This window comes from Somniosus microcephalus, chromosome 4 (genome assembly GCF_052327205.1).
Source record: "Somniosus microcephalus isolate GS21.2 chromosome 4, FLI_Smic_1.0, whole genome shotgun sequence".
NCBI classification, from domain to species: domain Eukaryota; kingdom Metazoa; phylum Chordata; class Chondrichthyes; order Squaliformes; family Somniosidae; genus Somniosus; species Somniosus microcephalus.
Window position 1 is genome coordinate 65,150,943 of NC_140990.1, and position 144,179 is coordinate 65,295,121.

At 47.1% G+C, this 144,179-nt stretch overlaps 1 protein-coding gene across 7 annotated transcripts; it reads left to right on the forward strand.

Annotated features, from left to right (window-relative positions):
* The first annotated feature begins 2,519 nt into the window (after positions 1-2,519).
* On the forward strand, positions 2,520-106,418 carry LOC147119082 (uncharacterized). Of its 7 annotated transcripts, none has more exons than XM_085984783.1 (4): positions 2,590-2,688; positions 3,782-3,958; positions 4,049-4,186; positions 4,860-8,036. In XM_085984783.1, exon 4 carries the CDS (start codon positions 5,501-5,503, stop codon positions 6,125-6,127), a length of 627 nt encoding a protein of 208 aa, XP_085840909.1. In that variant the 5' UTR covers positions 2,590-2,688; positions 3,782-3,958; positions 4,049-4,186; positions 4,860-5,500; the 3' UTR covers positions 6,128-8,036. The 7 variants fall into 7 exon arrangements, 4 of the variants coding, with proteins under 4 accessions (XP_085840909.1, XP_085840910.1, XP_085840908.1 ...); XM_085984784.1 differs by having other exon boundaries at positions 4,067-4,186; XR_015077986.1 differs by lacking the exons at positions 4,049-4,186; positions 4,860-8,036 and adding an exon at positions 106,258-106,418 and having other exon boundaries at positions 2,520-2,688.
* The last annotated feature ends 37,761 nt before the right edge of the window (positions 106,419-144,179 follow it).

Sequence of the window (144,179 nt, forward strand, 5' to 3'; positions counted from 1 at the left end):
CTTACACTTGTCCACCCCAGTCCAACACCGGCATCTCCACACCATCCCAGGTATCAGCCTGGTGAATCTTCGCTAAACTCCTTCCATGGCAAGAACATCCTTCCTCAGATAAGGCGACCAAAACTGCACACAATACTCAAGATGTGGTCGCACCAAGGCCCTGTATAACTGCAGCAAGACATCCTTGTTCCTGCACTCAAACCCTCTCACTACGAAGGTCAACATGCCATTTGCCTTCTTAACTGCCTGCTGCACCTGCATGCTTACCTTCAGCGACTGGTGCACAAGGACACCCAGGTCTCGTTGCACGTCCCCTTCTCCCAATCTATTGCCATTCAGATAATAATCTGCCTGCCTGTTTTTGCCACCAAAGTGGATAACCTCGCATTTATCCACGTTATATAGAATTTTGGAAGATGACAACAAATGCGTTCACTATCCCAATGGCCACCTCTTTCAAAACCCTAGGATGTAGATCATCTGGTCCTTGGGATTTATCGACTTATAGTCCCATTAATTTTGCTGGTACTGTTTTTTTACTAATAATAATCTCTTTAAGTTCCTCATTCTCACCACACCCTTGGTTTTCTCGTATTTCCGTGAGGTTTTCTGTGTCTTCCTCCGTGAAGACAGAAACAAAGTATTTACTTAAATTTCTCTTCCATTTCCTCATTCCCCATTATAAATTCCCCCGTCTCTGACTGTAAAGGACCTACAATTACCTTCACCAGTCTTTTCCTTTTTACATACCTATAGAAGCTTTTACAATCTGTTTTTATATTTTTTGCTAGTTTGTGCTCATATTCCATTTTCCCTTTCTTTATCAATTTCTTGGTCCCCCTTTGCTGATTTCTAAAATGATCCCAATCCTCAGGCTGACTGCTTTTTCTGGCAACTTTATAAGCTTCCTCCTTTGACTTAATGCTAGCTTTAATTTCTTTTGTTAGCCATGGTTGGATCACTTTTCCTTTTGAGTTTTTATGCCCGAGAGGAATATATGTTTGTTGCAAATTATGCATTATTATTTTGAATGTTAGCCATTGTATGTCCCCCTTCATACCTTTTAGTGTAGTCTCCCAATCTACCATGGCCAACTTGTCCCTCATACCCTTGTAGTTTCCTCCATTTAGATTGAAGGCCTTAGTTTCAGATTGGACTACATCACTCTCAAACTTAATGTAAACTTCAATCATATTATGGTCACTTGTCCCTAAAGGCCCCTTTACCACAAGATTATTGATTAGCCCTTTCCCATTACACAGTACCAGATCCAGAATAGCCTGTTCTCTGGTAGTTTCCTCCACATTCTGATCCAGGAAACCATCTCGCATGCATTCCAAGAATTCGTCCTCCATTAGTGGTAATTTGATTTGCCCAGTCAATATGTAGATTAAAGTCCCCCATGATTACCGTATTGCCCTTGTTACATGCACTTCTAATCTCTTGATTGATACTGTGCCCTACATTACCACTACTGTTTGGTGGCCTATACACAACTCCCACCAATGTTTTCCACCCTTTGCTGTTTCTTAGCTCCACCCAAACTGATTCCGGTTCTACATCACGACCTGCCAAGCCAAGATCTTTTATCTCTACCGTACCGATCTCATCCCTTATTAACAGCGCTATGCCACCTCCTTTTCTTTTTTGTCTGTCCTTCCTAAATGTTGAGTACCCTGAAACATTCAGTTCCCAGCCTTGGTTACCCTGCAACCATGTCTCTGTAATGGCAATTACATCACACCCATTTACTGTACTTCTATTAGTGCCATTAATTCATCCACCTTGTTGCAAATGCTACGTGCATTTCGACAAAGTGCCTTCACCTTTGCCTGTTTAATATTTTTCTGCACTTTGACCCTCTTTACTGTTGGCCTTTGTTTCTGCTCCCTATTAGTTTTACATCCAGTCTTTACAGAGGCTGGGACACAGAAAAGCATCTCATTAAAATCACGGATATATTTGTTCACACAAACCAACAGCCACAAAATACTGAGTAATTTCTCCTTCATTTACAGACTCTCCCTGACCAGTCCCCATTTCTCCTTCATTTACAGACTCTCCCTGACCAGTCTTCATTTCTCCTTCATTTACAGACTCTCCCTGACCAGTCTCCATTTCTCCTCCATTTACAGGCGCTCCCTGACCAGTCCCCATTTCTCCTTCATTTACAGACGCTCCCTGACCAGTCACCATTTCTCCTCCATTTACAGACGCTCCCTAACTCACTTCCTGTCTGTCCCGGAGTTTGGCGCTTTGTTGAGATTCGGGCCGGAGTGAAACGGGAACCCGCGGGTGGGGGCGGATAACGTTCACTGCTCTTATAATCGGGCCTGGGGCCGCACTCGGGGTGTGTGAAGCCCGCGTCCCCCCGGGGTTCATTAACCTGCCTCCCTCTGACCTGCTGCATCCTCTCCCGCGCATGCTCAGCTCACACTGCCCAACAAGCACCCTCTCCCGCGCATGCTCAACTCACCTTCTGTTGTTCAGGATTAAAGGTCAAGCCCCGCCCCTCAGGCTTCCCGATTGGTTGGAGGACCCGCCGCCGGCTCGCACCTCCAGCCCCGCCCTGCTCGCTCCCTATTGGTCGGAAGCTCCGGCAATCAGGCCGCGGGCCCGGGTCACGTGTCCCTCGCCGGGCGCAGCTGCAGGTCGGTGGGAGCGGGGTCGGGATATTAATGAACTGCGGTAGGCCGCGCCGCAGGCTTTATAAAGTTGGTGGAGGGAGCGCGTTCATGAACCCCGGGGGGACGCGGGCTGCTCACACCCCGAGCTCAGGGAGCGGGTTCATGAACCCCGGGGGGGGGGACGCAGGCTGCTAACACCCCGAGCTCAGGGAGCGGGTTCATGAACCTCGGGGGGGACGCAGGCTGCTCACACCCCGAGTGCGGCCCCAGGCCCGATTGTTAAAACACTCAACATTTTCCGCTTTACAAACACCCGGGGTGGGCCTCAGGCCCCGAACAAGAGCCTCCGGGCCGGGCGTTTGCCCCGAGCGGGGCGGCAGCTGCGGGGCTTTCTCCCGGTGACAGGCCCGGGGTAACGGCCGCCATCTTGAGAGGCTCAGGGGGCAGCAGGGCACATGCGCGGCCCCCTTGGCCAGGAACCAGGAGGAGAGAATCTTGTCAATTTCTATCCTGGACTCTCAGTGATGGCTTTTGTAAACTTCTTTTACAGGCTATGAGAAGGGCAGCATTTACACACCGCAAACTCAGACCAAACATCACATCAACATCTGACAGAGGCACTCCATTCATCAGGACCTGAATATCATCGGCCTGTGAATGTGGAAGGAGAAATGTTTGTTCTGTCTGTGGGAAAAGATTTCAAACATCAGTGTGACTGGAAAAGCACCGAGACACACACACCCAAGTGAGAGTGTTCCAGTGCACTGACTGTGGAAAGAGCTTTAACCAGTTACACAGCCTGAAAAATCATCGCACCATTCACAGTGGGGAGAAACCGTACACGTGTTGTGTGTGTGGACAAGGCTTTAACCGATCGTCCAACCTGGAGAGACACAAGGACACCTGCAACACGGAGAATCCGTGGAAATGTGGGGACTGTGGGAAGGGATTCAATTACCTGTCTGAGCTGGAAACTCATTGATGTAGTCACACTGGGGAGAGGCCGTTCACCTGCTCCGTGTGTGGGAAAACATCACTTGTTTCCCACTTGGGGCAAAAATAATATATTAATTGCAACAATTCATTTGAGTTGATTTGAAATAGTTTAGTTCATCAATTGAATCATGTTTCTCTCCTTGTATTTCCCAACTCAGATTCATGGCCTCATTTTCTTCCTCTGATTCCCTGAACCTCATCTGGCAGCGTAATGTGGGCGAGTGGTGATTGATGGCCCTGGGAACCAATAGGAAGAGAGCTCAGAGGCCGGAGGGCCAAGGGAGCAGCGAGTTCGGCAACCAATCGCGGTGTTTGAGGGACAGAACCTGAGTCGGGTGAGTCAGTGTGAACCCGTTAAACAATTTATGCTTTTAAAAGTTAAATTGAGATTTCATTTGTCAACAGAACAGTTTAACATTTGTCAGTATTTTGTTTCCCTGGAGTTCCTATTATGAGTTTCAGGCACTTCAGTGCCAAGTGGACCAGGTGTTTACAACCCTCTTAATAAGGAGAAACTGACTCCAGTGTCAGAAGGGTCGGTAACCAGAGGACTCAGATTTAAGGTAATTGTCAAAAGAACCAGCAGCGACATGAGGAAAGAATTTAAGCAGCGAGTTGCTTTGACCTGGAAGGCACTGCCTGAAGTGGTGGTGGAAGCAGATTCAATGGCAACTTTCAAAGGGGAATTGGAGAACTACTTGAATTGGGAAACAAATTGCGGGTCTGTGGGGATAAAGCAGAGGAGTGGGCCTAAATTCAAAGAGCTGGCTCTGGGACAATGGGCCGAAGGGCTGTACCATTCTCTGATTCTATGAACTCTGCATTCCTCCAATTCTGGCCTGTTGTTCATCCTCCACTTCCTTCGCTCCACCATTGGTGGCCGTGCCTTCAGTTGCCTCAGCACTAAGGTCAGATTTTGCCTGATTACGCTCTTGTGAAGCACCTTGGAACGTTTTACTACGTTAAAGGCGCTATGTAAATGCAAGTTGTTGTTGCTGTGCTACCATTGGTCTCAGCTTTTCCTGACAGAATCAGCCAGGGACGGCGGCTGTGCTGCTCCCCATGGTCGAAATGCTGGCAGCTCGCTGTATCGGCTCACAGCTCAGAATTGCCATTGGCGAGGTACTGGAAGGCAAAGAGTGACTGGGCCAAACCCCACCATCACGCAGCACCTTCAGGAGAGAAAGGGAGAAAAATCCAAATTTCTATCCTGACTTTTGTAAACTGCTTTTACAGGGCATTAGAAGGGGAGGATGTGCAGATGAGAAACTCAAACCAAACATCACGTCAAGATCTGAGAGAGTGACACGAATCAGCAGGACCTGAATATCATCAGCCTTTGAATGTGGAAGGAGAAAATTTTCCCTGTTCTGTCTGTGGGGAAAGATTTCAAACATCAGAGTGACTGGAAAAGCACCGAGACACACACACCCGAGTGAGAGTGTTCCAGTGCACTGACTGTGGAAAGAGCTTTAACCAGTTACACAGCCTGAAAAAATATTCGCACCATTCACAGCGGGGAGAAACCGTACACGTGTTCTTTGTGTGGACGAGGCTTCAACTGATCATCCAACCTGGAGAGTCACAATGACACCCGCACCACAGCGAAACCGTGGAAATGTGGGGACTGTGGGAAGAGATTCAGTTCCCCATCGAAGTTGGAAACTCATCGACGCAGTCACACCGGGGAGAGACCGTTCACCTGCTCTGTGTGTGAGAAGGGATTCACTCATTCATCCAACCTTCTGAGACACCAGCGAGTTCACACTGGGGAGAGGCTATTCACCTGCTCCCTGTGTGAGAAGGGATTCACTCAGAGATCCAGCTTGCTGATACACCAGCGAGTTCACACTGGGGAGAGGCCGTTCAGCTGCTCCATGTGTGGGAAGAGATTCACTCGTTCATCTGAGCTTGTGAAACACCAGCACATTCACACTAGAGAGAGGCTGTTCACCTGCTCTGTGTGTGAGAACAGATTCACTCGTTCATCCGAGCTTCTGAGGCACCAGCGAGTTCACACTGGAGAGAGGCCGTTCACCTGCTCCACATGTGGGAAGGGATTTGATCGACCATCCAAACTTCTGACACACCAACGCATTCACACTGGGGAGAGGCCGTTCACCTGTTCCGTGTGTGAGAAGGGATTCACCAATTCATCCGATGTTCTGACACACCAGCGAGTTCACACTGGGGAGAGACCGTTCACCTGCTTTGTGTGTGGGAAGGGATTCACTCGGTCATCGCACCTCACTGAACACCAACTTGTTCACACAGATAAAAGACCTTTTAAATGTCCTGACTGTGAGAAGAGCTTTAAAAGCACAAAAGATCTGCTGATACACCAGCGTGTTCACACTGAGAGAGGCCGTTCACCTGCTTTGAGTGTGGGAAGGGATTCACTCAGTCATCCCACCTGCTGTCACACCAGCGAGTTCACACTGGGGAGAGGCCGTACACCTGCTTTGAGTGTGGGAAGGGATTCATTCAGTCATCCACCCTGCTGAGACACCAGCGAGTTCACAAGTGACTGCAGGGTTTGGATTCTGCTGTTATTGCTGCTGTTAATCACATCCAGACTGAACCATGTTCATTCTGACAGTTGGGGTTTGTTTCTGATGACAATAACTCCTGTAACTCGACTGGAGATTAATATCCTGGATATCTGTCAAATAAATCAGCTTTGTTTTAAACACATTGTGGTAGAATTTCGTCTTTCCCACCTGAGTGTTTAGCATCACCTGGCTGGAGCTCAGAAAGGACAATCTGGGGGAGGATCATACGGCGGGAACAGAACTTTAGCCTGGACACAGTCCTTCAGGACCACACTGAGAGGGGCAAACGGCACTTTGGTCTTTCTCGTCTCTCTTCACTGACAGCAAAGTTGTCGTGCGGGTTAATCTTGAGGCCTGTAAGAAATGTGTCCCAGCCCTCCCTTCCATGGTTCAGAGCTCCTATACACGGAACAGAAGGATCCTTTACAGCTGTGTTTAGAGTCGGGAAGAACAACGGTGAATGCTGGGAACGTGCTGTCAAATCAGAGATTGGTGTCAAACTGCGATTTGTTCCTGACTGAAAGTGAAATGGCAGGTTTAAGTTTCCAGTCCAAAAATGACTGGTAATCATTTGACATGTTTGTGTGACAGTCCTGAGTCTACCATTTTAAGGCAGGCGTTAACCCATTTAAAATACAACTGTTTAAAATAAATTGGTTAAATTCTGCATTAAAATAGCAGACGGAGGAGTTCACAGGAGCCTGTTAACTGCTGGTACAATTATACAACATACATTTGATCTCCAGATAAAGAAGGACCTGCAGCGTGTTTCCAGGAATTCCCTGTTTTATTGATGTGCGTGTGTTAGACACCAGGATAACTAAAAATACACGACCCGGAACATCAAGTGGGTGCGATCCCGACAGTTACTCTGGGATCACTCCTGCTGTGGAACTCCACCACTGACCCTGCTGAAGGTTGTAGGCTCAGGGAGTGGGGCCTCCAGGAGTGGACGGTAAGAAAGCTGTGTTTTGTTAGAAGATCAGATTTAACATGAAATAGAGTCATAAAAGTAAAGACTTGCTTAGTTTTATGTACATGTATGTTTAATATTAGTGGACTTTGTATTAAAGACCGGTGTCTAGTGAACTATTAGCTTATAATCACCTCAGACAGAACAGGCTCTAATTATCCCTTTTAAGCTGGAACAGACCTCATGTGAACAGAACCAGCAGAGCTGAGAACTCTGCCTGTGTGGACTGAGCCGAACCGTGAAGGCCATTTGTTTCTTGAAATGCCCCAGTAAAAGCAAACTCTGACATTGTTCTGACTCGCAGATTCCTCGTAGCTCCAATGAACAGGAAGCGGTTACTCGATGAACCCTAAACAGCCATCCAATGGAATGCTTTGTTTGATAAATGTCTTTCAGCTCAATGGTTTGATTGGCCGAGGTAACCAGGGTCACATGGGCTGTATCTGATTGGGCTTTAAATACAGGAACAGTTTGCAGCTTAGGTCAGAGAGCACCCCGGGAAGAAGAAAGCTGATGGCTACAGCCAAGGTGGAACATCCTTCGGGCTGTCCCTGGAGAGGGAGCACGCGGTGTCCGCCGGGACGCTGGAGGCCTTCCGTGACCAGTGGGCACTGGAGGGACTGGAGTAAATTGTCAACATCAGCAACAGTATTCGGATCTGATTTAATTATAATTTGGAGTTGATTGTTTGTGCCCCCTTAAAAAGTCTGAGTTCATGGATACAGCTTGTTAGATTATGAGTCTTGCTATATAAATGTAATATTGTAAGAATGTTACAAGAAGTATTCCTTTGTAGAATCTCCCATGTAAATATTTTGCACACATTTAGTATATGAGTTGTATTATTGTAGAATCTACATATTAAAAATAAATCCTGTGCTCAGTGGATTAAGGTGTGTGGAGTGTTTCATTGGAGATCTCGAACTCAACTAGGAATAGCGTAAAAGCTCATCAGGATTGTAAATAACTTCAGTCTGACATACACCGGAGATTGGTGTCAGTGACTGTGGGGCTGGTTTATATCAGACAGGAGGAGATTGGTGTTCATGACGGGCTGGTTTATATCAGACAAGAGGAGATTGGTGTCAGTGACTGTGGGGCTGGTTTATATCAGACAGGAGGAGATTGGTGTCAGTGACTGGGGTTGGTTTATATCAGACAGGAGGAGATTGGTGTCAGTGACGGTGGGTTTGGTTTATATCAGACAGGAGGAGATAGGTGTCAGTGACTGGGGTTGGTTTATATCAGACAGGAGGAGATAGGTGTCAGTGACTGGGGTTGGTTTATATCAGACAGGAGGAGATTGGTGTCAGTGACGGGTTGGTTTATATCAGACAGGAGGAGATAGGTGTCAGTGACGGGTTGGTTTATATCAGACAGGAGGAGATAGGTGTCAGTGACTGGGGTTGGTTTATATCAGACAAGAGGAGATTGGTGTCAGTGACTGTGGGGCTGGTTTATATCAGACAGGAGGTGATTGGTGTCAATGACTGTGGGGTTGGTTTATATCAGACAGGAGGAGATTGGTGTCATTGACTGGGTGTGGTAAACCACTGTTATTGTTGTTCACCGTTGTTGTTCAGGGCTGAGGACCGCCAGCACACAGCTTTTGAAGGTGATGGTCGTCTCTACCACTTCCTCAGAGTTCCCTTCGGCGTCACCAACGGGGTTTCAGTCTTCCAACGGGAGATGGACCGGATGGTTGACCAGAACGCGCTCCAGGCCACTTTCCCCTATCTAGACAACATCACCATCTGCGGCCACGACCAGCAGGACCATGATGTTAATCTAGAGAAATTTCTCCGTACGGCCCAGCGGCTGAACCTAACATACAACAAGGACTCAAGAATGACAAGATCTTGAGGTGGAGAATCGAACTCTCCACCTACAATTACGATATCTTGTACCGGCCCGGGAAACTCAATGAGCCCCCAGATGCCCTATCACGGGGGTACATGCGCTAACGCGCAGGTTGATAGACTGAAGACCCTCCACAATGACCTCTGCCACCCGGGGGTCACCAGGTTTTTTCACTTCATCAAATCCCGTAACCTGCCCTACTCCATCGAGGAGGTCAGGACCATGACCAGGAACTGCCAAATCTGTGCCGAGTGCAAACTGCATTTTTATAGGCCAGAAAGAGCAAGCCTGATCAAAGCCACGCGTCCCTTTGAACGGCTGAGCGTCGATTTTAAAGGGCCCCTCCCCTCCTCTGACCGCAATGTGTACTTCCTCAACATAATTGACGAGTACTCCCGTTTCCTGTTTGCCATCCCTTGCTCAGACATGACCAGTACCACGGTCATTAAATGTCTGAATGACCTCTTCGCCTTGTTCGGTTTCCCTAGCTATATTCATAGTGACAGGGGCTCATCCTTTATGAGCGACGAACTTCGTCAGTACCTGCTCGCGAGAGGTATTGCTACAAGCAGGACCACCAGCTACAACCCCCGGGGGAATGGCCAGGTGGAAAGGGAGAATGCGACGGTCTGGAAGGCAGTCCTTTTAAACTTTAAATCTAAGGGCCTTCCGACCTCTCGCTGGCAGGAGGTCACCCCTGCAGTGCTCCATTCCATTCGGTCACTGCTCTGTACTGCCACCAATGTCACCCCTCATGAGAGAATGTTCTCCTTCCCCAGGAAGTCCACATCGGGGATCTCGTTACCGACATGGCTGACTTCTCCAGGACCCGTCCTACTGCGGAAGCACGTGAGGTCCCATAAGACGGACCCCCTGGTCGAGAGGGTGAGCCTCCTCCATGCCAACCCTCAGTATGCTTAGATGGTGTACTCGGACGGGCGTTAGGACACAGTCTCCATACGAGACCTCGCACCTTCGGGTGCCCCCGAAACACCACCTTCGCCACCCACCACTACCCACGCCTACCCCCAGTACGCTTACGTAGCGTACCCGGACGGGCGGGAGGACACAGCCTCCACACGAGATCTCGCACCTTCGGGTGCCCCTGAAACACTACCATTGCCATCCACCACGACCCACAACCCAACCCCGCTAGACGGCATGCCGCAGCCCCAGGACCCGTCATTGACCACCCAACCACTCAATGAGACGCCTGATTCAACGTTGGATGCTGCACCATCACCGCCGCCACCACGACGATCAGGACGGCATACAAGGCCACCTGAAAGACTTACTTACACGAACCTTTAGAACACTTCACCCCGCCGGACTCAATTTTAAACAAGGGGTGAATGTGGTAAACCACTGTTATTGTTGTTCACCGTTGTTGTTGTTGCACACTGTTGTACCTATGCATGCCTCAGCATGTCTCTGCTGGCTCCGACCCTGGCTCCACCCACAGGCCCAGGTACAAAGGTGGCCGCTCTGCAGCCCCCTGCCTTCTTGGAACCCAGTCAACCACGAGAGGTATGCTCTGTTCTTTGCTAATAAAAGCCTTTTAGTTACTCTCCTAACTCTCCGTCTTTTATGAGTAATTGATAGCGCATCACTGGGGTTGGTTTATATCAGACAGGAGGAGATTGGCGTCAGTGACTGTGGTGTTGGTTTATATCAGACAGGAGGAGATTGGTGTCAGTGACTATGGGGTTGGTTTATATCAGACAGGAGGAGATTGATGTCAGTGACTGTGGGGCTGGTTTATATCAGACAGGAGGAGATTGGTGTCAGTGACTGGGATTGGTTTATATCAGACAGGAGGAGATTGGTTTCAGTGACTGTGGGGTTAGTTTATATCAGACAGGAGGAGATTGGTGTCAGTGACTGTGGGGTTAGTTTATATCAGACAGGAGGAGATTGGTGCCAGTGACTGTGAGGTTGGTTTATATCAGACAGGAGGAGATTGGTGTCAGTGACTGTGGGGTTGGTTTATATCAGACAGGAGGAGATTGGTGCCAGTGACTGTGAGGTTGGTTTATATCAGACAGGAGGAGATTGGTGTCGGTGACTGTGGGGTTAGTTTATATCAGACAGGAGGAGATTGGTGCCAGTGACTGTGAGGTTGGTTTATATCAGACAGGAGGAGATTGGTGGCAGTGACTGTGGGGTTGGTTTATATCAGACAGGAGGAGATTGGTGTCAGTGACTGGGGTTGGTTTGTATCAGACAGGAGGAGGTTGGTGTCAGTGTCTGTGGGGTTAGTTTATATCAGACAGGAGGAGATTGGTGGCAGTGACTGGGGTTGGTTTATATCAGACAGGAGGAGATTGGTGTCAGTGACTGTGGGGTTGGTTTATATCAGACAGGAGGAGATTGGTGTCAGTGACTGTGGGGTTGGTTTGTATCAGACAGGAGGAGATTGGTGTCAGTGTCTGTGGGGTTAGTTTATATCAGACAGGAGGAGATTGGTGGCAGTGACTGGGGCTGGATTATATCAGACAGGAGGAGATTGGTGTCAGTGACTGTGGGGCTGGTTTATCTCAGACAGGAGGAGATTGGTGTCAGTGACTGTGGGGTTGGTTTATATCAGACAGGAGGAGATTCGTGTCAGTGACTGTGGGGTTGGTTTATATCAGACACGAGATTGGTGTCGGTGACTGTGGGGTTGGTTTATATCAGACAGGAGGAGTTTGGTGTCAGTGACTGTGGGGTTGGTTTATATCAGACAGGAGGAGGTTGGTGTCAGTGACTGGGGTTGGTTTATATCAGACAGGAGGAGATTGGTGTCAATGACGGGTTGGTTTATATCAGACAGGAGGAGATTGGTGTCAGTGACTGGGTTTGGTTTATATCAGACAGGAGGAGATTGCTGTCGGTGACGGGTTGGTTTTTATCAGACAGGAGGAGATTGGTGTCAGCGACTGTGGGGTTGGTTTATATCAGACAGGAGGAGATTGGTGTGAGTGACTGGGGCTGGTTCATATCAGACAGGAGGAGATTGGTGTCAGTGACTTTGGGATTGGTTTATATCACACAGGAGGAGATTGTGTCAGTGACTGTGGGTTAGTTTATATCAGACAGGAGGAGATTGGTGTCAGTGACTGGGGTTGCTTTATATCAGACAGCAGGAGATTGGTGTCCGTGACTGGGGCTGGTTCATATCAGACAGGAGGAGATTCATGTCAGTGACTGTGGGATTGGTTTATATCAGACAGGAGGAGATTGTGTCAGTGACTGTGGGTTAGTTTATATCAGACAGGAGGAGATTGGTGTCAGTGACTGTGGTTGGTTTATATCAGACAGGAAGAGATTGGTGTCCGTGACTGTGGGGTTGGTTTATATCAGACAGGAGGAGATTGGTGTCAGTGGCTGGGATTGATTTATATCAGACAGGAGGAGATTTGTGTCAGTGACGATGGGGTTAGTTTTTATCAGACTGGAGGAGATTGGTGTCAATGCCTGTGGGATTGGTTTTTATCAGACAGGAGGAGATTGGTGTCAGTGACTGTGGGGTTGGTTTATATCAGACAGGAGGAGATTGGTGTCAGTGACTGTGGGGTTGGTTTTTATCAGACAGGAGGAGATTGGTGTCAGTGCCTGGGGATTGGTTTATATCAGACGGGAGGAGATTGGTGTCAGTGACTGTGGGGTTAGTTTATATCAGACAGGAGGAGATTGGTGTCAGTGACTGTGGGGTTGGTTTACATTAGACAGGAGGAGATTGGTGTCAGTGGCTGGGATTGGTTTATATCAGACAGGAGGAGATTTGTGTCAGTGACTGTGGGGTTAGTTTTTATCAGACTGGAGGAGATTGGTGTCAATGCCTGTGGGATTGGTTTTTATCAGACAGGACGAGATTGGTGTCAGTGACTGTGGGGTTGGTTTATATCAGACAGGAGGAGATTGGTGTCAGTGACTGTGGGGTTGGTTTATATCAGACTGGAGGAGATTGGTGTCAGTGACTGTGGGGTTGGTTATATCAGACAGGAGGAGATTGGTGTCAGTGACTGTGGGGTTGGTTTATATCAGACAGGAGGAGATTGGTGTCAGTGACTGTGGGGCTGGTTCATATCAGACAGGAGGAGATTGGTGTCAGTGACTTTGGGATTGGTTTATATAACACAGGAGGAGATTGTGTCAGTGACTGTGGGTTAGTTTATATCAGACAGGAGGAGATTGGTGTCAGTGACTGGGGTTGCTTTATATCAGACAGCAGGAGATTGGTGTCCGTGACTGGGGCTGGTTCATATCAGACAGGAGGAGATTCATGTCAGTGACTGTGGGATTGGTTTATATCAGACAGGAGGAGATTGTGTCAGTGACTGTGGGTTTGTTTATATCAGACAGGAGGAGATTGGTGTCAGTGACTGTGGTTGGTTTATATCAGACAGGAAGAGAATGGTGTCCGTGACTGTGGGGTTGGTTTATATCAGACAGGAGGAGATTGGTGTCAGTGGCTGGGATTGATTTATATCAGACGGGAGGAGATTGGTGTCAGTGACTGTGGGGCTGGTTTATATCAGACAGGAGGAGATTGGTGTCAGTGACTGTGGGGTTAGTTTATATCAGACAGGAGGAGATTGGTGTCAGTGACTGGGGTTGGTTTACATTAGACAGGAGGAGATTGGTGTCTGGCTGGGATTGGTTTATATCAGACAGGAGGAGATTTGTGTCAGTGACTGTGGGGTTAGTTTTTATCAGACTGGAGGAGATTGGTGTCAATGCCTGTGGGATTGGTTTTTATCAGACAGGACGAGATTGGTGTCAGTGACTGTGGGGTTGGTTTATATCAGACAGGCGGAGATTGGTGTCAGTGACTGTGGGGTTGGTTTTTATCAGAGTGGAGGAGATTGGTGTCAGTGACTATGGGGTTGGTTATATCAGACAGGAGGAGATTGGTGTCAGTGACTGTGGGGTTGGTTTATATCAGACAGGAGGAGATTGGTGTCAGTGACTATGGGGTTGGTTATATCAGACAGGAGGAGATTGGTGTCAGTGCCTGGGGATTGGTTTATATCAGACGGGAGGAGATTGGTGTCAGTGACTGTGGGGCTGGTTTATATCAGACAGGAGGAGATTGGTGTCAGTGACTGTGGGGTTAGTTTATATCAGACAGGAGGAGATTGGTGTCAGTGACTGTGGGGTTGGTTTACATTAGACAGGAGGAGATTGGTGTCAGTGACTGGGGCTGGTTTATATCAGACAGGAGGAGATTGGTGTCAGTAACTGTGGCGTTGGTTTATATCAGACAGGAGGAGATTGGTGTCAGTGACTGGGATTGGTTTATATCAGACAGGAGGAGATGGGTGTCAGTGACTGTGGGGTTGGTTTATATCAAGCAGAAGGGGATTGGTGTCAGTGACTGAGGGGTAGGTTTATATCAGACAGGAGGAGATAGGTGTCAGTGACTGTGGGGTTGATTTATATCAGACAGGAGGAGTTTGGTATCAGTGACTGGGATTGGTTTATATCAGACAGGAGGAGATTGGTGTCAGTGACTGTGGGGTTGGTTTATATCAGACTGGAGGAGATTGGTGTCAGTGACTGTGGGGTTGGTTTATATCAGACAGGAGGAGATTGGTGTCAGTGACCGGGGTTGGTTTATATCAGACAGGAGGAGATTGGTGTCAGTGACTGTGGGGCTGGTTTATATCAGACAGGAGGAAATTGGTGTCAGTGACTGGGGTTGGTTTATATCAGACAGGAGGAGATTGGTGTCAGTGACTGTGGGTTTGGTTATTAATCAGACAAGAGGAGATTGGTGTCAGTGACTGTGGGGCTGGTTTATACCTGACTGGAGGAGATTGGTGTCAGTGACTGTGGGGTTGGTTTATATCAGACAGGAGGAGATTGGTGTAAGCGACTGTGGGGTTAGTTTATATCAGACAGGAGGAGTTTGGTGTCAGTGACTGGGGTTGGTTTATATCAGACAGGAGGAGATTGGTGTCAGTGACTGTCGTTTGGCTTTTATCAGACAGGAGGAGATTGGTGTCAGTGACTGGGGTTGGTTTATAACAGACAGGAGGAAATTGGTGTCAGTGACTGTGGTTTGGTTTATATCAGACAGGAGGAGATTGGTGTCAGTGACTGGGGCTGGTTCATATCAGACAGGAGGAGATTGGTGTCAGTGACTGTGGGATTGGTTTATATCAGACAGGAGGAGATTGGTGTCAGTGACTGTGGGTTAGTTTATATCAGACAGGAGGAGATTGGTGTCAGTGACTGGGGTTGGTTTATCTCAGACAGGAGGAGATTGGTGTCCGTGACTGGGGTTGTTTTTTTATCAGACAGGAGGAGATTGGTGTCAGTGACTGTGGGGTTGGTTTATATCAGACAGGAGAAGATTGGTGTCAGTGACTGGGGTTGGTTTATATCAGACAGGAGGAGATTGTTGTCAGTGACTGTGTGTTTGGTTTTTATCAGACAGGAGGAGATTGGTGTCAGTGACTGTGGGGTTGGTTTATATCAGACAGGAGGAGATTGGCGTCAGTGCCTGGGGATTGGTTTATATCAGACGGGAGGAGATTGGTGTCAGTGACTGTGGGGCTGGTTTATATCAGACATGAGGAGATTGGTGTCAGTGACTGGGGTTGGTTTATATCAGACCGGAGGAGATTGGTGTCAGTGACTGGGGTTGGTTTATATCAGACAGGAGGAGATTGGTCTCACTGACGGGTTACTTTATATCAGACAGGAGGAGATTGGTGGCAGTAACTGGGGTTGGTTTATATCAGAAAGGAGGAGATTGGTGTCAGTGACTGGGGTTGGTTTATATCACAGGAGGAGATCGGTGTCAGTGACTGTGGGGTTGGTTTATATCAAGCAGAAGGGGATTGGTGTCAGTGACTGAGGGGTAGTTTTATATCAGACAGGAGGAGATAGGTGTCAGTGATTGTGGGGTTGATTTATATCAGACAGGAGGAGTTTGGTATCAGTGACTGGGATTGGTTTATATCAGGCAGGAGGAGATTGGTGTCAGTGACTGTGGGGTTGGTTTATATCAGACAGGAGGAGATTGGTGTCAGTGACTGTGGGTTAGTTTATATCAGACAGGAGGAGATTGGTGTCAGTGACCGGGGTTGGTTTATATCAGACAGGAGGAGATTGGTGTCCGTGACTGGGGTTGTTTTTTATCAGACAGGAGGAGATTGGTGTCAGTGACTGTGGGGTTGGTTTATATCAGACAGGAGAAGATTGGTGTCAGTGACTGGGGTTGGTTTATATCAGACAGGAGGAGATTGGTGTCAGTGACTGTGGGGTTGGTTTATATCAGACAGGAGGAGATTGGTGTCAGTGACTGTGGGGCTGGTTTATATCAGACAGGAGGAGATTGGTGTCAGTGACTGGGGTTGGTTTATATCAGACAGGAGGAGATTGGTGTCAGTGACTGGGGTTGGTTTATATCAGACAGGAGGAGATTGGTGTCAGTGACTGGGGTTGGTTTATATCAGACAGGAGGAGATTGGTGTGAGTGACTGGGGCTGGTTCACATCAGACAGGAGGAGATTGGTGTCAGTGACTTTGGGATTGGTTTATATCACACAGGAGGAGATTGGTGTCAGTGACTGTGGGGTTAGTTTATATCAGACAGGAGGAGATTGGTGCCAGTGACTGTGAGGTTGGTTTATATCAGACAGGAGGAGATTGGTGTCAGTGACTGTGGGGTTGGTTTATATCAGACAGGAGGAGATTGGTGCCAGTGACTGTGAGGTTGGTTTATATCAGACAGGAGGAGATTGGTGTCGGTGACTGTGGGGTTAGTTTATATCAGACAGGAGGAGATTGGTGCCAGTGACTGTGAGGTTGGTTTATATCAGACAGGAGGAGATTGGTGGCAGTGACTGTGGGGTTGGTTTATATCAGACAGGAGGAGATTGGTGTCAGTGACTGGGGTTGGTTTGTATCAGACAGGAGGAGGTTGGTGTCAGTGTCTGTGGGGTTAGTTTATATCAGACAGGAGGAGATTGGTGGCAGTGACTGGGGTTGGTTTATATCAGACAGGAGGAGATTGGTGTCAGTGACTGTGGGGTTGGTTTATATCAGACAGGAGGAGATTGGTGTCAGTGACTGTGGGGTTGGTTTGTATCAGACAGGAGGAGATTGGTGTCAGTGTCTGTGGGGTTAGTTTATATCAGACAGGAGGAGATTGGTGGCAGTGACTGGGGCTGGATTATATCAGACAGGAGGAGATTGGTGTCAGTGACTGTGGGGCTGGTTTATCTCAGACAGGAGGAGATTGGTGTCAGTGACTGTGGGGTTGGTTTATATCAGACAGGAGGAGATTCGTGTCAGTGACTGTGGGGTTGGTTTATATCAGACACGAGATTGGTGTCGGTGACTGTGGGGTTGGTTTATATCAGACAGGAGGAGTTTGGTGTCAGTGACTGTGGGGTTGGTTTATATCAGACAGGAGGAGGTTGGTGTCAGTGACTGGGGTTGGTTTATATCAGACAGGAGGAGATTGGTGTCAATGACGGGTTGGTTTATATCAGACAGGAGGAGATTGGTGTCAGTGACTGGGTTTGGTTTATATCAGACAGGAGGAGATTGCTGTCGGTGACGGGTTGGTTTTTATCAGACAGGAGGAGATTGGTGTCAGCGACTGTGGGGTTGGTTTATATCAGACAGGAGGAGATTGGTGTGAGTGACTGGGGCTGGTTCATATCAGACAGGAGGAGATTGGTGTCAGTGACTTTGGGATTGGTTTATATCACACAGGAGGAGATTGTGTCAGTGACTGTGGGTTAGTTTATATCAGACAGGAGGAGATTGGTGTCAGTGACTGGGGTTGCTTTATATCAGACAGCAGGAGATTGGTGTCCGTGACTGGGGCTGGTTCATATCAGACAGGAGGAGATTCATGTCAGTGACTGTGGGATTGGTTTATATCAGACAGGAGGAGATTGTGTCAGTGACTGTGGGTTAGTTTATATCAGACAGGAGGAGATTGGTGTCAGTGACTGTGGTTGGTTTATATCAGACAGGAAGAGATTGGTGTCCGTGACTGTGGGGTTGGTTTATATCAGACAGGAGGAGATTGGTGTCAGTGGCTGGGATTGATTTATATCAGACAGGAGGAGATTTGTGTCAGTGACGATGGGGTTAGTTTTTATCAGACTGGAGGAGATTGGTGTCAATGCCTGTGGGATTGGTTTTTATCAGACAGGAGGAGATTGGTGTCAGTGACTGTGGGGTTGGTTTATATCAGACAGGAGGAGATTGGTGTCAGTGACTGTGGGGTTGGTTTTTATCAGACAGGAGGAGATTGGTGTCAGTGCCTGGGGATTGGTTTATATCAGACGGGAGGAGATTGGTGTCAGTGACTGTGGGGTTAGTTTATATCAGACAGGAGGAGATTGGTGTCAGTGACTGTGGGGTTGGTTTACATTAGACAGGAGGAGATTGGTGTCAGTGGCTGGGATTGGTTTATATCAGACAGGAGGAGATTTGTGTCAGTGACTGTGGGGTTAGTTTTTATCAGACTGGAGGAGATTGGTGTCAATGCCTGTGGGATTGGTTTTTATCAGACAGGACGAGATTGGTGTCAGTGACTGTGGGGTTGGTTTATATCAGACAGGAGGAGATTGGTGTCAGTGACTGTGGGGTTGGTTTATATCAGACTGGAGGAGATTGGTGTCAGTGACTGTGGGGTTGGTTATATCAGACAGGAGGAGATTGGTGTCAGTGACTGTGGGGTTGGTTTATATCAGACAGGAGGAGATTGGTGTCAGTGACTGTGGGGCTGGTTCATATCAGACAGGAGGAGATTGGTGTCAGTGACTTTGGGATTGGTTTATATAACACAGGAGGAGATTGTGTCAGTGACTGTGGGTTAGTTTATATCAGACAGGAGGAGATTGGTGTCAGTGACTGGGGTTGCTTTATATCAGACAGCAGGAGATTGGTGTCCGTGACTGGGGCTGGTTCATATCAGACAGGAGGAGATTCATGTCAGTGACTGTGGGATTGGTTTATATCAGACAGGAGGAGATTGTGTCAGTGACTGTGGGTTTGTTTATATCAGACAGGAGGAGATTGGTGTCAGTGACTGTGGTTGGTTTATATCAGACAGGAAGAGAATGGTGTCCGTGACTGTGGGGTTGGTTTATATCAGACAGGAGGAGATTGGTGTCAGTGGCTGGGATTGATTTATATCAGACGGGAGGAGATTGGTGTCAGTGACTGTGGGGCTGGTTTATATCAGACAGGAGGAGATTGGTGTCAGTGACTGTGGGGTTAGTTTATATCAGACAGGAGGAGATTGGTGTCAGTGACTGGGGTTGGTTTACATTAGACAGGAGGAGATTGGTGTCTGGCTGGGATTGGTTTATATCAGACAGGAGGAGATTTGTGTCAGTGACTGTGGGGTTAGTTTTTATCAGACTGGAGGAGATTGGTGTCAATGCCTGTGGGATTGGTTTTTATCAGACAGGACGAGATTGGTGTCAGTGACTGTGGGGTTGGTTTATATCAGACAGGCGGAGATTGGTGTCAGTGACTGTGGGGTTGGTTTTTATCAGAGTGGAGGAGATTGGTGTCAGTGACTATGGGGTTGGTTATATCAGACAGGAGGAGATTGGTGTCAGTGACTGTGGGGTTGGTTTATATCAGACAGGAGGAGATTGGTGTCAGTGACTATGGGGTTGGTTATATCAGACAGGAGGAGATTGGTGTCAGTGCCTGGGGATTGGTTTATATCAGACGGGAGGAGATTGGTGTCAGTGACTGTGGGGCTGGTTTATATCAGACAGGAGGAGATTGGTGTCAGTGACTGTGGGGTTAGTTTATATCAGACAGGAGGAGATTGGTGTCAGTGACTGTGGGGTTGGTTTACATTAGACAGGAGGAGATTGGTGTCAGTGACTGGGGCTGGTTTATATCAGACAGGAGGAGATTGGTGTCAGTAACTGTGGCGTTGGTTTATATCAGACAGGAGGAGATTGGTGTCAGTGACTGGGATTGGTTTATATCAGACAGGAGGAGATGGGTGTCAGTGACTGTGGGGTTGGTTTATATCAAGCAGAAGGGGATTGGTGTCAGTGACTGAGGGGTAGGTTTATATCAGACAGGAGGAGATAGGTGTCAGTGACTGTGGGGTTGATTTATATCAGACAGGAGGAGTTTGGTATCAGTGACTGGGATTGGTTTATATCAGACAGGAGGAGATTGGTGTCAGTGACTGTGGGGTTGGTTTATATCAGACTGGAGGAGATTGGTGTCAGTGACTGTGGGGTTGGTTTATATCAGACAGGAGGAGATTGGTGTCAGTGACCGGGGTTGGTTTATATCAGACAGGAGGAGATTGGTGTCAGTGACTGTGGGGCTGGTTTATATCAGACAGGAGGAAATTGGTGTCAGTGACTGGGGTTGGTTTATATCAGACAGGAGGAGATTGGTGTCAGTGACTGTGGGTTTGGTTATTAATCAGACAAGAGGAGATTGGTGTCAGTGACTGTGGGGCTGGTTTATACCTGACTGGAGGAGATTGGTGTCAGTGACTGTGGGGTTGGTTTATATCAGACAGGAGGAGATTGGTGTAAGCGACTGTGGGGTTAGTTTATATCAGACAGGAGGAGTTTGGTGTCAGTGACTGGGGTTGGTTTATATCAGACAGGAGGAGATTGGTGTCAGTGACTGTCGTTTGGCTTTTATCAGACAGGAGGAGATTGGTGTCAGTGACTGGGGTTGGTTTATAACAGACAGGAGGAAATTGGTGTCAGTGACTGTGGTTTGGTTTATATCAGACAGGAGGAGATTGGTGTCAGTGACTGGGGCTGGTTCATATCAGACAGGAGGAGATTGGTGTCAGTGACTGTGGGATTGGTTTATATCAGACAGGAGGAGATTGGTGTCAGTGACTGTGGGTTAGTTTATATCAGACAGGAGGAGATTGGTGTCAGTGACTGGGGTTGGTTTATCTCAGACAGGAGGAGATTGGTGTCCGTGACTGGGGTTGTTTTTTTATCAGACAGGAGGAGATTGGTGTCAGTGACTGTGGGGTTGGTTTATATCAGACAGGAGAAGATTGGTGTCAGTGACTGGGGTTGGTTTATATCAGACAGGAGGAGATTGTTGTCAGTGACTGTGTGTTTGGTTTTTATCAGACAGGAGGAGATTGGTGTCAGTGACTGTGGGGTTGGTTTATATCAGACAGGAGGAGATTGGCGTCAGTGCCTGGGGATTGGTTTATATCAGACGGGAGGAGATTGGTGTCAGTGACTGTGGGGCTGGTTTATATCAGACATGAGGAGATTGGTGTCAGTGACTGGGGTTGGTTTATATCAGACCGGAGGAGATTGGTGTCAGTGACTGGGGTTGGTTTATATCAGACAGGAGGAGATTGGTCTCACTGACGGGTTACTTTATATCAGACAGGAGGAGATTGGTGGCAGTAACTGGGGTTGGTTTATATCAGAAAGGAGGAGATTGGTGTCAGTGACTGGGGTTGGTTTATATCACAGGAGGAGATCGGTGTCAGTGACTGTGGGGTTGGTTTATATCAAGCAGAAGGGGATTGGTGTCAGTGACTGAGGGGTAGTTTTATATCAGACAGGAGGAGATAGGTGTCAGTGATTGTGGGGTTGATTTATATCAGACAGGAGGAGTTTGGTATCAGTGACTGGGATTGGTTTATATCAGGCAGGAGGAGATTGGTGTCAGTGACTGTGGGGTTGGTTTATATCAGACAGGAGGAGATTGGTGTCAGTGACTGTGGGTTAGTTTATATCAGACAGGAGGAGATTGGTGTCAGTGACCGGGGTTGGTTTATATCAGACAGGAGGAGATTGGTGTCCGTGACTGGGGTTGTTTTTTATCAGACAGGAGGAGATTGGTGTCAGTGACTGTGGGGTTGGTTTATATCAGACAGGAGAAGATTGGTGTCAGTGACTGGGGTTGGTTTATATCAGACAGGAGGAGATTGGTGTCAGTGACTGTGGGGTTGGTTTATATCAGACAGGAGGAGATTGGTGTCAGTGACTGTGGGGCTGGTTTATATCAGACAGGAGGAGATTGGTGTCAGTGACTGGGGTTGGTTTATATCAGACAGGAGGAGATTGGTGTCAGTGACTGGGGTTGGTTTATATCAGACAGGAGGAGATTGGTGTCAGTGACTGGGGTTGGTTTATATCAGACAGGAGGAGATTGGTGTGAGTGACTGGGGCTGGTTCACATCAGACAGGAGGAGATTGGTGTCAGTGACTTTGGGATTGGTTTATATCACACAGGAGGAGACTGGTGTCAGTGACTGTGGGTTAGTTTATATCAGACAGGAGGAGATTGGTGTCAGTGACTGGGGTTGCTTTATATCAGACAGGAGGAGATTGGTGTCCGTGACTGGGGCTGGTTCATATCAGACAGGAGGAGATTCATGTCAGTGACTGTGGGATTGGTTTATATCAGACAGGAGGAGATTGTGTCAGTCACTGTGGGTTAGTTTATATCAGACAGGAGGAGATTGGTGTCAGTGACTGTGGTTGGTTTATATCAGACAGGAGGAGATTGGTGTCCGTGACTGTGGGGTTGGTTTATATCAGACAGGAGGAGATTGGTGTCAGTGGCTGGGATTGATTTATATCAGACAGGAGGAGATTTGTGTGAGTGACTGTGGGGTTAGTTTTTATCAGACTGGAGGAGATGGGTGTCAATGCCTGTGGGATTGGTTTTTATCAGACAGGAGGAGATTGGTGTCAGTGACTGTGGGGTTGGTTTTCATCAGACTGGAGGAGATTGGTGTCAGTGACTGTGGGGTTGGTTTGCATTAGACAGGAGGAGATTGGTGTCAGTGCCTGGGGATTGGTTTATATCAGACGGGAGGAGATTGGTGTCAGTGACTGTGGGGCTGGTTTATATCAGACAGGAGGAGATTGGTGTCAGTGACTGTGGGGTTGGTTTATATCAGACAGGAGGAGATTGGCGTCAGTGCCTGGGGATTGGTTTATATCAGGCAGGAGGAGTTTGGTATCAGTGACTGGGATTGGTTTATATCAGGCAGGAGGAGATTGGTGTCAGTGACTGTGGGGTTGGTTTATATCAGACAGGAGGAAATTGGTGACAGTGACTGTGGGTTAGTTTATATCAGACAGGAGGAGATTGGTGTCAGTGACCGGGGTTGGTTTATATCAGACAGGAGGAGATTGGTGTCCGTGACTGGGGTTGTTTTTTATCAGACAGGAGGAGATTGGTGTCAGTGAATGTGGGGTTGGTTTATATCAGACAGGAGAAGATTGGTGTCAGTGACTGGGGTTGGTTTATATCAGACAGGAGGAGATTGGTGTCTGTGACTGTGGGTTAGTTTATATCAGACAGGAGGAGATTGGTGTCAGTGACTGGGGTTGCTTTATATCAGACAGGACGAGATTGGTGTCAGTGACTGTGGGGTTGGTTTATATCAGACAGGAGGAGATTGGTGTCAGTGACTGTGGGGTTAGTTTTTATCAGACTGGAGGAGATTGGTGTCAATGCCTGTGGGATTGGTTTTTATCAGACAGGACGAGATTGGTGTCAGTGACTGTGGGGTTGGTTTATATCAGACAGGAGGAGATTGGTGTCAGTGACTGTGGGGTTGGTTTATATCAGACAGGAGGAGATTGGTGTCAGTGACTGTGGGGTTGGTTTTTATCAGACTGGAGGAGATTGGTGTCAGTGACTGTGGGGTTGGTTTTTTCAGACAGGAGGAGATTGGTGTCAGTGACTGTGGGGTTGGTTTATATCAGACAGGAGGAGATTGGCGTCAGTGCCTGGGGATTGGTTTATATCAGACGGGAGGAGATTGGTGTCAGTGACTGTGGGGCTGGTTTATATCAGACAGGAGGAGATTGGTGTCAGTGACTGTGGGGTTAGTTTATATCCGACAGGAGGAGATTGGTGTCAGTGACTGTGGGGTTGGTTTATATCAGACAGGAGGAGATTGGTGTCAGTGACCGGGGTTGGTTTATATCAGACAGGAGGAGATTGGTGTCAGTGACTGTGGGGCTGGTTTATATCAGACAGGAGGAAATTGGTGTCAGTGACTGGGGTTGGCTTATATCAGACAGGAGGAGATTGGTGTCAGTGACTGTGGGGTTGGTTTTTAATCAGACAAGAGGAGATTGGTGTCAGTGACTGTGGGGCTGGTTTATACCTGACTGGAGGAGTTTGGTGTCAGTGACTGTGGGGTTGGTTTATATCAGACAGGAGGAGATTGGTGTTTAGCGACTGTGGGGTTAGTTTATATCAGACAGGAGGAGTTTGGTGTCAGTGACTGGGGTTGGTTTATATCAGACAGAAGGAGATTGGTGTCAGTGACTGTGGTTTGGCTTTTATCAGACAGGAGGAGATTGGTGTCAGTGACTGGGGTTGGTTTATAACAGACAGGAGGAAATTGGTGTCAGTGACTGTGGTTTGGTTTATATCAGACAGGAGGAGATTGGTGTCAGTGACTGGGGCTGGTTCATATCAGACAGGAGGAGATTGGTGTCAGTGACTGTGGGATTGGTTTATATCAGACAGGAGGAGATTGGTGTCAGTGACTGTGGGTTAGTTTATATCAGACAGGAGGAGATTGGTGTCAGTGACTGGGGTTGGTTTATCTCAGACAGGAGGAGATTGGTGTCCGTGACTGGGGTTGTTTTTTTATCAGACAGGAGGAGATTGGTGTCAGTGACTGTGGGGTTGGTTTATATCAGACAGGAGAAGATTGGTGTCAGTGACTGTGGTTGGTTTATATCAGACAGGAGGAGATTGTTGTCAGTGACTGTGTGTTTGGTTTTTATCAGACAGGAGGAGATTGGTGTCAGTGACTGTGGGGTTGGTTTATATCAGACAGGAGGAGATTGGCGTCAGTGCCTGGGGATTGGTTTATATCAGACGGGAGGAGATTGGTGTCAGTGACTGTGGGGCTTGTTTATATCAGACAGGAGGAGATTGGTGTCAGTGACTGGGGTTGGTTTATATCAGACCGGAGGAGATTGGTGTCAGTGACTGGGGTTGGTTTATATCAGACAGGAGGAGATTGGTGTCAGTGACTGTGGGTTAGTTTATATCAGACAGGAGGAGATTGGTGTCAGTGACCGGGGTTGGTTTATATCAGACAGGAGGAGATTGGTGTCCGTGACTGGGGTTGTTTTTTATCAGACAGGAGGAGATTGGTGTCAGTGACTGTGGGGTTGGTTTATATCAGACAGGAGAAGATTGGTGTCAGTGACTGGGGTTGGTTTATATCAGACAGGAGGAGATTGGTGTCAGTGACTGATGGGTTGGTTTATATCAGACAGGAGGAGATTGGTGTCAGTGACTGTGGGGCTGGTTTATATCAGACAGGAGGAGATTGGTGTCAGTGACTGGGGTTGGTTTATATCAGACAGGAGGAGATTGGTGTCAGTGACTGGGGTTGGTTTATATCAGACAGGAGGATATTGGTGTCAGTGACTGGGGCTGGTTCACATCAGACAGGAGGAGATTGGTGTCAGTGACTTTGGGATTGGTTTATATCACACAGGAGGAGACTGGTGTCAGTGACTGTGGGTTAGTTTATATCAGACAGGAGGAGATTGGTGTCAGTGACTGGGGTTGCTTTATATCAGACAGCAGGAGATTGGTGTCCGTGACTGGGGCTGGTTCATATCAGACAGGAGGAGATTCATGTCAGTGACTGTGGGATTGGTTTATATCAGACAGGAGGAGATTGGTGTCAGTGACTGTGGGGATGGTTTTTAATCAGACAAGAGGAGATTGGTGTCAGTGACTGTGGGGCTGGTTTATACCTGACTGGAGGAGTTTGGTGTCAGTGACTGTGGGGTTGGTTTATATCAGACAGGAGGAGATTGGTGTTTAGCGACTGTGGGGTTAGTTTATATCAGACAGGAGGAGTTTGGTGTCAGTGACTGGGGTTGGTTTATATCAGACAGAAGGAGATTGGTGTCAGTGACTGTGGTTTGGCTTTTATCAGACAGGAGGAGATTGGTGTCAGTGACTGGGGTTGGTTTATAACAGACAGGAGGAAATTGGTGTCAGTGACTGTGGTTTGGTTTATATCAGACAGGAGGAGATTGGTGTCAGTGACTGGGGCTGGTTCATATCAGACAGGAGGAGATTGGTGTCAGTGACTGTGGGTTAGTTTATATCAGACAGGAGGAGATTGGTGTCAGTGACTGGGGTTGGTTTATCTCAGACAGGAGGAGATTGGTGTCCGTGACTGGGGTTGTTTTTTTATCAGACAGGAGGAGATTGGTGTCAGTGACTGTGGGGATGGTTTATATCAGACAGGAGAAGATTGGTGTCAGTGACTGGGGTTGGTTTATATCAGACAGGAGGAGATTGTTGTCAGTGACTGTGTGTTTGGTTTTTATCAGACAGGAGGAGATTGGTGTCAGTGACTGTGGGGTTGGTTTATATCAGACAGGAGGAGATTGGTGTCAGTGACTGTGGGTTAGTTTATATCAGACAGGAGGAGATTGGTGTCAGTGACTGGGGTTGGTTTATCTCAGACAGGAGGAGATTGGTGTCCGTGACTGGGGTTGTTTTTTTATCAGACAGGAGGAGATTGGTGTCAGTGACTGTGGGGTTGGTTTATATCAGACAGGAGAAGATTGGTGTCAGTGACTGTGGTTGGTTTATATCAGACAGGAGGAGATTGTTGTCAGTGACTGTGTGTTTGGTTTTTATCAGACAGGAGGAGATTGGTGTCAGTGACTGTGGGGTTGGTTTATATCAGACAGGAGGAGATTGGCGTCAGTGCCTGGGGATTGGTTTATATCAGACGGGAGGAGATTGGTGTCAGTGACTGTGGGGCTTGTTTATATCAGACAGGAGGAGATTGGTGTCAGTGACTGGGGTTGGTTTATATCAGACCGGAGGAGATTGGTGTCAGTGACTGGGGTTGGTTTATATCAGACAGGAGGAGATTGGTGTCAGTGACTGTGGGTTAGTTTATATCAGACAGGAGGAGATTGGTGTCAGTGACCGGGGTTGGTTTATATCAGACAGGAGGAGATTGGTGTCCGTGACTGGGGTTGTTTTTTATCAGACAGGAGGAGATTGGTGTCAGTGACTGTGGGGTTGGTTTATATCAGACAGGAGAAGATTGGTGTCAGTGACTGGGGTTGGTTTATATCAGACAGGAGGAGATTGGTGTCAGTGACTGATGGGTTGGTTTATATCAGACAGGAGGAGATTGGTGTCAGTGACTGTGGTTTGGCTTTTATCAGACAGGAGGAGATTGGTGTCAGTGACTGGGGTTGGTTTATAACAGACAGGAGGAAATTGGTGTCAGTGACTGTGGTTTGGTTTATATCAGACAGGAGGAGATTGGTGTCAGTGACTGGGGCTGGTTCATATCAGACAGGAGGAGATTGGTGTCAGTGACTGTGGGTTAGTTTATATCAGACAGGAGGAGATTGGTGTCAGTGACTGGGGTTGGTTTATCTCAGACAGGAGGAGATTGGTGTCCGTGACTGGGGTTGTTTTTTTATCAGACAGGAGGAGATTGGTGTCAGTGACTGTGGGGATGGTTTATATCAGACAGGAGAAGATTGGTGTCAGTGACTGGGGTTGGTTTATATCAGACAGGAGGAGATTGTTGTCAGTGACTGTGTGTTTGGTTTTTATCAGACAGGAGGAGATTGGTGTCAGTGACTGTGGGGTTGGTTTATATCAGACAGGAGGAGATTGGCGTCAGTGCCTGGGGATTGGTTTATATCAGACGGGAGGAGATTGGTGTCAGTGACTGTGGGGCTTGTTTATATCAGACAGGAGGAGATTGGTGTCAGTGACTGGGGTTGGTTTATATCAGACCGGAGGAGATTGGTGTCAGTGACTGGGGTTGGTTTATATCAGACAGGAGGAGATTGGTGTCCGTGACTGGGGTTGTTTTTTATCAGACAGGAGGAGATTGGTGTCAGTGACTGTGGGGTTGGTTTATATCAGACAGGAGAAGATTGGTGTCAGTGACTGGGGTTGGTTTATATCAGACAGGAGGAGATTGGTGTCAGTGACTGATGGGTTGGTTTATATCAGACAGGAGGAGATTGGTGTCAGTGACTGTGGGGCTGGTTTATATCAGACAGGAGGAGATTGGTGTCAGTGACTGGGGTTGGTTTATATCAGACAGGAGGAGATTGGTGTCAGTGACTGGGGTTGGTTTATATCAGACAGGAGGATATTGGTGTCAGTGACTGGGGTTGGTTTATATCAGACAGGAGGAGATTGGTGTGAGTGACTGGGGCTGGTTCACATCAGACAGGAGGAGATTGGTGTCAGTGACTTTGGGATTGGTTTATATCACACAGGAGGAGATTGTGTCAGTCACTGTGGGTTAGTTTATATCAGACAGGAGGAGACTGGTGTCAGTGACTGTGGGTTAGTTTATATCAGACAGGAGGAGATTGGTGTCAGTGACTGGGGTTGCTTTATATCAGACAGCAGGAGATTGGTGTCCGTGACTGGGGCTGGTTCATATCAGACAGGAGGAGATTCATGTCAGTGACTGTGGGATTGGTTTATATCAGACAGGAGGAGATTGTGTCAGTCACTGTGGGTTAGTTTATATCAGACAGGAGGAGATTGGTGTCAGTGACTGTGGTTGGTTTATATCAGACAGGAGGAGATTGGTGTCCGTGACTGTGGGGTTGGTTTATATCAGACAGGAGGAGATTGGTGTCAGTGGCTGGGATTGATTTATATCAGACAGGAGGAGATTTGTGTGAGTGACTGTGGGGTTAGTTTTTATCAGACTGGAGGAGATGGGTGTCAATGCCTGTGGGATTGGTTTTTATCAGACAGGAGGAGATTGGTGTCAGTGACTGTGGGGTTGGTTTATATCAGACAGGAGGAGATTGGTGTCAGTGACTGTGGGGTTGGTTTTCATCAGACTGGAGGAGATTGGTGTCAGTGACTGTGGGGTTGGTTTATATCAGACAGGAGGAGATTGGTGTCAGTGACTGTGGGGTTGGTTTACATTAGACAGGAGGAGATTGGTGTCAGTGCCTGGGGATTGGTTTATATCAGACGGGAGGAGATTGGTGTCAGTGACTGTGGGGCTGGTTTATATCAGACAGGAGGAGATTGGTGTCAGTGACTGTGGGGTTGGTTTATATCAGACAGGAGGAGATTGGCGTCAGTGCCTGGGGATTGGTTTATATCAGACGGGAGGAGATTGGTGTCAGTGACTGTGGGGCTGGTTTATATCAGACAGGAGGAGATTGGTGTCAGTGACTGTGGGGTTGGTTTATATCAGACAGGAGATTGGTGTCAGTGACTGGGGTTGGTTTATATCAGACCGGAGGAGATTGGTGTCAGTGACTGGGGTTGGTTTATATCAGACAGGAGGAGATTGGTCTCACTGACGGGTTACTTTATATCAGACAGGAGGAGTTTGGTATCAGTGACTGGGATTGGTTTATATCAGGCAGGAGGAGATTGGTGTCAGTGACTGTGGGGTTGGTTTATATCAGACAGGAGGAAATTGGTGTCAGTGACTGTGGGTTAGTTTATATCAGACAGGAGGAGATTGGTGTCAGTGACCGGGGTTGGTTTATATCAGACAGGAGGAGATTGGTGTCCGTGACTGGGGTTGTTTTTTATCAGACAGGAGGAGATTGGTGTCAGTGACTGTGGGGTTGGTTTATATCAGACAGGAGAAGATTGGTGTCAGTGACTGGGGTTGGTTTATATCAGACAGGAGGAGATTGGTGTCAGTGACTGTGGGGTTGGTTTATATCAGACAGGAGGAGATTGGTGTCAGTGACTGTGGGGCTGGTTTATATCAGACAGGAGGAGATTGGTGTCAGTGACTGGGGTTGGTTTATATCAGACAGGAGGAGATTGGTGTCGGTGACTGGGGTTGGTTTATATCAGACAGGAGGAGTTTGGTGTCAGTGACTGGGGTTGGTTTATATCAGACAGGAGGAGATTGGTGTCAGTGACTGTGGGTTAGTTTATATCAGACAGGAGGAGATTGGTGTCAGTGACTGGGGTTGCTTTATATCAGACAGCAGGAGATTGGTGTCCGTGACTGGGGCTGGTTCATATCAGACAGGAGGAGATTCATGTCAGTGACTGTGGGATTGCTTTATATCAGACAGGAGGAGATTGTGTCAGTCACTGTGGGTTAGTTTATATCAGACAGGAGGAGATTGGTGTCAGTGACTGTGGTTGGTTTATATCAGACAGGAGGAGATTGGTGTCCGTGACTGTGGGGTTGGTTTATATCAGACAGGAGGAGATTGGTGTCAGTGGCTGGGATTGATTTATATCAGACAGGAGGAGATTTGTGTCAGTGACTGTGGGGTTAGTTTTTATCAGACTGGAGGAGATGGGTGTCAATGCCTGTGGGATTGGTTTTTATCAGACAGGAGGAGATTGGTGTCAGTGACTGTGGGGTTGGTTTATATCAGACAGGAGGAGATTGGTGTCAATGCCTGTGGGATTGGTTTTTATCAGACAGGAGGAGATTGGTGTCAGTGACTGTGGGGTTGGTTTATATCAGACAGGAGGAGATTGGTGTCAGTGACTGTGGGGTTGGTTTTTATCAGACTGGAGGAGATTGGTGTCAGTGACTGTGGGGTTGGTTTACATTAGACAGGAGGAGATTGGTGTCAGTGGCTGGGATTGGTTTATATCAGACAGGAGGAGATTTGTGTCAGTGACTGTGGGGTTAGTTTTTATCAGACTGGAGGAGATTGGTGTCAATGCCTGTGGGATTGGTTTTTATCAGACAGGACGAGATTGGTGTCAGTGACTGTGGGGTTGGTTTATATCAGACAGGAGGAGATTGTTGTCAGTGACTGTGGGGTTGGTTTATATCAGACAGGAGGAGATTGGTGTCAGTGACTGTGGGGTTGGTTTTTATCAGACTGGAGGAGATTGGTGTCAGTGACTGTGGGGTTGGTTTTTTCAGACAGGAGGAGATTGGTGTCAGTGACTGTGGGGTTGGTTTATATCAGACAGGATGAGATTGGTGTCAGTGCCTGGGGATTGGTTTATATCAGACGGGAGGAGATTGGTGTCAGTGACTGTGGGGCTGGTTTATATCAGACAGGAGGAGATTGGTGTCAGTGACTGTGGGGTTAGTTTATATCAGACAGGAGGAGATTGGTGTCAGTGACTGTGGGGTTGGTTTATATCAGACAGGAGGAGATTGGTGTCAGTGACTGTGGGGCTGGTTCATATCAGACAGGAGGAGATTGGTGTCAGTGACTTTGGGATTGGTTTATATAACACAGGAGGAGATTGTGTCAGTGACTGTGGGTTAGTTTATATCAGACAGGAGGAGATTGGTGTCAGTGACTGGGGTTGCTTTATATCAGACAGCAGGAGATTGGTGTCCGTGACTGGGGCTGGTTCATATCAGACAGGAGGAGATTCATGTCAGTGACTGTGGGATTGGTTTATATCAGACAGGAGGAGATTGTGTCAGTGACTGTGGGTTAGTTTATATCAGACAGGAGGAGATTGGTGTCAGTGACTGTGGGGTTGGTTTATATCAGACAGGAGGAGATTGGTGTCCGTGACTGTGGGGTTGGTTTATATCAGACAGGAGGAGATTGGTGTCAGTGGCTGGGATTGATTTATATCAGACAGGAGGAGATTTGTGTCAGTGACTGTGGGGTTAGTTTTTATCAGACTGGAGGAGATTGGTGTCAATGCCTGTGGGATTGGTTTTTATCAGACAGGAGGAGATTGGTGTCAGTGACTGTGGGGGTGATTGAAATCAGACAGGAGGAGATTGGTGTCAGTGACTGTGGGGTTGGTTTTTATCAGACAGGAGGAGATTGGTGTCAGTGCCTGGGGATTGGTTTACATCAGACGGGAGGAGATTGGTGTCAGTGACTGTGGGGCTGGTTTATATCAGACAGGAGGAGATTGGTGTCAGTGACTGTGGGGTTAGTTTATATCAGACAGGAGGAGATTGGTGTCAGTGACTGTGGGGTTGGTTTACATTAGACAGGAGGAGATTGGTGTCTGGCTGGGATTGGTTTATATCAGACAGGAGGAGATTTGTGTCAGTGACTGTGGGGTTAGTTTTTATCAGACTGGAGGAGATTGGTGTCAATGCCTGTAGGATTGGTTTTTATCAGACAGGACGAGATTGGTGTCAGTGACTGTGGGGTTGGTTTATATCAGACAGGAGGAGATTGGTGTCAGTGACTGTGGGGTTGGTTTATATCAGACAGGAGGAGATTGGTGTCAGTGACTGTGGGGTTGGTTTTTATCAGAGTGGAGGAGATTGGTGTCAGTGACTATGGGGTTGGTTATATCAGACAGGAGGAGATTGGTGTCAGTGACTGTGGGGTTGGTTTATATCAGACAGGAGGAGATTGGTGTCAGTGCCTGGGGATTGGTTTATATCAGACGGGAGGAGATTGGTGTCAGTGACTGTGGGGCTGGTTTATATCAGACAGGAGGAGATTGGTGTCAGTGACTGTGGGGTTAGTTTATATCAGACAGGAGGAGATTGGTGTCAGTGACTGGGGTTGGTTTATATCAGACAGGAGGAGATTGGTGTCAGTGACTGGGATTGGTTTATATCAGACAGGAGGAGATGGGTGTCAGTGACTGTGGGGTTGGTTTATATCAAGCAGAAGGGGATTGGTGTCAGTGACTGAGGGGTAGGTTTATATCAGACAGGAGGAGATAGGTGTCAGTGACTGTGGGGTTGGTTTATATCAGACAGGAGGAGTTTGGTATCAGTGACTGGGATTGGTTTATATCAGACAGGAGGAGATTGGTGTCAGTGACTGTGGGGTTGGTTTATATCAGACTGGAGGAGATTGGTGTCAGTGACTGGGGTTGGTTTATATCAGACCGGAGGAGATTGGTGTCAGTGACTGGGGTTGGTTTATATCAGACAGGAGGAGATTGGTCTCACTGACGGGTTACTTTATATCAGACAGGAGGAGATTGGTGGCAGTAACTGGGGTTGGTTTATATCAGAAAGGAGGAGATTGGTGTCAGTGACTGGGGTTGGTTTATATCACAGGAGGAGATCGGTGTCAGTGACTGTGGGGTTGGTTTATATCAAGCAGAAGGGGATTGGTGTCAGTGACTGAGGGGTAGTTTTATATCATACAGGAGGAGATAGGTGTCAGTGATTGTGGGGTTGATTCATATCAGACAGGAGGAGTTTGGTATCAGTGACTGGGATTGGTTTATATCAGGCAGGAGGAGATTGGTGTCAGTGACTGTGGGGTTGGTTTATATCAGACAGGAGGAGATTGGTGTCAGTGACTGTGGGTTAGTTTATATCAGACAGGAGGAGATTGGTGTCAGTGACCGGGGTTGGTTTATATCAGACAGGAGGAGATTGGTGTCCGTGACTGGGGTTGTTTTTTATCAGACAGGAGGAGATTGGTGTCAGTGACTGTGGGGTTGGTTTATATCAGACAGGAGAAGATTGGTGTCAGTGACTGGGGTTGGTTTATATCAGACAGGAGGAGATTGGTGTCAGTGACTGTGGGGTTGGTTTATATCAGACAGGAGGAGATTGGTGTCAGTGACTGTGGGGCTGGTTTATATCAGACAGGAGGAGATTGGTGTCAGTGACTGGGGTTGGTTTATATCAGACAGGAGGAGATTGGTGTCAGTGACTGGGGTTGGTTTATATCAGACAGGAGGAGATTGGTGTCAGTGACTGGGGTTGGTTTATATCAGACAGGAGGAGATTGGTGTGAGTGACTGGGGCTGGTTCACATCAGACAGGAGGAGATTGGTGTCAGTGACTTTGGGATTGGTTTATATCACACAGGAGGAGATTGGTGTCCGTGACTGGGGCTGGTTCATATCAGACAGGAGGAGATTGGTGTCAGTGACTGTGCGATTGGTTTATATCAGACAGGAGGAGATTGTGTCAGTCACTGTGGGTTAGTTTATATCAGACAGGAGGAGATTGGTGTCAGTGACTGTGGTTGGTTTATATCAGACAGGAGGAGATTGGTGTCCGTGACTGTGTGGTTGGTTTATATCAGACAGGAGGAGATTGGTGTCAGTGGCTGGGATTGATTTATATCAGACAGGAGGAGATTTGTGTGAGTGACTGTGGGGTTAGTTTTTATCAGACTGGAGGAGATGGGTGTCAATGCCTGTGGGATTGGTTTTTATCAGACAGGAGGAGATTGGTGTCAGTGACTGTGGGGTTGGTTTATATCAGACAGGAGGAGATTGGTGTCAGTGACTGTGGGGTTGGTTTTCATCAGACTGGAGGAGATTGGTGTCAGTGACTGTGGGGTTGGTTTACATTAGACAGGAGGAGATTGGTGTCAGTGCCTGGGGATTGGTTTATATCAGACGGGAGGAGATTGGTGTCAGTGACTGTGGGGCTGGTTTATATCAGACAGGAGGAGATTGGTGTCAGTGACTGTGGGGTTGGTTTATATCAGACAGGAGGAGATTGGCGTCAGTGCCTGGGGATTGGTTTATATCAGACGGGAGGAGATTGGTGTCAGTGACTGTGGGGCTGGTTTATATCAGACAGGAGGAGATTGGTGTCAGTGACTGGGGTTGGTTTATATCAGACCGGAGGAGATTGGTGTCAGTGACTGGGGTTGGTTTATATCAGACAGGAGGAGATTGGTCTCACTGACGGGTTACTTTATATCAGACAGGAGGAGATTGGTGGCAGTAACTGGGGTTGGTTTATATCAGAAAGGAGGAGATTGGTGTCAGTGACTGGGGTTGGTTTATATCACAGGAGGAGATCGGTGTCAGTGACTGTGGGGTTGGTTTATATCAAGCAGAAGGGGATTGGTGTCAGTGACTGAGGGGTAGTTTTATATCAGACAGGAGGAGATTGGTGTCAGTGACCGGGGTTGGTTTATATCAGGCAGGAGGAGTTTGGTATCAGTGACTGGGATTGGTTTATATCAGGCAGGAGGAGATTGGTGTCAGTGACTATGGGGTTGGTTTATATCAGACAGGAGGAAATTGGTGTCAGTGACTGTGGGTTAGTTTATATCAGACAGGAGGAGATTGGTGTCCGTGACTGGGGTTGTTTTTTATCAGACAGGAGGAGATTGGTGTCAGTGACTGTGGGGTTGGTTTATATCAGACAGGAGAAGATTGGTGTCAGTGACTGGGGTTGGTTTATATCAGACAGGAGGAGATTGGTGTCAGTGACTGTGGGGTTGGTTTATATCAGACAGGAGGAGATTGGTGTCAGTGACTGTGGGGCTGGTTTATATCAGACAGGAGGAGATTGGTGTCAGTGACTGGGGTTGGTTTATATCAGACAGGAGGAGATTGGTGTCAGTGACTGGGGTTGGTTTATATCAGACAGGAGGAGTTTGGTGTCAGTGACTGGGGTTGGTTTATATCACACAGGAGGAGACTGGTGTCAGTGACTGTGGGTTAGTTTATATCAGACAGGAGGAGATTGGTGTCAGTGACTGGGGTTGCTTTATATCAGACAGCAGGAGATTGGTGTCCGTGACTGGGGCTGGTTCATATCAGACAGGAGGAGATTCATGTCAGTGACTGTGGGATTGCTTTATATCAGACAGGAGGAGATTGTGTCAGTCACTGTGGGTTAGTTTATATCAGACAGGAGGAGATTGGTGTCAGTGACTGTGGTTGGTTTATATCAGACAGGAGGAGATTGGTGTCCGTGACTGTGGGGTTGGTTTATATCAGACAGGAGGAGATTGGTGTCAGTGGCTGGGATTGATTTATATCAGACAGGAGGAGATTTGTGTGAGTGACTGTGGGGTGAGTTTTTATCAGACTGGAGGAGATGGGTGTCAATGCCTGTGGGATTGGTTTTTATCAGACAGGAGGAGATTGGTGTCAGTGACTGTGGGGTTGGTTTATATCAGACAGGAGGAGATTGGTGTCAGTGACTGTGGGGTTGGTTTTTATCAGACTGGAGGAGATTGGTGTCAGTGACTGTGGGGTTGGTTTACATTAGACAGGAGGAGATTGGTGTCAGTGGCTGGGATTGGTTTATATCAGACAGGAGGAGATTTGTGTCAGTGACTGTGGGGTTAGTTTTTATCAGACTGGAGGAGATTGGTGTCAATGCCTGTGGGATTGGTTTTTATCAGACAGGACGAGATTGGTGTCAGTGACTGTGGGGTTGGTTTATATCAGACAGGAGGAGATTGGTGTCAGTGACTGTGGGGTTGGTTTATATCAGACAGGAGGAGATTGGTGTCAGTGACTGTGGGGTTGGTTTTTATCAGAGTGGAGGAGATTGGTGTCAGTGACTGTGGGGTTGGTTTTTTCAGACAGGAGGAGATTGGTGTCAGTGACTGTGGGGTTGGTTTATATCAGACAGGAGGAGATTGGTGTCAGTGCCTGGGGATTGGTTTATATCAGACGGGAGGAGATTGGTGTCAGTGACTGTGGGGCTGGTTTATATCAGACAGGAGGAGATTGGTGTCAGTGACTGTGGGGTTAGTTTATATCAGACAGGAGGAGATTGGTGTCAGTGACTGTGGGGTTGGTTTATATCAGACAGGAGGAGATTGGTGTCAGTGACTGTGGGGCTGGTTCATATCAGACAGGAGGAGATTGGTGTCAGTGACTTTGGGATTGGTTTATATAACACAGGAGGAGATTGTGTCAGTGACTGTGGGTTAGTTTATATCAGACAGGAGGAGATTGGTGTCAGTGGCTGGGATTGATTTATATCAGACAGGAGGAGATTTGTGTGAGTGACTGTGGGGTGAGTTTTTATCAGACTGGAGGAGATGGGTGTCAATGCCTGTGGGATTGGTTTTTATCAGACAGGAGGAGATTGGTGTCAGTGACTGTGGGGTTGGTTTTTATCAGACTGGAGGAGATTGGTGTCAGTGACTGTGGGGTTGGTTTACATTAGACAGGAGGAGATTGATGTCAGTGACTGTGAGGTTGGTTTACATTAGACAGGAGGAGATTGGTGTCAGTGGCTGGGATTGGTTTATATCAGACAGGAGGAGATTTGTGTCAGTGACTGTGGGGTTAGTTTTTATCAGACTGGAGGAGATTGGTGTCAATGCCTGTGGGATTGGTTTTTATCAGACAGGACGGGATTGGTGTCAGTGACTGTGGGGTTGGTTTATATCAGACAGGAGGAGATTGGTGGCAGTAACTGGGGTTGGTTTATATCAGAAAGGAGGAGATTGGTGTCAGTGACTGGGGTTGGTTTATATCACAGGAGGAGATCGGTGTCAGTGACTGTGGGGTTGGTTTATATCAAGCAGAAGGGGATTGGTGTCAGTGACTGAGGGGTAGTTTTATATCATACAGGAGGAGATAGGTGTCAGTGATTGTGGGGTTGATTCATATCAGACAGGAGGAGTTTGGTATCAGTGACTGGGATTGGTTTATATCAGGCAGGAGGAGATTGGTGTCAGTGACTGTGGGGTTGGTTTATATCAGACAGGAGGAGATTGGTGTCAGTGACTGTGGGTTAGTTTATATCAGACAGGAGGAGATTGGTGTCAGTGACCGGGGTTGGTTTATATCAGACAGGAGGAGATTGGTGTCCGTGACTGGGGTTGTTTTTTATCAGACAGGAGGAGATTGGTGTCAGTGACTGTGGGGTTGGTTTATATCAGACAGGAGAAGATTGGTGTCAGTGACTGGGGTTGGTTTATATCAGACAGGAGGAGATTGGTGTCAGTGACTGTGGGGTTGGTTTATATCAGACAGGAGGAGATTGGTGTCAGTGACTGTGGGGCTGGTTTATATCAGACAGGAGGAGATTGGTGTCAGTGACTGGGGTTGGTTTATATCAGACAGGAGGAGATTGGTGTCAGTGACTGGGGTTGGTTTATATCAGACAGGAGGAGATTGGTGTCAGTGACTGGGGTTGGTTTATATCAGACAGGAGGAGATTGGTGTGAGTGACTGGGGCTGGTTCACATCAGACAGGAGGAGATTGGTGTCAGTGACTTTGGGATTGGTTTATATCACACAGGAGGAGATTGGTGTCCGTGACTGGGGCTGGTTCATATCAGACAGGAGGAGATTGGTGTCAGTGACTGTGCGATTGGTTTATATCAGACAGGAGGAGATTGTGTCAGTCACTGTGGGTTAGTTTATATCAGACAGGAGGAGATTGGTGTCAGTGACTGTGGTTGGTTTATATCAGACAGGAGGAGATTGGTGTCCGTGACTGTGTTGTTGGTTTATATCAGACAGGAGGAGATTGGTGTCAGTGGCTGGGATTGATTTATATCAGACAGGAGGAGATTTGTGTGAGTGACTGTGGGGTTAGTTTTTATCAGACTGGAGGAGATGGGTGTCAATGCCTGTGGGATTGGTTTTTATCAGACAGGAGGAGATTGGTGTCAGTGACTGTGGGGTTGGTTTATATCAGACAGGAGGAGATTGGTGTCAGTGACTGTGGGGTTGGTTTTCATCAGACTGGAGGAGATTGGTGTCAGTGACTGTGGGGTTGGTTTACATTAGACAGGAGGAGATTAGTGTCAGTGCCTGGGGATTGGTTTATATCAGACGGGAGGAGATTGGTGTCAGTGACTGTGGGGCTGGTTTATATCAGACAGGAGGAGATTGGTGTCAGTGACTGTGGGGTTGGTTTATATCAGACAGGAGGAGATTGGCGTCAGTGCCTGGGGATTGGTTTATATCAGACGGGAGGAGATTGGTGTCAGTGACTGTGGGGCTGGTTTATATCAGACAGGAGGAGATTGGTGTCAGTGACTGGGGTTGGTTTATATCAGACCGGAGGAGATTGGTGTCAGTGACTGGGGTTGGTTTATATCAGACAGGAGGAGATTGGTCTCACTGACGGGTTACTTTATATCAGACAGGAGGAGATTGGTGGCAGTAACTGGGGTTGGTTTATATCAGAAAGGAGGAGATTGGTGTCAGTGACTGGGGTTGGTTTATATCACAGGAGGAGATCGGTGTCAGTGACTGTGGGGTTGGTTTATATCAAGCAGAAGGGGATTGGTGTCAGTGACTGAGGGGTAGTTTTATATCAGACAGGAGGAGATTGGTGTCAGTGACCGGGGTTGGTTTATATCAGGCAGGAGGAGTTTGGTATCAGTGACTGGGATTGGTTTATATCAGGCAGGAGGAGATTGGTGTCAGTGACTATGGGGTTGGTTTATATCAGACAGGAGGAAATTGGTGTCAGTGACTGTGGGTTAGTTTATATCAGACAGGAGGAGATTGGTGTCAGTGACCGGGGTTGGTTTATATCAGACAGGAGGAGATTGGTGTCCGTGACTGGGGTTGTTTTTTATCAGACAGGAGGAGATTGGTGTCAGTGACTGTGGGGTTGGTTTATATCAGACAGGAGAAGATTGGTGTCAGTGACTGGGGTTGGTTTATATCAGACAGGAGGAGATTGGTGTCAGTGACTGTGGGGTTGGTTTATATCAGACAGGAGGAGATTGGTGTCAGTGACTGTGGGGCTGGTTTATATCAGACAGGAGGAGATTGGTGTCAGTGACTGGGGTTGGTTTATATCAGACAGGAGGAGATTGGTGTCAGTGACTGGGGTTGGTTTATATCAGACAGGAGGAGTTTGGTGTCAGTGACTGGGGTTGGTTTATATCACACAGGAGGAGACTGGTGTCAGTGACTGTGGGTTAGTTTATATCAGACAGGAGGAGATTGGTGTCAGTGACTGGGGTTGCTTTATATCAGACAGCAGGAGATTGGTGTCCGTGACTGGGACTGGTTCATATCAGACAGGAGGAGATTCATGTCAGTGACTGTGGGATTGCTTTATATCAGACAGGAGGAGATTGTGTCAGTCACTGTGGGTTAGTTTATATCAGACAGGAGGAGATTGGTGTCAGTGGCTGTGGTTGGTTTATATCAGACAGGAGGAGATTGGTGTCCGTGACTGTGGGGTTGGTTTATATCAGACAGGAGGAGATTGGTGTCAGTGGCTGGGATTGATTTATATCAGACAGGAGGAGATTTGTGTGAGTGACTGTGGGGTGAGTTTTTATCAGACTGGAGGAGATGGGTGTCAATGCCTGTGGGATTGGTTTTTATCAGACAGGAGGAGATTGGTGTCAGTGACTGTGGGGTTGGTTTATATCAGACAGGAGGAGATTGGTGTCAGTGACTGTGGGGTTGGTTTTTATCAGACTGGAGGAGATTGGTGTCAGTGACTGTGGGGTTGGTTTACATTAGACAGGAGGAGATTGGTGTCAGTGGCTGGGATTGGTTTATATCAGACAGGAGGAGATTTGTGTCAGTGACTGTGGGGTTAGTTTTTATCAGACTGGAGGAGATTGGTGTCAATGCCTGTGGGATTGGTTTTTATCAGACAGGACGAGATTGGTGTCAGTGACTGTGGGGTTGGTTTATATCAGACAGGAGGAGATTGGTGTCAGTGACTGTGGGGTTGGTTTATATCAGACAGGAGGAGATTGGTGTCAGTGACTGTGGGGTTGGTTTTTATCAGAGTGGAGGAGATTGGTGTCAGTGACTGTGGGGTTGGTTTTTTCAGACAGGAGGAGATTGGTGTCAGTGACTGTGGGGTTGGTTTATATCAGACAGGAGGAGATTGGTGTCAGTGCCTGGGGATTGGTTTATATCAGACGGGAGGAGATTGGTGTCAGTGACTGTGGGGCTGGTTTATATCAGACAGGAGGAGATTGGTGTCAGTGACTGTGGGGTTAGTTTATATCAGACAGGAGGAGATTGGTGTCAGTGACTGTGGGGTTGGTTTATATCAGACAGGAGGAGATTGGTGTCAGTGACTGTGGGGCTGGTTCATATCAGACAGGAGGAGATTGGTGTCAGTGACTTTGGGATTGGTTTATATAACACAGGAGGAGATTGTGTCAGTGACTGTGGGTTAGTTTATATCAGACAGGAGGAGATTGGTGTCAGTGGCTGGGATTGATTTATATCAGACAGGAGGAGATTTGTGTGAGTGACTGTGGGGTGAGTTTTTATCAGACTGGAGGAGATGGGTGTCAATGGCTGTGGGATTGGTTTTTATCAGACAGGAGGAGATTGGTGTCAGTGACTGTGGGGTTGGTTTTTATCAGACTGGAGGAGATTGGTGTCAGTGACTGTGGGGTTGGTTTACATTAGACAGGAGGAGATTGGTGTCAGTGACTGTGAGGTTGGTTTACATTAGACAGGAGGAGATTGGTGTCAGTGGCTGGGATTGGTTTATATCAGACAGGAGGAGATTTGTGTCAGTGACTGTGGGGTTAGTTTTTATCAGACTGGAGGAGATTGGTGTCAATGCCTGTGGGATTGGTTTTTATCAGACAGGACGAGATTGGTGTCAGTGACTGTGGGGTTGGTTTATATCAGACAGGAGGAGATTGGTGTCAGTGACTGTGGGGTTGGTTTATATCAGACAGGAGGAGATTGGTGTCAGTGACTGTGGGGTTGGTTTATATCAGACAGGAGGAGATTGGTGTCAGTGACTGTGGGGTTGGTTTTTATCAGAGTGGAGGAGATTGGTGTCAGTGACTGTGGGGTTGGTTTTTTCAGACAGGAGGAGATTGGTGTCAGTGACTGTGGGGTTGGTTTATATCAGACAGGAGGAGATTGGTGTCAGTGCCTGGGGATTGGTTTATATCAGACGGGAGGAGATTGGTGTCAGTGACTGTGGGGCTGGTTTATATCAGACAGGAGGAGATTGGTGTCAGTGACTGTGGGGTTAGTTTATATCAGACAGGAGGAGATTGGTGTCAGTGACTGTGGGGTTGGTTTATATCAGACAGGAGGAGATTGGTGTCAGTGACTGTGGGGCTGGTTCATATCAGACAGGAGGAGATTGGTGTCAGTGACTTTGGGATTGGTTTATATAACACAGGAGGAGATTGTATCAGTGACTGTGGGTTAGTTTATATCAGACAGGAGGAGATTGGTGTCAGTGACTGGGGTTGCTTTATATCAGACAGCAGGAGATTGGTGTCCCTGACTGGGGCTGGTTCATATCAGACAGGAGGAGATTCATGTCAGTGACTGTGGGATTGGTTTATATCAGACAGGAGGAGATTGTGTCAGTGACTGTGGGTTAGTTTATATCAGACAGGAGGTGATTGGTGTCAGTGACTGTGGGGTTGGTTTATATCAGACAGGAGGAGATTGGTGTCCGTGACTGTGGGGTTGGTTTATATCAGACAGGAGGAGATTGGTGTCAGTGGCTGGGATTGATTTATATCAGACAGGAGGAGATTTGTGTCAGTGACTGTGGGGTTAGTTTTTATCAGACTGGAGGAGATTGGTGTCAATGCCTGTGGGATTGGTTTTTATCAGACAGGAGGAGATTGGTGTCAGTGACTGTGGGGTTGGTTTATATCAGACAGGAGGAGATTGGTGTCAGTGACTGTGGGGTTGGTTTTTATCAGACAGGAGGAGATTGGTGTCAGTGCCTGGGGATTGGTTTATATCAGACGGGAGGAGATTGATGTCAGTGACTGTGGGGCTGGTTTATATCAGACAGGAGGAGATTGGTGTCAGTGACTGTGGGGTTAGTTTATATCAGACAGGAGGAGATTGGTGTCAGTGACTGTGGGGTTGGTTTACATTAGACAGGAGGAGATTGGTGTCTGGCTGGGATTGGTTTATATCAGACAGGAGGAGATTTGTGTCAGTGACTGTGGGGTTAGTTTTTATCAGACTGGAGGAGATTGGTGTCAATGCCTGTGGGATTGGTTTTTATCAGACAGGACGAGATTGGTGTCAGTGACTGTGGGGTTGGTTTATATCAGACAGGAGGAGATTGGTGTCAGTGACTGTGGGGTTGGTTTATATCAGACAGGAGGAGATTGGTGTCAGTGACTGTGGGGTTGGTTTTTATCAGAGTGGAGGAGATTGGTGTCAGTGACTATGGGGTTGGTTATATCAGACAGGAGGAGATTGGTGTCAGTGACTGTGGGGTTGGTTTATATCAGACAGGAGGAGATTGGTGTCAGTGCCTGGGGATTGGTTTATATCAGACGGGAGGAGATTGGTGTCAGTGACTGTGGGGCTGGTTTATATCAGACAGGAGGAGATTGGTGTCAGTGACTGTGGGGTTAGTTTATATCAGACAGGAGGAGATTGGTGTCAGTGACTGTGGGGTTGGTTTACATTAGACAGGAGGAGATTGGTGTCAGTGACTGGGGCTGGTTTATATCAGACAGGAGGAGATTGGTGTCAGTGACTGGGGTTGGTTTATATCAGAGAGGAGGAGATTGGTGTCAGTGACTGGGATTGGTTTATATCAGACAGGAGGAGATGGGTGTCAGTGACTGTGGGGTTGGTTTATATCAAGCAGAAGGGGATTGGTGTCAGTGACTGAGGGGTAGGTTTATATCAGACAGGAGGAGATAGGTGTCAGTGACTGTGGGGTTGGTTTATATCAGACAGGAGGAGTTTGGTATCAGTGACTGGGATTGGTTTATATCAGACAGGAGGAGATTGGTGTCAGTGACTGTGGGGTTGGTTTATATGAGACTGGAGGAGATTGGTGTCAGTGACTGGGGTTGGTTTATATCAGACCGGAGGAGATTGGTGTCAGTGACTGGGGTTGGTTTATATCAGACAGGAGGAGATTGGTCTCACTGACGGGTTACTTTATATCAGACAGGAGGAGATTGGTGGCAGTAACTGGGGTTGGTTTATATCAGAAAGGAGGAGATTGGTGTCAGTGACTGGGGTTGGTTTATATCACAGGAGGAGATCGGTGTCAGTGACTGTGGGGTTGGTTTATATCAAGCAGAAGGGGATTGGTGTCAGTGACTGAGGGGTAGTTTTATATCAGACAGGAGGAGATAGGTGTCAGTGATTGTGGGGTTGATTTATATCAGACAGGAGGAGTTTGGTATCAGTGACTGGGATTGGTTTATATCAGGCAGGAGGAGATTGGTGTCAGTGACTGTGGGGTTGGTTTACATCAGACAGGAGGAGATTGGTGTCAGTGACTGTGGGTTAGTTTATATCAGACAGGAGGAGATTGGTGTCAGTGACCGGGGTTGGTTTATATCAGACAGGAGGAGATTGGTGTCCGTGACTGGGGTTGTTTTTTATCAGACAGGAGGAGATTGGTGTCAGTGACTGTGGGGTTGGTTTATATCAGACAGGAGAAGATTGGTGTCAGTGACTGGGGTTGGTTTATATCAGACAGGAGGAGATTGGTGTCAGTGACTGTGGGGCTGGTTTATATCAGACAGGAGGAGATTGGTGTCAGTGACTGGGGTTGGTTTATATCAGACAGGAGGAGATTGGTGTCAGTGACTGGGGTTGGTTTATATCAGACAGGAGGAGATTGGTGTCAGTGACTGGGGTTGGTTTATATCAGACAGGAGGAGATTGGTGTTAGTGACTGGGGCTGGTTCACATCAGACAGGAGGAGATTGGTGTCAGTGACTTTGGGATTGGTTTATATCACACAGGAGGAGACTGGTGTCAGTGACTGTGGGTTAGTTTATATCAGACAGGAGGAGATTGGTGTCAGTGACTGGGGTTGGTTTATATCAGACAGGAGGAGATTGGTGTGAGTGACTGGGGCTGGTTCACATCAGACAGGAGGAGATTCATGTCAGTGACTGTGGGATTGGTTTATATCAGACAGGAGGAGATTGTGTCAGTCACTGTGGGTTAGTTTATATCAGACAGGAGGAGATTGGTGTCAGTGACTGTGGTTGGTTTATATCAGACAGGAGGAGATTGGTGTCCGTGACTGTGGGGTTGGTTTATATCAGACAGGAGGAGATTGGTGTCAGTGGCTGGGATTGATTTATATCAGACAGGAGGAGATTTGTGTGAGTGACTGTGGGGTTAGTTTTTATCAGACTGGAGGAGATGGGTGTCAATGCCTGTGGGATTGGTTTTTATCAGACAGGAGGAGATTGGTGTCAGTGACTGTGGGGTTGGTTTATATCAGACAGGAGGAGATTGGTGTCAGTGACTGTGGGGTTGGTTTTCATCAGACTGGAGGAGATTGGTGTCAGTGACTGTGGGGTTGGTTTACATTAGACAGGAGGAGATTGGTGTCATGGCCTGGGGATTGGTTTATATCAGACGGGAGGAGATTGGTGTCAGTGACTGTGGGGCTGGTTTATATCAGACAGGAGGAGATTGGTGTCAGTGACTGTGGGGTTGGTTTATATCAGACAGGAGGAGATTGGCGTCAGTGCCTGGGGATTGGTTTATATCAGACAGGAGGAGATTGGTGTCAGTGACTGTGGGGTTGGTTTATATCAGACTGGAGGAGATTGATGTCAGTGACTGGGGTTGGTTTATATCAGACCGGAGGAGATTGGTGTCAGTGACTGGGGTTGGTTTATATCAGACAGGAGGAGATTGGTCTCACTGACGGGTTACTTTATATCAGACAGGAGGAGATTGGTGGCAGTAACTGGGGTTGGTTTATATCAGAAAGGAGGAGATTGGTGTCAGTGACTGGGGTTGGTTTATATCACAGGAGGAGATCGGTGTCAGTGACTGTGGGGTTGGTTTATATCAAGCAGAAGGGGATTGGTGTCAGTGACTGAGGGGTAGTTTTATATCGGACAGGAGGAGATAGGTGTCAGTGATTGTGGGGTTGATTTATATCAGACAGGAGGAGTTTGGTATCAGTGACTGGGATTGGTTTATATCAGGCAGGAGGAGATTGGTGTCAGTGACTGTGGGGTTGGTTTATATCAGACAGGAGGAGATTGGTGTCAGTGACCGGGGTTGGTTTATATCAGACAGGAGGAGATTGGTGTCCGTGACTGGGGTTTTTTATCAGACAGGAGGAGATTGGTGTCAGTGACTGTGGGGTTGGTTTATATCAGACAGGAGAAGATTGGTGTCAGTGACTGGGGTTGGTTTATATCAGACAGGAGGAGATTGGTGTCAGTGACTGTGGGGTTGGTTTATATCAGACAGGAGGAGATTGGTGTCAGTGACTGTGGGGCTGGTTTATATCAGACAGGAGGAGATTGGTGTCAGTGACTGGGGTTGGTTTATATCAGACAGGAGGAGATTGGTGTCAGTGACTGGGGTTGGTTTATATCAGACAGGAGGAGATTGGTGTCAGTGACTGGGGTTGGTTTATATCAGACAGGAGGAGATTGGTGTGAGTGACTGGGGCTGGTTCACATCAGACAGGAGGAGATTGGTGTCAGTGACTTTGGGATTGGTTTATATCACACAGGAGGAGACTGGTGTCAGTGACTGTGGGTTAGTTTATATCAGACAGGAGGAGATTGGTGTCAGTGACTGGGGTTGCTTTATATCAGACAGCAGGAGATTGGTGTCCGTGACTGGGGCTGGTTCATATCAGACAGGAGGAGATTGGTGTCAGTGACTGTGGGATTGGTTTATATCAGACAGGAGGAGATTGTGTCAGTCACTGTGGGTTAGTTTATATCAGACAGGAGGAGATTGGTGTCAGTGACTGTGGTTGGTTTATATCAGACAGGAGGAGATTGGTGTCCGTGACTGTGTGGTTGGTTTATATCAGACAGGAGGAGATTGGTGTCAGTGGCTGGGATTGATTTATATCAGACAGGAGGAGATTTGTGTGAGTGACTGTGGGGTTAGTTTTTATCAGACTGGAGGAGATGGGTGTCAATGCCTGTGGGATTGGTTTTTATCAGACAGGAGGAGATTGGTGTCAGTGACTGTGGGGTTGGTTTATATCAGACAGGAGGAGATTGGTGTCAGTGACTGTGGGGTTGGTTTTCATCAGACTGGAGGAGATTGGTGTCAGTGACTGTGGGGTTGGTTTACATTAGACAGGAGGAGATTGGTGTCAGTGCCTGGGGATTGGTTTATATCAGACGGGAGGAGATTGGTGTCAGTGACTGTGGGGCTGGTTTATATCAGACAGGAGGAGATTGGTGTCAGTGACTGTGGGGTTGGTTTATATCAGACAGGAGGAGATTGGCGTCAGTGCCTGGGGATTGGTTTATATCAGACGGGAGGAGATTGGTGTCAGTGACTGTGGGGCTGGTTTATATCAGACAGGAGGAGATTGGTGTCAGTGACTGGGGTTGGTTTATATCAGACCGGAGGAGATTGGTGTCAGTGACTGGGGTTGGTTTATATCAGACAGGAGGAGATTGGTCTCACTGACGGGTTACTTTATATCAGACAGGAGGAGATTGGTGGCAGTAACTGGGGTTGGTTTATATCAGAAAGGAGGAGATTGGTGTCAGTGACTGGGGTTGGTTTATATCACAGGAGGAGATCGGTGTCAGTGACTGTGGGGTTGGTTTATATCAAGCAGTAGGGGATTGGTGTCAGTGACTGAGGGGTAGTTTTATATCAGACAGGAGGAGATTGGTGTCAGTGACCGGGGTTGGTTTATATCAGGCAGGAGGAGTTTGGTATCAGTGACTGGGATTGGTTTATATCAGGCAGGAGGAGATTGGTGTCAGTGACTGTGGGGTTGGTTTATATCAGACAGGAGGAAATTGGTGTCAGTGACTGTGGGTTAGTTTATATCAGACAGGAGGAGATTGGTGTCAGTGACCGGGGTTGGTTTATATCAGACAGGAGGAGATTGGTGTCCGTGACTGGGGTTGTTTTTTATCAGACAGGAGGAGATTGGTGTCAGTGACTGTGGGGTTGGTTTATATCAGACAGGAGAAGATTGGTGTCAGTGACTGGGGTTGGTTTATATCAGACAGGAGGAGATTGGTGTCAGTGACTGTGGGGTTGGTTTATATCAGACAGGAGGAGATTGGTGTCAGTGACTGTGGGGCTGGTTTATATCAGACAGGAGGAGATTGGTGTCAGTGACTGGGGTTGGTTTATATCAGACAGGAGGAGATTGGTGTCAGTGACTGGGGTTGGTTTATATCAGGCAGGAGGAGATTGGTGTCAGTGACTGGGGTTGGTTTATATCAGACAGGAGGAGATTGGTGTGCGTGACTGGGGCTGGTTCACATCAGACAGGAGGAGATTCATGTCAGTGACTGTGGGATTGGTTTATATCAGACAGGAGGAGATTGTGTCAGTCACTGTGGGTTAGTTTATATCAGACAGGAGGAGATTGGTGTCAGTGACTGTGGTTGGTTTATATCAGACAGGAGGAGATTGGTGTCCGTGACTGTGGGGTTGGTTTATAGCTGACAGGAGGAGATTGGTGTCAGTGGCTGGGATTGATTTATATCAGACAGGAGGAGATTTGTGTGAGTGACTGTGGGGTTAGTTTTTATCAGACTGGAGGAGATGGGTGTCAATGCCTGTGGGATTGGTTTTTATCAGACAGGAGGAGATTGGTGTCAGTGACTCTGGGGTTGGTTTATATCAGACAGGAGGAGATTGGTGTCAGTGACTGTGGGGTTGGTTTTCATCAGACTGGAGGAGATTGGTGTCAGTGACTGTGGGGTTGGTTTACATTAGACAGGAGGAGATTGGTGTCAGTGCCTGGGGATTGGTTTATATCAGACGGGAGGAGATTGGTGTCAGTGACTGTGGGGCTGGTTTATATCAGACAGGAGGAGATTGGTGTCAGTGACTGTGGGGTTGGTTTATATCAGACAGGAGGAGATTGGCGTCAGTGCCTGGGGATTGGTTTATATCAGACAGGAGGAGATTGGTGTCAGTGACTGTGGGGTTGGTTTATATCAGACTGGAGGAGATTGGTGTCAGTGACTGGGGTTGGTTTATATCAGACCGGAGGAGATTGGTGTCAGTGACTGGGGTTGGTTTATATCAGACAGGAGGAGATTGGTCTCACTGACGGGTTACTTTATATCAGACAGGAGGAGATTGGTGGCAGTAACTGGGGTTGGTTTATATCAGAAAGGAGGAGATTGGTGTCAGTGACCGGGGTTGGTTTATATCAGACAGGAGGAGATTGGTGTCCGTGACTCGGGTTTTTTATCAGACAGGAGGAGATTGGTGTCAGTGACTGTGGGGTTGGTTTATATCAGACAGGAGAAGATTGGTGTCAGTGACTGGGGTTGGTTTATATCAGACAGGAGGAGATTGGTGTCAGTGACTGTGGGGCTGGTTTATATCAGACAGGAGGAGATTGGTGTCAGTGACTGTGGGGTTGGTTTATATCAGACAGGAGGAGATTGGTGTCAGTGACTGTGGGGCTGGTTTATATCAGACAGGAGGAGATTGGTGTCAGTGACTGGGGTTGGTTTATATCAGACAGGAGGAGATTGGTGTCAGTGACTGGGGTTGGTTTATATCAGACAGGAGGAGATTGGTGTCAGTGACTGGGGTTGGTTTATGTCAGACAGGAGGAGATTGGTGTGAGTGACTGGGGCTGGTTCACATCAGACAGGAGGAGATTGGTGTCAGTGACTTTGGGATTGGTTTATATCAGACAGGAGGAGACTGGTGTCAGTGACTGTGGGTTAGTTTATATCAGACAGGAGGAGATTGGTGTCAGTGACTGGGGTTGCTTTATATCAGACAGCAGGAGATTGGTGTCCGTGACTGGGGCTGGTTCATATCAGACAGGAGGAGATGGGTGTCAGTGACTGTGGGATTGGTTTATATCAGACAGGAGGAGATTGTGTCAGTCACTGTGGGTTAGTTTATATCAGACAGGAGGAGATTGGTGTCAGTGACTGTGGTTGGTTTATATCAGACAGGAGGAGATTGGTGTCCGTGACTGTGTGGTTGGTTTATATCAGACAGGAGGAGATTGGTGTCAGTGGCTGGGATTGATTTATATCAGACAGGAGGAGATTTGTGTGAGTGACTGTGGGGTTAGTTTTTATCAGACTGGAGGAGATGGGTGTCAATGCCTGTGGGATTGGTTTTTATCAGACAGGAGGAGATTGGTGTCAGTGACTGTGGGGTTGGTTTATATCAGACAGGAGGAGATTGGTGTCAGTGACTGTGGGGTTGGTTTTCATCAGACTGGAGGAGATTGGTGTCAGTGACTGTGGGGTTGGTTTACATTAGACAGGAGGAGATTGGTGTCAGTGCCTGGGGATTGGTTTATATCAGACGGGAGGAGATTGGTGTCAGTGACTGTGGGGCTGGTTTATATCAGACAGGAGGAGATTGGTGTCAGTGACTGTGGGGTTGGTTTATATCAGACAGGAGGAGATTGGCGTCAGTGCCTGGGGATTGGTTTATATCAGACGGGAGGAGATTGGTGTCAGTGACTGTGGGGCTGGTTTATATCAGACAGGAGGAGATTGGTGTCAGTGACTGGGGTTGGTTTATATCAGACCGGAGGAGATTGGTGTCAGTGACTGGGGTTGGTTTATATCAGACAGGAGGAGATTGGTCTCACTGACGGGTTACTTTATATCAGACAGGAGGAGATTGGTGGCAGTAACTGGGGTTGGTTTATATCAGAAAGGAGGAGATTGGTGTCAGTGACTGGGGTTGGTTTATATCACAGGAGGAGATCGGTGTCAGTGACTGTGGGGTTGGTTTATATCAAGCAGAAGGGGATTGGTGTCAGTGACTGAGGGGTAGTTTTATATCAGACAGGAGGAGATTGGTGTCAGTGACCGGGGTTGGTTTATATCAGGCAGGAGGAGTTTGGTATCAGTGACTGGGATTGGTTTATATCAGGCAGGAGCAGATTGGTGTCAGTGACTGTGGGGTTGGTTTATATCAGACAGGAGGAAATTGGTGTCAGTGACTGTGGGTTAGTTTATATCAGACAGGAGGAGATTGGTGTCAGTGACCGGGGTTGGTTTATATCAGACAGGAGGAGATTGATGTCCGTGACTGGGGTTGTTTTTTATCAGACAGGAGGAGATTGGTGTCAGTGACTGTGGGGTTGGTTTATATCAGACAGGAGAAGATTGGTGTCAGTGACTGGGGTTGGTTTATATCAGACAGGAGGAGATTGGTGTCAGTGACTGTGGGGTTGGTTTATATCAGACAGGAGGAGATTGGTGTCAGTGACTGTGGGGCTGGTTTATATCAGACAGGAGGAGATTGGTGTCAGTGACTGGGGTTGGTTTATATCAGACAGGAGGAGATTGGTGTCAGTGACTGGGGTTGGTTTATATCAGACAGGAGGAGATTGGTGTCAGTGACTGGGGTTGGTTTATATCAGACAGGAGGAGATTGGTGTCAGTGACTTTGGGATTGGTTTATATCAGACAGAAGGAGATTGGTGTCAGTGACTGTGGGTTAGTTTATATCAGACAGGAGGAGATTGGTGTCAGTGACTGGGGTTGCTTTATATCAGACAGCGGGAGATTGGTGTCCGTGACTGGGGCTGGTTCATATCAGACAGGAGGAGATTCATGTCAGTGACTGTGGGATTGCTTTATATCAGACAGGAGGAGATTGTGTCAGTCACTGTGGGTTAGTTTATATCAGACAGGAGGAGATTGGTGTCAGTGACTGTGGTTGGTTTATATCAGACAGGAGGAGATTGGTGTCCGTGACTGTGGGGTTGGTTTATATCAGACAGGAGGAGATTGGTGTCAGTGGCTGGGATTGATTTATATCAGACAGGAGGAGATTTGTGTGAGTGACTGTGGGGTTAGTTTTTATCAGACTGGAGGAGATGGGTGTCAATGCCTGTGGGATTGGTTTTTATCAGACAGGAGGAGATTGGTGTCAGTGACTGTGGGGTTGGTTTATATCAGACAGGAGGAGATTGGTGTCAGTGACTGTGGGGTTGGTTTTTATCAGACTGGAGGAGATTGGTGTCAGTGACTGTGGGGTTGGTTTACATTAGACAGGAGGAGATTGGTGTCAGTGGCTGGGATTGGTTTATATCAGACAGGAGGAGATTGGTGTCAGTGACTGTGGGGTTAGTTTTTATCAGACAGGACGAGATTGGTGTCAGTGACTGTGGGGTTGGTTTATATCAGACAGGAGGAGATTGGTGTCAGTGACTGTGGGGTTGGTTTATATCAGACAGGAGGAGATTGGTGTCAGTGACTGTGGGGTTGGTTTATATCAGACAGGAGGAGATTGGTGTCAGTGACTGTGGGGTTGGTTTTTATCAGAGTGGAGGAGATTGGTGTCAGTGACTGTGGGGTTGGTTTTTTCAGACAGGAGGAGATTGGTGTCAGTGACTGTGGGGTTGGTTTATATCAGACAGGAGGAGATTGGTGTCAGTGCCTGGGGATTGGTTTATATCAGACGGGAGGAGATTGGTGTCAGTGACTGTGGGGCTGGTTTATATCAGACAGGAGGAGATTGGTGTCAGTGACTGTGGGGTTGGTTTATATCAGACAGGAGGAGATTGGTGTCAGTGACTTTGGGATTGGTTTATATAACACAGGAGGAGATTGTGTCAGTGACTGTGGGTTAGTTTATATCAGACAGGAGGAGATTGGTGTCAGTGACTGGGGTTGCTTTATATCAGACAGCAGGAGATTGGTGTCCCTGACTGGGGCTGGTTCATATCAGACAGGAGGAGATTCATGTCAGTGACTGTGGGATTGGTTTATATCAGACAGGAGGAGATTGTTTCAGTGACTGTGGGTTAGTTTATATCAGACAGGAGGAGATTGGTGTCAGTGACTGTGGGGTTGGTTTATATCAGACAGGAGGAGATTGGTGTCCGTGACTGTGGGGTTGGTTTATATCAGACAGGAGGAGATTGGTGTCAGTGGCTGGGATTGATTTATATCAGACAGTAGGAGATTTGTGTCAGTGACTGTGGGGTTAGTTTTTATCAGACTGGAGGAGATTGGTGTCAATGCCTGTGGGATTGGTTTTTATCAGACAGGAGGAGATTGGTGTCAGTGACTGTGGGGTTGGTTTATATCAGACAGGAGGAGATTGGTGTCAGTGACTGTGGGGTTGGTTTTTATCAGACAGGAGGAGATTGGTGTCAGTGCCTGGGGATTGGTTTATATCAGACGGGAGGAGATTGGTTCAGTGACTGTGGGGCTGGTTTATATCAGACAGGAGGAGATTGGTGTCAGTGACTGTGGGGTTAGTTTATATCAGACAGGAGGAGATTGGTGTCAGTGACTGTGGGGTTGGTTTACATTAGACAGGAGGAGATTGGTGTCTAGCTGGGATTGGTTTACATCAGACAGGAGGAGATTTGTGTCAGTGACTGTGGGGTTAGTTTTTATCAGACTGGAGGAGATTGGTGTCAATGCCTGTGGGATTGGATTTCATCAGACAGGACGAGATTGGTGTCAGTGACTGTGGGGTTGGTTTATATCAGACAGGAGGAGATTGGTGTCAGTGACTGTGGGGTTGGTTTATATCAGACTTGAGGAGATTGGTGTCAGTGACTGTGGGGTTGGTTTTTATCAGAGTGGAGGAGATTGGTGTCAGTGACTATGGGGTTGGTTATATCAGACAGGAGGAGATTGGTGTCAGTGACTGTGGGGTTGGTTTATATCAGACAGGAGGAGATTGGTGTCAGTGCCTGGGGATTGGTTTATATCAGACGGGAGGAGATTGGTGTCAGTGACTGTGGGGCTGGTTTATATCAGACAGGAGGAGATTGGTGTCAGTGACTGTGGGGTTAGTTTATATCAGACAGGAGGAGATTGGTGTCAGTGACTGTGGGGTTGGTTTACATTAGACAGGAGGAGATTGGTGTCAGTGACTGGGGCTGGTTTATATCAGACAGGAGGAGATTGGTGTCAGTGACTGGGGTTGGTTTATATCAGAGAGGAGGAGATTGGTGTCAGTGACTGGGATTGGTTTATATCAGACAGGAGGAGATGGGTGTCAGAGACTGTGGGGTTGGTTTATATCAAGCAGAAGGGGATTGGTGTCAGTGACTGAGGGGTAGGTTTATATCAGACAGGAGGAGATAGGTGTCAGTGACTGTGGGGTTGGTTTATATCAGACAGGAGGAGTTTGGTATCAGTGACTGGGATTGGTTTATATCAGACAGGAGGAGATTGGTGTCAGTGACTGTGGGGTTGGTTTATATCAGACTGGAGGAGATTGGTGTCAGTGACTGGGGTTGGTTTATATCAGACCGGAGGAGATTGGTGTCAGTGACTGGGGTTGGTTTATATCAGACAGGAGGAGATTGGTCTCACTGACGTGTTACTTTATATCAGACAGGAGGAGATTGGTGGCAGTAACTGGGGTTGGTTTATATCAGAAAGGAGGAGATTGGTGTCAGTGACTGGGGTTGGTTTATATCACAGGAGGAGATCGGTGTCAGTGACTGTGGGGTTGGTTTATATCAAGCAGAAGGGGATTGGTGTCAGTGACTGAGGGGTAGTTTTATATCAGACAGGAGGAGATAGGTGTCAGTGATTGTGGGGTTGATTTATATCAGACAGGAGGAGTTTGGTATCAGTGACTGGGATTGGTTTATATCAGGCAGGAGGAGATTGGTGTCAGTGACTGTGCGGTTGGTTTACATCAGACAGGAGGAGATTGGTGTCAGTGACTGTGGGTTAGTTTATATCAGACAGGAGGAGATTGGTGTCAGTGACCGGGGTTGGTTTATATCAGACAGGAGGAGATTGGTGTCCGTGACTGGGGTTGTTTTTTATCAGACAGGAGGAGATTGGTGTCAGTGACTGTGGGGTTGGTTTATATCAGACAGGAGAAGATTGGTGTCAGTGACTGGGGTTGGTTTATATCAGACAGGAGGAGATTGGTGTCAGTGACTGTGGGGCTGGTTTATATCAGACAGGAGGAGATTGGTGTCAGTGACTGGGGTTGGTTTATATCAGACAGGAGGAGATTGGTGTCAGTGACTGGGGTTGGTTTATATCAGACAGGAGGAGATTGGTGTCAGTGACTGGGGTTGGTTTATATCAGACAGGAGGAGATTGGTGTGAGTGACTGGGGCTGGTTCACATCAGACAGGAGGAGATTGGTGTCAGTGACTTTGGGATTGGTTTATATCACACAGGAGGAGACTGGTGTCAGTGACTGTGGGTTAGTTTATATCAGACAGGAGGAGATTGGTGTCAGTGACTGGGGTTGGTTTATATCAGACAGGAGGAGATTGGTGTGAGTGACTGGGGCTGGTTCACATCAGACAGGAGGAGATTCATGTCAGTGACTGTGGGATTGGTTTATATCAGACAGGAGGAGATTGTGTCAGTCACTGTGGGTTAGTTTATATCAGACAGGAGGAGATTGGTGTCAGTGACTGTGGTTGGTTTATATCAGACAGGAGGAGATTGGTGTCCGTGACTGTGGGGTTGGTTTATATCAGACAGGAGGAGATTGGTGTCAGTGGCTGGGATTGATTTATATCAGACAGGAGGAGATTTGTGTGAGTGACTGTGGGGTTAGTTTTTATCAGACTGGAGGAGATGGGTGTCAATGCCTGTGGGATTGGTTTTTATCAGACAGGAGGAGATTGGTGTCAGTGACTGTGGGGTTGGTTTATATCAGACAGGAGGAGATTGGTGTCAGTGACTGTGGGGTTGGTTTTCATCAGACTGGAGGAGATTGGTGTCAGTGACTGTGGGGTTGGTTTACATTAGACAGGAGGAGATTGGTGTCAGTGCCTGGGGATTGGTTTATATCAGACGGGAGGAGATTGGTGTCAGTGACTGTGGGGCTGGTTTATATCAGACAGGAGGAGATTGGTGTCAGTGACTGTGGGGTTGGTTTATATCAGACAGGAGGAGATTGGTGTCAGTGACTGGGGTTGGTTTATATCAGACAGGAGGAGATTGGTGTCAGTGACTGTGGGGTTGGTTTATATCAGACAGGAGGAGATTGGTGTCAGTGACTGGGGTTGGTTTATATCAGACAGGAGGAGATTGGTGTCAGTGACTGGGGTTGGTTTATATCAGACAGGAGGAGATTGGTGTCAGTGACTGGGGTTGGTTTATATCAGACCGGAGGAGATTGGTGTCAGTGACTGGGGTTGGTTTATATCAGACAGGAGGAGATTGGTCTCACTGACGGGTTACTTTATATCAGACAGGAGGAGATTGGTGGCAGTAACTGGGGTTGGTTTATATCAGAAAGGAGGAGATTGGTGTCAGTGACTGGGGTTGGTTTATATCACAGGAGGAGATTGGTGTCAGTGACTGTGGGGTTGGTTTATATCAAGCAGAAGGGGATTGGTGTCAGTGACTGAGGGGTAGTTTTATATCAGACAGGAGGAGATTGGTGTCAGTGATCGGGGTTGGTTTATATCAGGCAGGAGGAGTTTGGTATCAGTGACTGGGATTGGTTTATATCAGGCAGGAGGAGATTGGTGTCAGTGACTGTGGGGTTGGTTTATATCAGACAGGAGGAGATTGGTGTCAGTGACTGGGGTTGGTTTATATCAGACAGGAGGAGTTTGGTGTCAGTGACTGGGGTTGGTTTATATCAGACAGGAGGAGATTGGTGTCAGTGACTGGGGTTGCTTTATATCAGACAGCAGGAGATTGGTGTCCGTGACTGGGGCTGGTTCATATCAGACAGGAGGAGATTCATGTCAGTGACTGTGGGATTGCTTTATATCAGACAGGAGGAGATTGTGTCAGTCACTGTGGGTTAGTTTATATCAGACAGGAGGAGATTGGTGTCAGTGACTGTGGTTGGTTTATATCAGACAGGAGGAGATTGGTGTCCGTGACTGTGGGGTTGGTTTATATCAGACAGGAGGAGATTAGTGTCAGTGGCTGGGATTGATTTATATCAGACAGGAGGAGAGTTGTGTGAGTGACTGTGGGGTTAGTTTTTATCAGACTGGAGGAGATGGGTGTCAATGCCTGTGGGATTGGTTTTTATCGGACAGGAGGAGATTGGTGTCAGTGACTGTGGGGTTGGTTTATATCAGACAGGAGGAGATTGGTGTCAGTGACTGTGGGGTTGGTTTTTATCAGACTGGAGGAGATTGGTGTCAGTGACTGTGGGGTTGGTTTACATTAGACAGGAGGAGATTGGTGTCAGTGGCTGGGATTGGTTTATATCAGACAGGAGGAGATTTGTGTCAGTGACTGTGGGGCTAGTTTTTATCAGACTGGAGGAGATTGGTGTCAATGCCTGTGGGATTTTTTTTTATCAGACAGGACGAGATTGGTGTCAGTGACTGTGGGGCTGGTTTATATCAGACAGGAGGAGATTGGTGTCAGTGACTGTGGGGTTGGTTTACATTAGACAGGAGGAGATTGGTGTCAGTGACTGGGGCTGGTTTATATCAGACAGGAGGGGATTGGTGTCAGTAACTGTGGGGTTGGTTTATATCAGACAGAAGGAGATTGGTGTCTGACTGGGATTGGTTTATATCAGACAGGAGGAGATTGGTGTCAGTGACTGGGGTTGGTTTATATCAGACAGGAGGAGATTGGTCTCACTGACGGGTTACTTTATATCAGACAGGAGGAGATTGGTGGCAGTAACTGGGGTTGGTTTATATCAGAAAGGAGGAGATTGGTGTCAGTGACTGGGGTTGGTTTATATCACAGGAGGAGATCGGTGTCAGTGACTGTGGGGTTGGTTTATATCAAGCAGAAGGGGATTGGTGTCAGTGACTGAGGGGTAGATTTATATCAGACAGGAGGAGATTGGTGTCAGTGACCGGGGTTGGTTTATATCAGGCAGGAGGAGTTTGGTATCAGTGACTGGGATTGGTTTATATCAGGCAGGAGGAGATTGGTGTCAGTGACTGTGGGGTTGGTTTATATCAGACAGGAGGAAATTGGTGTCAGTGACTGTGGGTTAGTTTATATCAGACAGGAGGAGATTGGTGTCAGTGACCGGGGTTGGTTTATATCAGACAGGAGGAGATTGGTGTCCGTGACTGGGGTTGTTTTTTATCAGACAGGAGGAGATTGGTGTCAGTGACTGTGGGGTTGGTTTATATCAGACAGGAGAAGATTGGTGTCAGTGACTGGGGTTGGTTTATATCAGACAGGAGGAGATTGGTGTCAGTGACTGTGGGGTTGGTTTATATCAGACAGGAGGAGATTGGTGTCAGTGACTGTGGGGCTGGTTTATATCAGACAGGAGGAGATTGGTGTCAGTGACTGGGGTTGGTTTATATCAGACAGGAGGAGTTTGGTGTCAGTGACTGGGGTTGGTTTATATCAGACAGGAGGAGATTGGTGTCAGTGACTGGGGTTGCTTTATATCAGACAGCAGGAGATTGGTGTCCGTGACTGGGGCTGGTTCATATCACACAGGAGGAGATTCATGTCAGTGACTGTGGGATTGCTTTATATCAGACAGGAGGAGATTGTGTCAGTCACTGTGGGTTAGTTTATATCAGACAGGAGGAGATTGGTGTCAGTGACTGTGGTTGGTTTATATCAGACAGGAGGAGATTGGTGTCCGTGACTGGGGGGTTGGTTTATATCAGACAGGAGGAGATTGGTGTCAGTGGCTGGGATTGATTTATATCAGACAGGAGGAGAGTTGTGTGAGTGACTGTGGGGTTAGTTTTTATCAGACTGGAGGAGATGGGTGTCAATGCCTGTGGGATTGGTTTTTATCGGACAGGAGGAGATTGGTGTCAGTGACTGTGGGGTTGGTTTATATCAGACAGGAGGAGATTGGTGTCAGTGACTGTGGGGTTGGTTTTTATCAGACTGGAGGAGATTGGTGTCAGTGACTGTGGGGTTGGTTTACATTAGACAGGAGGAGATTGGTGTCAGTGGCTGGGATTGGTTTATATCAGACAGGAGGAGATTTGTGTCAGTGACTGTGGGGTTAGTTTTTATCAGACTGGAGGAGATTGGTGTCAATGCCTGTGGGATTTTTTTTTATCAGACAGGACGAGATTGGTGTCAGTGACTGTGGGGCTGGTTTATATCAGACAGGAGGAGATTGGTGTCAGTGACTGTGGGGTTGGTTTACATTAGACAGGAGGAGATTGGTGTCAGTGACTGGGGCTGGTTTATATCAGACAGGAGGGGATTGGTGTCAGTAACTGTGGGGTTGGTTTATATCAGACAGAAGGAGATTGGTGTCTGACTGGGATTGGTTTATATCAGACAGGAGGAGATTGGTGTCAGTGACTGTGGGGTTGGTTTATATCACAGGAGGAGATGGGTGTCAGTGACTGTATGGTTGGTTTATATCAATCAGAAGGGGATTGGTGTCAGTGACTGAGGGGTAGGTTTATATCAGACAGGAGGAGATAGGTGTCAGTGACTGTGGGGTTGATTTATATCAGACAGGAGGAGTTTGGTATCAGTGACTGGGATTGGTTTATATCAGACAGGAGGAGATTGGTGTCAGTGACTGTGGGGTTGGTTTAATCAGACTGGAGGAGATTGGTGTCAGTGACTGTGGGGTTGGTTTATATCAGACAGGAGGAGATTGGTGTCAGTGACCGGGGTTGGTTTATATCAGACAGGAGGAGATTGGTCTCAGTGACTGTGGGGCTGGTTTATATCAGACAGGAGGAAATTGGTGTCAGTGACTGGGGTTGGCTTATATCAGACAGGAGGAGATTGGTGTCAGTGACTGTGGGGTTGGTTTTTAATCAGACAAGAGGAGATTGGTGTCAGTGACTGTGGGGCTGGTTTATACCTGACTGGAGGAGATTGGTGTCAGTGACTGTGGGGTTGGTTTATATCAGACAGGAGGAGATTGGTGTTTAGCGACTGTGGGGTTAGTTTATATCAGACAGGAGGAGTTTGGTGTCAGTGACTGGGGTTGGTTTATATCAGACAGAAGGAGATTGGTGTCAGTGACTGTGGTTTGGTTTATATCAGACAGGAGGAGATTGGTGTCAGTGACGGGCTGGTTCATATCAGACAGGAGGAGATTGGTGTCAGTGACTGTGGGATTGGTTTATATCAGACAGGAGGAGATTGGTGTCAGTGACTATGGGTTAGCTTATATCAGACAGGAGGAGATTGGTGTCAGTGACTGGGGTTGGTTTATATCAGACAGGAGGAGATTGGTGTCCGTGACTGGGGTTGTTTTTTATCAGACAGGAGGAGATTGGTGTCAGTGACTGTGGGGTTGGTTTATATCAGACAGAAGAAGATTGGTGTCAGTGACTGGGGTTGGTTTATATCAGACAGGAGGAGATTGGTGTCAGTGACTGTGGGGTTGGTTTATATCAGACAGGAGGAGATTGGTGTCAGTGACTGTGGGGCTGGTTTATATCAGACAGGAGGAGATTGGTGTCAGTGACTGGGGTTGGTTTATATCAGACAGGAGGAGATTGGTGTCAGTGACTGTGGTTGGTTTATATCAGACAGGAGGAGATTGGTGTCCGTGACTGTGGGGTTGGTTTATATCAGACAGGAGGAGATTGGTGTCAGTGGCTGGGATTGATTTATATCAGACAGGAGGAGATTTGTGTGAGTGACTGTGGGGTTGGTTTATATCAGACTGGGGGAGATTGGTGTCAGTGACTGTGGGGTTGGTTTATATCAGACAGGAGGAGATTGGTGTCAGTGACCGGGGTTGGTTCATATCAGACAGGAGGAGATTGGTGTCAGTGACTGTGGGGCTGGTTTATATCAGACAGGAGGAAATTGGTGTCAGTGACTGGGGCTGGTTTATATCAGACAGGAGGAGATTGGTGTCAGTGACTGTGGATTTGGTTTTTAATCAGACAAGAGGAGATTGGTGTCAGTGACTGTGGGGCTGGTTTATACCTGACTGGAGGAGATTGGTGTCAGTGACTGTGGGGTTGGTTTATATCAGACAGAAGGAGATTGGTGTCTGACTGGGATTGGTTTATATCAGACAGGAGGAGATTGGTGTCAGTGACTGTGGGGTTGGTTTATATCACAGGAGGAGATGGGTGTCAGTGACTGTGGGGTTGGTTTATATCAAGCAGAAGGGGATTGGTGTCAGTGACTGAGGGGTAGGTTTATATCAGACAGGAGGAGATAGGTGTCAGTGACTGCGGGGTTGATTTATATCAGACAGGAGGAGTTTGGTATCAGTGACTGGGATTGGTTTATATCAGACAGGAGGAGATTGGTGTCAGTGACTGTGGGGTTGGTTTATATCAGACTGGAGGAGATTGGTGTCAGTGACTGTGGGGTTGGTTTATATCAGACAGGAGGAGATTGGTGTCAGTGACCGGGGTTGGTTTATATCAGACAGGAGGAGATTGGTGTCAGTGACTGTGGGGCTGGTTTATATCAGACAGGAGGAAATTGGTGTCAGTGACTGGGGTTGGCTTATATCAGACAGGAGGAGATTGGTGTCAGTGACTGTGGGGTTGGTTTTTAATCAGACAAGAGGAGATTGGTGTCAGTGACTGTGGGGCTGGTTTATACCTGACTGGAGGAGATTGGTGTCAGTGACTGTGGGGTTGGTTTATATCAGACAGGAGGAGATTGGTGTTTAGCGACTGTGGGGTTAGTTTATATCAGACAGGAGGAGTTTGGTGTCAGTGACTGGGGTTGCTTTATATCAGACAGAAGGAGATTGGTGTCAGTGACTGTGGTTTGGTTTATATCAGACAGGAGGAGATTGGTGTCAGTGACGGGCTGGTTCATATCAGACAGGAGGAGATTGGTGTCAGTGACTGTGGGATTGGTTTATATCAGACAGGAGGAGATTGGTGTCAGTGACTATGGGTTAGCTTATATCAGACAGGAGGAGATTGGTGTCAGTGACTGGGGTTGGTTTATATCAGACAGGAGGAGATTGGTGTCCGTGACTGGGGTTGTTTTTTATCAGACAGGAGGAGATTGGTGTCAGTGACTGTGGGGTTGGTTTATATCAGACAGGAGAAGATTGGTGTCAGTGACTGGGGTTGGTTTATATCAGACAGGAGGAGATTGGTGTCAGTGACTGTGGGGTTGGTTTATATCAGACAGGAGGAGATTGGTGTCAGTGACTGTGGGGCTGGTTTATATCAGACAGGAGGAGATTGGTGTCAGTGACTGGGGTTGGTTTATATCAGACAGGAGGAGATTGGTGTCAGTGACTGTGGTTGGTTTATATCAGACAGGAGGAGATTGGTGTCCGTGACTGTGGGGTTGGTTTATATCAGACAGGAGGAGATTGGTGTCAGTGGCTGGGATTGATTTATATCAGACAGGAGGAGATTTGTGTGAGTGACTGTGGGGTTGGTTTATATCAGACTGGGGGAGATTGGTGTCAGTGACTGTGGGGTTGGTTTATATCAGACAGGAGGAGATTGGTGTCAGTGACCGGGGTTGGTTCATATCAGACAGGAGGAGATTGGTGTCAGTGACTGTGGGGCTGGTTTATATCAGACAGGAGGAAATTGGTGTCAGTGACTGGGGCTGGTTTATATCAGACAGGAGGAGATTGGTGTCAGTGACTGTGGATTTGGTTTTTAATCAGACAAGAGGAGATTGGTGTCAGTGACTGTGGGGCTGGTTTATACCTGACTGGAGGAGATTGGTGTCAGTGACTGTGGGGTTGGTTTATATCAGACAGAAGGAGATTGGTGTCTGACTGGGATTGGTTTATATCAGACAGGAGGAGATTGGTGTCAGTGACTGTGGGGTTGGTTTATATCACAGGAGGAGATGGGTGTCAGTGACTGTGGGGTTGGTTTATATCAAGCAGAAGGGGATTGGTGTCAGTGACTGAGGGGTAGGTTTATATCAGACAGGAGGAGATAGGTGTCAGTGACTGCGGGGTTGATTTATATCAGACAGGAGGAGTTTGGTATCAGTGACTGGGATTGGTTTATATCAGACAGGAGGAGATTGGTGTCAGTGACTGTGGGGCTGGTTTATATCAGACAGGAGGAAATTGGTGTCAGTGACTGGGGTTGGCTTATATCAGACAGGAGGAGATTGGTGTCAGTGACTGTGGGGTTGGTTTTTAATCAGACAAGAGGAGATTGGTGTCAGTGACTGTGGGGCTGGTTTATACCTGACTGGAGGAGATTGGTGTCAGTGACTGTGGGGTTGGTTTATATCAGACAGGAGGAGATTGGTGTTTAGCGACTGTGGGGTTAGTTTATATCAGACAGGAGGAGTTTGGTGTCAGTGACTGGGGTTGGTTTATATCAGACAGAAGGAGATTGGTGTCAGTGACTGTGGTTTGGTTTATATCAGACAGGAGGAGATTGGTGTCAGTGACGGGCTGGTTCATATCAGACAGGAGGAGATTGGTGTCAGTGACTGTGGGATTGGTTTATATCAGACAGGAGGAGATTGGTGTCAGTGACTATGGGTTAGTTTATATCAGACAGGAGGAGATTGGTGTCAGTGACTGGGGTTGGTTTATATCAGACAGGAGGAGATTGGTGTCCGTGACTGGGGTTGTTTTTTATCAGACAGGAGGAGATTGGTGTCAGTGACTGTGGGGTTGGTTTATATCAGACAGGAGGAGATTGGTGTCAGTGGCTGGGATTGATTTATATCAGACAGGAGGAGATTTGTGTGAGTGACTGTGGGGTTGGTTTATATCAGACTGGGGGAGATTGGTGTCAGTGACTGTGGGGTTGGTTTATATCAGACAGGAGGAGATTGGTGTCAGTGACCGGGGTTGGTTCATATCAGACAGGAGGAGATTGGTGTCAGTGACTGTGGGGCTGGTTTATATCAGACAGGAGGAAATTGGTGTCAGTGACTGGGGTTGGTTTATATCAGACAGGAGGAGATTGCTGTCAGTGACTGTGGATTTGGTTTTTAATCAGACAAGAGGAGATTGGTGTCAGTAACTGTGGGGCTGGTTTATACCTGACTGGAGGAGATTGGTGTCAGTGACTGTGGGGTTGGTTTATATCAGACAGGAGGAGATTGGTGTAAGCGACTGTGGGGTTAGTTTAAAACAGACAGGAGGAGTTTGGTGTCAGTGACTGGGGTTGGTTTATATCAGACAGGAGGAGATTGGTGTCAGTGACTGTGGTTTGGCTTACAGCAGACAGGAGGAGATTGGTGTCAGTGACTGGGGTTGGTTTATAACAGACAGGAGGAGATTGGTGTCAGTGACTGTGGCTTGGTTTATATCAGACAGGAGGAGATTGGTGTCAGTGACTGGGGCTGGTTCATATCAGACAGGAGGAGATTGGTGTCAGTGACTGTGGGTTAGTTTATATCAGGCAAGAGGAGATTGGTGTCAGTGACTGGGGTTGGTTTATCTCAGACAGGAGGAGATTGGTGTCCGTGACTGGTGTTGTTTTTTTATCAGACAGGAGGAGATTGGTGTCAGTGACTGTGGGGTTGGTTCATATCAGACAGGAGGAGATTGGTGTCAGTGACTGTGTGTTTGATTTTTATCAGACAGGAGGAGATTGGTGTCAGTGACTGTGGGGTTGGTTTATATCAGACAGGAGGAGATTGGCGTCAGTGCCTGGGGATTGGTTTATATCAGACGGGAGGAGATTGATGTCAGTGACTGTGGGGCTGGTTTATATCAGACAGGAGGAGATTGGTGTCAGTGACCGGGGTTGGTTCATATCAGACAGGAGGAGATTGGTGTCAGTGACTGTGGGGCTGGTTTATATCAGACAGGAGGAAATTGGTGTCAGTGACTGGGGTTGGTTTATATCAGACAGGAGGAGATTGCTGTCAGTGACTGTGGATTTGGTTTTTAATCAGACAAGAGGAGATTGGTGTCAGTAACTGTGGGGCTGGTTTATACCTGACTGGAGGAGATTGGTGTCAGTGACTGTGGGGTTGGTTTATATCAGACAGGAGGAGATTGGTGTAAGCGACTGTGGGGTTAGTTTAAAACAGACAGGAGGAGTTTGGTGTCAGTGACTGGGGTTGGTTTATATCAGACAGGAGGAGATTGGTGTCAGTGACTGTGGTTTGGCTTACAGCAGACAGGAGGAGATTGGTGTCAGTGACTGGGGTTGGTTTATAACAGACAGGAGGAGATTGGTGTCAGTGACTGTGGCTTGGTTTATATCAGACAGGAGGAGATTGGTGTCAGTGACTGGGGCTGGTTCATATCAGACAGGAGGAGATTGGTGTCAGTGACTGTGGGTTAGTTTATATCAGGCAAGAGGAGATTGGTGTCAGTGACTGGGGTGGTTTATCTCAGACAGGAGGAGATTGGTGTCCGTGACTGGTGTTGTTTTTTTATCAGACAGGAGGAGATTGGTGTCAGTGACTGTGGGGTTGGTTCATATCAGACAGGAGGAGATTGGTGTCAGTGACTGTGTGTTTGATTTTTATCAGACAGGAGGAGATTGGTGTCAGTGACTGTGGGGTTGGTTTATATCAGACAGGAGGAGATTGGCGTCAGTGCCTGGGGATTGGTTTATATCAGACGGGAGGAGATTGATGTCAGTGACTGTGGGGCTGGTTTATATCAGACAGGAGGAGATTGGTGTCAGTGACTGGGGTTGGTTTATATCAGACCGGAGGAGATTGGTGTCAGTGACTGGGGTTGGTTTATATCAGACAGGAGGAGATTGGTCTCACTGACGGGTTACTTTATATCAGACAGGAGGAGATTGGTGGCAGTAACTGGGGTTGGTTTATATCAGGCAGGAGGAGATTGGTGTCAGTGACTGTGGGGTTGGTTTATATCAGACAGGAGGAGATTGGTGTCAGTGACCGGGGTTGGTTTATATCAGACAGGAGGAGATTGGTGTCCGTGACTGGGGTTGTTTTTTATCAGACAGGAGGAGATTGGTGTCAGTGACTGTGGGGTTGGTTTATATCAGACAGGAGAAGATTGGTGTCAGTGACTGGGGCTGGTTTATATCAGACAGGAGGAGATTGGTGTCAGTGACTGTGGGGTTGGTTTATATCAGACAGGAGGAGATTGGTGTCAGTGACTGGGGTTGGTTTATATCAGACAGGAGGAGATTGGTGTCAGTGACTGTGGGGCTGGTTTATATCAGACAGGAGGAGATTGGTGTCAGTGACTGGGGTTGGTTTATATCAGACAGGAGGAGATTGGTGTCAGTGACTGTGGGGTTGGTTTATATCAGACAGGAGGAGATTGGTGTCAGTGACTGTGGGGCTGGTTTATATCAGACAGGAGGAGATTGGTGTCAGTGACTGGGGTTGGTTTATATCAGACAGGAGGAGATTGGTGTCAGTGACTGGGGTTGGTTTATATCAGACAGGAGGAGTTTGGTGTCAGTGATTGGGGTTGGTTTATATCAGACAGGAGGAGATTGGTGTGAGTGACTGGGGCTCGTTCACATCAGACAGGAGGAGATTGGTGTCAGTGACTTTGGGATTGGTTTATATCACACAGGAGGAGACTGGTGTCAGTGACTGTGGGTTAGTTTATATCAGACAGGAGGAGATTGGTGTCAGTGACTGGGGTTGCTTTATATCAGACAGGAGGAGATTCATGTCAGTGACTGTGGGATTGGTTTATATCAGACAGGAGGAGATTGTGTCAGTCACTGTGGGTTAGTTTATATGAGACAGGAGGAGATTGGTGTCAGTGACTGTGGGGTTGGTTTATATCAGACAGGAGGAGATTGGTGTCAGTGACTGTGGGGTTGGTTTATATCAGACAGGAGGAGATTGGTGTCAGTGGCTGGGATTGATTTATATCAGACAGGAGGAGATTGGTGTTAGTGACTGTGGGGTTGGTTTATATCAGACAGGAGGAGATTGGTGTCAGTGACTGTGGTGTTGGTTTTTATCAGACTGGAGGAGATTGGTGTCAGTGACTGTGGGGTTGGTTTACATTAGACAGGAGGAGATTGGTGTCAGTGGCTGGGATTGGTTTATATCAGACAGGAGGAGATTTGTGTCAGTGACTGTGGGGTTAGTTTTTATCAGACTGGAGGAGATTGGTGTCAATGCCTGTGGGATTGGTTTTTATCAGACAGGACGAGATTGGTGTCAGTGACTGTGGGGTTGGTTTATATCAGACAGGAGGAGATTGGTGTCAGTGACTGTGGGGTTGGTTTATATCAGACAGGAGGAGATTGGTGTCAGTGACTGTGGGGTTGGTTTTTATCAGACTGGAGGAGATTGGTGTCAGTGACTGTGGGGTTAGTTATATCAGACAGGAGGAGATTGGTGTCAGTGCCTGGGGATTGGTTTATATCAGACGGGAGGAGATTGGTGTCAGTGACTGTGGGGCTGGTTCATATCAGACAGGAGGAGATTGGTGTCAGTGACTGTGGGGTTAGTTTATATCAGACAGGAGGAGATTGGTGTCAGTGACTGTGGGGTTGGTTTACATTAGACAGGAGGAGATTGGTGTCAGTGACTGGGGCTGGTTTATATCAGACAGGAGGAGATTGGTGTCAGTAACTGTGGGGTTGGTTTATATCAGACAGGAGGAGATTGGTGTCTGACTGGGATTGGTTTATATCAGACAGGAGGAGATTGGTGTCAGTGACTGTGGGGTTGGTTTATATCACAGGAGGAGATGGGTGTCAGTGACTGTGGGGTTGGTTTATATCAAGCAGAAGGGGATTGGTGTCAGTGACTGAGGGGTAGGTTTATATCAGACAGGAGGAGATAGGTGTCAGTGACTGTGGGGTTGATTTATATCAGACAGGAGGAGTTTGGTATCAGTGACTGGGATTGGTTTATATCAGACAGGAGGAGATTGGTGTCAGTGACTGTGGGGTTGGTTTCTATCAGACTGGAGGAGATTGGTGTCAGTGACTGTGGGATTGGCTTATATCAGACAGGAGGAGATTGGTGTCAGTGACGGGCTGGTTCATATCAGACAGGAGGAGATTGGTATCAGTGACTATGGGTTTGGTTTATATCAGACAGGAGGAGATTGGTGTCAGTGACTGGGGTTGGTTTATATCAGACAGGAGGAGATTGGTGCCCGTGACTGGGGTTGTTTATTATCAGACAGGAGGAGATTGGTGTCAGTGACTGTGGGGTTGGTTTATATCAGACAGGAGAAGATTGGTGTCAGTGACTGGGGTTGGTTTATATCAGACAGGAGGAGATTGGTGTCAGTGACTGTGGGGTTGGTTTATATCAGACAGGAGGAGATTGGTGTCAGTGACTGTGGGGCTGGTTTATATCAGACAGGAGGTGATTGGTGTCAGTGACTGAGGTTGGTTTATATCAGACAGGAGGATATTGGTGTCAGTGACTGCGGTTGGTTTATATCAGATAGGAGGAGTTTGGTGTCAGTGACTGGGGTTGGTTTATATCAGACAGGAGGAGATTGGTGTCAGTGACTGGGGCTGGTTCATATCAGACAGGAGGAGATTGGTGTCAGTGACTGAGGGATTGGTGTATATCAGACAGGAGGAGATTGGTGTCAGTGACTGTGGGGCTAGTTTATATCTGACAGGAGGAGATTGGTGTCAGTGACTGGGGTTGGTTTATATCAGACAGGAGGAGATTGGTGTCAGTGACTGTGGGTCTGGTTATTATCAGACAGGAGGAGATTGGTGTCAGTGACTGTGGGGTTGGTTTATATCAGACAGGAGGAGATTGGTGTCAGTGACTCTGGGGCTGGTTTATATCAGACAGGAGGAGATTGGTGTCAGTGACTGTGGGGTTGGTTTATATCAGAGAGGAAGAGATTGGTGTCAGTGACTGTGGGGTTGGTTTATATCAGACAGGAGGAGATGGGTCTCACTGACGGTTTACTTTATATCAGACAGGAGGAGATTGGTGGCAGTAACTGGGGTTGGTTAATATCAGACAGGAGGAGATTGGTGTCACTGACTGTGGGTTTGGTTTATATCAGACAGGAGGAGATTGGTGTCAGTCACTGTGGGTTAGTTTATATCAGACAGGAGGAGATTGGTGTCAGTGACTGTGGTTGGTTTATCTCAGACAGGAGGAGATTGGTGTCCGTGACTGTGGGTTTGGTTTATATCAGACAGGAGGAGATTGGTGTCAGTGGCTGGGATTGATTTATATCAGACAGGAGGAGATTTGTGTCAGTGACTGTGGGGTTAGTTTTTATCAGACTGGAGGAGATTGGTGTCAATGCCTGTGGGATTGGTTTTTATCAGACAGGAGGAGATTGGTGTCAGTGACTGTGGGGTTGGTTTATATCAGACAGGAGGAGATTGGTGTCAGTGACTGTGGGGTTGGTTTTTATCAGACTGGAGGAGATTGGTGTCAGTGACTGTGGGGTTGGTTTACATTAGACAGGAGGAGATTGGTGTCAGTGGCTGGGATTGGTTTATATCAGACAGGAGGAGATTTGTGTCAGTGACTGTGGGGTTAGTTTTTATCAGACTGGAGGAGATTGGTGTCAATGCCTGTGGGATTTTTTTTTATCAGACAGGACGAGATTGGTGTCAGTGACTGTGGGGTTGGTTTATATCAGACAGGAGGAGATTGGTGTCAGTGACTGTGGGGTTGGTTTATATCAGACAGGAGGAGATTGGTGTCAGTGACTGTGGGGTTGGTTTTTATCAGACTGGAGGAGATTGGTGTCAGTGACTGTGGGGTTGGTTATATCAGACAGGAGGAGATTGGTGTCAGGGACTGTGGGGTTGGTTTATATCAGACAGGAGGAGATTGGTGTCAGTGCCTGGGGATTGGTTTATATCAGACGGGAGGAGATTGGTGTCAGTGACTGTGGGGCTGGTTTATATCAGACAGGAGGAGATTGGTGTCAGTGACTGTGGGGTTAGTTTATATCAGACAGGAGGAGATTGGTGTCAGTGACTGTGGGGTTGGTTTACATTAGACAGGAGGAGATTGGTGTCAGTGACTGGGGCTGGTTTATATCAGACAGGAGGGGATTGGTGTCAGTAACTGTGGGGTTGGTTTATATCAGACAGAAGGAGATTGGTGTCTGACTGGGATTGGTTTATATCAGACAGGAGGAGATTGGTGTCAGTGACTGTGGGGTTGGTTTATATCACAGGAGGAGATGGGTGTCAGTGACTGTGGGGTTGGTTTATATCAAGCAGAAGGGGATTGGTGTCAGTGACTGAGGGGTAGGTTTATATCAGACAGGAGGAGATAGGTGTCAGTGACTGTGGGGTTGATTTATATCAGACAGGAGGAGTTTGGTATCAGTGACTGGGATTGGTTTATATCAGACAGGAGGAGATTGGTGTCAGTGACTGTGGGGTTGGTTTATATCAGACTGGAGGAGATTGGTATCAGTGACTGTGGGGTTGGTTTATATCAGACAGGAGGAGATTGGTGTCAGTGACCGGGGTTGGTTTATATCAGACAGGAGGAGATTGGTGTCAGTGACTGTGGGGTTGGTTTATATCAGACAGGAGGAGATTGGTGTTTAGCGACTGTGGGGTTAGTTTATATCAGACAGGAGGAGTTTGGTGTCAGTGACTGGGGTTGGTTTATATCAGACAGAAGGAGATTGGTGTCAGTGACTGTGGTTTGGTTTATATCAGACAGGAGGAGATTGGTGTCAGTGACGGGCTGGTTCATATCAGACAGGAGGAGATTGGTGTCAGTGACTGTGGGATTGGTTTATATCAGACAGGAGGAGATTGGTGTCAGTGACTATGGGTTAGTTTATATCAGACAGGAGGAGATTGGTGTCAGTGACTGGGGTTGGTTTATATCAGACAGGAGGAGATTGCTGTCCGTGACTGGGGTTGTTTTTTATCAGACAGGAGGAGATTGGTGTCAGTGACTGTGGGGTTGGTTTATATCAGACAGGAGAAGATTGGTGTCAGTGACTGGGGTTGGTTTATATCAGACAGGAGGAGGTTGGTGTCAGTGACTGTGGGGTTGGTTTATATCAGACAGGAGGAGATTGGTGTCAGTGACTGTGGGGCTGGTTTATATCAGACAGGAGGAGATTGGTGTCAGTGACTGGGGTTGGTTTATATCAGACAGGAGGAGATTGGTGTCAGTGACTGTGGTTGGTTTATATCAGACAGGAGGAGATTGGTGTCCGTGACTGTGGGGTTGGTTTATATCAGACAGGAGGAGATTGGTGTCAGTGGCTGGGATTGATTTATATCAGACAGGAGGAGATTTGTGTGAGTGACTGTGGGGTTGGTTTATATCAGACTGGGGGAGATTGGTGTCAGTGACTGTGGGGTTGGTTTATATCAGACAGGAGGAGATTGGTGTCAGTGACCGGGGTTGGTTCATATCAGACAGGAGGAGATTGGTGTCAGTGACTGTGGGGCTGGTTTATATCAGACAGGAGGAAATTGGTGTCAGTGACTGGGGCTGGTTTATATCAGACAGGAGGAGATTGGTGTCAGTGACTGTGGATTTGGTTTTTAATCAGACAAGAGGAGATTGGTGTCAGTGACTGTGGGGCTGGTTTATACCTGACTGGAGGAGATTGGTGTCAGTGACAGTGGGGTTGGTTTATATCAGACAGAAGGAGATTGGTGTCTGACTGGGATTGGTTTATATCAGACAGGAGGAGATTGGTGTCAGTGACTGTGGGGTTGGTTTATATCACAGGAGGAGATGGGTGTCAGTGACTGTGGGGTTGGTTTATATCAAGCAGAAGGGGATTGGTGTCAGTGACTGAGGGGTAGTTTTATATCAGACAGGAGGAGATAGGTGTCAGTGACTGTGGGGTTGATTTATATCAGACAGGAGGAGTTTGGTATCAGTGACTGGGATTGGTTTATATCAGACAGGAGGAGATTGGTGTCAGTGACTGTGGGGTTGGTTTATATCAGACTGGAGGAGATTGGTGTCAGTGACTGTGGGGTTGGTTTATATCAGACAGGAGGAGATTGGTGTCAGTGACCGGGGTTGGTTTATATCAGACAGGAGGAGATTGGTGTCAGTGACTGTGGGGCTGGTTTATATCAGACAGGAGGAAATTGGTGTCAGTGACTGGGGTTGGCTTATATCAGACAGGAGGAGATTGGTGTCAGTGACTGTGGGGTTGGTTTTTAATCAGACAAGAGGAGATTGGTGTCAGTGACTGTGGGGCTGGTTTATACCTGACTGGAGGAGATTGGTGTCAGTGACTGTGGGGTTGGTTTATATCAGACAGGAGGAGATTGGTGTTTAGCGACTGTGGGGTTAGTTTATATCAGACAGGAGGAGTTTGGTGTCAGTGACTGGGGTTGGTTTATATCAGACAGAAGGAGATTGGTGTCAGTGACTGTGGTTTGGTTTATATCAGACAGGAGGAGATTGGTGTCAGTGACGGGCTGGTTCATATCAGACAGGAGGAGATTGGTGTCAGTGACTGTGGGATTGGTTTATATCAGACAGGAGGAGATTGGTGTCAGTGACTATGGGTTAGTTTATATCAGACAGGAGGAGATTGGTGTCAGTGACTGGGGTTGGTTTATATCAGACAGGAGGAGATTGGTGTCCGTGACTGGGGTTGTTTTTTATCAGACAGGAGGAGATTGGTGTCAGTGACTGTGGGGTTGGTTTATATCAGACAGGAGAAGATTGGTGTCAGTGACTGGGGTTTGTTTATATCAGACAGGAGGAGATTGGTGTCAGTGACTGTGGGGTTGGTTTATATCAGACAGGAGGAGATTGGTGTCAGTGACTGTGGGGCTGGTTTATATCAGACAGGAGGAGATTGGTGTCAGTGACTGGGGTTGGTTTATATCAGACAGGAGGAGATTGGTGTCAGTGACTGTGGTTGGTTTATATCAGACAGGAGGAGATTGGTGTCCGTGACTGTGGGGTTGGTTTATATCAGACAGGAGGAGATTGGTGTCAGTGGCTGGGATTGATTTATATCAGACAGGAGGAGATTTGTGTGAGTGACTGTGGGGTTGGTTTATATCAGACAGGAGGAGATTTGTGTGAGTGACTGTGGGGTTGGTTTATATCAGACTGGGGGAGATTGGTGTCAGTGACCGGGGTTGGTTCATATCAGACAGGAGGAGATTGGTGTCAGTGACTGTGGGGCTGGTTTATATCAGACAGGAGGAAATTGGTGTCAGTGACTGGGGTTGGTTTATATCAGACAGGAGGAGATTGGTGTCAGTGACTGTGGATTTGGTTTTTAATCAGACAAGAGGAGATTGGTGTCAGTGACTGTGGGGCTGGTTTATACCTGACTGGAGGAGATTGGTGTCAGTGACTGTGGGGTTGGTTTATATCAGACAGGAGGAGATTGGTGTAAGCGACTCTGGGTTTAGTTTAAAACAGACAGGAGGAGTTTGGTGTCAGTGACTGGGGTTGGTTCATATCAGACAGGAGGAGATTGGTGTCAGTGACTGTGGTTTGGCTTATAGCAGACAGGAGGAGATTGGTGTCAGTGACTGGGGTTGGTTTATAACAGACAGGAGGAGATTGGTGTCAGTGACTGTGGCTTGGTTTATATCAGACAGGAGGAGATTGGTGTCAGTGACTGGGGCTGGTTCATATCAGACAGGAGGAGATTGGTGTCAGTGACTGTGAGATTGGTTTATATCAGACAGGAGGAGATTGGTGTCAGTGACTGTGGGTTAGTTTATATCAGACATGAGGAGATTGGTGTCAGTGACTGGGGTTGGTTTATCTCAGACAGGAGGAGATTGGTGTCCGTGACTGGTGTTGTTTTTTTATCAGACAGGAGGAGATTGGTGTCAGTGACTGTGTGTTTGATTTTTATCAGACAGGAGGAGATTGGTGTCAGTGACTGTGGGGTTGGTTTATATCAAGCAGAAGGGGATTGGTGTCAGTGACTGAGGGGTAGTTTTATATCAGACAGGAGGAGATAGGTGTCAGTGATTGTGGGATTGATTTATATCAGACAGGAGGAGTTTGGTATCAGTGACTGGGATTGGTTTATATCAGGCAGGAGGAGATTGGTGTCAGTGACTGTGGGGTTGGTTTATATCAGACAGGAGGAGATTGGTGTCAGTGACTGTGGGTTAGTTTTTATCAGACAGGAGGAGATTGGTGTCAGTGACCGGGGTTGGTTTATATCAGACAGGAGGAGATTGGTGTCCGTGACTGGGGTTGTTTTTTATCAGACAGGAGGAGATTGGTGTCAGTGACTGTGGGGTTGGTTTATATCAGACAGGAGAAGATTGGTGTCAGTGACTGGGGCTGGTTTATATCATACAGGAGGAGATTGGTGTCAGTGACTGTGGGGTTGGTTTATATCAGACAGGAGGAGATTGGTGTCAGTGACTGTGGGGCTGGTTTATATCAGACAGGAGGAGATTGGTGTCAGTGACTGGGGTTGGTTTATATCAGACAGGAGGAGATTGGTGTCAGTGACTGGGGTTGGTTTATATCAGACAGGAGGAGTTTGGTGTCAGTGACTGGGGTTGGTTTATATCAGACAGGAGGAGATTGGTGTGAGTGACTGGGGCTGGTTCACATCAGACAGGAGGAGATTGGTGTCAGTGACTTTGGGATTGGTTTATATCACACAGGAGGAGACTGGTGTCAGTGACTGTGGGTTAGTTTATATCAGACAGGAGGAGATTGGTGTCAGTGACTGGGGTTGCTTTATATCACACAGGAGGAGATTCATGTCAGTGACTGTGGGATTGGTTTATATCAGACAGGAGGAGATTGTGTCAGTCACTGTGGGTTAGTTTATATGAGACAGGAGGAGATTGGTGTCAGTGACTGTGGGGTTGGTTTATATCAGACAGGAGGAGATTGGTGTCAGTGGCTGGGATTGATTTATATCAGACAGGAGGAGATTGGTGTAAGTGACTGTGGGGTTGGTTTATATCAGACAGGAGGAGATTGGTGTCAGTGACTGTGGGGTTGGTTTTTATCAGACTGGAGGAGATTGATGTCAGTGACTGTGGGGTTGGTTTACATTAGACAGGAGGAGATTGGTGTCAGTGGCTGGGATTGGTTTATATCGGACAGGAGGAGATTTGTGTCAGTGACTGTGGGGTTAGTTTTTATCAGACTGGAGGAGATTGGTGTCAATGCCTGTGGGATTGGTTTTTATCAGACAGGACGAGATTGGTGTCAGTGACTGTGGGGTTGGTTTATATCAGACAGGAGGAGATTGGTGTCAGTGACTGTGGGGTTGGTTTATATCAGACAGGAGGAGATTGGTGTCAGTGACTGTGGGGTTGGTTTTTATCAGACTGGAGGAGATTGGTGTCAGTGACTGTGGGGTTGGTTATATCAGACAGGAGGAGATTGGTGTCAGTGCCTGGGGATTGGTTTATATCAGACGGGAGGAGATTGGTGTCAGTGACTGTGGGGCTGGTTCATATCAGACAGGAGGAGATTGGTGTCAGTGACTGTGGGGTTAGTTTATATCAGACAGGAGGAGATTGGTGTCGGTGACTGTGGGGTTGGTTTACATTAGACAGGAGGAGATTGGTGTCAGTGACTGGGGCTGGTTTATATCGGACAGGAGGAGATTGGTGTCAGTAACTGTGGGGTTGGTTTATATCAGACAGGAGGAGATTGGTGTCTGACTGGGATTGGTTTATATCAGACAGGAGGAGATTGGTGTCAGTGACTGTGGGGTTGGTTTATATCACAGGAGGAGATGGGTGTCAGTGACTGTGGGGTTGGTTTATATCAAGCAGAAGGGGATTGGTGTCAGTGACTGAGGGGTAGGTTTATATCAGACAGGAGGAGATAGGTGTCAGTGACTGTGGGGTTGATTTATATCAGACAGGAGGAGTTTGGTATCAGTGACTGGGATTGGTTTATATCAGACAGGAGGAGATTGGTGTCAGTGACTGTGGGGTTGGTTTATATCAGACTGGAGGAGATTGGTGTCAGTGACTGTGGGGTTGGCTTATATCAGACAGGAGGAGATTGGTGTCAGTGACGGGCTGGTTCATATCAGACAGGAGGAGATTGGTGTCAGTGACTATGGGTTTGGTTTATATCAGACAGGAGGAGATTGGTGTCAGTGACTGGGGTTGGTTTATATCAGACAGGAGGAGATTGGTGCCCGTGACTGGGGTTGTTTTTTATCAGACAGGAGGAGATTGGTGTCAGTGACTGTGGGGTTGGTTTATATCAGACAGGAGAAGATTGGTGTCAGTGACTGGGGTTGGTTTATATCAGACAGGAGGAGATTGGTGTCAGTGATTGTGGGGTTGTTTATATCAGACAGGAGGAGATTGGTGTCAGTGACTGTGGGGCTGGTTTATATCAGACAGGAGGAGATTGGTGTCAGTGACTGGGGTTGGTTTATATCAGACAGGAGGATATTGGTGTCAGTGACTGCGGTTGGTTTATATCAGACAGGAGGAGTTTGGTGTCAGTGACTGGGGTTGGTTTATATCAGACAGGAGGAGATTGGTGTCAGTGACTGGGGCTGGTTCATATCAGACAGGAGGAGATTGGTGTCAGTGACTGAGGGATTGGTGTATATCAGACAGGAGGAGATTGGTGTCAGTGACTGTGGGGCTAGTTTATATCTGACAGGAGGAGATTGGTGTCAGTGACTGGGGTTGGTTTATATCAGACAGGAGGAGATTGGTGTCAGTGACTGTGGGTCTGGTTATTATCAGACAGGAGGAGATTGGTGTCAGTGACTGCGGGGTTGGTTTATATCAGACAGGAGGAGATTGGTGTCAGTGACTGTGGGGCTGGTTTATATCAGACAGGAGGAGATTGGTGTCAGTCACTGTGGGGTTGTATTATATCAGACAGGAGGAGATTGGTGTCAGTGACTGGGGTTGGTTTATATCAGACTGGAGGAGATTGGTGTCAGTGACTGTGGGTTTGGCTTTTATCAGACAGGAGGAGATTGGTGTCAGTGACTGTTGGGCTGGTTTATATCAGACAGGAGGAGATTGGTGTCAGTGACTGTGGGGTTGGTTTATATCAGACAGGAGGAGATTGGTGTCAGTGACTGTGGGGTTGGTTTATATCAGACAGGAGGAGCTTGGTGTCAGTGACTGGGGATTGGTTTACATCAGACGGGAGGAGACTGGTGTCAGTGACTGTGGCGTTGCATTATATCAGACAGGGGGAGATTGGTGTCGGTGACTGGGGTTGGTTTATATCAGACAGGAGGAGATTGGTGTCAGTGACTGCAGGGTTGCTTTATATCAGACAGGAGGAGCTTGGTGTCAGTGACTGTGGGGTTGGTTTACATCAGACGGGAGGAGACTGGTGTCAGTGACTGTGGGGTTGCTTTATATCAGACAGGAGGAGATTGGTGTCGGTGACTGGGGTTGGTTTATATCAGACAGGAGGAGATTGGTGTCAGTGACTGCAGGGTTGCTTTATATCAGACAGGAGGAGATTGGTGTCAGTGACTGCAGGGTTGCTTTATATCAGACAGGAGGAGATTGGTGTCGGTGACTGGGGTTGGTTTATATCAGACAGGAGGAGATTGGTGTCAGTGACTGTGGGGCTGGTTTATATCAGACAGAGGAGATTGGTGTCAGTGACTGGGGCTGGTTCATATCCGACAGGAGGAGATTGGTGTCAGTGACTCAGGGATTGGTGTTTCTCAGACAGGAGTAGATTGGTGTCAGTGACTGTGGGGTTGGTTTTTATCGGACAGGAGGAGATTGGTGTCAGTGACTGGGTTTGGTTTATATGAGACAGGAGGAGATTGGTGTCAGTGACAGTGGGGTTGGTTTATATCAGACAGGAACAGATTGGTGTCAGTGACTGGGGTTGGTTTATATCAGACAGGAGGAGATTGGTGTCAGTGACTGTGGGGCTGGTTTATATCAGACAGGAGGAGGTTGATGTCAGTGACTTGGGTTTTGTTATATCAGACTGGAGGAGATTGGTGTCAGTGACTGTGGGGTTGGTTTTTATCGGACAGGAGGAGATTGGTGTCAGTGACTGTGGGGCTGGTTTATATCAGACAGGAGGAGATTGGTGTCAGTGACTGTGGGGTTGGTTTATATCAGATAGGAGGAGATTTATGTCAGTGACTGGGTGGCTGGTTTATATCAGACAGGAGGAGACTGGTGTCAGTAACTGGGGTTGGTTTATATCAGACAGGAGGAGATTGGTGTCAGTGACTGTGTGTTTGGTTTATATCAGACAGGAGGAGATTGGTGTCAGTGACTGTGGGGTTGGTTTATATCAGACAGGCGGAGATTGGTGTCAGTGACTGTGGGTTTGATTTATATCAGACAGGAGGAGATTGGTGTCAGTGACTGTGGGATTGGTGTTCCTCAGACAGGAGGAGATTGGTGTCAGTGACTATGGGGCTAGTTTATATCAGACAGGAGGAGATTGGTGTCAGTGACTGGGGTTGGTTTATATCAGACAGGAGGAGATTGGTGTCAGTCACTGTGGGTTTGGTTTATATCAGACAGGAGGAGATTGGTGTCAGTGACTGTGGGATTGGTGTATATCAGACAGGAGGAGATTGGTGTCAGTGACTATGGGGCTAGTTTATATCAGACAGGAGGAGATTGGTGTCAGTGACTGGGGTTGTATTGTATCAGACAGGAGGAGATTGGTGTCAGTGACTGGGGTTGGTTTATATCAGACTGGAGGAGATTGGTGTCAGTGACTGTGGGTTTGGTTTTTATCAGACAGGAGGAGATTGGTGTCAGTGACTGTGGGGCTGGTTTATATCAGACAGGAGGAGATTGGTGTCAGTGACTGGGGTTGGTTTATATCAGACAGGAGGAGATTGGTGTCAGTGACTGTGGGGTTGGTTTATATCAGACAGGAGGAGATTGGTGTCAGTGACTGGTTGGTTTATATCAGACAGGAGGAGATTGGTGTCAGTGACTGTGAGGTTGGTTTATATCAGACAGGAGGAGATTGGTGTCAGTGACTGTGGGGTCAGTTTATATCAGACAGGAGGAGATTGGTGTCAGTGACTGGGGATTGGTTTACATCAGACGAGAGGAGATTGATGTCAGTGACTGGTTGGTTTATATCAGACAGGAGGAGATTGGTGTCAGTGACTGTGTGGTTGGTTTATATCAGACAGGAGGAGATTGGTGTCAGTGACTGTGGGGTTGGTTTATATCAGACAGGAGGAGATTGATGTCAGTGACGGGTTGGTTTATATCAGACTAAGGAGATTGGTGTCAGTGACTGGGTTCGGTTTATATCAGAGAGGAGGAGATTGGTGTCAGTGACTGGGGTTGGTTTAGATCAGACAGGAGGAGATTGGTGTCAGTGACTGTGGGGTTGGTTTATATCAGACAGGAGGAGCTTGGTGTCAGTGACTGGGGATTGGTTTACATCAGACGGGAGGAGACTTGTGTCAGTGACTGTGGCATTGCTTTATATCAGACAGGGGGAGATTGGTGTCGGTGACTGGGGTTGGTTTATATCAGACAGGAGGAGATTGGTGTCAGTGACTGCAGGGTTGCTTTATATCAGACAGGAGGAGCTTGGTGTCAGTGACTGTGGGGTTGGTTTACATCAGACGGGAGGAGACTGGTGTCAGTGACTGTGGGGTTGCTTTATATCAGACAGGAGGAGATTGGTGTCGGTGACTGGGGTTGGTTTATATCAGACAGGAGGAGATTGGTGTCAGTGACTGCAGGGTTGCTTTATATCAGACAGGAGGAGATTGGTGTCAGTGACTGCAGGGTTGCTTTATATCAGACAGGAGGAGATTGGTGTCGGTGACTGGGGTTGGTTTATATCAGACAGGAGGAGATTGGTGTCAGTGACTGTGGGGCTGGTTTATATCAGACAGAGGAGATTGGTGTCAGTGACTGGGGCTGGTTCATATCCGACAGGAGGAGATTGGTGTCAGTGACTCAGGGATTGGTGTTTCTCAGACAGGAGTAGATTGGTGTCAGTGACTGTGGGGTTGGTTTTTATCGGACAGGAGGAGATTGGTGTCAGTGACTGGGTTTGGTTTATATGAGACAGGAGGAGATTGGTGTCAGTGACAGTGGGGTTGGTTTATATCAGACAGGAACAGATTGGTGTCAGTGACTTGGGTTGGTTTATATCAGACAGGAGGAGATTGGTGTCAGTGACTGTGGGGCTGGTTTATATCAGACAGGAGGAGGTTGATGTCAGTGACTTGGGTTTTTTTATATCAGACTGGAGGAGATTGGTGTCAGTGACTGTGGGGTTGGTTTTTATCGGACAGGAGGAGATTGGTGTCAGTGACTGTGGGGCTGGTTTATATCAGACAGGAGGAGATTGGTGTCAGTGACTGTGGGGTTGGTTTATATCAGATAGGAGGAGATTTATGTCAGTGACTGGGTGGCTGGTTTATATCAGACAGGAGGAGACTGGTGTCAGTAACTGGGGTTGGTTTATATCAGACAGGAGGAGATTGGTGTCAGTGACTGTGTGTTTGGTTTATATCAGACAGGAGGAGATTGGTGTCAGTGACTGTGGGGTTGGTTTATATCAGACAGGCGGAGATTGGTGTCAGTGACTGTGGGTTTGATTTTTCTCAGACAGGAGGAGATTGGTGTCAGTGACTGTGGGATTGGTGTTCCTCAGACAGGAGGAGATTGGTGTCAGTGACTATGGGGCTAGTTTATATCAGACAGGAGGAGATTGGTGTCAGTGACTGGGGTTGGTTTATATCAGACAGGAGGAGATTGGTGTCAGTCACTGTGGGTTTGGTTTATATCAGACAGGAGGAGATTGGTGTCAGTGACTGTGGGATTGGTGTATATCAGACAGGAGGAGATTGGTGTCAGTGACTATGGGGCTAGTTTATATCAGACAGGAGGAGATTGGTGTCAGTGACTGGGGTTGTATTGTATCAGACAGGAGGAGATTGGTGTCAGTGACTGGGGTTGGTTTATATCAGACTGGAGGAGATTGGTGTCAGTGACTGTGGGTTTGGTTTTTATCAGACAGGAGGAGATTGGTGTCAGTGACTGTGGGGCTGGTTTATATCAGACAGGAGGAGATTGGTGTCAGTGACTGGGGTTGGTTTATATCAGACAGGAGGAGATTGGTGTCAGTGACTGTGGGGTTGGTTTATATCAGACAGGAGGAGATTGGTGTCAGTGACTGGTTGGTTTATATCAGACAGGATGAGATTGGTGTCAGTGACTGTGAGGTTGGTTTATATCAGACAGGAGGAGATTGGTGTCAGTGACTGTGGGGTCAGTTTATATCAGACAGGAGGAGATTGGTGTCAGTGACTGGGGATTGGTTTACATCAGACGAGAGGAGATTGATGTCAGTGACTGGTTGGTTTATATCAGACAGGAGGAGATTGGTGTCAGTGACTGTGTGGTTGGTTTATATCAGACAGGAGGAGATTGGTGTCAGTGACTGTGGGGTTGGTTTATATCAGACAGGAGGAGATTGATGTCAGTGACGGGTTGGTTTATATCAGACTAAGGAGATTGGTGTCAGTGACTGGGTTCGGTTTATATCAGAGAGGAGGAGATTGGTGTCAGTGACTGGGGTTGGTTTAGATCAGACAGGAGGAGATTGGTGTCAGTGACTGTGGGGCTGGTTTATATCAGACAGGAGGAGGTTGGTTTCAGTGACTGTGGGGTTGGTTTATTTCAGACAGGAGGAGATTGGTGTCAGTGACTGTGGGGCTGGTTTATATCAGACAGGAGGAGATTGGTGTCAGTGACTGTGGGGTTGGTATATATCAGACAGGAGGAGATTGGTATCAGTGACTGGGGTTGGTTTATATCAGACAGGAGGCGATTGGTGTCAGTGACATTGTGGTTAAGAAAATAAGAAATACGAGCAGGAGTAGGCCATACGGCCCCTCGAACCTGCTCCACCATTCAATAAGATCATGGTTGATCATCGACCTCAACTCCACTTTCCCACCCGATATCCTTTGATTCCCCTAGAGTGCAAAAATCCAACTCTCAGCGTTGAATATACTCAAAGACTCAGCATTCACAGCCCTCTGTGGCAGAGAATTCCAATGATTCACAACCCTCTGAGTGAAGAAATGCTTCCTCATCTCAGTCTTAAATGGCCGACTCCTGATCCTGAGTCTATGCCCCCTAGTTCTAGACACTCCAGCCAGGGGAAACACCCTCTCAGCATCTACCCTGTCAATCCCCCTCAGAATCTCGTATGTTTCAATGAGATCACCTCATTTTTCTAAACTCCAGAGACTATATCACACAGGAGATTTGTGTAAATGCAGTGAAGTCTCTGGCAGGGTTTATCCCTGTGAAAATTCTACTGAATAGTCAGGAATGTGGGTACTGGGGATCTCCTATGTAAATAATTACAGAATCACAGAGGGATCTTTACTTGCACTCTAAACTGTGCTGTAGCTGCCCTGGGAGTGTTTGATGGGACAGTGTAGAGGGAGCTTTACTCTGTATCTAACCCGTGCTGTACCTGCCCTGGGAGTGTTTGATGGGACAGTGTAGAGGAAGCTTTACTCTATCTAACCTGTGCTGTACCTGCCCTGGGAGTGTTTGATGGGACAGTGTAGAGGGAGCTTTACTCTATCTAACCCGTGCTGTACCTTCCCTGGGAGTGTTTGATGGGACAGGCTCGAGGGGCTGAATGGCCTCCTCCTGTCCTATGTTCCTAACTAGTGATTTGTAAAGGTTTAGTGTAACTTCCTTGTTTTTGTATTCAATGGCCCTATTTGCAAAGTCAAGTATCCCATTCGCTTTCTGAACCGCCTCACCAACTTGCTGCGGCACTTTCAAAGATTTGTGAATATGGACCCCCAGGTCCCCCTGCTCTTGCTCAAAATAGTCCCATTTAGATTATACGGCCTCTCCCTGATGTTTCTTCCAAACTGCATCACTTCACACTTATCCTCATTTAATTTCACCTGCCTTGTGTCTGCTCATTTCACAGTCTGTCTCTGTCCTCCTGAAGTCTGCTACTATGCTGACTATTTACTGCATTGCCAAGTTTTGTATCATCTGTAAGCTTCAAACTTGTACACCTATACCCAAGTCCAGGTCAAATATATATATAACAAGAAAAGCAGTGGTCCTAATCCCGACCCCTGGGGGAACCCACTGCATACTTCCCTCCAGTCAGAAAAACATCCCTCTGCATTACTCACTGTCTCCTCTCCCTTAGCCAATTATACCCAAATTACCATCAGCCCTTTAATTCCCTGTGCTTTTATTTTCCGAATAAGTCTCTTATGTGGTACTTTATCAAATGCCTTTTGAAAGTCCATATAAACATCTGCTGCACTACATCTACTGCACTACCTTCATCAACCCTCTGTTACTTCATCAAACAACTCAATCAGGTTAGTCCCATATCCAAGGAGGATTAAAAGATTGTGGTCGGAGCTTCTGCTGTCTCCACCCTAGCTTCTCACAGCAATCTGGGATGCATCGCATCTGGACCGGGTGACTTGTTAACTTTGAGTGATGACAACCTATTTAGCACCTCCTTTCTATCTATTATTATCCAATTTCTCTACTCCCCCCTACTCTACTGCGACATTAACTTCATCCTCTTCTCTTGCGAAGACAGATGCTAAGTCCTCATTCAGTACCTCAGTGATGTAAGCTACAGGCGGACCAAGTGATATCCAAGCTCGATGCTGAGCTATAGTACAGATGACAAACTTCGATCGGAGGTTCAAAATGGTCTTTATTCACAGGCCTGGGGAGAACCTTCTGAGACCGCTCTCAAATCCGACTCCACCGAAAGTTTAGTGAGTTACTTTCTTATACATAATCTTATCAGTCACATCCTGCCCTAGGGGCGGGTACAAATCTATCAATCATAGTCTCTAGTATTCCATTATATCCATCGCTTCTACAGCGTGACATATTTACAATTCTCCCCATATCCCGCAGTTAATCATGTTTTTTGCTTGTTTGACTCATTCCAACTCCTCTATCACCGTGGCCTTCTTCTTATCTATTCTTGTAGCCTGGAGCCACAGTCGTCCATTGTATCTGCCAGATGGTCCGGCTCAGTAACATGTTTTCACAAGCTAACAGTTCTTGTTCAATCGGCCTACTGGTCCGAACTATCTGCAAAGCACAGATTCTGACCTTGTAACCTGCTCATGTTACTTCTGCAAGGCAAGCATATTTGTAATTAGTTCCACCAGACTTTGATGTAAGCCATTTTGTCTTTTAGACAACCATGTTGTAGCTTCACAAACAAGCGAAGGCCGCCTTGTTACTCAATTCTTATGTATGTTATCTTGTATACGTGCTGCCTTGCCTGGCTGAACAGGCATCTTCCCCAATCTTCCCATGAACCTCTCAGTCAATTAATTATGTTTTTAGAGATTAGCTGGATACAATAAATACAATAAATACAGACCTATATACCGTTTAACTCAGGGTATGAATTAATTCGCTACCTGCACCCTGTACATTGGTGCTACATTGTACATATTCTAACATAAACTAAAGTATGATATTAATTTGGTTACTGCAGTCCCCCCTTATGGCCCATTGGTCACCTTGACCCAATATGGCCAATATGCTACAGTTTAAGATTGTTTGCTATAAGTTCCCGTCGCCCTGGTGGTACCAGCCCAGGGTGTCTGGTGCTCATACTTACGCAATCCTAAACACAGTTTTCATCATAATTCTTCTCACGCCCTACCCCTTGTTTGTTAGTGGTTAGCAACAGTCTTTCTTTCTCTCCTTCCTTCTTTATTTGTTTGGTTACAGCTTGTGCTAGGGTTTGGTTCTTTTGCCACCGGCAATATCCACAAAGTAAGAACAAAAGGATCATTAATACGGCGCCTTGCACAACTACCAACACGTGTGATATGATCCTTATCCAGGGGAGTATATCGACATTTAGTCCCCAGTTCCAGATCTTATTGTACCAAGGAGTTTCCGCTAATGTTGCACTAATGTCTTTTTGTTGTTTCTTTAAGTCTTCTAATTTATAATAATATACTTTAAAATTTCCTTCGTTTCCTGCTGTAATTTCTTCCAAGCTTTCTCTTCCTCTAACTTAGGAATTGCCTTGGGCTCTGGTATGACATAAGATTCGACCTCTTTATTAAGTCCCATATTATGAAGTGACCAGGTTTTCTCTTCCTGTGGTCTTGGTGGGTGTATATATTGGTGTCCTATCTGTGTAGATATCTTTGGATCAAAACAAAAGTTTGGTTGGGGAATGGGACAAGTCAGATCTTGATATTCATATTTCTGTTCTGTTGTGGTGACACAAAATGTCCCGTTGTTCCTCGGTGCTACCCTTGTCCGGTGTATCCCTCTTGGGTGTACCTCAAGGGTGCAATTGGTGGATTTTGTAAATCCACACTCAGATGTGTCTCCCTCGGTGGGGGGTGTGTGCACGCCCATGTCCTTCCCTTGTGGTGGCACCCGTCCATTACCACCCCCCTTAAGATTCCATTCTTCTGTTTATTATCTTCATCCCCTTTCCCAAATTGCCTTGGTGGGGACATCATGATATTTAACCCAGCTCTCCCTTTGTACCTCTCCTATATTAATCACGTTGTATAGGAGCTGTCCCTCTCCTGGGAGTTGTGGGATGGCCAGTACAAAGCCACTCACCTTAGTCCATGGGGTCAGACAATCGCCTGCCCGCTATACTTGTCCCATTTTATGCCCCTTACATAGGCTTTTATTTGTGTCAATCCAAGGTTCCAGATCCTCATTAGTAATCCAATCAGGGATCTGTCCATTATCTATTTGCCTCATGTTATGTTGAGCATTCGACAATAGCCATGAGCATACATGGCACATACTAATTCCTTATGGGTTTGGCGAGATGCATTGTTAAGTCGATCAATAATTGTATTGATTGTTTCTGCATTGGGGGGCTACTATCTCTTCCACCCCCAACAATTGTATTATCGTTTGTTTTCCTGCCAGTGCCATTTGCTGGCTATTTCCAGTGGCTTGTTTTAGTAACTTCTCTAGGACTGAAGGACTGAAATGAGGAGGAATTTCTTCACCCAGAGAGTGGTGAACCTGTGGAATTCTCTGCCACAGAGGGCAGTGGAGGCCAATTCATTAAATATATTCAAGAAGGAGTTGGATATATTTCTTAAGGCTAAAGGGATCAAGGGATATGGGGAGAAGGCAGGGACAGGGTATTGAATTTGGATGATCAGCCATGATCTCATTGAATGGCGGAGCAGGCTCGAGGGGCCGAATGGCCTACTCCTGCTCCTATCTTCTATGTTTCTATGTTTTTATGTTTTTGCTTGTAGTTCTTCTACTTCTTCGTTTACTCCTTCTATGTCCAAGCTATTAACTGTTGCTAACCCGGCCACATACCCTGCTCCGGCCATTTCCAATACTCCCCGTTTCTTACGTCTTTGTAAGATAGATTTCCCTGTGGACCCTCTAATTGTTTTACCCACAGGGAGTCCCATAATTGTTTTGTATGATTGTTACACATCGCGGGCATTTCAAAAGTACTCCTATTAACAGCGAGCTCACTAACTCTGTGTTACACTGAGATACACCTCACCCTGTGTTACACTGAGATACACCTCACCCTGTGTTACACTGAGATACACCTCACTCTGTGTTACACTGAGATACACCTCACCCTGTGTTACACTGAGATACACCTCACTCTGTGTTACACTGAGATACACCTCACCCTGTGTTACACTGAGATACACCTCACTCTGTGTTACACTGAGATACACCTCACTCTGTGTTACACTGAGATACACCTCACTCTGTGTTACACTGAGATACACCTCACTCTGTGTTACACTGAGATACACCTCACCCTGTGTTACACTGAGATACACCTCACTCTGTGTTACACTGAGATACACCTCACCCTGTGTTACACTGAGATACACCTCACTCTGTGTTACACTGAGATACACCTCACTCTGTGTTACACTGAGATACACCTCACTCTGTGTTACACTGAGATACACCTCACTCTGTGTTACACTGAGATACACCTCACCCTGTGTTACACTGAGATACACCTCACTCTGTTACACTGAGATACACCTCACACTGTGTTACACTGAGATACACCTCACCCTGTGTTACACTGAGATACACCTCACTCTGTGTTACACTGAGATACACCTCACCCTGTGTTACACTGAGATACACCTCACCCTGTGTTACACTGAGATACACCTCACTCTGTGTTACACTGAGATACACCTCACCCTGTGTTACACTGAGATACACCTCACCCTGTGTTACACTGAGATACACCTCACTCTGTGTTACACTGAGATACACCTCACCCTGTGTTACACTGAGATACACCTCACCCTGTGTTACACTGAGATACACCTCACCCTGTGTTACACTGAGATACACCTCACTCTGTGTTACACTGAGATACACCTCACCCTGTGTTACACTGAGACACACCTCACCCTGTGTTACACTGAGATACACCTCATCTTGTGTTACACTGAGATACACCTCACTCTGTGTTACACTGAGATACACCTCACCCTGTGTTATACTGAGATACACCTTACCCTGTGTTACACTGAGATACACCTCACTCTGTGTTACACTGAGATACACCTCACTCTGTGTTACCCTGAGATACACCTCACCCTGTGTTACACTGAGATACACCTCACTCTGTGTTACACTGAGATACACCTCACCCTGTGTTACACTGAGATACACCTCACCCTGTGTTACACTGAGATACACCTCACTCTGTGTTACACTGAGATACACCTCATCTTGTGTTACACTGAGATACACCTCACTCTGTGTTACACTGAGATACACCTCATCTTGTGTTACACTGAGATACACCTCACTCTGTGTTACACTGAGATACACCTCACTCTGTGTTACACTGAGATACACCTCACCCTGTGTTACACTGAGACACACCTCACCCTGTGTTACACTGAGATACACCTCATCTTGTGTTACACTGAGATACACCTCACTCTGTGTTACACTGAGATACACCTCACCCTGTGTTATACTGAGATACACCTTACCCTGTGTTACACTGAGATACACCTCACTCTGTGTTACCCTGAGATACACCTCACCCTGTGTTACACTGAGATACACCTCACCCTGTGTTACACTGAGATACACCTCACTCTGTGTTACACTGAGATACACCTCACCCTGTGTTACACTGAGATACACCTCACCCTGTGTTACACTGAGATACACCTCACCCTGTGTTACACTGAGATACACCTCACTCTGTGTTACACTGAGATACACCTCACCCTGTGTTACACTGAGATACACCTCATCTTGTGTTACACTGAGATACACCTCACCCTGTGTTACACTGAGATACACCTCACTCTGTGTTACACTGAGATACACCTCACTCTGTGTTACACTGAGATACACCTCACCCTGTATTACACTGAGATACACCTCACCCTGTGTTACACTGAGATACACCTCACTCTGTGTTACACTGAGATACACCTCACTCTGTGTTACACTGAGATACACCTCACCCTGTATTACACTGAGATACACCTCACCCTGTGTTACACTGAGATACACCTCACTCTGTGTTACACTGAGATACACCTCACCCTGTGTTACACTGAGATACACCTCACTCTGTGTTACACTGAGATACACCTCACCCTGTGTTACACTGAGATACACCTCACCCTGTGTTACACTGAGATACACCTCACCCTGTGTTACACTGAGATACACCTCACTCTGTGTTACGCTGAGATACACCTCACTCTGTGTTACACTGAGATACACCTCACTCTGTGTTACACTGAGATATACCTCACCCTGCGTTACACTGAGATACACCTCACCCTGCGTTACACTGAGATACACCGCACTCTGTGTTACACTGAGATACACCTCACCCTGTGCTACACTGAGATACACCTCACTCTGTGTTACACTGAGATACACCTCACTCTGTGTTACACTGAGATACACCTCACCCTGTGTTACACTGAGATACACCTCATCTTGTGTTATACTGAGATACACCTCACCCTGTGTTATACTGAGATACACCTCACCCTGTGCTACACTGAGATACACCTCACTCTGTGTTATACTGAGATACACCTCACCCTGTGTTACACTGAGATACACCTCATCTTGTGTTACACTGAGATACACCTCACTCTGTGTTACACTGAGATACACCTCACCCTGTGTTACACTGAGATACACCTCACCCTGTGTTATACTGAGATACACCTCACCCTGTGCTACACTGAGATACACCTCACTCTGTGTTACACTGAGATACACCTCACTCTGTGTTACACTGAGATACACCTCACCCTGTGTTACACTGAGATACACCTCGCTCTGTGTTACACTGAGATACACCTCACCCTGTGTTACACTGAGATACACCTCACCCTGTGTTTGTCTTGTTATTAAACCCCCTCGTGCTCCTTTTTCCAGTGACGGGCACGTTAGCGGGTTGTGGTAATTTTATGTTTGTCACTTTTCCTTTGTAACCTTATCTCCTCTGTTCTTCCCCTGATTTCCTTCTGTAGTATTTGTCCTTGCCTGGGTCTCTCTTTGTGTTCCGCATTAAAACATCCTATCATTCCCCTGTGTCTTTTACATATTTTGGGCCAATTCAGTGTATCCGAACTCTGCCCCAGATATGGGATCCCGATATAATTTGGTTTAATCTCAACTGCTTTGTCGAATCCGAACCCTAGATCTACAAATTTTCCTTTTCCTAATTGAAACTTTGGGGTTATTTGAACATTGTCTTTAGGACATAGACACTCTATTTTAATCCCTTTGCCCTCTCTGGCCCGGATAAACAAAGTCCCATTAGCCGTATTCTTGTGTTCACAATAATCACAGTACACAGTCATATCGCACCCGTCTCCTGGAGCCGCTCCCCATTCTAACGACGGCGTATCATTGGTTGGCATCTTGATTCCATTCTGGATGATGATAACGTTTGAAGTCTGGTCGATACCAATAAGCATCAGAAGTCCCACTACAGACTCAGGGCGTATACTTAACCATAAACTCCCGAGTTGCTCGCGCCTCCCACTAGGCTCAGCGCTTATACTTAGCCATAGAATCCTGATGAGAGCACAAACGATGCTCCACGTCATCTTTCTACGAGTTTATCGTTCCTGTAAAGATAGACAAAGGGGCCAGTCATCACCAGCCGATTAGAATTATTCTATTCTTATTTGTTCTATCAGTTCGAGATGTTGTACATCTTGTTCGTTTCTTGGTCTGTGGCTCTGTTTCCAGATATACTTGAAGATGCAAATCACGGTGTATAACATTAACATCATACACAGCCCTATCATTGATATATGTAGAAACTCCCCTTCCCATTCTTTATACCTTCGAGCATACTCCTCACTCTCCTCAAAAGGCAACATCTCTGGCTTACTCATTGTCTTTGTTATATATCTTTAACTGAGTCCAGTGCTTCCACCTTCCTTTACCTGTTCCGGACTCATCTATACAAGCGCATGTGTCACTGTTCATCAATACTTTGTATGGCCCTGACCATCTGGGTGCTAGCCCTGGTTTGGCTGGTATTATTTCTGCCATCACCTTGCTACCTATTGCTGGGACCTCCTTCTGGTCGTCCCGTGTATCCTGTTCTAGATCCCGTATAATCTGTTGGTCTTTGGCCTCATGTCTGAGAGCGTGTAATTGTGTACACAATTGTTTAATGAATCTCCTAATTCAATCCTTCAGGGGCCCGACATCCTCACCCCCGGTAGTGACTCCTTCCGGCAGTGTCATTGCTCGTCCGGTCATTAGTTCAAAAGGTGTCGGCCCCGTAGTTCTATTCGGAGTCGCTCTAAGTCTCATCAGTATACTCGGGAGTAACTCTGCCCATCCCTTCCCCGTGTCTTCTATTGCTTTAGCTAAGGATAATTTCAAAGTCCGGTTCATCCTTTCCACCATCCCTGAACTCTGAGGGTGGTATGGTATGTGGAACTTTTGTCTAATACCTAATAATGTGCTTGTTTCCTTTATAACCTTCCCTGTAAAGTGTGTTCCCTGGTCTGAATCAATCTGCAGTGGGACCCCCCATCGTGGTATGACCTCCTCTGCCATTATTCGTGCTACTGTTGTTGCCGTACAATCTCTAGTGGCGAATGCTTCAACCCATCTAGTAAATTGATCTATTATTACCAAACAGTACATTCTTCCCTTTGATTTCGGTAGAGGTCCAGTAAAGTCTATCTGCAACTTCTCCCATGGGCCTCTTGGTCTCGACTGATGTCCCCACTTTACCTTGACAGGTTTCCCTATGTTATACTGCGCACATATGGGGCAGTGTCTACAGAATCTGTCCACAGCTTGTTTCATTCCGGGCCACCACCAGCATCGCTGGAGGTTGTTTAACATATTGGATATACCTGTGTGTTGTCTACCATGGTACATTTTCATTAATTCTTGTTTTATACAGCTTGGTGTACATATTTGCTGCTCTTGCCTCCATATTCCCCCCGCCCTTTCTCTTGCACCCCTTCGTTCCCATAGTTGTTTCTCCTCCTGGGATACTTCCTTATGTAATTTGGATATGTCTATATTCTCTGGCAGTGCAGTAATAGCAGCTATGTCTATCTGCGTTTCTGTTTCTGTTTCGATCTTGTTTACTGCTGCAATCTGTTGCTCTACCACCTTTCTGGCTGCACGATCTGCGGCTCTATTTCCCTTTTCTGTGGGGGAATTCCTTCGCTGATGGGCTTTTACCTTTATTACCGCTGTTTCAGTGGGTAACCCTGAGGCAGCTACCAATTTCTTTACTAAGTCCTCATGCTGTATGGGTTTGCCCCCTGAGGCGATGTACCCCCTTCTACTCTAGGCTGCCATATAATCATGTACTATGCCAAAAGCATAGTGGCTATCGGTATAGATATTCACCCGTTTTCCTTCTGCCAATTTTAATGCCTCTGTCAATGCCGTTAGCTCGGCAACTTGTGCTGAACTATCCCCGGTAATCTTCATTCTCTCTGGACGGTGCCATCTCCCGTCACCACAGCCCAACCTGTTCGTGGTGTTCCGTTAACATATTTACAGGACCCGTCCACATATTGGCCCAGTAATTCCGTTCCAAACGCGTGAGTACGGTCGGGGTACTCACGCGTCTGGCCGGTGGAAATGCCGGTTTTCAGCATGCACAGCGCATGCGGGGAAAACCGGCATTTCCTGTCCTCTGAACAAAGGGGTTCAGAGGCACAGCGCGTGCGACTGCGCAGGCAGCGCGTGCGCAGTGAACTTCGTCGATTTCATTCATGGATTCAGTGAGGTTAAGTCCTTACAACTTACACATGAAAAAAGCATGTGTAAAGTTGCTCCAGAGGCTGCGGAGGAAGGTATATTTTGTCGTGGAGCTTCTGAAAGGCAATATTTTTGTTTGGGAAAGGGAGGAAAGTTATTTTAAGAAATGATGAGGTAAGTTTTAAAGTTTAATTTTTTTTTTTTTAAACGGGTTTTCAGTACTGTAGGTAGAAGGAGCAATTGTGGCTGTGTGAATTGAATTTGCTGTGTTTATTAAATGTGAAAATGACTGTTCTAAAATGAGTAATGTAACATTTCCAACATTTTTAAGAAAGAAACTTCATCAGTAATATATTCTTTTAAGTAATTATGTATGTATGTCCGTATATATTCCTTTACGTATATGTATATATTCCTTTACTTATGTGTATGAATGTATGTATTTAATTATGATTTTCCAATAAGTTACTTTCTCTGAAAGTCATAATTAAATACATACATTCATACACATAAGTAAAGGAATATATACAGACAATCATACATAATTACTTAAAAGAATATATTACTGATGAAAAGTTTCTTTCTTAAAAATGTTGGAGTCATTTTCACATTTAATAAACACAGCAAATTCAATTCACATAGCACAATTGCTCCTTCTACCTACAGTACTGAAAACCCGTTTTAAAAAACAAAAATAAACTTTAAAACTTACCTCAGCATTTCTTAAAATAACTTTCCTCCCTTTCCCAAACAAAAATATTGCCTTTCAGAAGCTCCACGATAAAATATATCTTCCTCCGCAGCCTCTGGAGCAACTGTACTCATGCTTTTTTCATGTGTAAGTTGTAAGGACTTAACCTCACTGAAAGCATGAATGAAACCGGCGAATTTTACTGCGCACGCGCTGCCTGTGCAGTCGCACGCGTTCTGCCTCTGAACCCCTTCGTTCAGACGAGGAAATGCCGGTTTCCCGACATGCGCTGTGCATGCTGAAAACCGGCATTTCCTCCGGCCAGACGCGTGAGTACCCCGACCGTACTCACGCATTTGGAACTGAATTACTGGGCCACCATTTTACATGTCAATAAAATGAAAAATTTAACAATTGCACGATTTGCCCCCTCGCATCTGCGACTGAGGGTCCAAGGAGGTGCATTGCGCAAGAGGTCATCGTCGTACGTATCCTCACACTGTTCCCTTTCGGGAACTGTATGAAGTGGTGGAAGGATTTCTGGCCACGTTAACGCTCCTTCCGTGACCATAACCATCTTCATACCAGCCATTAGGGTGGTTAGTCCTATGGCGTGAGGGTTTTACGGGCTCCCACAACCCATTTGAGGTGGGGGGGCCACCCACACCCGCGGACGCAAGTATCCTGCTGGATGTCCACCCAGAATTTCTAGTTGGAGCTCCGACTCCACTTGCCGGACTGTCTGGAGCGGGGTTCGAAACCCTACTCCTTCTGGCCCAGCGGCGGGGATGCTTACCGCTACGCAAAAGGCCCACTCCGTGCAAAAGGTGACACCCATACGTTTCCTGTGCCTTTTCCTCCCCGTGACTGGAGCCCTATGCTGCCACTTGAAAGACCAAGCTATCATCTGTCCTTTTTGCGGCGCCTTTGACTTCTCATTACCAATGATGAGCAGGTGCTGCGCCTCCACCTCGTTGAGGAGATTGCTGAGGTCATCATCAGTTCAATTGTGAGTTCTTTTAATGCCGTGAATTGTGCTCATTCCAGCCATTTCACGTTGCTAATCGGAGTGGGCCTTTGGCGTAGCGGTAGGATCCCCGCCGCTGGGCGACGGGGTAGGGTTTCGAACCCCGCTCCAGACAGTCCCGGCAAGTGGAGTCGGAGCTCCGGCTCTAAATTCTGGGTTGACATCCAGTGGGATATTTGTGTCCGTGGGTTGTGGTGGCCCCCCCTCCTCGTATAGCTTGTGGGAGCCGTAAAACCCTCCCGCCATAGGACTAACCACCCTAATGGCTGGTTCAAAGATGGTTACGGTCACGGAATGAGTGTTAATCACGGCCATAAATCCTTCACCACTTCATACAGTTCACCCCAAAGGGAACAGTGTGAAGACACGTATGACGACGACGTTGCTAAATAAATAAATGGAATGAAAAAAATTGTTTCAGGGCTTTTAAAAGGCTTTAATTCTGTTTAAAACTACTTCAGAATCTTCAAAATAATGTAAACATTTTTAAAAGTTTATAAGTACAAAGTTAATACCAAACTCAATACAAAACCTATTTGAAATACTGCTCTGCATTGTAAAATGCTTTTCAGCTTGTGAGAAACATTGGGGGCGTGTCCTATTAAACTGAGACCTCAAGGGGCGTGTCTCAGGTTGCACAGCGCGCTACAGGCTTCGCGCTGGACGCTGCCCGGGATTCTTCTGTTTCAAAAAGGAATTCCAGGCGTCCCTGGAGGTGAACGGCAGGCGCGTCGGGTAAGTGCAGATCGGGGCTTGCACGCGCGGCAAGCCCCCGACCCGAATTTCTGCCCCAATAGCTCTAGCTAGGCTGCCTCTGTCAAAGGTAATTCCCTGATCCTGTCTACATACTCTAATTCCTCTTCACTGGTGCAACAGTGAACCTCTCCTTCCATTCCCATCATAGATGCGGGTTCTGGCTCATATCTCTAACTATCTGTATAGATTCATCTTTGGGTAACAGACAGCCTCCCAAGCAGCCTTCCAGCCATTTGAGATGGTGCTGCAATGAGTTTACAAGATAACTTCCATATAATCCATATAACAAAAGAAAGAAGATAATCCATTGTGACTCTGCTTAGAGCCCATGGGGTTAATTTATCAAATCATAATTTTCCTTCTGTCACTGTGGGGAAATATTAACTTAAAACTAAGAAACATAAATTTAATAATGTCCAATATCTTTAAATTTCATACTAAAGTTATTGCTTGGTGAACTTAAACAGCCATCAGTGGAAAGGATTAACTCCTTTGCAGGTTTTTAAGAAGGTGGAGTGAAACATTATCAGACGCACGCAATTGCGTCACTTTACGTAAATTAAAAAAACTTTCCCGATCGAAAAGACAGTTGTGTTTTCACACTTTAACTAAACACAAACACGGAGGTAATATGGACAGTGAAGAAAGACGGGATTGAGCAAAGTTCACAAGCTGAGTAAGTCTTTGTAATGGACTCTGCAACTGCAAGATTTTTCTGATTATTGATAGACCATGAGCATTGGCACTGCCCCATGAATATCTACACCACATGCATTTTTAGCGTTTTGCGACCAAAGAATGGCTACTTTGCCTAAAGAAAATCCCAGAAGCACTGAAAATGCTGGTGTTTGAGTGAAAGTATATCATTGGCCCTAATTATTGGTTAGCTGCAGTTTATTCTGATCTGGTAATCCCAGGGCAGGAGCACTTACGAGGGCTTGTTTAACTTTACAAAAGCTGTTTCATGGTCGGGGCCCTAGTCCACCAGCTCCTGGGGTGGTTTCCCCCCTTTGATCAAATCCTGTAGGGTAATTTTCCTCACAACTTTAGCCTTTGTATTTACCCCATCATCTGGATCAAAATCTGACATAGCTGCTTGTAAGTACGGGAGACTGTGAGAAATCAAAGCACGCAGCCAGTGGTTGCGTGCTGCTCCTGCTAGATGTCCTCTCGGTCCTAGTGCCCCTTGCAGTCAGAATCAGGGGAATTTATAATGGGGAACAAAGAAATGACAGACCAATTAAATAAATATTTTGGTTCTGTCTTCACAAAGGAGGACACAAATAACCTCCCAGAGATGTCCGGGAACATAGGGTTTGATGAAAGGGAGGAACTGAAAGAAATCAGTATTTGTAGGGAAATGGTGTTCGGGAAATTGATGGGATTGAAGGCCGATAAATCCCCAGGGCCTGATAATCTACATCCTAGGGTACTTAAGGAAGTGGCCCTAGAAATAGTAGATGCATTGCTGATCATCTTCCAAGATTCGATGGAATCTGGAACAGTACCCGTGGATTGGAGGGTAGCTAATGTTACCCCACTATTCAAAAAAGGTGGTAGAGAGAAAACCGGGAATTACAGACCAGTAAGCCTGACATCGGTAGTGGGGAAAATGCTAGAGTCCATTATAAAAGATGTAATAGCAGAGCACTTGGAAAAGAGTGACAGGATCGGACAAAGTCAACATGGATTTACAAAGGGTAAATCATGCTTGACTAATCTACTGGAATTTTTTGAGGATGTAACTAGTAAAATAGATAAGGGAGAACCAGTGGATGTGGTGTATTTGGACTTTCAGAAGGCTTTCGATAAGGTCCCGCACAAGAGATTAGCATGTAAAGTTAAGGCACATGGGATTGGGGGCAAGGTATTGACTTGGATAGAGAACTGGTTGGCCCACAGAAAGCAGAGAGTTGGAATAAACGTTTTTTTTTCCGAGTGGCAGGCAGTGACTAGTGGGGTACCACAGGGATCGGTCCTTGGACCCCAGCTATTCACAATATATATAAATGATCTAGACGAGGGAACTAGTTTGCAGATGACACAAAGCTGGGTGGGCATGTGTGCTGTGAGGAGGATGCTGAGAAACTACAGGATGATTTGGACAGGTTGGGTGATTGGGCAGAAGCATGGCAGATGCAATATAACGTGGATAAATGTGAGGTTATCCACTTTGGTGGCAAAAACAGGAAGGCAGATTATTATCTGAATGGCAATAGATTGGGAGATGGGGAAGTGCAATGAGACCTGGGTGTCCTTGTGCACGAGTCGCTGAAGGTAAGCATGCAGGTGCAGCAGGTGGTTAAGAAGGCAAATGGTATGTTGGCCTTCATAGCGAGAGGGTTTGAGTACAGGAACAAGGATGTCTTGCTGCAGTTGTACAGGGCCTTGTTGAGACCACATCTTGAGTATTGTGTGCAGTTTTGGTCACCTTATCTGAGGAAGGATGTTCTTGACATGGAAGGAGTTCAGCGAAGATTCACCAGGCTGATACCTGGGATGGCAGGGATGACGTATGAGGAGAGATTGGGTCGATTGGGCTTGTACTCGCTGGAGTTTAGAAGAATGAGAGGGGATCGCATTGAAACTTATAAAATTCTGACAGGACTGGACAGACTAGATGCAGGAAGGATGTTCCTGATGGTCGGGGAGTCCAGAACCAGGGGTCCCAGTCTAAGGATACGGGGTAGGCCATTTAGGACAGAAATGAGGAGGAATTTCTTCATCCAGAGAGTGGTGAACCTGTGGAATTCTCTACCACAGAAGGCAGTAGAGGCCAATAAATTAAATACATTCAAGAAGGAGTTGGATGTATTTCTTAAGGCTAAAGGGATCAAGGGGTATGGGGAGAAAGCAGGGACAGGGTACTGAATTTGGATGATCAGCCACAATCGCATTGAATGGCGGAGCAGGCTCGAGGGGCCGAATGGCCTACTCCTGCTCCTATCTTCTATGTTTCTATGTTTCCCATGACCACACATCACACTGATTCTGATTATTTATCCCTGGCTCTCAAGGTACTGTTTTTTATGTATCCTACTGTAGATGTAATGTAGATTTCTTCATCCTTCCCTACCTGTACCTTTCTAGGGTTTACCTATAGTCCCGCATTCTGTAGGGCTCCCAGTACCGTAGTCAATTAAATATTGTAGCGGGACCTGCCACTATCGGATGTTCTCGCGGAGCGGAGTTATCTTATTCAATGCGGTCTACACAAATTTACACCAACCAGAATTCCACCGTGGCCACAATAAAAGTCTGGTTTTAATAGGTTAATAAACCTCATAACTCCAATTTAATCCAATCAATGTTTTTAAACTAACCAGTATCACTTGGAAAAGAAAGAAGGACGCCACATTAACAAAGAAACAATCACTCATGCCTTGTAAACATTCACATTCAAATTCATTTCTTCCAGGCACTTTGGCAACTGTAACTTCAAGGCTGAAGCTTATCTTTTGTAAAATAATGAACAGAAAAAACAAAACACAATACAGGAAACTCTCAATTTACCGGCACCTAAATAATTGGAAATCTCTGTCAACCGGCAAAATTCAGGAGTAGGTTCAGATAAGTTTTACTTCATATAAGTGGCCGTTCCTGGATCTGTGGCTGGGGATCCTGCACCTGTTGCTAAGCAACAGGGACGCTTGGATCATGTGGCCGGGGTTCCTGCACCTGTTGCTAAGCAACAGGGACGCTTGGATCTTGTGGCCGGGGTACCTGCACCTGTTGCTAAGCAACAGGGAAGCCTGGGCTTGTTGCTGTGCATGGAGCTCTTGTACCTTTTACTATACTTCTCCGTAATCCGGACTTTTTGATAAACCGGCACCACGCCGGTCCCGTTGGTGCCGGATAAAAAAGAGTTTCCTGTAGCATATTCTTGCAGAAAACAGTAAATTGTGTCATATTTCTTATTGTCCTTTCTTCAGCTGTCTTTCCAAAATACTGTAAAAACATTGAATATAACTGGAGAAAAATTAGTTTTTCACATTTAAACAAATCAAATCAAACTGCTTTAGAAGATTTCACCATAGCAACCGGGACTCCAAGGTTAAATCTTAGACTGAAACTTAATCTTTTGTTAAACAAATTGTTTTTGTTCTTCTCAGTTTTTACACACCAGCTTAGCTTAAATTAGTTCAAAGTTGTTTTTCATTCTGGGGGCACAATCTTATTCGCACATTCTTAAAACTTCCAAAATCCAAGACAAGACAAAAGAGTTGAACGCTTTTAACACAGAAGTGGGTGGAACTAAACCACACGTAACAGACATTTTTTTTAAGACAGACTTTTCAGACAAAAGAATTACTGTAACTTCTTAAACATTCATAGTCAGGAAAACATTCACACTTTAATACACATTTTCATACAAACTGAAATTCCAGCATTTTTTTAAGGTTCCTTTCACTCAGCAAATCTTGTGTTTTATTTGTCTCAGCACAGATGTTAATAACTTCCATGTCAGTAAAACTTTAAATTTATCCCTGTTATTTTCCCTTTGCTGAGTTTCCAAATTGGTTAGCCTGCAAATTAGATCTTTTTCCTTCTTTATCTCTCCCTTCTGTTTCGATTCCTCACATTGTTTCTGCTAACAAACTAAGATTACCATTTCCCCCTTTCCCTCTTTATCTTTGGTTTGTCCCCTCCACCAAGCCCTTTGGTTCTCTGCACTGTCTTCGGGATCCCACCCTTTCTTTTTCATGAACTCGATAAGTTTCTGATTTTTATCCGCTACATAGCGAGTGACGGAGTCGGGATCTCCCCAAGGAAACGGTCCCTCCTCCTTTATCTCTGCATCCTTTTTAGGCATTCTATGTAACTTCTGACTTACTTCTCAATGGTTCTTATGTTACCCTATCATTCACCCACACACACTTATTTTGCGCACACTTACTCGTCACGGGATCACGATCCTGTGGTGTTTAGTTCCCTACACCTACTTGATCCTGGCCGTCACGTGGGACTACATCCTCTTAATTCAGGCTCAGGCTAGGTGTTTGGGATAATCAACCACCCTTGTCCGTGTCGATCACCCCGTAACTCCCAAGGATCCAATATTCATAGGACTTTACTGCCTATTTAGCCGCCTATCCGACCTAGAGGATTTTGCCGCCTCCCCGGTTTAGAAGATTTGCCGCCTTCCCGGCTTATCAGACCGCACCCCTTTCTCGAGTCTGCCTCCCAATGTCCTTGTAATTGCAGACCTACCGATTCTCACAGGACGTTCTGAGCTTTCTAATTTATGGGTGGTAATTTAAACGTACTCACCCTTTCTAGCTCAACGTTCCCGTGGACCGGTCAGAGTCTGCGATCCTGCTGACTACGCCAATTGATGTAAGCTACAGGCGGACCAAGTGATATACAAGGCTGACGCTGAGCTATAGTACAGATGACAGACTTCGATCGGAGGTTCAAAACGGTCTTTATTCACAGGCCTGGGGAGAACCTTCTGGGACCGCTCTCGGATCCGACTCCACCGAAAGTTTAGTGAGTTACATTCTTATACATAATCTTATCAGTCAGATCCTGCCCTAGGGGCGGGTACAAATCTATCAATCATAGTCTCTAGTATTCCATTATATCCATTGCTTCTCCATATTCTGCAGCCAACCATGTTTCACAAGACAACAGCTCCCGCCCAATCGGCCCACAGATCCGCACTATCTCTGCAAAGCACAGACTCTGACCTTGTAACCTGCTCATGTTATTTCTGCAAGGCAAGCATATTTTGTCTTTTAAACAACCATGTGTGGCTTCACAAACAAGCGAAGGCCGCCTTGTCACTCAATTCTTATGTATGTTATCTTGTACACGTGCTACCCGGCCTGGCTGCATTTTTCCACGAGCCAGACTTTGCAGCTGACTCCGCAGTTTAATTTCCATCATCTCAGTACTTGTCTTTTAGAGTTTAGCTGGATAAATACAATAAATTCAGACCTATCTACCGTTTAACTCAGGGTATGAATTAATTCGCTACCTCCACCCTGTACACTGGTGCTACCTTATACATATTCTAACATAAACTAAAGTATAATATTAATTTGGTTACTACACAGTCCTACTCAGGTCCCCTCCCTCACCTGTTTTTCCAGTACATCGATGACTGTATCGGTGCCGTCTCCTGCTCTCGCCCTGAACTTGATAAGCTCATTCACTGTACTTCCAATTTCCACCCTTCCCTCACCTTCACATGGTCCATCTCCGACTCTTCTCTTCCCTTCCTTTACTTCTCCATCTCCATTTCTGGCGATCGGCTTTCGACAAACATCCACTACAAGCCCACTGACTCCCACAGCTACCTGGACTACACTTCCTCCCACCCCGCTTCCTGTAAGGACTCTATTCCATTCTCCCAGTTTCTCCATCTCCGCCACGTCTGATCTGACGATGCCACCTTCCATACCAGTGCTTCCGACATGTCTTCCTTTTTCCTCAACCAAGGATTCCCCTCTACCGTGGTTGAGACCGCCCTTGACCGTGTCCGTTCTATTTCCCGCACTTCTGCTCTCACCCCTGCCCCTCCCTCCCGGAACCATGATAGGGTTCCCCTTGTCCTCACCTTTCACCCCACCAGCCTCCACATTCAATGGATCATACTCTGCCATTTCCGCCACCTCCAACATGATCCCACCACCAAATACATCTGCCCCTCACATCCCCTTTCAGCATTCCGAAGGGACCGCTCCCTCCGCGACACCCTGGTCCACTCCTCAATCACCCCTAACAGCCTTCCCGTGCAAGTACAGGAGATGCAACACATGCCCTTTTACCTCCTCCCTTCCCACTGTCCAGGGCCCCAAACACCCCTTCCAGGTGAAACAGCGATATACTTGTACTTCTTGCAATTTAATATACTGTATTCGCTGCTCATGATGCGGTCTCCTCTACATTGGGGAGACCAAACGCAGATTGGGTGACTGCTTTGCGGAACACCTCCATTCAGTCCGTAAGGGTGACCCTGAGCTTTCGGTTGCCTGTCACTTTAATTCACCGCTTCACTCCCACTCTGATCTCTCTGTCCTCAGGCTATTGCATTGTTCCAATGAAGCTCAACGTAAGCTCGAGGAACAGCACCTCATCTTTTGATTAGGCACTTTAAAGCCTTCTGGCCTCAACATTGAGTTCAACAATTTCAGACTATAACCCCTGCCCCCATTTTTCATGCTGTATGATTTTGCCATTCCCACTTACAACATTTTATCTTTCCTGCCTCTTACAAAAGCACAGTATGTCGCTTCAATTCCTTCCTCCCCTCCTGTCTCTGCACCTGCTTAATATCTGTTACATATCCAGCTTTTTTCCAGTTCTGATGAAGGGTCCCAGACCTGAAACGTTAACTCTGTTTCTCTCTCCACGGATGCTGCCTGGCCTGCTGAGTTTTTTCAGCATTTTCTGTTGTTATTTCAGATTTCCAGCATCCGCAGTATTTTGCTATTATACTGGAGAAACTCGCTGCCCTGCGGATCAGACAATCAGCTGGCGCTAGTCCTGCACCTCGGGCTCCCCGATTGGTTGGAGGACCCGCCGCCGGCTCGCTCCTCCAGCCCCGCCCCCTCGCTCCCTATTGGTCGGAAGCTCCCGTCACTGAGGCCGCGGGCCCGGGTCAGTGTCCCTGATATGATGACGTCACTGAGGCCGCAGGCCTGGGTCATGTGTCCCTGATGTGATGATGTCACGGAGGCCGCGGGCCCCGGTCACGTGTCGCTGAGGAAGTCTGACCCGCTCCGCGAGGCTGAATCCATTCCGTTCGCTTCCCGGGACCTTCGGACGCCCAGGTTTGTGTTTACCGTCATTTATTTCCCCGTCCCTCTCCGCTCGTCCGTCCAGCTGAGAAAACTCGCTTTCCGCCAGTAATTCCGACTCTTCAACCGTTAACGACCGTTACCCAGAGTGCCGCCCCTGAGCATGCGCACTAGCAGCTGGTCCTGGGACTCTGCTAACCCTGAGCATGCGCACTAGCAGCTGGTCCTGGGACTCTGCCCCTGAGCATGCGCACTAGCAGCTGGTCCTGGGACTCTGCCCCTGAGCATGCGCACTAGCAGCTGGTCTTGGGACTCTGCTGCTCCTGAGCATGCGCACTAGCAGCTGGTCCTGGGACTCTGCCCCTGAGCATGCGCACTAGCAGCTGGTCCTGGGACTCTGCCCCTGAGCATGCGCACTAGCAGCTGGTCCTGGGACTCTGCCCCTGAGCATGCGCACTAGCAGCTGGTCCTGGGACTCTGCCCCTGAGCATGCGCACTAGCAGCTGGTCCTGGGACTCTGCCCCTGAGCATGCGCACTAGCAGCTGGTCCTGGGACTCCACTGCCCCTGAGCATGCCCACTAGCAGCTGGTTCTGGGACTCTGCTGCCCCTGAGCATGCGCACTAGCAGCTGGTCCTGGGACTCTGCCCCTGAGCATGCGCACTAGCAGCTGGTCCTGGGACTCTGCTGCCCCTGAGCATGCCCACTAGCAGCTGGTCCTGGGACTCCACTGCCCCTGAGCATGCCCACTAGCAGCTGGTTCTGGGACTCTGCTGCCCCTGAGCATGCGCACTAGCAGCTGGTCCTGGGACTCTGCCCCTGAGCATGCGCACTAGCAGCTGGTCCTGGGACTCTGCCACTGAGCATGCCCACTGGCAGCTGGTCCTGGGACTCCACTGCCCCTGAGCATGCCCACTAGCAGTTGGTCCTGGGACTCTGCTGCCCCCTGAGCATGCGCGTTCTAAACCCCAACAAGAGCGGTGCATGTGGACTTTGAGGTGCCCAGAGAGGAATCTGTCATTTGCCTTTGATCAATAACCCTTGAGGACCTCCATCAGGCTGGCCCTCATCCTTCGCTGCTTCAGTGCAAAAAAAAGCCCCAAACTTCTCCAATCTCTGTCACTGACTGCTCTTTGGAACAGAGGAGACTGAGGGAGACTTGATTGAGGCATATAAAATTATGAGGGGTCTGGATAGAGTGGGTAGGAGGGACCTATTTTCCTTAGCAGCGAGGTCAATACCCAGTGGCCATAGATTTAAAGTAATTGGTAGAAGGATTACAGGGCAGTTGAGGAGAACTTTTTTCACTCAGAGCGTGGTCGGGGTCTGGAACTTTCTGCCTGAAAGGGTGGTTGAGGCAGAAACCCTCATCTGAGTTGAAAAGTACTTGGATATGCACATGAAGTGCTGTAACCTGCAGGGCTATGGACCAAGAGCTGGAAAGTGAGATTAGGCTGGAAAGCTGTTTTTCGGCTGGCTCAGGCACGATGGGCCGAATGGCCTCCTTCTGTGCCCTAAATTTCTGTGATTCTATGATAACCCCTCCATTGCTAGACAGTCTGGGTCAAAATGAAGTGAAAAAGAAAAGCAACTTAAAGAAAGAAAAGAAAGACTTGCATTTATATAGCGCCTTTCACGACCATCGGACATCCCAACGTGCTTTACAGCCAATGAAGTGTAGTCACTGTTGTAATGTAGGAAAAGCGGCAGCCAATTTGTGCTCAGCAAGCTCCCACAAACAGCAATTCCCAAATTCTATAGATTATGGAACAGTTCCTGCAGATTGGAGGGTGGCAAATGTAACCCCACTATTAGCCTAACATCAGTAGTAGGGAAAATGCTAGACTCTATTATAAAGGATGTGATAACACGACACTTAGAAAATATCAATGGGATTAAACAAAGTCAGCATGGATTTATGAAAGGGAAATCATGTTTGACAAACCTACTGGAGTTTTTTGAGGATGTAACTGGTAGAATAGATAAGGGAGAACCAGTGGATGTAGTGTATTTGGATTTTCAGAAGGTCTTTGATTAAAGTCCCACATAAGAGGTTAGTGTGCAAAATTAAAGCTCATGGGATTGGGGGTAATATACTGGCATGGATTAAAAATTGGTTAACAGACAGGAAACAGAGAGTAGGAATAAATGGGTCTTTTTCGGGGTGGCAGGCGGTGACCAGTGGGACACCGCAGGGATCAGTGCTTGGGCCCCAGCTATTCACAATATATATCAATGATTTGGATGAGGGAACCAAATGTAATATTTCCAAGTTTGCTGATGACACAAAACTAGGTGGGATCGTGAGTTGTGAGGAGGATGCAAAGAGGCTTCAAGGCAATTTAGACAAGTTGAGTGAGCGGGCAAATACATGACAGATGCAGTATAACGTGGATAAATGTGAAGTTATCCACTTTGGTAGAAAAAACAGAAAGGCAGAGTATTATTTAAATGGTGATAGATTGGGAAATGTTGATGTACAGAGGGACCTGGGTGTACTTGTACACCAGTCACTGAAAGCAAACATGCAGGTGCAGCAAGCAGTTAAGAAGGCAAATGACATGTTGGCCTTCATTGCAAGAGGATTTGAGTACAGGAGCAAGGATGTCTTACTACAGTTATACAGGGCCTTGGTGAGGCCACACCTGGAGTACTGTGTGCAGTTTTGGTCTCCTTACCTAAGAAAGGATGTACTTGCCATAGCGGGAGTGCAGTGAAGGTTCACCAGACTGATTCCTGGGATGGCAGGACTGTCGTATGAGGAGAGATTGAGTCGACGAGAGTTTAGAAGAATGAGAGGGGATTTCATTGAAACGTATAAAATTCTGACAGGGCTAGACAGACTGGAGGATGTTTCCCCTGGCTGGGGGTCTAGATCGAGGGGTCACAGTCTCAGGATATTTAGGACATTTAGGACTGAAATGAGGAGAAATTTCTTCACTCAGAGGGTGGTGAACCTGTGGAATTCTCTACCACAGAAGGAGATAGATAGATTTCTAGACACAAAAGGCATCAAGGGGTATGGGGAGAGCGGGAATATGGTATTGAGATAGAGGATCAGCCATGATCATATTGAATGGTGGAGCAGGCTCGAAGGGCTGAATGGCCGACTCCTGCTCCTATTTTTCTATGTTTCTGTGCAATGTGATAATGACTAGATAATCAGTTTTTTTTAGTGATGTTGATTGACTGATATTGGCCAGGACACGGGTGATAATTCCCCTAATCTTCTTCGAAATAGTGCCGTGGGATCATTTACGTCCACCCGAGAGAGCAGACGAGGCCTCGGTTTAACGTCTCATCTGAAAGACGGCACCTCCGACAGTGCAGCAGTCCCTCAGCACTGCACTGGAGTGTCGGGCTAGATTTTTGCTCTCAAGTCTCTGGAGTGGGACTTGAACCCACAACCTCTGACTCAGAGGCGAGGGTGCATTTATTCGCTGCCCTTCACGACCCCACGATGCTCAAAGCGCTTCACGGCCAATTCATTGATATTGAATTGCTGTCACTGTTGTAATGTAGGGAAAGGCACCAGCCAATTTATCCTCAGGGACCCTCCGTTATTCCTTCCCCTGGCTTCCCTCAGAATCCTCGGATGGAAACCATCATGTCCCTGGGATTTGTCCCCCCTCCGTTTGAGGAACGTCTTCAGTCCCGTATCTTGTAGCTTTTAAAAGCTCTTTAGAATAATTTGTCCGTGACTACACTGTTGTGGAGTATTTTAAACCAACACTCGACACAAGGTTTTAGATCGATAGTCAAGTTGTCTTTATTGTACCGGTGGGGAAACAGTCTGCTCTGTCTTAGCCAGACCTTTCCAAATTGGTGCAGCAAACACTACATTTTTATACATTACAATACACGGCAAAATTCATTCCTGCCACCCGATTGGACCTTGGCCCGCATGCATCTTCACTGATTGGTTGCCTATGCCGCGTTACATTAAAGCACCACCTTTATTATCGGCCGTTATCCCACAAGCTGTTGTTGCACCTCTGACCTTTGTTTATGCCAGATGGGTCTCATCAACATTGTACTTCTGACTCATTGTCCTCCTTTCCTGCCTCTCTCGGCCTCTTTCATTGTTTTACTTTCCTGCCAGAACAGAACTTACATCCTCTTCGGTCTCTTATGGTTTCCACATCCGACTATGTTATCCACTTAGAAAAAGCTTACTACTGCAAAAAGCCCATTAGATTATTGTCTTTATTACACCATTCAGTGAAACTGCCAGCGATGTCAGTTTAACTCTTTCCCCACTGCAGTCCCCCCTTTTGGTACTTGACCCTTGCCCAAGTTAAACCACATGTATAAGCATCGCTGTGCCTCCTGCTCCATGCGGTGATCAGGCGCTGGTTCGGGAGGCCCTGCAAACCCATCATGTTTAGAGCAAACTTGTGTTTTCCGACTTGCTTTAGCTCTTTGTTTGGTCCGTATCTTTTTACAAGCGGTGCATGCTGCTATTCCCCATCCTATAGCTGTGACTAACTGTACTATCACTAATATATGAGAAATGATGCGGATCCATGGGTGTATGTTGACATTCACTCCCCAATCCCACAGCTTCTCATACCACGGGACTTCCTGTAGCTCTACCTCTATGTCCCTTTCTAATTCCCCAAGATTCCTTTGCAACACTATGTATTGTTTCACCATCTTACTTAAATCCTCTTTCATTTCTTGCAGATCCTTTTGCAGGCGGGGTATTGGGGCCCCTACCGGATCATCATAATTAACCAACTCGTCCTTCAGACTATCTGGCACGTTTAGTTTTATCTTCTCCCTTGAATGTACATATACCAATCTGGTGTGTCCTATTGTCATAAGAGCATAAGAACATAAGAACATAAGAAATAGGAGCAGGAGTCGGCCAATCGGCCCCTCGAGCCTGCTCCGCCATTCAATAAGATCATGGCTGATCTGATCCTAACCGCCAATCCACTATCACAGAACCATCTCCTGAATCTAACAGAATTAGACACACGAAATAGGAGCAGGATCAGGCTACACGGCCCCTGGGCCCGCTCCGCTACCCACAGGGCCATGACCGATCCAAACCTAGACTCATGTCCAAATTCCTGCCCGCTCCCGGTAACCCTTAATTCCCTTTACTTCTAGGAAACTGTCTATTTCTGTTTTAAATTTATGTAATGATGTCGCTTCTACAGCTTTTTGGGGCAGCATATTCCATGGACCTACCACCCTCTGAGTGAAGTAGTTCCTCCTCATCTCAGTTTTGAAAGAGCAGCCCCTTATTCTAAGACTATGCCCCCTAGTTCTAGTTTCACCCATCATCGGGAACATCTTCCCTGCATCCACCCGATCCAACCCCTTCACAATCTTATATGTTTCAATAAGATCACCTCTCATTCTTCTGAACTCCAATGAGTAGAGTCCCAATCTACTCAACCTCTCCTCATATGTCCATCCCCTCATCCCCGGGATTAACCGAGTGAACCTTCTTTGTACTGACTCGAGAGCAAGTATGTCCTTTCTTAAGTATGGACACCAAAACTGTATGCAGTATTGTCACAGGGATCTTTGGCATAAAGCCAAAGTTAGGCATTGTGATTGCACATACAAGGTTACTATATTGGTACTCAGTCTCTGTGGTGGCTATACAATACTCCCCTTTGCCTCTATATCCCGAGCGGGTGTGATGGTGATCAACGTGATAATTCCAACACACACCCCTCAGTCTTATTATAGCCGCACTCATCCTTAGGGCCTTCTCCTACTGGATGTGGGCATATCGTAAGCGTGCCTTTCCCGTGGCATCCGTTTAGGGAGACTCCTCTCATAGTACCATTCTTCCTGATGGCATAGGTATCAATTGGATCGTATTGGAGGTATGTCTCACCCCTCACTATGCCTATGTTTGTTACCTGGTACTGTGGGTGTGGAGTCGTGTCTAGTCCCACCACTGGTATCAGGAGTACCATGCCTATCATTGCTGTCACTTCTGCTTTACATTTTTGTATCACTGGATATACTCTGGTCATCCCTTTGAGGGTACAAGCACTCAGAGGGCCTGGATTCTGGCTCAGGCCATAGAGCTGTGTGCTGTTAATCCAGTCTGGTACCTCGCCTCGCTGTGTCTGTGCCAGATTATGTTTTAACTGTCCGGTGATCCATTGGCCATAGGCATGACACAAGCCTCTCCCTACCCCGTCTTTTGCCTGTTCTTCATCTCTATGGTTTAGTTTGTTGATAATGCTAGCATGGTCCTCTATAACCTTGATTTCCTCGAGTAATTTCCTTATCGTATGTCCTCCCAACTCTGATCCTTGTCGAACCAAACCAGTTTCCTTCTCTAAAATCTGCTGTATTACCCTTTGTAGTCGTTCCACATTACTTTGGACTCCTTGTATATCTAGGGCATTAATGAATGATGTCCCCGTGTTTATTCCCGTGAGTATATCGGTTCCTAAGCTCCTCTTAATCCTTTGGTGGAATGCAGCATGTCCCCTAAAATTAGTAGCCCCTGTCACATCAGCAGCTTGGTTAATTACATTCTTCATCATATATGCATACAATTCTCTAGTTTTAGTAAACCTTTCACAATATCCTGGCCATTGTAATATGGTTAAGTTCATTAGCACCGGTACAATTTCGTGTCTCCCGTTACCATACAATTGTTCTCCCTCGGTAAATAATACTGGTCCATTCATAGGTCCAGGTTTCATATCTGGACATTGTAGCATCCTTGGTTCGCTTGTCTCTTCTTTCTGTGTATTGGGAGCCGTGGATGAGACTCCGAATGTGATTGTTCCATTAAAACATGGTGCTTCTTCTTCATGTGCTTGTCGTGTAATGTGGGATGTCCCTTTGCTTATTTCATGTCCCAGCAGTAATCCCACCTTCATGGTGAAGTTTCCCTGTAAATTAAGCAGAAGCCTGGTCGTCACCAGAGGTTAGTTTATCTCCGGTGTTTATTCCATTGTTTCTGTGGGATTTAAGATCAGATGGGTTATTGTTGTACCGTTTTAATTGGGTCCAATGTTTCCATCTACCCTTTCCCCTCATATCTATACATGCGCACGTATCGCTGGTCATGATAACCTCAAATGGTCCGGTCCATCTAGGTGAGAATCCTGATCTCTGGCAATATTTTAACAAATACCTGCTCGCCCACCTTGGGTAGGGGCTCCGAGGCCCCCTGCTTTTGTGTATTTTTATCCCTGATGTCTTGTTGCTCTTTAACTTCTTGTTTGAGCTCCTTCAATTGATTATCCAATGTTTGTACGTATTTCCTAATTTTATCTTTTAAGGGTCCTAGTCCCTCGCTACCAGATGCTACTCCTTCCGGCAGACACATTGCTCGTCCAGTCATGAGTTCATATGGTGTCAGTCCGGTCACCCTGTGATCCTTTTTCCATATTCCATCTCTACCTTTGGCTGCGCCTCTCTTTGTCCACTGCTCCTGCTCCTCCATTTCGGTCTCCTCTTGGATCCTTTTAATGTTCACTTTCTCTGCTGTTATTCTACCTGCTGCTCTTGCTGCCTGATCAGCTGGCATATTTCCCTGTTGTTGCTCGCTCACTATCTTGCGGTGTGCCTTTATTTTAATCACTGCTACCTCTTCTGCTCCTTTTACCGCTTCTACTAGGTCTCTCACTACCTCCTCATGCTGTATTTGTCCTCCTCCGGAGGATACATATCCTCTCCTATTCCACGCTATCATATAATCATGCACTACCCCAAACACATACCTGCTGTCTGTATATATTTACTCGTTTTCCTTTTGCCAATTTCAATACTTCCGTGAGAGCCATTAGTTCTGCTACTTGAGCTGAGGTTCCTCCTTCAAGCCCTCCCTTTGCGACTGTTTCTCCGTTCTCGGATACTACTGCCCAACCGTGTGTGGCTCCCCATTTATATCTCGGCGAGATCTGTCTACATAAAAGGTGTTTTCGGGATTTTCAAGGCGATTCTGATACGGTTCCTCTGACCTCTTCTTCGATTACTAACTGACACTCGTGTGCCTCACCCTCTGATAGCATTCCCTCTGCGGGGTTGACTCTGTGTTCCTTATAATCTGGACTGATCTGTCCTCGGGTATCAATACTGCTTCCCAAGCCGCCCTCCTTCTGTCTGATACAGCCTTCATTTTGCCTGTGTTTAGCAGGTCCACACTGTGTTGTGTGTGTAATATCAGCTGTCCTGACATAGTGACGGGCTCGCATATCCGCACCGCCTATGCGGCGCAGTCGAGGGCCGCCACGCATCTCGCCATTCCTTTAGCCATGGGGGTTTGTTGGATGGAGTAATAGGCAATTGGCCTCATATCTCCCTCGTACTCTTGGGTGACTACAGCGTTATAGAAGTTCCCATCTATACTTTGTATATATGGAATGGTTTGACTATATTTGGCAATCCTAGTGCGGGTGCGGACGTCGGGGCTGCTTTTAATTTTGCATAAGCCTCGTCCTGCTCCGATTCCCATTCTATCTTATCAGTGGTGGGTCTCCCCCTTTAACTAACCATTGAATCGGCTCTGCTTTCCCTGCAAAGTCTGATATAAAATTCCTGTAGCAGTTAAACAGTCCTAACACTTTCCTCACTCCCCGGACGGTCACTGGCCTTGGCATGTCTTTTATGGCTGCCTTTTGTTCCTGCGGGAGTGCCTTATACCCCTGGCTCATTTCGTGCCCCAGATACTTCACTTTGGACAGTCCAACCTTTGCCTTTTTTTGGGGGTTCAATTTAAAGCCAGCCTTCTTAAGTGCCTGGAGGGTGGCTAGTACTGCTCCCATGTGTCCTTTGGCATCCTCTGATGCAATCATTATGTCATCGATATATTGGAGTAGGGCGCTCTGGTACTTTGATAGGTCTAACCCATCTAAAGCTTGACTCAGTACACGGTGGAATATATTTGGACTGTTGTGGAACCCGTGCAGGACCCTGGTCCATGTATACTGTCTATCCCCACACAGGTTCAAATCCTGTTCGTGATGCCAATTGTTGTGGAGTATTTTAAACCAACACTCGACACAAGGTTTTAGATTGATAGTCAAGTTGTCTTATTACACCGGTGGGGAAACAATCTACTCTGTCTTAGCCAGACCTTTCCAAATTGGTACAGCAAACACTACATTTTTATACATTACAATACACATGGCCATCTCATGCACAATTCATTCCTGCCACCCGATTGGATCCCGGCCCACATGCATCTTCACTGATTGGTTGCCTATGCTGTGTTATATTAAAGTACCGCCTTTATTATCGTCCGTTATCCCACAAGCTGTTGTTGCACCTCTGATCCCTATTTATGCCAGATGGGTCTCATCAACATTGTACTTCTGACTCATTGTCTTCCTTTCCTGCCTCAAAGTATTAACGTGGATAGAGAACTGGCTGGCGGATAGAAAACAGAGAGTTGGAATAAACGGCTCGTTTTCGGAGTGGCAGGCAGTGACCAGCGGGGTGCCGCAAGGATCTGTCCTGGGACCCCAGCTGTTCACAATATATATAAATGATCTGGATCAGGGAATTGGATGCAATATTTCCAAATTCGCTGACGACACTAAACTAGGAGGAGGGGTGGGCTCTGATGAGGATGTCAGGAGGCTACAGTGCGATTTGGACAGGTTGGGGGAATGGGCGGATACGTGGCAGATGCACTATAATGTGGTTAAATGCGAGGTTATCCACTTTGGGGGTAAAAACAGGAGGGTAGATTATTATCTAAATGGCAATAGATTGGGAGATGGGGAAGTGCAGAGGGACCTGGGTGTTCTTGTGCACCAGTCACTGAAGGAGAGCATGCAGGTGCAACAGGCGATTAAGAAGGCAAATGGTATGTTGGCCTTCATATCAAGGGGGTTCGAGTATAGGAATAGGGATACCTTACTACAGCTGTACAAGGTGCTGGTGAGACCGCATCTGGAGTATTGTGTACAGTTTTGGTCGCCCCATCTGCGGAAGGATGTTCTTGCCATGGAAAGCGTGCAACGGCGATTCACCAGGCTGATACCTGGAATGGCGGGAATGACCTACGAAGAGAGACTAAATAGTTTGGGCTTGTACTCACTGGAGTTTAGAAGATTGAGAGGGGATCTCATCGAAACATATAAAATTATGGCAGGCCTGGACAGGCTGAATTCAGAGAGAATGTTTCCAATGGCCGGGGAGCACAGAACCAGGGGCCACAGTCTAAAAATAGCGGGCAAATCATTTAAAACAGAGATGAGGAAGAATTTCTTCACTCAAAGAGTGGTGAGCCTGTGGAATTCCCTGCCACAGAGGGCTGTGAAGGCTAATTCAATAAATATTTTCAAGAGAGAATTGGATATATTTCTGAAGGCTAAGGGGATTAAGGGTTACGGAGAAAAGGCGGGGACGGGGTACTGAACTGGTAAGATCAGCTATGATCTCAGACGAAGATCAGCCATGATCTCATTGAATGGCGGAGCAGGCTCGAAGGGCCGAATGGCCTACTCCTGTTCCTATCTCTATGTTTCTATGTTTCTATGTTTCTCTAGGCCTCTTTTACTTCCAACTCATTGTTTTACTTTCCTGCCAGAACAGAACTTGCATCCTCTCGGCCTCTTATGGTTCCATGTCTGGCTATGTTATCTCCACTGCCAATTCAGCAACTTAGAAAAAGATTATTACTGCAAAGTATGGTCTTTATTACACCATTCAGTGAAACTGCCAGCGATGTCAGTTTAACTCTTTCCCTACTGCAACACTCCTCCTCCCTGATTGCAATGTCTGCATCGTCCCTCTCTTTTGTGAAAACAGGCACAAAGTATTCATTAAAAACCATATTCATGTCTTCCGCTTCCACACACAGGTTACCTTTATAGTCCCTAATAGGCTCCACTTGTTTTACTTGCCAGTATTTTTTCATGCCCTCTCTTTGCATTTCTTCTTCGAAATAGTGCCATAGGATCTTTGACATCCACCTGAGAGAGCAGACGGGGCCTCGGTTTAACATCTGCTCCAAAAATCGGCACCTCTGACAGAGCCGCACTCCCTCAGCACTGCACTGGAGTGTCAGCCTAGATTTTTGTGCTCAAGTCTCTGGGCTGGGACTTGAACGCACAACTTTCTGACTCAGAGGCGAGAGTGCTACCAACTGAGCCACTGGCTGACACTAAAGAACAAGCAGTTCTGACGAAAGGTCATCGACCTGAAACGTTAACTCTGTTTCTGTCTCCACAGATGCTGCCTGACCTGCTGAGTATTTCCAGCATTTTCTGTATTTGATTAAAGAAACAAGGGAGTGATTGCTGATAGGAAGAATGTTGGGTCGGCTAGCGCATGCGCACCTCCCTGGCGGCTGAGGTGAAACACCGACTCGCCCCCACCTGAGCCACGCACGCATACCAGATGTTGCGGCTCCGCATGCACGCCCGGTGTTCCAACCGCGGGGTTTTGTGCGCAGAGCATGCACGTTGTGGACTGATCGGGACGGGCGATTGTGGAGCAGGAGGGAGAGCGCGGGGGCCATGAGCACATGCGCGGGACTCAGAGTCAACAGATTGCTTTCTGGAGCGCGGGGGCTAGTGGGTATTACAGCCGCCATTACTGCTGATCCTTTCAACCAACCTGTGCAGCAGCTGGGGCCTGAAAATCAGCTTCACTGCCCCTAGGGTTGGAAAGGGGAAAATTAAACAACATTTTGCCTCTGATCCTTTTCTGAACTCAATTTACAGGGTTATAGAAGTGGAGCAGTTACAGGTGGGAAGCTCAGACCAAATATCACGTCAAGATCTGACAGAGTCGCTCGATTCATCAGGACCTGAATATCATCAACCTTTGCACATGGAAGGAGAAAGCAGCGATCGCAGCGATGACAAACCGCACACGTGTTCGGTGTGTGGACGCGGATTCAGCCGATTGCCTGACCTGGCAAGACACGTGCACCGTCACACCGGGGAGAAACTGGGTAAAGGAGGGGACGGCGGGAAAGGATTCAGTTCCCCGTCTGCAATGGAACTTCAACAGCGCAGTCGCACCAGGGACAGTCCGTTCACCTGCTCCGTGTGTGGAAAGGGATTTGTTTGTTCATCCCACCTGCGAAAACACCAGCGAGTTCACACTGACGAGAGACCATTTCAGTGTCCTGACTGTGGGAAGAGCTTTAAAAGCCCCGGGGATCTGAAGGGACACCAGCGAGTTCACATTAACAAGAGACCATTTCAGTGTTCTGAGTGTGGGAAGAGCTTTAAAACCCCCAGGAGCTGAAGGGACACCAGCGAATTCACACTAACGAGAGACCCTTTAAACGTTCTGAGTGTTGGAAGAGTTTTAAAATCCCCTGGGAGCTCAAGCAACATCAGCGAGTTCACACTGGCGACAGGCCGTTCATCTGCTCTGAATGTGGGAAGGGATTCACTGAATCATCCACCCTGCAGACACACCAGCTTGTTCACACTGATGAGAGACCCTTTAAATGTTCTGACTGTGGGAAGAGCTTTAAATGCCCTGGGGAGCTGAAGGGACACCAGCGAGTTCACACTAACGAGAGATCCTTTAAATGTTCTGAGTGTGGGAAGAGCTTTAAAATCCCCCGGGAGCTCAAGCAACACCAGCAAGTTCACACTGGGGAGAGGCCATTCACCTGCTTCGTGTGTGGGAAGGGATTCGCTCGGTCCTCCAACCTGCTGATACATCAGCGAGTTCACACTGGAGAAAGACCCTTTAAATGTTTTGACTGTGGGAAGAGATTTAAACACTCCGGGGAGCTGAAGAGACATCGGCTCCTCCACACTGGTGAGAGACCGTTCACCTGCTCCGTGTGTGGGAAGGGATTCACTCAATCATCCACCCTCCTGTCACACCAGCTTGTTCACACTGACGAGAGACCCTTTAAATGTTCTGACTGTGGGAAGAGCTTTAAAAGCTCTAAGAGCCTTAAGGGACACCAGCGTCTTCACACTGATCATCGAATTTAACAGCACAGAAGGAGGTGATTTGGCCCATCGTGTCTGTGCCGGCTCTTTGAAAGAGATGTCCAATTTAGTCCCAAACCCCAGCTTTATCCCCAGAACTCTGCAAACTAGTCCTCTTCAAGTACATGTCCAATTACTGTTTGAAAGTTCCTGTGGAACCTGATTCCAGCATCCTTTCAGATGGTGCGTTCCAGATCTTAACAACCCTCTGTGTGAAAACAATTCTCCTCATTCCCCTCTAGTTCTTTTAGCAACTATTTTAAATCTGTGACCTTTGGTTACCGCCCCACTTGCCAGAGTGAACAGTTTCTCCCTACTTGCTCGATCAAAACCCCTCAACATTTTGAACACCTCTATTAGGTCTCCTCTTAACCTTCTCTGCTCTAAGGAGAACAATCCCAGCTTCTCCAATCTCTCCACATAACTGAAGTCCCTCATCCCTGGTACCATCCTGGTCAACCTCCTCTGTACCCTCTCCAAGGCCTTGACATCCTTCCTAAAGTGTGGTGCCCAGAACTGTACACAAGACTCCAGCTGAGGCCAAAATCCTACAGCTGTACAAAACCCTGGTTAGACCACACCTGGAGTACTGTGAGCAGTTCTGGGCACCACACCTTAGGAAGGATATATTGGCCTTGGAGGGAGTGCAGCGTAGGTTTACCAGAATGATACCCGGACTCCAAGGGCTAAGTTACGGGGAGAGATTACACAAATTAGGGTTGTATTCCCTAGAATTTAGACGGTTAAGGTGTGATCTGATCAAAGTTTTCAGGATATTAAGGGGAACAGATAGGGTAGATAGAGAGAAACTATTTCCGCTGGTTGGGGATTCTAGGACTGGGGGCATAGTCTAAAAATTAGAGCCAGACCTTTCAGGAGTGAAATTAGGAAACATTTCTACACACAAAGGGTGGTAGAAGTTTGGAACTCTCTTCTGCAAACGGCAATTGATGCGAGATCAATTGTTAATTTTAAATCTGAGATTGATAGGTTTTTGTTAACCAAAGGTATTAAGGGATATGGGTCAAAGGCGGGTGTATGGAGTTAGGTCACAGGTCAGCCATGATCTCATTGAATGGCGGAACAGGCTCGAGGGGCGGAATGGCCTCCTCCTGTCCTATGTTCCTAACTCGTGATTTGTAAAGGTTTAGTGTAACTTCCTTGTTTTTGTATTCAATGGCCCTATTTACAAAGCCAAGTATCCCATACGCTTTCTGAACCGCCTCACCAACTTGCCGTGGCACTTTCAAAGATTTGTGAATATGGACCCCCAGGTCCCTCTGCTCTTGCACCCCCTCAAAATAGTCCCACTTAGATTATACGGCCTGTCCCTGTTGTTTTTCCAAATTGCATCACTTCACACTTATCCTCATTTAATTTCATGTGCCTTGTGTCTGCTCATTTCACAGTCTGTCTCTGTCCTTCTGAAGTCTGCTGCTACTATGCTCACTATTTACAGGAAACTTTCGATTAACTGGCCCCTAAATAACCGGAAATGTCGGTTAATCGGCAAAATTCAGGAGTCGGTTCAGGTAACTTTTATTACTTGCACAGCAACAAATGGAGGAAGGCAAGGGTTTGGCTGCAGCTGTTGCTACGCTACAGAGATGCTTGCAACTTGTGGACGTTGTTCTGAAGCTGTTGCTAAGCAACAGGGTTTGTTGCGTTATACGGAGCTCTAAGGTCCGTATCTTTTACTATAGCGTTCGGTTATCTGGAATTGTTGATGAACCGGTACCACGTCGGTCCCGTCCGTGCCGGATACCAGAAAGTTTCCTGTACTACGTTGCCAAGTTTTGTATCATCTGTAAACTCCAAACTTGTACACCTATACCCAAGTCCAGGTCAGTTATATATAACAAGAAAAGCAATGGTCCTAATCCTGACCCCTGGGGGAGCCCACTGCATACTTCCCTCCAGTCAGAAAAACATCCCTCAGCACTGCTGACTGCCTCCTCTCCCTTAGCTAATTATACCCAAATTACCATCAGCCCTTTAATTCCATGTGCTTCTATTTTCCGAGTAAGTCTCTTGTGTAGTACTTTATCAAATGCCTTTTAAAAGTCCATGTATACAACATCTGCTGCACTACCTTCATCAACCCTCTGTTACTTCATCAAAGAACTCAATCAGATTAGTCAGACACGATTTACCTTTAACAAATCCATACTGGCTGCCCCTTATTAACCCATGCTTCTCCAAGTGAGAATTAATTTTGTCTTTGACAATGGTCTCTAGTCGTTCACCCACACTGACATTAGACTGATTGGCCTGTAGTTACCAGGTTTATTTATCTCCCCTTTTTTAAACAGGGGTGTAACATTTGCAATCCTCCAGTCTTCTGGCACCACTCCCATATATCTGAGGGAGATTGAAAGATTGTGGTCAGAGCTTCTGCTGTCTCCACCCTAGCTTCCCTCAGCAATCTAGGATGCATCACATCTGGACCGGGTGACTTGTTAACTTTGAGTGATGACAACCTATTTAGCACCTCCTTTCTATCTATTTTTATCCTATCCAATTTCTCTACTCCCCCCTCCTCTTCTGCGACATTAACTTCATCCTCTTCTTTTGTGAAGACAGATGCTAAGTACTCATTCAGTACCTCAGCCACACCCTCTGCCTCCGTATGATGAGCTCCTATTTGGTCCCTAATCGGCCCCACCATTCCTTTAACTATCCTTTTACTTTTCATATGTTTATAAAAGATTTTTGGGTTCCCTTTTACGTTACCCACTAATCTTTTCTTGTATTCTCTCCCCTGTGTCAGCTGTGTCTCAGTGGGCAGCACTCTCTAGGTGGGAGGGGCTAGGAGTGAGCCAGGTGTGACTGGTTGCCTAATTGCAGCTGGGTGTTGGAGTGAGTTTGTAAAAAGTTGGTGGAGGGTTTTGGGGTGTTGTTTTCAGGTTTTAGGGCCTTTTTGGCCCACAAAAAACAGCCAGATGGCTGCTGAGGGGTCCGGAGTGCTGGGCCCCTCAGAGGACAATATTCCCGAGAGGAATTTAATTAGGGAAGAAACTGTGGTGGGAAGGGGGAAAAAAGGCCCAAAGATTTGGGCCGGGACCTCAGGAGGTTTGGTAAAGAAAACACAGTGGTGGTGGTGCAGTGTGAAGATAAGAAGATTCGAGCCTGGGATATAATCCAGGCGGTTCATGAGGACTGTGGCGAGGGAAGCTGCTTTGCCTGCCGACCAAAGCCGAATGTGGGATTCGAGGTGACGGTCAGTGGCCGTGAGGAGGTGGAAAAACTGCTACTCAGTCTGAAAGTTGGTGAGAAATTCTTGGAGGTGACTCTGCTATATTCAGAGGAGGTGGTGGTTACATTTTTGAACTTGCCAGTGTACATTGAGGATGAAGTGCTGAGCAAAAAGTTGGAGTCGTGGGACATTAAAATCTGTTCTGAAATTAAGAGGAGATACTATGGGAACACGGGTAGCAGACGGAACCCGGTATATAAAGATGCGGTTCCCAGAGGGGGTGAGGTCTTTGCCGTACAGTATGAAGTTCGAGACACTGGAAGGAGTGCAGTACTTTCGTGTGCTGCACGATAACCAAGTAAAGGTGTGCTACTATTGTCTTGGACATGACCATCTCGTAAGAAACTGTCCAGACCTGTATTGTTACAATTGTGGTGAGTCGGGACACATTGCTCGGAGCTGCAAGGCGGAGAGCTGTGGGGTGTGTCACAAAGGCCCCACCCACTGTGAGTGTGTGGCAGGAGGGAGCGAAATGAGTGATGAGGAGATGGGAGAAGGAGCAGGAGATGAAAGTGGAATGGCCGGAGGAGCGGTGCAGTCGGAGGACACAGCCGGTAAAATGAAGGAGAAAGGAGCACAGGAAGAGGCAGAGGATGACGGAGCAGAGGTCGAGATGGAGATGGTGGAAAACACGCCGAGTGCTGTGGAGGGGAACAAAGACAGCAGCGGGCAGCGAGGGTCGAGTGCAGACTCGAGCCTTAGTGCGGTTTGGCTCCCCCTGGGGAGTCTGGTGTCTGCGGGGGGAGAGGAGGCAGGAGCGGGGTGTGTGGTGGAAGTGAGTGCTCTGGGGAGAGGCGGGGAGTCGGATATCTTGGTGAGCGGGAGGGGGCAGGACGGGGAGAGGGAGCAAGAAGCAGGAGCCTTAAAGGGGCAGCAGGATGGGATCGGCGAGATAAAGACATCAGAAGGGAACAATTTAGGTGCGCCATTGTCCCATGGAGAGAGGAACAGGGTGCAAGGGTCAGAGGTGGAGATGTGGTCGAAGGGAGCGGCACAGTGGGAGAAACTGCGATAGCAGGAAGACTCTCTGTGGGAGATGAAGTATCTGACGGGGAGCAGGATTATGTACCTGACGGGGAGCAGGCACAGGGGGTTGCAGAAGAGCTTGAGTGTGAGGAATTAGAGGGGGACAGAGACATGGAAGTCGGGGGTGGGGTGGCATCATGTGAAAAGGGAAAGGTTAGTGAGGGGCAGCTCCTGGGTCCAAACTTAATGCAAGGAAGAGGCTGAAACAGCAGGGAAAGTTTAAACAGGAGGGGAAAAAGAGTCGGAGGCTGTAGGAAAACGCAACAGCTGCCCGAGAAGTTGGGAAGGAGCATGTGAGGAGGGAAGGGCCAGAGATTAAATGATGGGGAGATTATCAGGCATACTTCCTTTCTTTGGAGCCATGATTACGTTGGTCTCGATTAATGTGAACGGACTGAGGGGTGAGAAGAAATTGCAGCAGTTGTTGCAGGGTTTTAAAGGTACGGACTTGTTGTGTCTGCAAGAAACCTTTTGGGATGAGGATATCCTAGAAAGAGTTCAGAAGGTTTGGAAGGGAGAGGTGTTTGCGAGTTGTGCAAAAAATAATCGTAGAAGGGTGGCTGTTTTGGTGAGTCCGTCCATAAAAGAAAACGTTGCCTTGATGGACAAGGACGCTGAGGGGAGATTTTTACGGCTAAGGATAAAAATGGAGGGATTTAATTGTGATCTCTTTAATATCTATGCACCGAACGACCATTGCAAGTGTCGCGAGTTTTTTCGGGGGTTATTCACTGAAGCGGCAGAGGTGGAAAATCCTTGTATAGTGGGGGATTTTAATGTATTTTTATCTCGGATGGACATTTCAGCCCAGATGACCTTTAAGGATGATAACTCCAGAGGGATGATTGTAAAAATGATGGCAAATTTAAATTTGAGAGACTTATGGAGGGACCGGAACCCCATAAAAAGGGAGTTCTCCAGATCAGGTTGGGTGGGTGATGTTTTAAAACAGAGCCAAATAGATTTTGTGTTAATGCGGGAAGGGTTAAGTTCTGAGGTGATGGAGATTTATTATAAAAAAGTATTTTTCAGTGATCACTCAGCTTTGGTTCTTAGAATTAGGAACAGCAGAGTTAAGATCGGTTCAGGTGTGGATTTTAAACAATCAATACCTGAAAGAAATTGCTTATAAAGAAGGGATTATAAATATAATAAAGAATGCTCGGAAGGAACCTTTGTTCTTGAAAGAAAGAAGAGTTTGGTGGGATAATTTCAAATATGAGGTAAAGGTTTTTTCGGTACGTTATGGGAAAAAGAGGGCGGCAGCTAACCAGCGTCGAGAAGAGAATATAAATAAAAGATTTACGGATGTCTGTAAAGCAGTTGATGGAGGGGATAAGGGAGCAGAGACTAAGTTCCGGGTGCAAAAGGAAGAGTGGGAATTATTGCTAGCTGAAAAATGCAAAGGCTAGAGATACATTGGAGGGCGAAAGATGCACTAGATATTTTCTAGAGCAAGAGAAGCTGCGACAGAGATTATCGTTACTTGAAGAGTTGAAGGTTGGGGAGAAGATCATTCATGAAAGTGGGGAGATTTTAGAGGCGGCTAGCAGCTTTTATCAAGAGTTATATACTAAAGAAGACATTTCCAATTTGGCGATGGAGAAGGTTACTGCTTTTATTGAAGAGGGTTTAAAGGAGGATGAGAGAAGCATGTGTGACAAAGAAGTAGGATTAGCGGAAATAAAAGTCGCAATAAGTGGAATGAAGGGGGGGAAAAGCCCAGGGTCCGATGGACTAAGTGCAGAATTTTATAAAGAATTTTGCGAGATTTTAAGTTCATTGCTCTTAGGAGTTTTTAAGGAAATTAAAATTGAGGGAAGCCTGGCCCCATCTATGAGGAGAGGGATCATAAGCTTAGCTTATAAAAATAAAGGGGATAGATGGGCTCTGAAGAATTGGAGGGCCATCACATTATTAAATGTGGATTATAAGATCTTGGCGAGGGTTATGGCAAATCATTTGAAGGAGGTGTTACCGGAGATAGTTTGGCCCTCTCAGTCCTATGGAGTCATAGGCCGGGACATCGCAGACTCTGTGGTCTCAATCCGAGATGCGATAGAGCTCATGGAAGAGAGTGGGAGGGAGACTTATGTATTAAAAATAGATCAAGAGAAAGCCTTTGATAGGGTCTCTCATGAGTTTTTATTGAAGGTTTTGGAAGCATTTGGTTTCAAGGAAAATTTCATTCAGTGGATAAGGATTTTTTATTCAAACATATTTAGCTGTGTTAAATGTAATGGTTTTTTATCCAAGTATTTTCCGATACCGAGATCAGTGAGACAGGGTTGTCCCCTGTCCCCATTGTTGTACACATTGGTAGCAGAACCATTAGGTTACATGATGCGAAAGAAACAAGGTGTAGTGGGGATTGTGGTCCCCAGTTCTGGGCTGGTGTTGGTGATACACCAATATGCAGATGACACAACCTTAACATTGAGAAATGGGGAGTCAGTGAGGAAAGCTATGGAGGTAGTGGAGGAATATTGTAGAGCTTCAGGTGCCAGAGTGAATTATAGTAAGTCCCAATGCCTGGTTGCAGGGAGGGGTAGGGGGAATGGTTGGGGGTATGTCCCTTTAAGGTGGTGGAGGTTTTGGAAGTTCTGGGGGTGCATATGGGGTGCAAGAAAGACAGGGATGAAGTGGATTGATTAAATTGGGAACCAAAGGTTATGGAAATTAAAAAGATTTTGGGAAGATGGGAAAGAAGGTGGTTGAAAGTGCAAGGAAGAGCGACAGTGGTGTCTGCTCTCCTGCTGTCTAAGCTATGGTACTTATTGACGGTGGAGGATATTCCTGAGTGGGCAGAAAGGTCCATCCGAGAGGCTTGTGTGGGGTTTTTATGGGAAGGGAAACCAGCCTTGGTGGCTTACAATACCATCATTGGACGGAGAAATCAGGGAGGACTCAATTTCCCAGATATTGATTTGAAGAAAAAATCCTTTAGAATCAAATGGGTGAAGAGATTTCTTCCGAAGTCAAATACAAGTTTTTGGAAGAGTTGTTTTGAGCATTTTTTAAAACAAAGTGGGATAGGAGGGCAGGGGATATTATATATGGAATACAATAATATGTTTTTGAAATCGATTAAACTTCTCCCTAGGTTTTATAAGGGGGTTGTAGAGACTTGGGCCCAATTTTTTAAAAGTGTGCAGTTTATGCCCAAGGGGGCTGAGGAATTTTTAGAACAGCCCTTATTTTTGAACAGGTGGGTCAACATCGAAGGAGAGGTTTTGTTTAATCAAGCTTTTATAAAAGCTGTGATTATATCTGTGAAAGATGTATTATACGAGGTGATTCCAGGTTGGTTGCCGGAAGCGATAGTGAGGGACATGGTGTGGGAGGAGGATCAGGAGGTGGAGGAAAAAGCAATAGGAATCATGTATGAGAAGATTGTGAGGGCAATGCCACAGGATTGGATGGAAGAAATAAATGCGGAAATCTCCAAAGGAAGTAAAATGCGTCCTGCTTTTCCAAGCTTTGTACTGGAGAAAGAGGGAGAGTTGGTCCAATTTGACAACTGTAATACTCGAGATTTCTATGAGGTATTTAGAGAATGGAGATTCAAGACACCTGCTGGTCAGGAGTTTTGGCAGAGTATATACCCACAGCTGGACTTCAACAGGATTTGGAAGGGAGTGTGGGCGAATTTTAAGTGTCCAGAATGGATTGAACTGGATTTCAAATTGGCTCATAACCGGATTTTTACCATGACGGTCTTGTGCAAGATTGGGCGAGCGGAGACGGCAACTGTCCAATGTGTGGGACACAGGATGAGACTCTGTCCCATTTACTGGTGTTATGTCCGCAGTTAAATGACTTTAAGTACTATGTTCGACAGTTGTGTGAAGCTTTTTTGCTGGGTGGGGACCGAAGAGCGAGAATGGGAATCCCATGGGACTCAATTTTGAGATGGGGATTGCAGGAAAGTCTGCCCGAGTCTAGCGGAGCAGCAATTAATTTAATGTTCAGTTTGGCTAGGTTCATGATTGTGCAAAGAAGGAATGCTCTGTTTTTTAAGGGGTGGAGAATCAGTCTAAAAGAGTATTTTAAATATAAACTAAAAGATCATTATAAGGCTCTGTGGATGTTTTATTCAGAAAGGAATTTAAGGATAGTATTTTACAACCAATTTTTAAAGTACAATCGATTAATATATGTTACAGAAGACAAATTCAACTTCAGGTTTTGATGTTAAAGTGTGGTGGCGGAATGGCTGTGCAAAGCGGCGGAATTGATTTGTATCATACAGTGAAATGATCAAGATCTTGTAAATGTTCTTAATGTTCAATGAAGTATAATTATTAAAAAAAAGTGGGTAGCACACTCGCCTTTACGTCAGATGGTTGTGGGTTCGAGTCCCACTCCAGGGACTTGAGCACATAAAGCTAGGCTGACACTCCAGTGCAGTGCTGAGCGAATGCTGCACTGTCTTTCTGGTGAGACTTTAAACTGAGGCCCCGTCTGCTCTCTCAGGTGGACGTAAAAGATCCCATGGCACTATTTGGAGAAGAGTAGGGGAGTTATCCCCGGTGTCCTGGCCAATATTTATCCCTCAACCAACATAACAAAAACAGATTATCTGGTTATTATCACATTGCTGTTTGTGGGAGCTTGCTGTGCGCAAGTTGGCTGCTGTGTTTCCCACATTACAACAGTGACTCCACTTCAAAAGTATTTCATTGGTTGTAAAGAGCTTTGAGATGTCTGGTGGTCGTGAAAGGCGCTATATAAATGCAAGTCTTTCTTTCAATCTTTTTTCAATTTCCTCCGCACTCTCTGTATTCTCCTGGTTTTTGACTGTATTCTGTACCTGACATTTGTTGTAAACCTCCTTTTTCTGTTTTATTCTAACCTCTACATCCTTTGTCATCCAGGGAGTTCGAGCTTTGGACGCCCCATCTTTCCTCCTTATGGGAATATGCTTGGTTTGTACTCGGTGCCATATTTTGTTTTATAACGTGAAGCGTGTTGGGACATTTTACTACATTAAAGATGTTATATAAATACAAGTTGTTGTTATTGTCTGAAACTAACAAATTCCACAGAGGAAAAATAACAGTATTTTTACTCCCAAATATTAAATATTTTGTTCCATGAGGTTTAACTGCTTTTATTGATGAACTTTAAAAGTCTGTATTAAAACCTGAGCCAGTGTGTTGTGAGACAAAGAGCCTTGTGTCCAATAAGGGGAATAAAGGCCCACAGCCTCCCCTGGCCCCGGGCCCTGAACAAGGGACTGGAGAAACAACAGAAAATGCTGGAAAAACTCAGCAGGCCAGGCAACATCCGTGGAGAGAAAATAGAGTCAACGTTTCGGGTGAAAATCCTTTGTGAAGACTAAGGAAGCACAGGAAATGAAATAGATTAAGAGGCCAGGCTGGGAGAGAACAAAAGAGAAGAGACATTAAGAGGTATTCAAAACGAGGCGAGATGGTGATAGGACTAGTGGAGACAAAAGGCGGCTCTAGATTAGGTGTGAAATGCGCTGGCAGAATGGGAGACAGCTGCCATGTGGGAGACAGAAAAAAAGAAAGGGGGGGGGGGAAGGCCAAAACAAAGGCGTGGATAAAAAATATAAGTAAAAATGTAATAGGGGCCGAGGTTATGATCTGAAATTGTTGAACTCGATATTGAGTCCGGAAGGCTGTAAAGTGCCTAATCGGAAGATGAGGTGCTGTTCCTCAAGTTTACGGTGAGCTTCCGTGGAACAATGCAAGAGGCCGAGGACGGTGAGGTCCGAGTGGGAATGGGGCGGTGAACTAAAGTGACAGGCGACCGGAAGCTCGGGGTCACCCTTACGGACTGAACGGAGGTGTTCCGCAAAGCGGTCACCCAATCTGCGTTTGGTCTCCCTAATGTAGAGGAGACCACATCGTGAGCAGTGAGTACAGTATACTAGATTGCAAGAAGTACAAGTACATCACTGTTTCACCTGGAAGGGGTGTTTGGGGCCCTGGACAGTGGGAAGGGGGGAGGTATAAGGGCAGGTGTTACATCTCCTGCGCTTGCACGGGAAGATTCCAGGTAAAGGGGAAGGGGTGGCTGGGGGTGATAGAGGAGTGGACTAGGGTGTCTCGGAGAGAGCGGTCCCTATGGAATGCTGAAAGGGTAGGGGAGGGGAAGATGCGTTTGGTGGTGGGATCACTTTGGAGGTGGCGGAAATGGCAGAGGATTTCTGACAGGACAGAAAATTCTATTATATCACAGGGTCCACTTCAACCCTCCAGGGCAGTGAGCCCCTGTAATATTGGACTTTAACCTATGGGAAATATTCTGATAATCTGTTATTGTCACGGGGCAAAGCAGCCTTGTTACTTTAACATCAATTTAATCAAACTCAATGGGCAATCCGATCTCCAAAGGGAAACGTCTCCTTAAAGCTGATGGTGTCGGCAGTTCCGCAGCTCATTTCTCAGTGTGAGCGTGTCAGAATGAAAAGCTTTAACAACAGCCGATGTTTCACAAAGGGAGACCTCCCCAGACAAAAGGCCATTGGTGGAGTTTAATGGGCTGTTTGTGTCACTGGGCTACAGGAGGCCATTTTTAACTGAAGGAAAACTGGTCACAGCAAACAGAGAGTTTAACAGACTGCCCCTGGTCCACTCGAACCCCCACCTTCTCTCTCTCTCACTATTTATGGGCACTGCTGCCGTAATTGCTCCTCTGACCTTTCCTCTCTTGTCCCTCCTACACCCCTAATACACGGCCCGACACAATCTCCCTCCCCCTGCATCCTCACTGTGCTGGAATCCACACCAGTCTCCCCATCTGCTCCTTGTTCTCTCCCTGGATCCTAAAACTACTGAACTCAGTCTTCCTCATCTGAAGTCTACAGGCTCTAAAACTGAAGCTTGGTGTCCCTCAGTCCCGACTCCTTGATTTACCTCCCCTTCTCTCCTCCTCTTTCCCCCTTGGTTGTGTTCCACACTCTGGGCCTTGGGCCTTCCCCGGGGATTCTCAGTATGAACAGGTGGGATGTGTTTGGAGACAGGGTGTCCCGGCTCTCCACCTTTAAAGGGACAAGGAGACGACCAGCTGGGCTGAATGGCCCTGCTTTATGACATCACTACAGCACCTAGCAACCAACCACCCTGGGCCCTGCTCATTATGGGCTGGGTTTAGCTCAGTGCTGTTACAGGAAGGGAAACAGGAGCAGGATTCGCCCCGTGTGGAGCCCAGGATTAATGGGGAGAGGTACAGGATCAATTTATACCTTATTGAGTGAGAAATGTCATTGTCCCGGACACTCCCTGTCCCTCGGTATCTGTGTCGGGGAGCGGCTGATGGGTTTACTCTGTATCTAACCCGTGCTGTACCCGACTGGAGAGTGTTTGATGCTGACACTAGGGGCTCAGCTCCACGAGCACAACATTTAACCTAAAGATGATCTGATAAACCCATCAGCTTCTCCCCTGGACACAGGTACTGAAGGACAGCGGGTGTCTCTGACATTTTGGTCGGTGTCGTTGATCAAGTTTAAACACCTCGCTCACATCTCCTCTCACCCTGCTTTGTTCTAATGAGAAGTGCCCCAGTTTCTCTCGTCTCTCCTCCTGGGAAAGAGAAGTTCGCCTCAGTTAGAAACTCAAACAGGCGCTTCACTGCAGACAGGTCATCATGAGGAAACACTTCTTTACCCAGCGAGTTATTATGATCTGAAATGCACTGCCTGAAAGGGTGGTGGAAGCAGATTCAAGAGTAACTTTCAAAAGAGAATTGCATAAATATTTGAAGGGAAAACATTTACCGGGATATGGGGAAAGAGCAAGGGAGTGGGACTAATTGGATAGCTCTCCCAAAGAGCTGGCACAAGCATGATGGGCCGAATGGCCGCCTTTTCTGCTGTATCATTCTCTGATAACTAAAGCCTCTCATCCGTGGTATAACCTCAGTGAATTTATTCTGCAGCCTCTCTGTGGCCCCGACATCCTTCCCAGTGTAAAATGCCCAAAACTTATTCTAACTGCAGTCGAACTGATGAGTTTGTTTTCTACGCCCCATTTATAAAAAACCTCAGATAACATTTTTAAACCACTTTATAAACTTATCCTCCAACTTTTAAAGATGTGTGTATCTGATCTCCCTGTAGATTTTAGAGATATTAACATAACATGGTTAAAATACATTGACATCAAATGTCTGATATAATGTGTATTATGGGAAAGAGAAGTTTAGTCTGAGTTAGAAACTCAAACAGGTGTTTCACTGCAGACAGATCACCATGGAAACACTGATAAGACATTCCATTCACTGAATCGACTGGTTGGAATCTGTAATCAGATCAGGGGAAAGAACAGGTTTTGTCTGTTATTAATGACAATATAAGCTTAGAATCAGAGAATGGTTACAGCACAGAAGGACATCAGTTGGCCCATCGAGCCCGTGCCGGCTCCCTGCAAGAGCACTTCAGCTAGTCCCACTCCCCCGCCCTTTCCCCGTAACCCAGCAAATTTCTTTACTTCAGGTACTTATCCAATTCCCTTTTGAAAGCTGTGATTGAATCTGCCTCCACCACCCTTTCAGGCAGTGCATTCCAGATCCTAACCACTCGCTGCATAAAAAAGTTTTTCCTCATGTCGCCTTTGGTACTTCCACCAATCACCTTAAATCTGTGTCCTCTGGTTCTCGACCCTTCCGCCAGTGTGAACAGTTTCTCTGTATCTACTCTGTCCAGAACCCTCATGATTTTGAACACCTCTATCAGATCTCTCAACCTTCTCTGCTCCAAGGAGAACCATCCCAGCTTCTCCAGTCTATCCACATAACTGAAGGCCCTCATCCCTGGAACCATTCTTGTAAATCTTTTCTGCACCCTCTCTAAGGCCTTCACATCCTTCCTAAAGTGCGGTTCCCAGAATTGGACACAATACCCCAGTTGAGGCCGAACCAGTGTTTTATGAAGGTTCATCATAACCTCCTTGCTTTTGTACTCTGTGCCTTCCTTGCTTTTGTTGCCTCTTGTTGCTGGCTCCAGGCACTGGAGCGGTTCCTGTGTGTTCAGCTCTCAGCTGCAGTCAGTACCTGGGCCAGGTCAGCACTTTACCCAGCACATCTATGTCTACGTTGTCATACTTGACACGGAGGGGCTGCGCAGGCTTCTCACCCACCTCGGTCAGGGCGAGAGGTCTCGACCACTCGTGCAAGTCTACGGGCATGTTGCGGCCGCACTGCGGACAGCCCGGGCTTAGGCTGCGCGAGCTAGAACTGTGTGAGCTACACTGGAGAAGGTTGAGATTCCAGAAATAGTGGGGAACCAAGGGGCTAATGAGAGTGAGGAACTTAAAGTAATTCATATCAGTCGAGAAAAAGTACTTGAGAAACTAATGGGACTAAAAGCCAACAAATCCCCTGGACCTGACGGCCGACATCCTAGGGTTCTAAAAGAGGTGGCTGCAGAGATAGTGGATGCATTGGTCGTGATCTTCCAAAATTCACTAGATTCTGGAAAGGCCCTCGTGGAATGGAAGGTAGCAAATGAAACCCCGCTATTCAAGAAAGGAGGGAGAGAGAAAACAGGGATCTACAGGCCAGTTAGCCTGACATCAGTCCTCGAGAAAATGCTGGACTCCATTATTAAGGAAGTGGAACAGGGCACTTAGAAAATGATAATATGATTAGGCAGAGTCAACATGGTTTTATGAAAGGGAAATCATGTTTGCATAAAGCTCCAAAGTGGGTTCCAAATCATTAATGCTCCAGATTCTAAGATTGGGAAGTGAACAGCTGTGAAATGGTAGATTTTAGACCACTTCTGCAGCTTTCACCTATTCACAGCAATCCAGTCATTGAGAACCCGACATACTTACCTGACGTGATAGCCGCTCCTCGGGAACCTCATTAAAAACCTGGTAAAATGGTAAGTACATGGGAAAATGGTGCTTAACTACCTTTTAAAGTATCTAAATTGGCTGACCTGCCGCTTGGTGTCGAGTCTGTTCAGGGATGACAGACCCGACACTTAGGAAACTCACAAGGAGGTGGTTCAGAGCAGGATACCGACCCGCTGTCAGTTTTTGTGGTTTTGACAGCAGACTCGCCTCCAAACCCACACTCTGAGCACCGGCAAAATTCAGCCCTTAGAGAACTGTGTCCAGTTCTGGTCACCATATTATAAATAGGATATAAAGGCACTGGAGAGAGTGCAGAGAAGATTTGGAAGGATGATACAGAAATGTGAGGGTATACAGATCAGGAAAGGATGAACAGGCTGGGTCTCTTTTCTCTTGAAAAAAGGCTGAGGGGTGACCTAATAGAGGTCTTTAAAATTATGAAAATTTTTTGATAGAGTGGATACAGAGAGAATGTTTCCACTTGTGGGGAAGAGCATAACTAGAGGCCATCAATATAAGATAGTCACCAAGAAATCTAATAGGGAATTCAGAAGAAACTTCTTGTTGGAGAGAATTAGCTCGTCGGGATACTTGACATTCGTTAAGCTGGCTGAAACTGGACCTTGAGCTGTAGCACGTACCCTGGGATGAGGTAGTGCCAGCTGCATCCTGTTTTGTACTTTGGTTATCTTGCAAGGACAGACAGTCTGTTAATTGTTTTACTTCTGCTTATCCTATCTCGTGGTCAAAGGTCCAAAGAAGTCCTAGTTCTGCTGAACATTGTTTAAAATACCATGAGTCTTACTGCTACAATGTCATGAGGCATTTCTGTGATTAATTTGCTTAACCTTTCATTTGTGTATAAAGGTAAACGCATTTAGAGTGTGAAACGAGAAGCTTGGCGGTTGCACAAGGGTGCATAGCACTTCTCCCAGAGCGCTCTGCAATAAAGTGTACTCTCACATTTCAATTAAACCACAGTCGTCTGAGTCTTATTACTCTATCAAGCTGAGGTTGGGTATACGTCGACCTTGTATATCACTTGGTCCGTTCAGGCTCCAACTCAGCGGTAACAAATTGGCGTTGCGAGCAGGGTCACCGAGTGCTCAAACACCCTGATCAAGTGCTAACGTGCTCGAGTGATCCAAAGAACAAAGTGGGCCATCGGAATGTGAGAAAACACTATGTGGTTCTGGACATTTGAACGTCTGCATTTATTAAGTTTTTGGTCTCAGGTTAACTTAAGAAGGAGCTTGGGTTAAGCCTGGGAATTTCGGTAAAGTAGTCCGGAGACTTTGCCACGAGCACGTGACGACACCCGCCGCTGAAGGTAAACGGGGGTTTCGGAGACCGTGATTTGGGACGAGCAACTGATGTCAGGTACGGACTTTAAGAGGGGGCCTCCGGGCTCCCTCATTAACAGTTACATGACAGATAGATGTTCGTTAATTGAGAAAGTGCAAGAATTAATTAAAGCTAAAAATAAGGAAAATGCAGAACTAAGAAAGAAGGTAGAAATTTTGGAAAGCATTAATAGAGAACAAGAAAGGACATTAGCGTACCAAGGGGGATGGTCCGGACAATGGAATAATGAACCTCTTCCCCCGTACTCCCCCCCTAGGACCAAGTGCCCCCGGGGTGGAGGAGAGGGACCTGGCCCCAGTTAGGATACGTGAGGCCGCTGGGAATAATCCAGGTAGAGCAGATTACCACCCATTTACCCCGGGAGAGAGACAACAGATCCTGAAGGACTTGGGAAAGTTACAGACCCGTAGTGCCAACACCAAATTCTGAGCACAACCCGGGGCCGACAGTGTGAGATGCTGGTGGACACCGGAGCATAAATATCTGTGACCAATCTTCCCCTCCCCACGACAGCAAAAATGATCTATATATCTGGAATTGGCGGCGATAAAATGCCTGCCTTTCTGAGCACAACCCAATTAGTGGAAATAGACAAATTTTACATTCCCATGAGGTTTTACGTGTGCAAAAATAATGAAGACGGATTCTATACCGCTGTAGTAACCCAAGATCACGGGGATAAACGTAGACCAGTGGCGTACTATTCAACCGCGGAGGGACCGGTAGTGTCTGGACTCTCACGATGCATAGCCACCTTAGATTGTGCGGCTTGGGCCGTAAAGGTTAGCGAGCCCATTGTAATGACAGGAAACATCACTTTCCATACCAAACAAACCCTAGTAGAAATGCTAAACACAGGGAAATTAAGGTCTGTCTCAAATCTGAGACGAGCAAAGTGGGAGGCAGTTCTTCTCCCTCCAAACGATTCAATAACCATTATTAGAGATATGGGAGAAAACCCGGCAGAAGGAATACTGGGGACAGGGGCACCTCATAAATGTGGAGACGTAGATACAGACCTAGAAGGAGGTAGGATAAAGGACACCCCTCTGGTGGAAGCTGAGGAAACATTTTACGTAGACGGGTCCCGAAAATACGTAGAGGGGCAACCCCGCACCGGATGGGCAGTGGTTAACAGTAAAATGGAGACTGTAAGGTCAGGGAGACTTGGGGGGGGGCGTTCGTCAGCACAAGTAGCCGAATTAGTGGCGTTAACAAAGGCATTGGAAGAATCAGAAAATAAGATCGTAAACATATATACAGATAGCAGGTATGCCTTCGGGGTAATCCACGATTACATGACTGCTTGGGGCAGGAGAGGGTTCATCACGACAGGTAATCCTATTAAACATCAAGAAAGGATCGAAGCCCTTCTTGAGGCAAGTAGTAAGCCCCGGCAAGCGGCGGTAATAAAAATTAAAGCCCACCAGAGGGAGCCCGACGTAAGCAGTCCAGATTGGGCCAATCATCAGGGAAACCACGCAGCAGACAGGAAGAGGTTAGTGACGCGTCAGTAGCTAGCGTGGATAGTCCAGCAAACGAGATAAGTATCGCCGAATTACATGAGGACACAACAGACGCTGAGAAACGTACCTGGGAAGGACAGGGGGCCGCCCAAGGGCCCGACAAGGTATGGCGCCGGAATAATAAAGTAATGGCCCCTGAGTGTATTCAGAATATCCTCCTAGAAATCCACCACGGCGTGTCTCATTCAGGACGAGAAGCGATGGCACAGACTGTAGGCAAGGAGTGGTGGTGGAAGGGTATGGGGAGGGATATTGCGAAATATTGTCAACGATGTGTTACGTGCGCACAGCACAACACGGGCAGACATATTAAAATTAAAATGGGACACCAACCCCGACCTCGGGGCCCATGGGAACATCTCCAAATTGATTTCACAGGGCCTCTACCCCCATCTCGTGGTAAACCGTACTGTCTGGTAATTATTGACCAATTTACTCGGTGGGTAGAGGCCTTTCCGACATGAAATTGTACTGCACTGACAGTCGCTAGGATCCTGGCTGAGGAAGTGATCCCGCGGTGGGGAGTGCCTCTGCAGATAGATTCTGATCAAGGGACCCATTTCACGGGAAGCGTGGTAAAAAACATATGACAACTGATGGGGATTAAACAGAAGTTCCACATCCCGTATCATCCCCAGAGTTCGGGAATGGTGGAACGAATGAATCGGACCCTTAAGAATGCATTAGCCAAGGCAATGCAGGAATCGGGAAAAACTTGGGCCGAAGTATTACCCATTATCCTGATGAAACTCCGAGCCACCAGAAACTGGACAACCGGTTTGACCCCTTATGAACTAATGACAGGACGAGCGATGCAATTACCTGAAGGCATCATAACAGGTGGGGCCGACGTAGGCCCATTAAAAGATAAATTAAGACGATACGTTTTGGAATTAGGCACTCAGTTAAAAGAGATGCGCAAAGAAGTCCGAGACCACCAAAGAGAGCGAGATGAGGAGCTACGGCTCAATATGCTCCCCGAGGTACCCCCAGCGGGAACAAAGGTCATGGTAAAGATGTTGCCTGCAAAACCAGGTTTCGCTCCAAAATGGAGCGGGCCGTATGAAGTTATAATTAGTGGAGACACCTGTGCCTGTCTGGACATAAGAAGGAAGGGGGTTTGGAAACATTGGACTCAACTGAAGGCTTACAAGAAAAGGGCGGGTTCAGTCGAGCCCAAACCATCAATACAGGAAGAAAATCCCGGGGATGGTAATACCAGTAGAGAACCTCAGCAAAGGGAAGATGAGTCTAGTGGGATACAATGAACAAAAGGAGGGTGTGTGTGTGGCAAATTACTAATGACACATCCTTTGTACTTGTCTTACAGATCAATAACGGCTGATTAATGTATGATTCTTTGATCTGTGTGCCTATGTGGGCGTTTGTTTTGTGGCTTATTGCATCATTTGTGCTTATGTGCTTTTACTTAAACGTGTTAATACAAGAGTGTTATCGGGAGGGCCAAAGAAAGATTAAAATAACACCAGAACAACAGTATTTAATAAAAGATGAGGAGGGAGACCGTAATATGTTTAGTTGCGATAATATGCATTGTTACGGTAGCCGGGGGAAGACCGCTATGTAAGCGAGAATTACATGTGAATACTTTTATATATATATGTCATATGAGTATGCTAAGGAAAAGGGACAGTCCAGCTGTTGGGTCTGTAGTCACATCCCAATCCATAGTAAAGGAGGGATTCCCTTGAGACCCATCCCGTTCAATGCCTCAGAGATGGCGGAATGGGTCATGCGCCAGAACGACAGCGGCGATTATAAAGATTCATACAACCAGGAGGGTGACAGGGACAGATGGAAGTTGGCAGGTTATGACCTAACCACTTTTCAGGGGTGGTACCAGCATAATTATAATCGGAATAGGCAGCCTCCATTCTTAATTCTTACTAATACTTCAGGGGTGGTACATGTGCCTTGATAGGGCAGGAATGTTGTACATATATCCCAGATAGCTCCGAGAATATCACAAACCTAGTAACCCACATGAGGGATGAAGTGAAGAAACTCCATACCAATCCCGGGCAGGGATGGTTGGACTGGCTAGAACTAACGGGATGGGGCCCCTGGATAATGCATACGCTGATCATTATTGTCGCGATATGTGTTGCAATATGCTGTCTGTTAACCATCTTAAAAACTTGTTGCAAAATGGCAATGACACAGTTAATGCCAGTCAGTATGATTCAAATAGACGAGCTATTGCCTGAAGAACAGCAAACGGAGGACAAAGCTAATCCGGTCGACTTCCCCAAGATAAGTCAGTGGTTGTAGGAACAACACTGTGAAGAAAGAAGATTGGTGGTCGCCTGGAACAAGAGGATCATGCTCCAGGACCAAAAGGAGGGATTGTTGGAGAGAATTTCGGTACCAAAGGACTTTGCAAAGCTCGTCGGGATACTTGACATTCGTTAAGCTGGCTGAAACTGGACCTTGAGCTGTAGCACGTACCCTGGGATGAGGTAGTGCCAGCTGCATCCTGTTTTGTACTTTGGTTATCTTGCAAGGACAGACAGTCTGTTAATTGTTTTACTTCTGCTTATCCTATCTCACGGTCAAAGGTCCAAAGAAGTCCTAGTTCTGCTGAACATTGTTTAAAATATCATGAGTCTTACTGCTACAATGTCATGAGGCATTTCTGTGATTAATTTGCTTAACCTTTCATTTGTGTATAAAGGTAAACGCATTTAGAGTGTGAAACGAGAAGCTTGGCGGTTGCACAAGGGTGCATAGCACTTCTCCCAGAGCGCTCTGCAATAAAGTGTACTCTCACATTAAACCACAGTCGTCTGAGTCTTATTACTCTATCAAGCTGAGGTTGGGTATACGTCGACCTTGTATATCACTTGGTCCGTTCAGGCTCCAACTCAGCGGTAACATTCTTTACCCAGAGAGTGGTGAGAATGTGGAACTCGCTACCACAGGGAGTGGTTGAAGCGAATATCACAGAAATCACAGAAACCCCACAGTGCAGATAGAGGCCATTTCAGCCCATCGAGCCTGCGCCGACACATATCCCACCCGATCCCCGTAACCCCACGTATTTAATCCCCCTAACACTAAGGGTCAATTTTTATCATAGCCAATCAACCTAACCCGCACATCTTTGGACTGTGGGAGGAAACCGGAGCACCCGGAGGAAACCCACGCAAACACGGGGAGAATGTGCAAACTCCACACAGACAGTTGCCCAAGGCCGGATTCGAACCCGGGACCCTGGCGCTGTGAGGCAACAGTGCTAACCACTATGCCACCGTGTGTATCGATGCATTTAAGGGGAGGCTGGACAAGCATATAAGGGAGAAGGGAATAGAGGGTTATGGTGATAGAGTTAGATGAGGAAAGACGGGAGGAGGCTTGTGTGGAGCATAAACGCAGGCATGGACTGCTTGGGCCGAATGGTCTGTTTCTGTGCCGTATATCTTGTGTAATTCTAACAATCTCAGTTTTGCCACTTCAATTCACTATTCCCTGTAAACCGATTTTTAAAACCTGAGCCAGTGTGTTGTGAGACAAAGAGCCTTGTGTCCAATAAGGGGAATAAAGGCCCACAGCCTCCCCTGGCCCCGGGCCCTGAACAAGGGACTGGAGAAACTCGCTGCCCTGCGGATCAGACAATCAGCCGGCGCTAGTCCCGCCCCTCGGGCTCCCCGATTGGTTGGAGGACCCACCGCCGGCTCGCTCCTCCAGCCCCGCCCCGCTCGCTCCCTATTGGTCGGAAGCTCCCATCAATCAGGCCGTGGGGCCGGGTCACGTGTCTCTGGAGAGAAATTAGAGTCGACGTTTCGGGTCAAGACCATTAATCAAGACTTGATAAAGGGGCTTGACCAGAAACGTCAACTCTAATTTCTCTCCATGGATGTTGCCTGGCCTGCTGAGTCTTTCCAGCATTTTCTGTTGTTATTTCGGATTTCCAGCATCTGCAGTATTCTGTTATCGTCACGTGTCCCTCCCCGACTTTACAAAGAAAGACTCACGCGGTCGCCGGGCGGAGCTGCAGGTCGGCGGGGTCGGGAGATTAGTAAACTGCGGGTAGGCTGCGCTGCAGGGTTAAAAAATTGGAGAACGGCCTCAGGCATGAATGAGATCCAGCAGCCGAATGTGTTCCGCCGGACGGCAGCGGTGAGGCTTTTTCTTGGTGACAGGCCTGGGTTAGGTGCAGCCATCTTGGTGGAGGAAAGACAGACCGGCTCCACCTGCAGCACGGCGCATGCGCTGCCATCTTGGTACAGGAACAGTGAGTGGGCGGGCCTTCAGGGTCCCAGTGACCAGGAGAGACAATCATTGACTCATTGATTTTATTCTCACTCTGCACACAGGGGGTGGAGAACTGAACCCAAACAGAGCAGAGGGAGGGGGAAAACTGGGAGTGGAGGAAAGAAATGTTGGAGATGGTGCGATGGGTTTGGATTTCAGCACAGGGAGGAGGGAGAGTGTGTGGGACGAGGATTTACAGCTTTGGGGGAACAAGAGAGGAAAGAATGTTCCACAGAAACTAGAATTGTCTGTTTTGAATTTCTATCCTGTACTTACAGTGATGACTTTTGTAAACTCCTTTTACAGGGTATTAGAAGGGGAGGATTTGCAGACGGGAACCTCAAACCAAACATCACATCAAGATCTGACAGAGCCACTCAATTCTTCAGGACCTGAATATCATCAGCCTCTGAATGTGGAAGGAGGAATGTTTCTCTCTTCTGTCTGTGGGAAAAGATTTCAAATATCAGTATGACTGGAAAAGCACCGAGACCCACACCCGAGTGAGAGTGTTCCAGTGCACTGACTGTGGAAAGAGCTTTAACCGGTTACACAGCCTGAAAAAACATTGCACCATTCACAGCGGGGGGAACGATACACGTGTTCTGTGTGTGGCCGAGGCTTCAGCTGATTGTCCAACCTGGAGAGACACAAGGACACCCGCAGCACGGAGAAACCGTGGAAATGTGGAGACTGTGGGAAGGGAGTCAAATACCCATCAGATCTGGAAAAACATCGACGCACTCACACTGGGGAGAGGCCATTCACCTGCTCTGAGTGCGGGGAGAGATTCACTCAGTCATCCAACCTTCTCAGACACCAGCGAGTTCACAAGTGACTGCAGGGTTGGATTCTGCTGTTTTTGCTGCTGTTAATCACATCCAGGACTGAACCATGTTCATTCTGACAGTTGGGGATTGTTTCTGCTGATGTTACTAACCCCTATAACTGGCTGGAGTTTAATATTCTGGATGTATAGCTGATTGACTTGTTGGGGCTGCAGTGTCCCTTTAAGAACCGTTCCCCTTAATTCAGGGATTGTCAACAGAAATTTGTTTGCAATAAAATTATGAACTTTTACTTCAAACCTAAATTGATCTTTGGTACAAAATCTACAATTCAGTGTCTGAAAAGTTCCACTGATTAACATCTCCAATTAGAAAGTGCTGATTAATCCTCGCTGACAATTCTTACTGACTTGCACATTACACACAGTGGCACCTCCATTATCCACCAGAAAGAAGGGGAATGGGAATTGGTGGAGAATCGAGAATCCCCAAATGTTTCCCCTCCCGTTGGGTACAGCAATCCCCTCGGCACGGGAATGGAAACAAGTCCAATCGAAGCAACGGGCTGGGTTTAATCTTTCTGCACCAGTGGGGTTGGTTTATATCAGACAGGAGGAGATTGGTGTCAGTGGCTGTGGGGTTGGTTTATATCAGACAGGAGGAGATTGGTGTCAGTGACTGGGGCTGGTTTATATCAGACAGGAGGGGATTGGTGTCAGTGGCTGTGGGGTTGGTTTATATCAGACAGGAGGAGATTGGTGTCAGTGACTGGGGTCGGTTTATATCAGACAGGAGGAGATTGGTGTCAGTGACTGTGGGGTTGGTTTATATCAGACAGGAGGAGATTGGTGTCAGTGACTGTGGGGTTGGTTTATATCAGACAGGAGGAGATTGGTGTCAGTCACTGTGGGGTTTGTTTATATCAGACAGGAGGAGATTGGTGCCAGTGACTGGGGGCTTGGTTTATATCAGACAGGAGGAGATTGGTGTCAGTGACTGTGGGGTTGGTTTATATCAGACAGGAGGAGATTGGTGTCAATAACTGGGATTGGTTTATATCAGACAGGAGGAGATTGGTGTCAGTGACTGTGGGGTTGGTTTATATCAGCAAGGAGGAGATGGGTGTCGGTGACTGTGGGGTTGGTTTATATCAGGCAGGAGGAGATTGGTGTCAGTGACTGTGGGGTTGTTTTATATCAGACAGGAGGAGATTGGTGTCGGTGACTGTGGGGTTGGTTTATATCAGACGGGAGGGGATTGGTGTCAGTGACTGTGGGGTTGGTTTGTATCAGACAGGAGGAGATTGGTGTCAGTGACTGTGGGGTTGCTTTATATCAGACAGGAGGAGATTGGTGTCAGTGACTGTGGGGTTGGTTTATATCAGACAGGAGGAGGTTGGTGTCAGTGACTGTGGGGCTGCTTTATATCAGACAGGAGGAGATTGGTGTCGGTGACTGTGGGGTTGGTTTATATCAGACAGGAGGAGATTGGTGTCAGTGACGGGTTGGTTTATATCAGACGGGAGGGGATTGGTGTCAGTGACTGGGGTTGGTTTATATCAGACGGGAGGGGATTGGTGTCAGTGACTGTGGGGTTGGTTTATATCAGACAGGAGGAGATTGGTGTCAGTGACTGGGATTGGTTTATATCAGACAGGAGGAGATTGGTGTCAGTGACTGTGAGGTTGGTTTATATCAGACAGGAGGAGATTGGTGTCGGTGACTGTGGGGTTGGTTTATATCAGACAGGAGGAGAAGGTGTCAGTGACTGGTGTTGGTTTATATCAGACCAGAGGAGATTGGTGTCGGTGACTGTGGGGTTGGTTTATATCAGACAGGAGGAGATTGGTATCAGTGACTGTGGGGTTGGTTTATATCAGACAGGAGGAGATTGGTGTCAGTGACTGTGGGGTTGGTTTATATCAGACAGGAGGAGATTGGTGTCAGTGACTGGGGTCGGTTTATATCAGACAGGAGGAGATTGGTGTCAGTGACTGTGGGGTTGGTTTATATCAGGCAGGAGGAGGTTGGTGTCAGTGACTGTGGGTTTGGTTTATATCAGACAGGAGATTGGTGTCAGTGACTGTGCGGCTGGTTTATATCAGACAGGAGGAGATTGGTGTCAGTGACTGGGGTTGGTTTATATCAGACAGGAGGAGGTTGGTGTCAGTGACTGTGGGGTTGGTTTATATCAGACCGGATAAACTAGTGAAAGTTGGAGAAGATATGTTATTCCTATAGTTAACGACTGTGTTAGGAAAGACTTATATATTCATTCATGGGATGTGGATGTCGCTGGATGGCCCAGCGTTTTTTGCCCATCCCTAGTTGCCCCTGAGATGGGGGTGGTGAGCTGCCACCTTGAACCGCAGCAGTCCGTGTGGTGAAGGTTAGCGAGGGAGACCTTGTTAAGACCTTGAATTGCCTGCAAAGAACATCCTTTAACGCCAATGTAGAACGAAATAGGGAGTATAGCAGAAATCAGGAGAATGAAGCCGAGAGGTACAAATGTACTGTTAGGGATGGAATTCCAGGATTTTGACCCAGCGACGATGAAGGGACAGCGATAATTTCCATGTCCGGATGGTGTGTGACTTGGAGGTGATGACGTTCCCATGCGCCTGCTGCCCTTGTCCTTCTAGGTGGCAGGTTTGGGAGGTGCTGCCGAAGAAGCCTTGGCGAGTTGCTGCAGCGCATCGCATCGATCAGAGGGTTGCAACCGGGAGTCCTTGAAAAAGTTTCAAGAGGTCTGCCCTGAAATTCTCTCCTGCGAGGCTGAGAGTTACGTGGATAGCACATTTCTAGAGGTGGTCACCCACAGCTTAAGAGTAAGGAGGCAGAGAGGGAATGGGTGACCGCCAGACAGAAGAGGAGGGCCAGGCAGGTAATGCAGGAGTCCCTGGAATGCATCTCGCTCTCCAACCAGCATTCTGTTCTGAGTACTGGTGAGGGTGATGGTTCCTCTGGGGAGTGCAGCCAGAGTCAGGTCCACGGCACCACGGGTCGCTCAGCTGCACAGGGGGGGGGAGGAAAAAGAGTGGAAGAGCAATAGTGGTAGGGGATTCAATAGTTAGGGGAGCAGACCAGTGTGTCTGCGGCCGTAGACGTGACTCCAGGATGGTATGTTACCTCCCTGGTGCCGGGGTGAAGGATGTCACTGAGCAGCTGCAGGACATGCTGAGTGGGGAGGGTGAACAGCCAGAGGTTGTTGTCCATATCGGTACCAACGACATAGGCAGAAAGAGGGATGAGGTCCTGCAGGCAGAGTTTAGGGAGCTAGGAGAGAGATTAAAAAGCAGGACCTCAACAGTAGTAATCTCTGGATTACTCCTGGAGCCACGTGTTAGTGAGTTTAGGAACAGGAGGATAGAACAGATGAATGTGTGGCTGGAGAGATGGTGCAGGAGGGAGGGCTTTAGATTCCTGAGGCATTGGGACCGTTTCTGGGGAAGGTGGGACCTGTACAAGCCGGATGGGTTACACTTCAACAGAGCCGGGACCAATATTCTCGTGGGGAGGTTTGTTAGTGCTGTTGGGAAGGGTTTAAACTAGCTTGGCAGGGGGATGGGCACCAGCATATAAGAGTAGAAAAGAGGAATAAGGTGCATAAAAGAGTGATTGTGTTAGATAGTACTAGAGAAGATAGTACTTGAGGTGGTAGTTGTACCATGTTAGATAGGAGCAAACTAAGAGACTACGAAAAATTTAATAATGGGTTTAGGATGCATGTACATAAATGCACAAAGTGTGGTGAATAAGGTTGGTGAGCAACAAGCGCAATTAACCGTGTGGCAATATGATGCTGTAGCAATAACGGAAACGTGGCTTAAAAATGGTGAGGACTGGGCGCTTAATATTCAAGGGTACAAGGTGTTCAGAAAAGATAGGGAAGGAAAAAAGGGAGGTGGGGTGGCAGTGCTGATTCAGGAAGACATTGTAGTGTTGGAAAGGGAGGATGTTCTTGAGGGGACAAGGACAGAATCCATTTGGTTAGAGTTGAGGAGCAAAAAGGGTATGATCGCGCTATTGGGGTATTCTATAGGTCTCCAAATAGTGAGAGGGAGGTTGAGGAGCAAATTTGCAGGAAAATCCCAGAGATATGCAAGAGCTATAGATTGGTGATTTTGGGGGACTTTAATTACGATTGGGATAATGCCAGGGTAAAGGGAAAGGAGGGGAGGAATTTCTGAACTGTGTTCAGGAGAATTTCCTTGACCAACATGTTCTTGGCTCAACTAGGAAGGAGCCATTCCTGGATCTGGTGCTGGGGAATGAGGTGGGCCAGGTCGACCAAGTGTCTGTGGGAGAACACTTGGGTATGAGTGATCATCGTATCATAAGATTTAGATTAGCAATGGAGAGCAGCAAGGAACAATCTAGAGTGGAACTTCTAAACTGGAATAGGGCTAACTTCAATGGGATGCAAATGGATCTAGCCAGGGTAAAATGGAACCAAAGACTGACAGGAAAAACTGTAACGGAACAATGGGTGATCTTTAAGGAGGAGATGTTCCAAGTACAAGCTAGGTACATTCCAACAAGAGGGAAGGGTAAGGGAACCAAAGCAAGGGCTCCTTGGATGATGAGGGAGATAGAGATGATGATGAAACAAAAAAAGAGTGTGTATGAAGCATGTCAGGTGAATTCTTCAAGGGAGAACCAGACCAAATACAATAAGTTGAGAGGGGATGTGAAGATGAAAATCAGATTGGCAGAGAGAGAATATTAGAGTAGAATGGCGGTTAACATAAAAGGGAACCCAAAAATCTTCTACTGGCATGTAAACAGTAAGCGGGTAGTAAGAGGCGGGGTGAGGCCTATTAGAGACAAAGAAGGTGATATATGCTTAGAGGCGCAGGGCAAGGCTAGAATACTCAATGCGTACTTTGTATTGGTGTTTACTGAGGAGGTGGATGCAAACAAAATATCGGTAGAAGTGGAAAAGGTAGAAGCAATGGAAGGGTTGAAAATTGATAGACAGGATGTACTAGAAAGGCTGGGTATGTTTAGAGTGGATAAGTGGCCTGGTCCAGATGGCTTGCATCCCAGGTTGCTACGGGAATTCGGGGAGGAGATAGCGGAAGTGCTTGCCATAATTTTCCAATCTTCCCTAGATGCAGGGGAGGTGCCTGAGGATTGGAAAGTGGCAAATGTGACACCATTGTTCAAGAAAGGGTGTAAGGACAATCCTAGTAACTACAGGCTGGTCAGTTTAACATCAATGGTGGCTAAAGTTTTAGAAACAATAATCAAGAAAAAAATTAACGGGCACTTGGAGAGGTTTAAGCTAATTAAGGAGAGCCAACACAGATTTGTAAAAGGCAGATCGTGTTTGACTAATCAAATTAAATTTTTTGATGAAGTAACAGGGAGGATTGATGAAGGGATGCAATGGATGTTGTCTACATGGATTTTCAGAAGGCGTTTGACAAAGTACCACATAGAAGGCTGGTTAACAAAATTGAGGCTCTTGGAATAGGTGGGTCAGTGGCAGCTTGGATAAGGAATTGGCTTAAGGACAGAAAACAGCGAGTTGTGGTAAATTGCTGTTTTCCAGACTGGAGGATGGTGGACAGTGATGTTCCCCAAGGGTCAGTGTTGGGGTCACTGCTTTTTTTGATATATATAAATGACCTGGACATTGGAATACAGAGTAGAATTTCTAAATTTGCCGATGACACCAAACTTGGGGGTATGGCAAACAGTGATGATGATACCAATCGACTGCAACAGGACATAGGAAGGCTAGTAGAATGGGCAGACAAGTGGCAGATGGAATTTAATACAGAGAAGTGTGAGGTGATGCATTTTGGCAGAAGGAACAGGGAGAGGCAATATACACTTAATGGCACAGTTTTAAAGAGTGTGCAGGGACAGAGGGACCTGGGAGTTAATGTGCATAGGTCCCTGAAGGTGGCAGGACACATTGAGAGAGTGGTTAGCAAAGAATATGGTATCTTGGGCTTCATAAATAGAGGTATTGAGTACAAAAGTAGAGAAGTTATGCTGAACCTTTATAAAGTGTTGGTTAGGCCACAACTGGAGTTTTGCGTCCAGTTCTGGTCACCACACTTTAGGAAGGATGTGAAGGCCCTTGGGAGGGTGCAGAGGAGATTTACCAGAATGGTTCCGGGGATGGGGGATCTTAGCTACAAGGACAGGTTGGAGAAGCTGGATTTGTTTTCATTAGAGCAAAGGAGGTTGAGGGGTGATTTGATGGAGGTGTACAAGATTATGACGGGTTTGGATAGGCTAGACGGGGAAAGGCTGTTCCCACTAGTTGATGGTACAAGGACTAGGGGACACAGATTTAAGGTTTTGGGCAAGAGATACAGGGGGGACGTGAGGAATAACTTTTTTACACAGCGAGTGGTGATGACCTGGAACTCGCTGCCGACGGAAGTGGTGGAAGCGGAGACACTCAATGTTTTCAAGGGGAGACTGGATAGGCACTTGAGGGAAATAAACTTGCAGGGCTACGGGGGTAGAGCGGGGGAATGAGACTGACTGGATTGCTCTACAGAGAGCCTGCACAGACTCGATGGGCCGAATGGCCTCCTTCTGTGCCGTTATGACTCTCTCCCTCTTTCATCCTTTCTCCCACAAGCAGCCCTCACACCGGGAGCCGGCTCAGTTCCCATTGAGCAGCCGCGGGGGAAGGGATTTGGGGTGCGATGGGGTCAAGGCTGTGGAAGCCACCCCTCGCTCGCTGCCCATTGGGTTGATCCAGATTCCCATCATCTCCATCCAGCCTGTTGCCCCATCTCCCCCCTTCCCCCCTACAAATCCAGGCTGGGGTTTATTGGAGGGTGGGGCCATTCCTAATCCCAGGAGCCCAGCCCGTTGAACACCTTCTCCCACTGGAACAGGAGCAGTGCGCAGGCGCAGTTTGCGGGACCCGCAGCTCCAGCCGCCGCTCGCCCTCACACCAGGCGGCGCCACTGAGCAGGACAGCCCACGGCCCCGGGGAATGGTCCCGTCAACCGTCAATCAAAGGCCAGCAGCCAATCCGCTTGGCCCAAGTCCCGCCTCCAACCGCCCTCCATTGTTGGGGCGAAATTCAAAGTGCCGCGAGCGGGAGCCCAAACTGTCAATCAAAGGTCGGCCCCGCCCACTGCACCCTACTCACTCTCCGATTGGTGGCTGCGGGGGTGGGCGGGGCGATAAAGGGCCAATCATCGCACTCCCCGCCTCTGCCTGGGAGCTGGGCTTTGCTCAGGTGAGCAGATCACGTGGGCTGGAAGGAAGGCGGCCACAAGGCAGCTTGTGAGGTCACTGGGCCTCTTGTATTGGAGAATCAAGGAGGAGCGAGTTTAAAACATACTATTACCGCACTTAATCGTCAAATAACTATTTATTTCAAAAAATAAAGCACAGTGATTTGAAACATAGAAACATAGAAGATAGGAGCAGGAGTAGGCCATTCGGCCCTTTGAGCCTGCTCTGCCATTCAATGAGATCATGGCTGATTATCCAAATTCAGTACCCTGTCCCTGCCTTCTCCCCATATCCCTTGATCCCTTTAGCCTTAAGAAATATATCCAACTCTTTCTTGAATATATTTAACGAACTGGCCTCCACCGCCTTCTGTGGCAGAGAATTCCACAGGTTCACCACTCTCTGGGTGAAGAAATT

Bases quoted from the DNA above. Each gene is read 5' to 3' on its own strand.
- LOC147119082 (XM_085984783.1), top strand. From the start codon at position 5,501: ATGTGTGGGAAGAGATTCACTCGTTCATCTGAGCTTGTGAAACACCAG.